The 142622-nt window shown below is 39.8% G+C and overlaps 8 protein-coding genes and 3 non-coding genes across 12 annotated transcripts; 6 read left to right on the top strand and 5 right to left on the bottom strand.

Annotated features, from left to right (window-relative positions):
• Positions 1–20871: 20871 nt before the first annotated feature.
• LOC108431792 (alkaline ceramidase 2-like) lies at positions 20872–39479 on the bottom strand. The gene is made up of 6 exons (XM_017705163.2): positions 39268–39479; positions 38318–38432; positions 32209–32350; positions 28251–28388; positions 25081–25218; positions 20872–24049 (listed from the first exon to the last, which is right to left on the bottom strand). The coding sequence occupies exons 1-6, from the start codon at positions 39373–39375 to the stop codon at positions 23863–23865; spliced, it is 828 nt and encodes a 275-aa protein (XP_017560652.1). The 5' UTR covers positions 39376–39479; the 3' UTR covers positions 20872–23862.
• A 665-nt stretch (positions 39480–40144) lies between these two features.
• rps6 (ribosomal protein S6) lies at positions 40145–43885 on the top strand. The gene is made up of 6 exons (XM_017705164.2): positions 40145–40248; positions 40846–40977; positions 41527–41737; positions 42295–42441; positions 43248–43405; positions 43742–43885. The coding sequence occupies exons 1-6, from the start codon at positions 40243–40245 to the stop codon at positions 43835–43837; spliced, it is 750 nt and encodes a 249-aa protein (XP_017560653.1). The 5' UTR covers positions 40145–40242; the 3' UTR covers positions 43838–43885.
• Positions 43886–47786: 3901 nt separating this feature from the next.
• smu1b (SMU1 DNA replication regulator and spliceosomal factor b) lies at positions 47787–67639 on the top strand. The gene is made up of 13 exons (XM_017705165.2): positions 47787–47959; positions 48659–48869; positions 51381–51533; positions 53342–53452; positions 55605–55682; positions 56150–56278; positions 57579–57698; positions 58874–58990; positions 60632–60759; positions 63343–63469; positions 63581–63748; positions 64715–64867; positions 66078–67639. The coding sequence occupies exons 1-13, from the start codon at positions 47934–47936 to the stop codon at positions 66174–66176; spliced, it is 1620 nt and encodes a 539-aa protein (XP_017560654.1). The 5' UTR covers positions 47787–47933; the 3' UTR covers positions 66177–67639.
• Positions 67640–68428: 789 nt separating this feature from the next.
• dnaja1 (DnaJ heat shock protein family (Hsp40) member A1) lies at positions 68429–76459 on the bottom strand. Of its 2 annotated transcripts, XR_005129351.1 has the most exons (10): positions 76302–76459; positions 74247–74400; positions 73792–73978; positions 72398–72502; positions 72089–72316; positions 71706–71820; positions 71121–71236; positions 70945–70981; positions 69944–70044; positions 69833–69849 (listed from the first exon to the last, which is right to left on the bottom strand). XR_005129351.1 is itself a non-coding variant. In XM_017705166.2 (9 exons), exons 2-9 carry the CDS (start codon positions 74376–74378, stop codon positions 69622–69624), a joined length of 1212 nt encoding a protein of 403 aa, XP_017560655.1. In that variant the 5' UTR covers positions 74379–74400; positions 76302–76458; the 3' UTR covers positions 68429–69621. The 2 variants fall into 2 exon arrangements, 1 of the variants encoding a protein (XP_017560655.1); XM_017705166.2 differs by lacking the exon at positions 70945–70981 and having other exon boundaries at positions 68429–69849; positions 76302–76458.
• Positions 73161–73252, bottom strand: trnar-ucu. Its single transcript is given in 2 exon segments — positions 73161–73196; positions 73216–73252. It is a non-coding gene; the product is annotated as a tRNA-Arg (tRNA).
• A 1960-nt stretch (positions 76460–78419) lies between the features above and the next one.
• On the bottom strand, positions 78420–78511 carry trnar-ucu. Its single transcript is given in 2 exon segments — positions 78420–78455; positions 78475–78511. It is a non-coding gene; the product is annotated as a tRNA-Arg (tRNA).
• A 1605-nt stretch (positions 78512–80116) lies between these two features.
• On the top strand, positions 80117–80189 carry trnak-uuu. The gene has a single exon. It is a non-coding gene; the product is annotated as a tRNA-Lys (tRNA).
• A 2635-nt stretch (positions 80190–82824) lies between these two features.
• Positions 82825–97947, bottom strand: patl1 (PAT1 homolog 1, processing body mRNA decay factor). Its single transcript, XM_017705168.2, has 18 exons — positions 97804–97947; positions 96791–96890; positions 96028–96428; positions 95677–95757; positions 93417–93617; positions 92987–93088; positions 92738–92824; positions 88563–88774; positions 88273–88426; positions 87983–88100; positions 87653–87750; positions 87500–87559; positions 87218–87357; positions 84693–84852; positions 84148–84273; positions 83863–83954; positions 83598–83747; positions 82825–83186 (listed from the first exon to the last, which is right to left on the bottom strand). Exons 1-18 carry the CDS (start codon positions 97816–97818, stop codon positions 83165–83167), a joined length of 2319 nt encoding a protein of 772 aa, XP_017560657.1. The 5' UTR covers positions 97819–97947; the 3' UTR covers positions 82825–83164.
• A 2017-nt stretch (positions 97948–99964) lies between these two features.
• Positions 99965–105126, top strand: LOC108431747 (C-type lectin domain family 4 member E-like). The gene is made up of 5 exons (XM_017705102.2): positions 99965–100087; positions 100771–101013; positions 102011–102153; positions 103304–103404; positions 104460–105126. Exons 1-5 carry the CDS (start codon positions 99970–99972, stop codon positions 104620–104622), a joined length of 768 nt encoding a protein of 255 aa, XP_017560591.1. The 5' UTR covers positions 99965–99969; the 3' UTR covers positions 104623–105126.
• Positions 105127–108774: 3648 nt separating this feature from the next.
• LOC108431761 (CD209 antigen-like protein C) lies at positions 108775–115826 on the top strand. Its single transcript, XM_037532802.1, has 6 exons — positions 108775–108907; positions 111807–111893; positions 114864–115067; positions 115192–115334; positions 115408–115508; positions 115676–115826. The coding sequence occupies exons 1-6, from the start codon at positions 108814–108816 to the stop codon at positions 115824–115826; spliced, it is 780 nt and encodes a 259-aa protein (XP_037388699.1). The 5' UTR covers positions 108775–108813.
• Positions 115827–123729: 7903 nt separating this feature from the next.
• Positions 123730–129625, top strand: LOC108431749 (CD209 antigen-like protein C). The gene is made up of 5 exons (XM_037532731.1): positions 123730–124145; positions 124260–124396; positions 125138–125238; positions 125395–125527; positions 129517–129625. Exons 1-5 carry the CDS (start codon positions 123932–123934, stop codon positions 129553–129555), a joined length of 624 nt encoding a protein of 207 aa, XP_037388628.1. The 5' UTR covers positions 123730–123931; the 3' UTR covers positions 129556–129625.
• The last annotated feature ends 12997 nt before the right edge of the window (positions 129626–142622 follow it).

Here is a 142622-nt window from a genome sequence, read left to right on the forward strand (position 1 = left end):
GATTAACTTACTTTGTCAAGTGTGAGATTTTCTTTTTGCACAGTATCCAACTCGATTGATTTTAAATCATCACAAAAAAATAAGCAGACAACTAAATTCACAGTGTAGTATCAGTGTAGTATGGCAGCAATAACATGGTTAACTACTGTTGGTTAACTAAGGCCCTGGCTGGATTATGGAGCATTATTTCAAGATCACACAAAACACAACTAGAATTTACCCGGCGAAAACAGCAATTCACTAAAATGAGGGAGGTCGAGGGGACGAAACATGGAATTTGATTCTAGTAGCATTCAGCTCTGCTTTGTGTCAGTTCATCTGTGAATTTTAACCTTTAATTTTAATTAGCAAACCTTGAAAATGCAAGCCAATAACAGAATCCAAAAAACAGACAATAATATGTCTGTTAGACAATAATATGTTCCCTTCAAACCCAGATTACCCAGTCAAAAGTACTTGTGTGATTATTACTCCTCCCAGAGATTTAAAAAAAAAACAACAACTATGCAGCGTCTCCCTCTCTCAAAAGGCAGGATTTTTTTTCCTGTGTGCCCTCCATAGCGTGCAGTTTTAAAAGATGGCTAAGCCCTAAAACAGACCAATTGATACCAATAAAGTATGAAAATTTTATCAATGTCTTTACGTAACTCCTGCTTAACATCCGACTCTGTGCTTTGTGAAGAGGCAAGCATTTTTAGGTGCCAAAAGAGGGCATGCTATCTCACTTCACAGGTTCAAATGGCAATTCCAAACAGCTAGCGGACTAATCTAACTAGCTACTGATAAAATAAAACACTCTAGGATAGCTAGCCAGTTAGCTACATAACTTATCATACTTACAGTGTGCCAGCATAGCATATGACTTGACTCAAACAGAGTCGATTAAAAATCCAGAAGAGATATTCACAGTGATATTATGGTTGACATTCGACAAGCAGGATAACTCACCTCTGAATCTGTTTTCTTCCTCTTGTGTTTGTACTAGCTTTTTAGAGGTTCTTCAGTGGTCTTCTGGAGAACAGACTATGTTGTGCAGAGGCAAACACGTTGTGAAGGAAAACTACAAAAATAAAATGACTTCTGAGGTGAACTGATCAGATCGCTATTTAACGCTGATTGGTTGAGTAACATCAACAAACTGCCACAGAAAAAAGGAGAGAATCCTGGGATGATATTCTAGACAATATACCTTGGTGAAGGGTGTGCTCCATACCACCTTGGTAGCTACCTACTTTCCGACAAGATGAGAGATGTTATGCTTAAATGAATCCATAGGTTCCATCTGGAAAAAGCTTTTCTTAAAAGATAAAAGCCTGACATTGACACGGACCGCTCTGTCTGTAAAATGTGGAAGATGTAACCCATCGTTTATGTTTTTGGCAGCATGAACATACAAGTTTGGTCTGATCTCTTGAAATTTGTTCAAACTCATTTTATTGAGGATTTTCTTTTTGCTTTACAGATGTCTTCTTTGGTATGTTTAATTATAAGAAAGGGAATGAAGGGAAGAATTTTATAAGAAATCTTATTACCATATTCATAAATGTAAATTCAGTGGGACCAGACTTTTCTTTCTTGCTTTCAAGAAGAAACTTGAAGGCCACACCATTTCGAAACCACAAAGCAAGAAAATGATGCTACAATATTCACCAGTTTGGATCCAAATGACCCCCCCTCCACTTTTGTAGACCCCTGGTCTAAATGTTTGTTATGTTGTGTAGTGTATACAATGGTCTATATGTACTAAAAAAAAGCAGAGAATGTGTCTAGTAAAATATTTACTATTAAAATGTTTACTTTCAAACTATTTCACATCACATGTTTTATATAAGCGCCTTTTGTTAATAAGGGAATATTTCTAGATTTCCAGTGTGCTTATTAGAAAGCTTTGTGGTGACTCTTTATTGCGCTGAACTTCAGTGGTGAGCTGCTTATATAATGCCCCTTCCTCTTGATAGCTACACAGAAGAATTGGTCTGAGGGTGGAGAGGCAGGTCTGTTTTCCCCTCCAAGCAGCTGTGCAACTGAAGCCCCGGTGTGATTGCTCTGATTACTGCATCAATTATTTCCTGTTCTGAATGGCCATTTATTCAGTCCAGTTTCAGTTTGACAAGACTGAAGAGTGATAATGTATCTTAACTATCTCTAGCAAAGTTCTCCAATTTGGCCAGATCTTTTAAAATCTCTATGCCACACTGCCTGGATGGTTTATCTCCGTTTTATGTCCTGAATGTCGACAGAGTTGGACAGAAGCCATTTGTGGTCCATTCTTACAGCTGAAGTATTGCTGTTGGAACCGGAAAGAGCAGCTATTTCACTCTGTTTTTGTTTTAATGACTGCTGTCATGCACTGATTTCTTGCTCAGGTTTCTCTCTTTTGGTACTCACTGACTCTTAGTCAACATTCAGGACAGGAGCAGCAATCAATTCATTAAACTTTTTCTTAATACTTAAGAGCTCAGCCACGGGACTAATTACAGGGGACAGTGCTTGCTAGGCCTTCACCGCGAATCCAGAGGGAGCCAGGGAACTATTTGGACAGTGTGCACTACATCAGCAGTTTCCCCTTTGCCGTCCCCAGGCACACCCTGTACCTGCACGCACTGCTCCGTCAGAGGCCTGCTTCACTTCCACCTCGAACAACAATCTCAAAGATGTCCATGGCAAAGAAGACCGCTGTCTGCCATGGAGTTGGTCCCCCTTACACACATCCCAGTGGTGCCTTCAGAACTGCAATAGCCCTGTAAAGGGAGATAAATGACAAAGCTCTGTACTTTCTTTAGCATCTTTATGGTGAATATGTTTTAAACACACAGTGTACAAATACTTAAAAGATTTACATCTAGCTTTAGTTTCTGTCCTTCCAACTTTATCTATTCCAAATTCAGTATTTTCCATTCATACTTTCTGCTTTAAGCCTCAGCTCAGCTAGTTAGAGTTGGCTTTTCTCACATCTCTGACAGAAAGGTTTCCACAAAAGCAGAACAGCTTCTTGTAAAATGTGTCTACTTTATACGAAGCCAAAGTCAGCTTGTTACTGTCAACCTCAATTTCCCATTCCACCTTAATGTAACTGCTCCCCCATTTAAGGTGGAACACCTCAATTTCGCGACTTTTTTTGTGTTGGACAGCTTCTTGTTGCAGATTAAACACATAAGGAAACGAGCTGGATTGATTATAAAAGCAAATAAGCTCCTTCGTATCCAAACTATCGATGCTCGTCTTAAACCTTTGTTTTTTCGTTAGCTACTGGCTAGGCGAGACGTCTCTGCGTTGCTATGGTGACCAGGCGACTTCACTGTCAAAGGTTGGTGAATTAGCAGTTATAGGCTACTTTATCTCCAGCGTTCAAGACAATTTTTGGCTAAAACTGTGTTAGAACTGCGTCAGAACGAGCACCTGAGCTTTATTTTTTACTGCAAAGGAGGTTTATTTCATTTTTAGCTAAAAAGCTGATTCTGCTCTGTAGGAAAAGAGACGCTGCTTAGCCGTTTCACCGCCCACAACAACAAACACACTGACCTAGCTAGCGACATTTTAAACGCTTTTCCACCAAAATTACACACTTTAAGTGCGGCTGTAGACTGGACTCAGCTCATTCTTAAAAGGGTTACTCGTTTTTTTGTGTGTGTTTTTAACGTTACCTGTAAAGGGAGATGATTAAATGACAATCTCGCCACTGTTTCGTCTCTTCTGCGTCTTTATAGTGAATGAGGGCGAGACGCAACCAGCGCGCCCCCTTCAGGCTGAAACAGGCAAGAACAATCCATCGTCTTTTCAGTCCAGTATATAAGCCATTACCCAAAGAAGCAGATCAACAGATCACAAGCACAAAAGCCATGTTTAGATAAATACTGAGTTTTTAACTCCAAATCAGTTTTCAAAGCTTAAAAAAGTGTTAAACGAAACGGGAATGAACAGTTTAAACATTTCCAATCACTTCATTCATTTCTTATTACACAAACACCTTTTCTTTCAAGATCCACTTGGATGTTATTTTGAAGGTTAATTTAGATGCTGTTATCTTTGCATGCATTTAACCAGTTACAATGGCAGCCAAACTAACAGAAAATATCCGCACAGTACATTTTAAAACGAACTTTTATTTACATGACATTTCTAGTACATTTTTGAAAAACATAAAAATAATGTTTTGAACTTGTATGAGGGGAACGTGCACTTCTCTCACTGTTTTCACTGAAAGACTTGCCTTTAACACCAATTTGGCATCAAGTGGGTACTTAAATAATGCAGGTGTGGTTTTGTGACTTACAACTGTAAATGCTATTCATGAAAAAAAAAACAATTATAATGACAAAAATGACTTTTATGGTGCATAAACTGGAGAAGTCTCTGTCCAAATCAATGTGAAAAATGAATATGGGAAGTTGGAACAGGTGGGACAGACTGTAGTTGGAGCTACAATTTGCGTAGAACTCCAGGACCGCATTGGTGACCACTGCATTAAACGCTACAGGCGTCTCGTTTCTATCACCACCACTGTGAGCTATTCTGAGCATTTTGCATCAAACCCTTTTGAATGACTGTTCACATCTTAATTGCTTAATTACACAGAAATAGAAGTCCCCTTTAAGTCCAGAGGGCATTGAACATTTGCATTTTTCTGCATAAGATCTATTTGAGACAGTTATACAGTAATTTGTATACGAGGTGTCCTCAGAACTCTCAGGATGGAGAGACAGAAGAAAAGATGTACGTTCAAAATGATGAAGTACAGGACTCCCAAAACAGGGTAGAGCAGAGTTAGAAGGTTGGTCACAGGAACAATGCCAATTAAAAATGAGTAGATCCACAGACAGACCAGGCTTGTTAAACGATACTTAATGGATCTGTGCTTCAGGAACGTAACAGGGTGGACCACGGCCAGATAGCGCTCGAAACACAAACAGCACTGGAAAAGGAAACAGGCACTCATTAAGGCAGCCGTGAAGAATGTCACTGGCAGATAAAAACAGTGATTTCTAATGTTTAGGAGGCATAGGACAAAGAATGGAGCCTGGAGGGCAAAAAGGATTTCAGACAAAGTGAGACTCAGGCTAAAAATCACAGCCCCATCCAGTTTTCCAGCTCTGATCAGGAGAATGATGACACAGATGTTTAGAGGAAGACCCAGACAGAAGTGGATGATTTGCATGGGCAGAATACTGGCTGATGAGATGGTTATAGTAAAGGGGTCCAGTTCATTTCCTGTAGAGTTTGTGCAGCTGGAATTCATCTTCCTGCAGAGGAAAAGGGGGTGTAAGTCAAGCATGCAAGGGTACAATGGCAATAACACAATACGGGATACATTGTACAGATGGTTTTCCCCCTTAGAGTGTCCTGTACTAAATGTTAAGTTGTAAACGTATTCATTCTTCTTAAAATGTTTATTTATTTATCTTTTATAGTATTTATCTATCCTCTTCATCTTATTGTTTTAGTATCATTGAACCGCATACTGTATTTTAGGACTCCTGATGCTATTTTACCAAAACAGAATGTATATTCACAAAAACAGATATTCACCATTATTTCACAGACAAGTCTGTTTATTTGAATGGTTTTGTTATTATTATGGTAAAATACTGTGTGTCAGAATATCTAGTTGAATTAGTGAAACTACTAAATACATTAATTACAGTAAGAGGTGCTGTTTCTACAAAAAAAATGGAATAACTGTAATTTTACAGATTATCATTGAGAAAACATACTTTTACAGTTAATTAACAGGTTTCTCTCGCACTTCTGCTGCTACACCGTCTTTCATATCTTTATGGAATTTTTTTTCACCCCATAAGCCTAGAGGCAGGGTGGGGTCATCCATTGGGTTTTAAGGACATATTATGACAAAATGAACTAATTAAATTTAAAAAATAAAACCTAAACTCAGCCTTACAGGTGATCATAATCTGGACACTCACCTTGTCTTTCCTGAACATCAGCTTCATTTTGTCCTCCAGTCTCTGGTTAGCAACTGTTTCACAATCATTATTTCAGTCAGGTTTTCACACACTTTACATGTATATATACACACACACTCCATTCTCAACCGCCATAAGAGGTAGCCAGGTCGAGGCCGCCACACATATGTGCCCAGAGGACATTTAAAAATACAGTAAATGCAAAAATATAAAACCATTTTAGGGTCCTTACCCTAAAAGTCCTTACAGTATATATATTTTTTTTTGTGAAAGGGCAAAACATCTCAGCACACATCTCAGCAGCAAGGACAATGACTCAAACAAAATGATCATGAAACACTATTTATGCACATTTCTCCTTATCACCTTTTTCCCATCCATTTATTTCTTGAAGAAAACAAATGACAAATAACTTTGCATTTATGATTAAGATGAAATGCAACATGGTTGCAATTACATATATTCCTTATCACCATGTTACAGTTTCCAACATCCCCATGTGTTGCAGAAGGTGTAAAAGATATAATGTCATTTTATATCGTGTTATCAGATCACACCTCACTGTGACTATGTTAAAATAAACAGTCACAGAGTCATACCACATACCTGCAAGGGCCCCTTTTGCACTGTGATGTGAAGGAGGCTTTACAAAATGTTTTAAATGTGTAGAGCGCTGAGAGGTCACCCTGTGTGTAAACGAGTCAAGACACTCCCATATTATCACACTATATCTGATGACTGCCATCTAATTAATTCACAAAATATTTCACATACAAATTGACAAACTACTCAGGATATTTATCACAGAGCTGACACCAACAGCAAATGAACACAATTCACAGGTCGCCCTGTCAACCCTGGCTGGATGGTTAATGGGATCCAGAATAAGAAAGAAAACAGAAATAGAATAGAATTTTAATTTCCCAACCATTAAACAGTGTCTTCATTAAATATTCTTCCTTTTTTCTATAGTCATAGATGCACTACAGACTGTAGTCCATCTGTTGCTCTGCATACTTTGATAGTCCCCTTTCACCTTGTTATCCAATGGTCAGGACCCCCCCATAGAGACGGGACCACCACAGAGCAGGTATTACTTGGGTGGGGCATCATTCTCAGCACTGCAGGGATACTGACATGGTGGTAGTGTGGTATGAGTACGAGTGCATTGTGCATAAACATAAACACTATGCAAACAAACAGGAAGATCAGAGAGGTATATGTAATTGACAGTATACATAAACTGGACCCAAGTAATCCCACTGTTCTCAAAGGGGACCAGCTGAGGTCAATCATGTCACTTCCTGAACGACTTCTCATGTGATGTATAGCCAGAGCCGGTTTATAAGGAACATGGCCACTTCCTATTCCGCCCGTTATATTAAAAACAGGCCTGCTGAACAGCACAGGGCGCCCGCAAGTGAGTCTTCAATGAATGGGAGTGAATGGAGCTCAAGGGCTAAAAACGGACAGTTAAAATTGTTTCGGATCACTTGACTTTTATTTAATGTTAGAAAGTAGAAGAATGTATTTCACTAAAAAACGAAGAAATCTTACCCATATATTTCTTTTTTTCTACAGCAAACAGGTTTTGGGCAGCAGGAGGCGGGCATTACTGCTGGAGCATGACAATTGATTTTAAAAGTTTTATGATGTTCTTTGATCAGGAATTGATTGTATTCTTTTACATTAAAAATGTTTAAGCATTTAAAAACTATGATTGTGCTCAAATGCTCCATATCAGCCCATTCATTTGGGACTCACTCAGGAGTGCCCTCTAGCATCAGAAAATCTCAGAAGACATTGCAGAGAGTAATTCTCTTCTCTGATATAACGCGAATGTGTGAGGTTGTACAGGCGACTTAATGACTCAAATCTCCTATTCCTATTCCTATACAAGGAACATAAATCATTCTAACAATTCAACACAGTAGTACACGTTCACCAAATAATGAATTTTAGTGACTACTCCCTAATTATGATACTGTAAAAACAAAATAAAATAATGAATATTGGATTACTTTTATTATTTTTATACAATCAAATTAAAGCACAAGTCTAATTAAATTCATAAATTACAGAACAAAGAAATTCATAATGAAAAAATAAATGTAAAAACTATAGGTTCATGAAAAATAAAGGTTATTAAATATGTTACCCACTTTATGAATTTATGAAATGTGATTTCTGGTCTCTATTGGTAAATTCTTTTTGGTGCACCAAACATCAAACAATGAATTTAAATGAAATTAAAATTGTTAAAAAGACTGTTCACCACATTTCTTTTTCTTCCTATTATCATTATTATTATTACTATTATATCAACACATCAATCTAAAGAACTATTTCACCATTCAAAAGGCTTTATATGGAAACATTGTCTTTACTAAAGAGCCCTTGAAGAACCACCTTTTTTAGTGTAGGAAAGAACAGAACACACACACACATCCATTTTTCTAAGCCACTTCTCCGTCAGGGTCGTGGGGGGTGCTGGAGCCAATCCCAGCGGTCATTGGGCGGAAGGCAGGATACACCCTGGACAGGTCGCCAGTCCATCGCAGGGCAGACAGACACATTCACACAGGGGCAATTTAGCATGACCAATCAGCCTAACTGCATGTCTTTGGACTGTGGGAGGAAACTGGAGAACCTGGAGGAAACCCACACAGACACGGGGAGAACATGCAAACTCCACACAGAAAGGACCCCGGTCACCCGGCCGGGGAATCAAACCCAGGCCCTCCTTGCTGTGAGGTGACAGTGCTACCCACAGTACCACTCTGCTGCCCCCAAGAACAGAACATAGTAACAATTAGCAGAACCCTTTTTGGTACTATACAGAACCCTTTTTGGTTCCTTGTGTGTTCATGATTCTATACAGAATCTTTAGAATCCATGAACAAACATCTTTTTAAAGAGTGTAGGTAATTAACAGGTAGCTAAGTTTTAAAACACTGAAATGCTCAATAGGTTCTAGATATTAACTGAGTAAGTGTGAGGTACAAATATCACAGTACTTTGAGTTTATTTGAGTAGACAATCTTTGACTATTTCTGAAAACTATCTTTGTCATTTGTGCCATCGCTCTACGCCACACGACCTACCTTGGTACTTGGAAATGTGTCTGAATATGAATGTTAGTGTATGTATGCACTTACTGCCTTATTACGCCAAGTAATTATGGCTTATCTGACTTTGTTCTTTACCACTTTAATAGCTAGAACCCAAAATAATGACCTAATAGTGTTTGTCACATTTACCTGGGCATTTCAGTATAATTTAGTTAATCTGCCTTGACATTATGTAACCCAAAATAATTACCTACTCACTTACAAATAATGGTTCTTTAAGGGTTATTTAAAAAAGAAAATGGTTCTATATAGAACCATGAACACTCAAAGGACCCTTTGCATGCTTAAAGAGTTCTTTGCATTATAAAAGTGTTCTTCAAACTGATGGAGAATGTGCTGTAGTTAGTTCTATGCAGAACCTTTTGATGGATGACTGATTCTATATATCACCCAAAAGGGTTCTTCTCTTCGTGTAACAATAGAAAAGCCCCTTTTTGGTGCTGAATAGAACACTTTTTTAAAAAAGTTCTTTATAGACCTGTAGACAACACATTCTCCATCAATCTGAAGAACGATTTCATGATGCAAATAACTCTCAGTGGTCATGGTTCTTTATAGAACTATTGTCTTTACTAAAGAACCCTTGAAGAACCTTCTTTTTGGTAATTTGTGTAGGTAATTAACATGTTGCTAAGTTTTAAAACAGTTTAACTAAATGACACTAAAATGCCCAACAGGTTCTAGATATTAACTGAGTAAGTGTGAGGTACAAATATATACAAATAAAATAATTTTGAGTAAACCAGTTTAACAGCTGGAGACCAAAATAATTACCTAATACTTTAGAGTTTGTGACATTTACCTGGTTATTACCTAGAACCTGTTGGGCATTTCAGTTTGATTTAGTTAATCTTCACACTTCACACTCACTTGATTAATACCTAGAACTTAGTGGACTGTAAAAAAACAGTATTAACAGAAAATGAATAGCAATTAAGTTGTAATCTTAAAAGCTTTCAAATGAAACATGCACGGAATTAAGCTGAAAAACATCCAGCTTGAACAATGAATTATCAGCCTCAAATCAAGACTAGAAGACACGAGTGATACCTGAAGCAGGGCAGCTCCCGCGTAAAGTGCCATGCCTCTCTCCTCACAGGTCTTTACAGAAGCCTGTCTGCTATACATCCTGTACATCCACAGTGTTTTCTTTGTCTTCTTATGTCAAGCAAACCATAGAAGGTTGCCATGCATGCAAATCATATGCATTTCTACACATATAACTCTTTCCACTGTGAGCACAAAGAGGCAAATATCCAATGTTGACTAGGAAGATGAAATCAAGAAGTTTTTTTTCTTTTTCTTTAGATACAATCACTAAGAAATGGGTACCACAGTTCACTTTTTCAAAACTTTCTACACTCCTCAAACATGACAGATACATCTTAGAAATAAATAGATTCCATCATGTTTTTCTTCTGCCCTGCCCTGTGATGGACTGGCGGCCTGTCCAGGGTGTATCCTGCCTTCCGCCCGAGGACTGCTGGGATGGGCTCCAGCGTCCCCCCGCGACCCTGACGGAGAAGCGGCTTAGAAAATGGATGGATGGATGGATGGATGGATGTTTTTCTTCATCAATGAATCTGCATTAAGGGAGTGATGTAAATCTATGAAGTAGTGAACAATTATTACAGGTTAGTTTTTTAAGACTAGTTAATTGATCCTTATTAGTCCCACAGCAGGGAAATTTCACCTCTGCATTTTAACCCATCCGAGCAGTGAAACGCCATATACACACTAGTGAACACCCACACTAGGGGGCAGTGGGCAGCCCTATCTGCAGCACCCAGGGAACAGTTGGGGGTTAAGTGCCTTACTCAAGGACACCTCAGTCACATACCATCGGCTCAAGGGATTGAACCGGCAACCTTCCAGTCAAAAGGCTGGTTCCCTAACCTTATTTGGATACACTTTCAGTGCACTCGCAATCAGATTCAGCCACTTGGGGAAGGGGTCCAAAGCACAATTGACTTTAGAATATGTTCTTCCTTACGTTGTGTGCAATTACACATTCTCACCATGGAAGTCTCCAAATCCCCCAAACTTACATAGTGTAGCTTTAGCAGTTATATAAGGGTGAATGGAAGCCCCATGTCTATATGAAACACCATCTCTTTCCATGTACAGCATCGGTAGGTTCTGAAGGAATAACAGTCTACTCTTGGATTTGCTGATTTGCGAAATGTAAATTTAAATTTACACCAGATGTATTATCTGTATTGAAATAAGAAAAAAGCCATTCTGTTTTACGGCAAGGATGCCTAGTCCTGGTCCTAGAGATCTACCACCTGGCAGAGTTATGCTCCGACTCTAATCTAACACACCTGATCCAGAAAACGAAGGCCTTCAGGAGTGTGGTAGATCTACGGCTTTATTGCTTTTGTACTGTTTGAATTAGAGTGTTTTCCGAGTAGTATAGAGCTAAAAGAAGCTCTACTTTCACTGTATTGTTCAAAATCATTTTATTACTCTTTGATGTATGGCCAACAACAATACAATATATAAAATAAAATGATACTTAAATTTTCATGGCAACTCAATGGCTACAAGGTCTAAACTATGATAGAATCTTACAGGAATGCTTTGATTAGTCATCTTATAGGGAACAGTCCTAGCTTCAATGCAGAAAATACTGACACTTTTCCTTATGCATGAATCCCAACTTACCATACCTAATGAGCAAGGGCTATATTTAAACTATCGAGGAATGTTCACATACCCCTCTGCATAGCTCTTGTTTATCTAGAGCTTTTACCCTTTTTCATACTAGCAAGTTGCAATTTTCATCTGTTTTGGTAGTCTTTCAATTTTGGCAAGATGCATTTTTTTCCTTCCATAATTTTGATGAAATGGGTCATTCACCATTTGAAGTAAGGAACGACTGAAGTAAGGAACTCATAAGTGTCATTAGTGTTATGTGCTTAAATGTTTGGGTTATTAAAATGTTGTCAAAATAATGCTGTCATTTATAATGTTATTTATCATCAGGCAGTCAACTTACAAAATCCTCAGGTTAAACCAGAATGTCACTGGTGTCACAGTCACTGGTGTTACACCATGTTCATACAACACCAGTGACATGTCAAAAAGGTTTGGAATTAAGATATTGTTTTTGCATATATCATAATAGAAGATTTAATTGGATGTATTAAGATTATACATTTTTAATGAGTCTACTCAGCAGAGCTCAGTAATGCTGAGATTTAGAACTGATCATCACACTGATTTATCAGTCTACTCAGGCTTTAGCAGAGGCACCAGCCACCCTCCTGATGATATTTTTTTGTATTGCCTACAAACTAGAACAATTTAATCTTAGTTATGTTTACCTGCCACAAACTACATAGTTCTTGTCTTTGTACCAATGTGTCATCATGACAGGCTTCAAACAGTAGTCTCTGGTTTTATAGCTATTTCTTATTAGTTACTGTAAACAGTAAACATTGGTTATCATTACTTAATCTAAATACTTATGTCCAATTATGAGCTTATTTCTTTATTCTATATTCACCATTGCACATTAATTGTCAACTCATTTTTACTCATATTGCTATGAGTAAAAATGTTTTGTTTTGTTGTTTTTTTTTTGCTATCTGGTGAGTGTTTTTGAGTCTTGGTTCTTCTTGCTCTCTGCTTGCTCATTTGATGCTTGAACCCAGATTTATATATAGATTTATATAGAAATAAAGCTGCTTTGTGACATTGGTGCAACTGTACTGTAGCAACATGGTGCTTATGTTGTAGCTTCATTATATATACATTTCACTATAAACTATTGAGAAATAGTAGTAACAATTAGAATACTTTCATTGAGAATGTAAAACAGTTCATTTTTTTATGTATTTGTGTTTGTTCTCAAGTTCTTAGAGGCACAATTAATTTCCAAATTGTTTCCACCTTGTTTTTTTATCGGGGATTAATTAGGCAACATTGAAACAGGTTGATGGAATATATCAGGTTCAACATGATCAAATATATGTAGTGTTTATTGGAGACCACCATCCTCCAAAGTGCTTAAAAACTAAACAAACAAACAAACAAAAAAGTTAAAGTATTGCCATAAATATTGGGGAACTGTGCTGTAAAAAAATCAACAATTTTAGCCTGCAACCATCACAAAAAACTAAAGAGTGATCCTAGAGGGACTGAAATATTTCTCTAATGGGACAGTATGAATAACTTATATTAAAAGTGCTAAACACCGATAAAAAATTATTTGATAATCATTGTACATTTACCAGATTAACACAAACACAAACGGATAGAATGAGCAATAAGGACAAAGGTTTTATTATTGTATTAATAATTATTATTATTGTATTAATAATTAATAAAACCCCTAAAGGAACTTCCTCCAGCTCATTCCGGGGGACCCCAAGCCGCTCCCAGGCCAACTTGAAAATATAATCCCTCCAGCGGGTCCTAGGACAACCCCGGGGTCTCATCCTGGTACACCTGGGCCATGCCTGGTACACCCCCATCGAGAGGCGTCCAGGGGGCATCTGGATCAGATGCCCGAACCACCTTAGCTGGCGCAACTCTGAGCTCCTCCTGGATGACCGAGCTCCACATCAAGAACTGTGTAGCCCGCCACCCTGCGAAGAAAGCTCACTTCCGCCGCTTTCATTCTCATTCTTTCAGTCATTACCCACAGTCATGACCACAGGTGAGGGTCGGTGTGTAGAAACACAGAGAGCTCTGCCTTACGGCTTAGCTCCCTCCTCACCACTACAGTCCGGTACAGTGACCGCATTACTGCTGCCGCCTGTCCCATCCTGCGGCCGATCTCACGATCCCTCGGATGACTGATGATTCCCATCACTTGTGAACAAGAGCCCGAGATGCTTGAACTCCTCCACCTGGGGCAAGTCCTTTCCCCTTAGCTTAAAAACAGTCAATGTTCAAATAATTTCTATGCTTTTATTGCATATAATGAGTAATTTTTTTAAAATCGGCATAATGTACACTGAAGTAGCGTAAAGCCTCCTTTAAAAAATATTTCCATTAATAGACTGTTGAGCGCAAACCCTTCCAGATAGTCATGTCTTTAGATCATACACTTTTGCCCAGCACACCTTCAACAACCTTGTACAACAGGCAATCTCCCAACCTTTTGCAAGTAGAGAAAGGAATGAATGAAATGCCCAAAGAAACAAATATTCATGCATAACTGCAATATGTAGCAATTATAAAAATGTTCGAGAAATAACTTTTGAAATGAGCTAGTTATAATGAAAGGCAGGTAGTTCACAAGTAGCTTTATCTGTAAAATAACAACAATAACAAATGCTCTTTTCTTTAATAGGTTGTTTCGTCCCTTGTCACTTTCCTGAATTTTGGCCCTGATTCCTGGACTGTCACGCCTCAAAACCTTGAGGATGGAGAGACTACAAAATGACTGAATGCAAACCACAGGAATTACAACAGCTAGGAATGCATGAAGGTTATGAATTAAACTGTAGTAAGCCATGCTAAATACCAGCACAATCAGCCACATTAGACATAGGGTAACTACTTTGTACCTCATCTGTTTGTACTTTCGGAAGGTAAAAGGATGGACCACCGCCATGTACTGCTCAAAACATATACTGCACTGAAAGAGTGGATGACCATTAAGATATACTACATACATGACATGAATAGCATTCTCCAATTTTGCACTGGAGAACACAAAGATGTTAAGGTATGAAATCAAATTTATGAGGATGCTGGAAATGTCAGAACAAAAAACGTTGAATATAAACAGCTCCGTTTCCAGGCCAGAACGAGAATATCTCATTAGGACCCAGAGAGCCCACAGCACACTGGGCAATGACAGGACACAGTCTACCATCCACATTATCATCATGATGAAGTTCCAACTGGTGATGGAGCAGAGTGGAAGGCTTGTAGTGTTGAAAGATGTGGAGTTCTCAGTATCAGCCATATTGATCAGTTCCTCTGCAATGCAGATAAGCATTAGGTAAGAGAAAAACAACACTGTGTACTTAATTTGTGCATTGATATCTGTCTCATGCATGGTGAGCATACAGTAAATTAATTTGGCCTTAATTTGGTCCACAACACACCTTACATCTGGCCTGTATAAGGTGAAGCTGAGGTCCTCTGGCCTTGATTTGGCCCAGATATGGCCCATTAAAGGTGAGCATATGGAAAATTTGTTTGGCCCAGATTTGGTCTACCACACACATGACATCTAGCCCATATAGGGTGAAACTGAGGTTAATTCATTGGGTCTTGATTTGATCCAGACATGGCCTATGTAAGGTGCGTGTATGGTAAATTTATTTAGCCCGGATTTGGCCCATATACGGTGGACCTGTGGCTGGGTTGAGGCAGCCAGACTCACCCTGAGTCAACGGCATACATCACTGCAGAAGTGGGCCACATTTGGGCCAAAAATTCCTTGCTATCTACTGATCCGTAAAAAAAATTATATCAATAACAACATCATAATGAGGCTATCAACAAATCCTGACACGAATTCCACAGATTTTATTCTAAGTTCCCGCATAATTCAGTGGCTGTGATGTAAAGAAAGTCATTCAGAGTGGTTTGACTTGAAATGCTTCACTGTAGTGAAGCTTACGAACACAACATGCTAAAACACAAATAAAGCCATTTTTATTTATTATCCAAACCACTAGTGAACATACAAGCCATCTGAGTTCTTATATAGAATGTTGATGATGGTAAAATCGCACTAAATATGAAAAAGTACACTATCTCGCATGCACTTCTCCACCATAAATAAGGTTATAGACCACAACCTCCTGAAATTGATGAAAATAACTATGCCTCAGACATCACACAGCATATTCATAACTATTTAATATAACAAATGTCTGTGAGGGAGTTTTTAGAGGCATCGAGCTCTTCAGGCATCTGGTTCTGATCACCACCACTGTAAACAATTCTGACTCAGGGATGTCATTTCATATCAAACCACTCTGAAAGTGTCTGTTTACAGCTTATGCATGGAATTACGTAGAAACTTTAAATGATCTGTGCAATTGCCCATTATGTATGCCCTAGAATTTTTCTTCCTGGGATATTTCATCCTTGTAAGTAGCGAATGAGTTTATAAAAGCACAAATGCAAAAGACCAGGATTGGGGAACACTGTCCTAGTAAACAGAAAGCTACATTTAAACATATAGATCACAAAACCTACACTTACAAATGTATATAAAAACTTACCTATGTCAGTTTGTGTTGTTCTGTTTAAGAACAGAGAGTGTACCTGTGTTGAAGTAGACAATGTAGTGACAATTTAATCCATTGCACATCTGGGACAGAAGGGGAGGGGGTGAGATGACATAACATACATAAAGAGCAGCACATGTTGTGCAATAGCTTATATTTTCTTGTATTTGTGGACTGAAAGTTATTTGCTCAGCACAGAAACACTAGTCTTTATTTATTTAAGCAAAGAAGAGTGGAAATAAACTGTGATTTGAGTGAAACTGATGAATCTACTTCAGCTGCATGGAAATTAGCACCTTGACACTAGACCCTTATTTACATATGATTTGCAAAGGACCCATTCTAATTCCAGTTTACATAAAACACAGCCTAATTTATGTAGGTGTCAACCAATGATGAAACTGTTGAAGACTGAAATTGTCTGCAATTGGCATTGTCAATATTTTATGTCCATTGGCCCATATTCATCAAATCTGACTGAAATATTGCTCGATTTTGATTTCATGAATCAAATGCAGAGCAGGTCATACATCATATGAAGGCATTCAAATCTCCACTTGTTTCCTCACAAACCGTACAGCCTCAGCTCAGTGTAACTCAACACTGGATCAAGCCAGTGGCTACTGGCAGATGGAGCCAGACATTTGAGATTAGTGGAAGAAAGCATTTACCACCTTTATGAATTTGAGCAGATCTATTTTGGTCTTTGTAATGCCCCAGTTACTTGACAGTAACTCATGTAATGACAGTGCGTGAGTTTACATGTATTGAGTAATCCAACTACTGCAGAAAATCAGATTTTGTCGACACGTTTACATGCACTTCAGGAATCAGATGTACAGGAGTCAGGCAGCAACCAGCCAATAAGCTCACAGAAGAAGACGTGACATAAATCGAACATAAAACCCAAACTTCACGCTGCAGCTTTTTTAAAAACATTGCACCACTTTACCTGAAATTATGAATATACATCTAGAAAATGAATAATATTTCAAGCCTACATTTTGTCAAACGTAGTTTGTTTCAGCTTCACTCCAAATGTGTTTTGCTGGCATCTTGCAGCGACGCCGCTTGCTTATTTCTTGCACCGTGGTCTGTTTTCACACATGCGCAGTACATACTCCAGTCTAAGAAATCGGAGTATGGTGTTTACATGATCATTTGAATAATCAGATGACTGCAGAAATGTGATTATATTCAGATAGTTAAGTGCATGTAAACACACTCAGTGACTCATGGGATAATATCAGGGGATGATAAATCATGTCTGAGGTTCTTTATTTAGCTACCCTGATGACATTGAGCTTCACAGCAGCCTCTAAGATTTGGACCTAGTGTTTGCTTCCACTGCCATGGACTGAAACTGCAACTATTCCACTATCTGATCACTTTCTTCAACTACGTGGGGTCCAAATCTCTCTGGCACACGGCCTACATTAACTAACTGGAATCAGAAAAGGTCATATTCACCACCAAAGGGAATTAAGATTAATAATCACCTATGTAAAGGGGGTTCTGACTGCCATATTGCTGTTAGCTCTCTGTAAAGGAAACATTTTTAAAATTGTAAAACACATACGTGCTCTATATATCACACTGTACATTGCTTGTAACTTCGCCAATGATTAGTAAATAAACAAATAAATAGGAGTTTTAATCAGGCATACACCTAACTAGGATATGTTTCCTAATAAATTTATATTCTCTTTGACATATTTCACAAACTTGAGTCATAAATAGAATATTCATGAGCACATTTAATAAATAAATTAACTAAAGAGCTTAAAGATTTTGAACAACATAACTGAACTGACGAGAACTGATTTACCTGCCAAAAGGTGGCGAACGTATTTGTCGAAGTGTGCGATATCATATAATACAGTATAATATAATATAATATATACAATATGTAGTTCTCTGCTGTTAGTTCTGTGCTGTATTTTTATAAACAGTGCTTGCCTTTTAAAAGTACTTTCCTTCCTGTAATTTTATTCTTTTTTATTATTTCCCAATGTAATCTATATTTTAATTATAAATAAACTAGGAAATTTAATAAGAAAAACAAACAGTAAAATGAATAAAAACAGAAATATCTGAGAAAAAGATAGAGAAATATATTAGTATGTAAATAAACAGAAAAATAAATGTTTTACAAGTATTCAATTATTCGGTATTTATTCATACAGCATCAACACCACTGTATGTTTTGCATTGTCCTGAAGATATTTTAATCTAAAGGTATATGTTTAAGTTTTGTTTCTAAGACAAATAAAAATATGTACAGGTTTATGTCTGCAAGCAGTTTTAGAGTTGGAAATTATTGTTATAATAAGCCTAAGTTATATTTGTTTTTGAGATATACATATATATATATATATATATATATATATATATATATATATATATATATATATATATAGCAGAAATAATGATTTTCAGCCAATCATTTGTGTCTTGACGATTAAGAGTGAGGTCTGAGTAGCCAATATTTCTGACTGGAGTAATTCCTTTTGAACTATATCTTTATTTTGATTTAAATATGTGGGAAAAAATTGTTTTATAAACTTTTTGACTTTTGACTTTTTTTTCCCCTCTGAGTTCTACATTCTATTGAAGTAATTTGCTTGGAGAATTACAGATTTAACAGACTGCAACATCTACTTTGACATCTCAAGGTATGAAAATCTGAAAATCTGAAAGAGCAATGTATTTATCTGCTAAATTATTGGTCAGTATGAAAGAAGGATGCATAATACACAGAGCAAAAGTTATAACATTTATTGATAGCGGTAGAGAAATTTTAAAAAATGTTTGTATAACAAAATGGTTAACGAAAGCCATGTGTACATGCGGCCTAATCCGTTAATAATCTGTCTAATAGCTTAATCAGAATACAACACGTCCATGTAAACACCTCAATCAGACTAGACTAGTCCTGGAAGAGACGACAGTGATGTTGAGGCTAGACCACATGCGTCAGGCTCCACTCCTCGTAGGCCTTAACACTGCAGACTTCAGCACATTGAGACCTCATTAAACACACCTGATTCACCTCATCAGCTGATCAGCCAGGCCTACATGAACTGTGTTAGATGAGGGTAAACGCTAACATCTGCAGCACTTCGGCCTGGAACGTCCATAGATTGACACACCCAGCTATAAACAAACCAGGAGACCTTTTTATAACAACACTAATTAAACACCAACACTTGTGAAAGGAAGAATGATTTTCATAACAACTAAGTTGAAGGTGAAGACATCCTGGACTGCCTTGAGAATCAGCACTAGGAGCCAGAAGTTGGTGGATAAGTCCAATAAATCGTTGCCCCTGTTGCAAGCAGTGCACATGAAGAGAATGAACTCCTACACCCCAACAAGCTACTTTTCACCATTTCACCATCATAGATTCATTTCTACATTCCAGAACCCATAGCATTCTTTAATCTTCAAAGTGTGAGATGATCCGCTCGTCTAGTTTAAATAAAGAGAACATTAACAGTTTCTTATCTGTCAGGAAAACTATAGGAATGCCTCATAAGCAACATATTTGAATTTTATATGTGGGAACACACTGTATTCAAATATGGTGTGTGTGACCAGGTGTCTAGAACTTGGTCTTCAGCAAACATTTGTTTTGTTAAACCACATGCAGGAAATACTTGTTTTGTTAAGCTATTTGTTGTCTGTGTAATAAAGCAGGGTTGACATGCTGTCCAAATATAAACATGATGGATGAAAGGCATTACAGGCTTACTTCAGAACCATCCGTCATGAGCTCTGACTTCCAAAGTATTACTTTAAGGCAGAAGGAGGGAATCTGCTTGAAAACCGTGTACGTGACGACACTATGCTTGATATGCATCAAGAATTTAAGGAAATCCGAATGACATCCACTTAAAAGCAGGACTAAGGTGGTGAGCAAATACTCTTTGAAATTTGTACTGCCTGTTTGCAAAAGCTTCCGTTGAAGTATGGTTGCATTAGATGTTGCAGGATTTTCCCTACATCAATTACAGTATTTCTCCTCTTTTGCTAGTGTACAGAAAATCTGAAAACGATAAGTGAGCTAGACTAGAATCAGAGCTATTTCACTGGATTTCTATGTTTAACAAAGATGTGGCACCTTTATATTCTGTCCTAGGCTCAATCTTCACTGTAACCGTTCATAGAAGCCAAGGCATGGCTTCACTAAACAAGTGCACTCACCACCACCAAATTCAGCAATTGCGTTATATTAACCATAGAAAGAGGCCACAAAAATCCATACTAGATCACAGGTGGCTTGTAATTAACACTGCAAAGCCAGTCAATCTAAAGCCTAGTTGCTTCTTGTTTTATTTTCTCTGGTAAAAAGATTTTTTTAAAACTTATTTTTACTTAGAACCTCAACAAAACATGAAACGTGACCAGGGGCGTATAAACCTCTGCACAGGACTGTTTGCCATATAAAGACAAAGTGAGGTTTGTAATAAAGGCAGGCTGATTATCTGGCTAACTGACAATGTGCCCACGAATGTCAATATGTAGGTCTGGCCTCACCAAGTTGTATATTGCCAAAAACAGTCCAGTCCAACAGCTTTGAGGAAAATCACCAATTTATGAATGACAACTCAGTTTGGGTTGGAAAACAGAGTAGTGATTTATTAAATTAAGTGTTATAATCAAATACAAAATACATTCAAAATACATAATATGGAGTAGCTGATGTGCTTTGTGATTCTGAAGAAATTCACTATACAAATGCATAAAATGGTGAAAATAAACATCCTTGAATTGTCAGGATGTTTACAAGTCACTTTCCCTCTTGTCTTAAAAGTGTAAACTGTCAGTGTTCTGGCAGATGAAGTAGTTTTTGTCTTATTAAAGGGGAAGTCCATCATTTTTCAAAATTGCTGCAAAGTTAAATTGTTAATATCTAGTTTTTCAGATTAGTTTGATGTGAAACGCTCCGTTCACGGAGTCAGAATTGTTCACACTTGCAGTAATAGGAACCAAACGTCCGAAGACACTTCAAAAAGCTCCCTCTCAGAAAGCTTTTACATGAGGTAAAGCTTTGGTTTATACTGTATTTTAGCACATTTATAGTACATGTAGAACATGTAAGGCAAAATAGAAACCCCCCAAAAAAACCTTTTTTCTGATTTACCACAATTTTACCATCAACATCTGTCAGTAAGTTTCTCTACAATGAGCCATTTCACATCAAACCACTCTTAATAATAACGATTACACACATATTCTATGTATTTCATCTTTTTTGTATTTTAATGTTGCCCCTGAGGTCTGCTTGTAAAGTTTGTGCCTTTTATGTACCAAAATCAGTCATAACTCATTTTGCCCATTTCCCAACCTCTCTTTTTCCCTGAGAATTAAACAGGCTGATTTTTTACTGTGCCTTTCAGACTGACATATGAAAATGAACTCTGTTCTGATTGGCTGCTCTGCATTGTGCCTCAATCAAAAAGCAGTCTAGGCTGAAACACTCTGTGCTGTAGACCAATTAGGCAAATATATGTTTTTGCGACTACATATGGACTGTACGGCCTGAGAAATGAACGTCATGCCATGAAACTTTAACAGTGTTCATGCACCACATCAGCACTTCCATTTAAAATGGTGAGGAAAATTCAGTTTTCCATGAATGGGCCTTTTAAGTCACATCAGTATTATGTGTCAAGCCTCAATTTAAAGGTTCATTTGGTGACCACGGTTAGTGGCCATCTTTCAAACAAAACAAGGATGTAAATGTAAAATAATGTACACAATATAATATCATGCAGTCTATGAGCCTGGAGGTAATCCTGGAGTGGCAGTGACAACAGTTCCTCTCAAAGTTGAATCAAGTGTTTGGATGAGGAGTTACTGTGACTGCACAACGTATGTATGCAATGACTCAGCAACTTCTCATTAACATCATGTACCTTTGCATTTCTTTCGACATAGATTATAGATGGTTTCTTATGATATGTCTTTCTTAAAGCACTTGTATTTATGTAGAAAATGAATTATTTAAATTAATGTAAAATGTAAACCCCTCTTAAAAATATCAGCAAATCAGAATATTAAGTGACACCATATATATAAGATGATAATAAGAAAGAATATGAACATGTTCATCAACAAAAGAAACGTCTTCATAGGGTTATAGTAGCACAAGGATAGGCAAAAGCTTTAGGGGAACTCATTGTTTAGATGTAAACAAAGTCATTCAGAGTGATATGATGTGAGATGCTCCAATCTAGAGAATGGTTGTGGTGGGAACTGGACATCTAAAAGGCTAAATAGTCCCTTAAAGAAAACTACCATTACCACTAGTTTGCCATCACCAGCATAACATAGCACAACACAGAATACATGTAGGTTCACTATTCATTCTGGATAGGAATTAAATTAGCTAGATTTGCATTGTACACACTGTGACCACTCATTCCTATCACATTCGCTGTAGAGCAATCTGACTGTATAAGTTTCTCTACAATGAACCATTTTGCATTTCCACTCTGAATGACATTATTTCCATCTCACCAACCAAATTATGCAGATATTTAAAAGAAATCCATGGATTTCCCCTAGCCTTAGCTCAAAGATTGTCTGCTCCCTGTATCTGGTTTATGTGCAATATGTATTCCATTAGGCATACTGCCGTACAGTACATAAATAAAATCCTGAAAACGTAATCAAATGAAGCTATTGCATTGACTGTATTGATCACATTAATTCATCAATGATTCAAAAGAGACATATATACATTGTTTATAAAATATTTGGCACCAATTCCTCAAAAATGTCTTTTGGGAAGCAATTAGATATGTTTACCATAACTCTAAAACAAAGGCAGCTGTGTTTGTGCTTTCAATATTAATTGTGCAGCTCAAGCATCCATCACAACTGCTGGTATTTTGAATGGAAACTTGTGCACTAATGGAGCCTTTGTCATTGACACAGTGACTGCCCGAGGTAGAATCGCTTATGCTACCTAACAGCCTTATTCACCTTTTACGTTAAGTGACCGATCAGTGCTCCCTCTACAAACGTGTTTTTCATAGCTACTGTTTTCATAGCTGTTCTTCTATGTGTAATCAAAATTTTTAAATAATGGACATCCAACTAAAAAGCTTAGCCTAACGTTCAATGCTATTTTTAATGTTGCCAGCAAACTAAACTCATTAAATGATTTTTTTGTGTGTGTAATCAAAGTGTTCGTTGATCAACCTATAACTGATTGGCTTTATAGAAAATTCAAAGATTTCGGCTGTGCTAAGCTAACTTTGTAGCCTATAGTACTAACAACTGTAGCATAGCAGTCAGTAACACTGTTCCACTGCTGTTCTTGCCATATTTACTGACATTAGCTATGTATACGTTGAATGCATGACAGAATAAATCTAATTTAAAATTCACTCTCTAAAATGAGCTATTCTGAATGGGACATTTGCTAAAATACTGTAAAGCTTGTCCAACCTCATAACAGTAGCCTCAAAAGAGTGCATTTTCGTGGGTGGAGCATGCACAGGCACATTTTGGAGGTCTTCATTATATTATGACATCTCTACGTCACTTTATCCCCTCTGTACACAACCTAAATATCCCTGTGTTCTCGACCCTCTATGTCACCTTGACAGAGGATTTCCGTGGGGTGTGGAGCAGCATAACATATGGGACCCCGATGAAGGCCCACCTCTCGCTGGGCCAGAACAGTACGACGGGTCCTCTCTCCGGAGCCTCAGTGGCTGCGTCAAAATAGGCGAAACACACACAGCCCAGGTAAGAGGCCAGACAGATGAGTATGTGCCTGAGAAGAAGAGGAATCATTACAGGCAAAGAGGGGGAAGAGAAACAGATTACAGTGTAATATTCGCAATACAGAATGACACATCAACCCTCTTTACTTCCTCACACCCATTTCACTTAAATGTAAAAAGACAGCAAGCAACAGATAAACATTGATCAAACAAGTTATTACACATACAGTACTATGTGAAAGTTTTAGGCATCCAAGAAAATTTTTAAACAACTGACCTCAGCAGTATCACAATATACATTAGAATAAAGTCGTATTAATAATTAAAATAAACCTAAAAACAATAAAAAGTAACAAGAATTTCTTGGGTCCATATTTTTCCTTGACACCTTCACAGCCGCCACAGAGACTTAATATCATCAATGACATCATGAGCACAATTTACTGAAGCACTGATTGGTCAATCCAGGAGTTGCTTTTTAACTACATATAATACTGGGCTTCCTCGAGGAGAGGCTTGAAAATGGTTAAACACACTAACATCCAGAAAATCACTGTTTACAACCCCAATTCCAATGAAGTTGGGACGTTGTGTAAATCATAAACTTCAACAATTAGTGTCCTCAGTTCCCAAACGCTTATTGAGTGTTGTTAAAAGGAAAGGTGATGTAAAACAGTGGTAAACATGCCCCTGTCCCAACTTCTTTGGAACGTGCAGGCATCAAATTCAAAATGAGTAAATATTTGCAAAAAACAATAAAGTTTATCCGTTTGAACATTAAATATCTTGTCTTTGTTGTGTATTCAATTGAACATAGGTTGAAAAGGATTTGCAAATCATCGTATTCTGTTTTTATTTATGAACATTCACCTATTCATTTGCTTGTTAACACAAATAGCTAATCAACCAATCACATGGCCGCAACTCAATGCATTTAGGCATGTAGAGGTGGTCAAGACAACTTGCTGAAGTGCAGACTGAGCATCAGAATGGGGAACAAATGTGATTTAAGTGACTTTGAATGTGGCATGGTTGTTGGTGCCAGACAAGCTGGTCTGAGTGTTTCAGAAACTGCACTTACCAAACACAGTGCAAGTAAGGGAAGTTGATCGTGGACCACATCTCACAGAAGATCTGGTCACTGATCCAGCACAAAAGAGCAAGAGCCCACCAGACTCCAGAAATTAAACCCAGCTTAAATACACGCAGGTTCTCACATCTGCATAGAGAAAATGCACACATATTAGATCATCCGCACAAGAGATTAATGGTGTTTATAGCCTTTATGAGAGATGACTGATAAACATAATGACAACATACTTTACATGTTGATTTATTGAAGTACACATTGTAGCCACTAGGTGGCAGAATACACAATGTTAAAAAGAACTACAGAACCATTAGAATGAGGTTGAGGTGACTTCACCTTTGACTGTAACAACAGGCCTCCCTAAGCTTTTTTTCAGGGGGCATCAGCCACATGTCACATGTCATTTGACATATTTTTTTCAGTGCAAGTAAATGTAAAACATTTCTTTGTTTGATTGCATGGAATTCATGCGCTTACATTTACGGCATTTGGCTGACGCTCTTATCCAGAGCGACTTATAATTTGTCTACAACATTGAAGGCAGAGGTGTTACCCACTACACTATACATCATTGACAAATTTCTACAAACAGAATTTTTGCACATGTTTTGCTTTTTATTATGTTCAGAGAGTGCAGTGAAGTGAGGTGTGATTGACTACATTGATATTTGTGTTACATTTGTTTGCATTTTAAATTGTCATATTGGTTAAAATTTTGTAGGCCGTAGAAGCTTTTGCAGTTGGCTGCATGGGCCGTGAGCTGCTTAAGGATGGGAACCTCTGCTATAGTACATTATAGCGTTAGTATACTATTAGTATATTCTAATTATACAGACAGAGAACAAAAACTAGGAGGATCGAGAGTAACTACTATGCATTATTCAGCAACAACTATGAAGCTATATTCAGTTATACAGTTAGACTATACAATTAACTAAGTTCAACTATGGGGTTATACTAAGTTATAAGCTCTAGATCTACAGAATAAAAGAAGACAAACCAGCAAAACCAGCATTCAAGAAGTTGTGAGAAGCACAGTACACTAAGTGACTGATGACTGTTCCATTAAAACAAGGCCTCGTGCCAAATGGGAAAGGGGTTGTGCAGTTGCTGCAGTTACTCTCTCCGCTCTCCATGATTACAAAAACAAATAAACAACATCCTTAACAGCGACGGGCTGAACCAAAGAATCCAAAACAAACTAAACAATAGCTGGCTGGCTCAGTCAATTGCTGAGCGTCTTGTGCCATGACTGATGAGGAAAAGGAAAAAACATATCCGTTGTAGAGCGGAATGGAAACAAGAGTGAATAATCATGCCGGGTCAATGTACTCCAGAACAAATAAAGCAGCGTGTTCTGGGTTCTGAGAAATGAGGATAGAAAAACTGTACAAAGTTTGTCAGGCCAAGACAAAACAATCCTACAGAAGAATCTTCACTTGAATTTCTTTTAAAATAACAATTGGTAGAATACAGACCACTGTTACATGCCTGTGTTTCCCTTTTTTTCTCTCTCCTCTTTAACCCAACCCGATCACTGTGCAGGTATGTGGGCAATGGACCAATGTGGATGTCAAGTGCTTAGCTGTGCTCTTCTCTCCACCAATCGAGACGGCTGCTTTCTGCTGAGGGGCAGGCCTTGACAGATAAAAGGACTCATCTGAGACTAGTCGTGTGTGGGAGCATTTAGTGCGCATGAGACTTTTGGTGTTGGCCATAATGGCAAGCTGTGCTACTCTAGCAGCGAAATGTAGCCAGTAATATTAGTTTCCTGTGCTCCCTCTCTAGCCGTTTTCTCCCTCCCAGCGTGATGTGTGGACAGGCAAGTTGGGCGCACCTATACATATACATACACAGCAGTGGTTGGATTGCTTAGACACATCAGGTACGGTGTGAGTGCCACCCGCTGTATTTTGCTGAGGATTAGACTTGGCTAGGCAGATTAGATTTCATTTCTTTGGCACCGTCCACCATTCACCTTTGCGATTGGTTGGGTTCCATTAGTCGATGTTCTTGCATACTTAGTGGTTAGTCAACTCCTTTTCATTTAACCTAAAGACATTCTCAGCTCAGCTTATTGTATCATCCCTTTTTCCTTGTAAATATTCTTCTTGTATCATACACTTTTGCAAGTGAGAAGCAAAGTAAAGCAGTGGCTGGAAACGCTATTACTGTGTACTTGTGTCCTTCCCTTCCATCTCCCATCACACGCCATGTTATTTCCTCTCCACCCCTAGCTACATCTGAGGGGAACGTAAGAACAACCTTACATTAGAGCTTGGACACTGGCCCTTCATAGCAGTCTTACATTATACCCCACATAAGATACATCAGACATCATATATAAGATATAGAATTGTATCCCTTAGCCTATCAGTACAAGAGAATTAGAAATTTTAGAAAAAAATGTTTAAAGTTTTTGTTCATCAGTTTTCTCTTTTTGCAAGTGTGTTACACACTGTGAATCTCTGTGGTGTCAACCAATCCTGACTGCTAGCCTAGCCACTAGGGTTGGGCTAATAAATATATATAACAGTAGATCTCGAGTAGAATCTGTGATTCTGAACTTCTGAATGGTGACTGAAACATGGGAAGCCTGCCTCCAATCTTGTATAATATAATTACTGTATTGAGATTTTACCTCTTGCCTTGATCTATTTAGCATGGAGCTAATACACTGGAAATGAACCACACCATCTATCTTAGACCCTAATTATCAAAGTCAGTAATGTTATCTTTAAATCAACATGTGTATAGTCATGCGCAAAAGAAAAATCCTCAAATGATATGTTTTGTTGATTTTAAATGAACACATCCCCTCCTGGAAACAAACTTAAATATGTAATTTTCGGCAAATTTCCTTGCACAATTCTATTTATTTGCTAAATTTTAACATATTGGAAAAAAACTAAATATAAAACATAATATAAAATGTGCCATAACTTTCTTTGGCACTAAATGTCTTACATTCAACAAATAAACAGTAACTGTGCTTTAAAATGTTTGTTCTCTGGAGGTTGTATTAACTCATTTTTACTTGACCTGACTAAAATGTTTTTTTAGGGTAATATATCATGGGTTTTCAATAAATAAACTATATAGAGTCTGAAGTGGTGTGTTACTTTTGTTTGCGATGTCTGGAGTGAGGTGGGTGTTCTGACCTTCTGAGCTCAGTAATGAGCAGAGCCGTGCAGGGGATGCCCAGAGTCATCAAAGAGACAGAGTTGATCACCGGCTTCACAAAGGCCAAACACGTGATGACGCCAGACAGCACGCCAACCATCAGCTTAAAGTGAAACCTGACAAATGACACAGAGCCATGATTAGACATCACATCTAAATACAACCTTCAGTTCCAAAAGTGTTTGCAAATAAAAACAGAAAGCAGTAATGTGTGAAATACGCAAAAACAGTAAAAAAACCAAAAAAAAAAACCAAAAACGTTATAATTCATCCAGACCACTAACAAGCAAAACACACCATAACATAGGCTCTGTATTTCTGCACACTTGTATAATGGAAGAATGGCAAAACGTCCACTTTCAAAACTGGACAAAGTGGAGTCTTCAGCTCCAAATGATTATTAAGTTATAAACATGCTCCTAACTTTAACTTAAAACGACTAATATATATATATATATATATGTGTGTGTGTGTGTGTGTGTGTGTGTGTGTGTATATATATATGTGTGTGTGTGTGTGTGTGTGTGTATGTATATATATATGTAAAGAGAAATGTGCATTTTCAATTTATGTTAAAAGTGAAAATGACTCTATATATATATATATATATATATATATATATATATATATATATATATATATATATAAAAATAAACCGGATTCCAAAAAAGTTGGGACACTAAACAAATTGTGAATAAAAACTGAATGCAATGATGTGGAGATGGCAAATGTCAATATTTTATTCGTAATAGAACATAGATGAAAGATCAAAAGTTTAATCTGAGTAAATGTAACATTTTAAAGGAAAAATATGTTGAATCAAAATATCACAGTGTCAACAAATCCCAAAAAAGTTGGGACAAGTAGCAATAAGTGGCTAGAAAAAGGAAATTGAGCATATAACGAACAGCTGGAAGACCAATTAACACTAATTAGCTCAATTGACAAAATTATTGGGTATAAAAAGAGCTTCTCAGAGTGTCAGTGTCTCTCAGAAGCCAAGATGGTAAGAGGATCACCAATTCCACCATTGTTGCGCAGAAAGATAGTGCAGCAATACCAGAATGGTGTTACCCAGCATAAAATAGCAAAGACTTTTAAGTTATCATCATCAACCGTGCATATCATCATCAAAAGATTCAGAGAATGTGGAACAATTGCTGTGCGTAAGGGTCAAGGCCGTAAAACTCTACTGGATGCTTGTGATCTCCGGGCCCTTAAACGTCACTGCACCTCAAACAGGAATGCCACTGTCAAGGAAATAACAGAATGGGCTCAGGAATACTTCCAGAAAGCATCGTCAGTGAACACAATCCACCGTGCCATCCGCCATTGCCAGCTGAAACTCTACAGTGCGAAGAGGAAGCCATTTCTAAGCAAGCTCCACAAGCTCAGACGTTTGCACTGGGCCAGGAGTCATTTAAAATGGAGTGTGGCAAAATGGACAACTGTTCTGTGGTCAGATGAGTCACGATTTGAAGTTCTTTATGGAATACTGGGACGCCATGTCATCCGGACCAGAGAGGACAAGGAGAACCCAAGTTGTTGTCAACGCTCCGTTCAGAATCCTGCATCACTGATGGTACGGGGTTGCATGAGTGCTTGTGGCATGGGCAGCTTGCATGTCTGGAAAGGCACCATTAATGCAGAGAACTATGTTCAGGTTCTAGAACAACATATGCTCCCATCTAGACATCATCTCTTTCAGGGACCCTGCATTTTTCAACAAGATAATGCCAGACCACATTCTGCAGCAATCACAACATCATGGCTACGTAGGAGAAGGATCCGGGTACTGAAATGGCCAGCCTGCAGTCCAGATCTTTCACCTATAGAGAACATTTGGCGCATCATAAAGAGGAAGGTGCGACAAAGAAGGTCCAAGACGATTGAACAGTTAGAGGCCTGTATTAGACTTGAATGGGAGAGCATTCCTAAACATTTCTAAACTTCAGAAACTGGTCTCCTCTGTCCCCAGACGTCTGTTGAGTGTTGTAAGAAGAAGGGGGGATGCCACACAGTGGTGAAAATGGCCTTGTCCCAACTTTTTGGGGATTTGTTGACGCCATGAAATTTTGAAACAACATATTTTTCCCTTAAATTGATACATTCTCTCAGTTTAAACTTTTGATCTGTGATTTGTGTTTTATTCTGAATAAAATATTGACATTTGCCATCTCCACATCATAGCGTTCAGTTTTTATTCACAATTTGTTTAGTGTCCCAACTTTTTTGGAATCCGGTTTATATATATATATATATATATATATATATATATATATATATATATATATATATATATATATATATATATATATATATATATATATATATAGTCATTTTCACTTTTAACATAAATTGAAAATGCACATTTCTCTTTACATAGTGTGTTCATTTTATGATGAATGGACCAAAAGAACACACACACACACACACACACACACACACACACACACACACACACATATATATTGTACTTTTCACTCCACAGAGAAAAACTGAGGGAAAAAAAGTTTAACTGAAGTATCCTATACTGCAAAAGATACATGAAGATGATATACACAATATTCATACTGCCTTGACATGAGACCTTATTGTCTTACAACTACTAGGCTATAGGTCATCCTTGTGAGCACTACTCAGAAATAGACATCTGAAAGGTCTGCGCTGCCTCTTCTAAATTTGCAGTGGGACAACTCAGTCCCTAAAGCAGCCTCGATTGCTTGTGTCCAAGTAGGTTACAAAGCACTGGTCTAGAAACAGCTTCCCAAACATGAATGGTCACCATGAACATAATGGCCACACCAATAAACTTTAGACCAGCTACAAAGGGCAAATGTTGAGGAATGCAGAATGAACGTCTGCCGTGTGGCTTAGGGCAGTGTGGGCGATAAGTCTGGCAAGACTATTCTTGGACGCAGAATTGGACCAAAAGCCACAGGAGCCAAAGTTCATCGGACAAATCAGAGGAACTGGTGGCAACAAGCTGAAGGCTGCAGAGAGAAGGGGTTACTGCTTTAGCAACAAGCATTTCACATCAAACCACCTTGAATAAATCTGTTCACCTATCGGTGACTGAATTATGCAGAAAGTCAGAGGAATTCCCCTTTAAGATACAAGGCATGCCTGAAATTATAGTTGGAAATGATTATATATAATTATAGGTAGGTAGATAGACAGATAGATCATTTTAACTTTATTAATCCCAAAGAGAAATTGTAGAGACATTTAATTAATATAACCAAACATAGAAAGAAAAATAGACATAAATTAGGCAACAGTTCTTTCCAATAATAATAATAATGTGATAAAAATACTTTTTGATTAGTTTATTTTGATGACACATGAGACTATACAACACTGCTGTTGTGGAATAAGTGGATGTTAATGTAAATTATTCTATATAACATTTTTGATTAAATGTGACCTTAAAGGAAAAAAATGTTATAGTTATGGACAAAAGCTTCATGAGAATGTATCTCTCACTTTATACTATTTTATTATGTGAATGTAGGGTTCACATGTACCTGAATATTCAACTGTATTTCTATGCAGTTTGCAGTATTCATTGAGAGTGTCGGTGGCTGCATGTTTCATGTTCCTCTGGCTCTCATAGCTACATTACATCTTATTTCGAAGGGAACTGGAGCTTTCCACTTTGCAGTTAGTTTGCTGTTTGCTAATTTATCCATAGTTGTGTCCTGAGCGCTGTCCAATTTGGTGTCCTGAAGGTATCCTGAAGGCGTCCTCCAGTGCTAATGTTACTCGTTTCACCGATATTGACAGTCAGTTTGATGTTTTGCTTTTAAATGATACTTTGGTGATAAATAAACTCAACATGGTAGTAGCAGGACAGCTTATATTAACTTGCATTTTTAATGCAATTAAAACACAATACAAGCTCTCTTTGTTGCCTGTATGTCTACATGTCCTCACCTGTTTTTCTGGAACATTCTGGGCAGGTATCTCTTTGGGAACCACATTGCAATAGCACACATCAGCACCCAGAGGATAGCCAGCTCATCCAGCATCTGACCAAGGAAGCTGAGCGTCGCATGGAAGTACGTTGAGCCGATGCCTATGGCAGGGATGTTATTATGAACAACCAGTATTACAGTTCACATCATTCCTGTGTAACTTTAATCATGCAACAGAGAAACTGTTCAAATCTATAGAGAAATAGCCCTCAAGGACTATTAGACAGAATGTGATCCTCATGGCAATTCTACCCAACAGTTCACAAACGTAAATACTTCAATATACTGAAAATGATCACACTGTAAGTGTCTTTTTCCATCAGCAGTTGATCTCCTTTTATGGAATTCACTGTAAATCTATAAGTATGGCCCATCATATGAGGGCATCTTTTTTGCATACAGCTAGGCACCGAATAAGACTTATCTGACAGGAGGCAGGATGTTTATGAGGCATTATTTTGTTGGCAGGGATTTCAGGAACTTCAATCATAACAAAGGAACTTTGGATGAGATACACGTCTTTTATGATTTATCTATGAATGTTCTGCTGTAAATGTTTTATCATTCACAAATAAAAGAGAAGTAGTATGTTTATTTATTACTCCTTGTCTGTTGACTGCACGTTGTTTAAAAGCAGCTATTTGCAATGCAAAGATTAACAGCAGCTCAAAACACTAAAACTGTTCATTTACAAATTCAAAAACAAAACTGATATTTGTCACGTGGTGTTGACCATCTAGGACAGGGATACCCAAAGTGGGCCCCACAGGCCAAAGTTTCCTTTAGAGACGTTTGATTTGGCCCAGCAGAAAGTTGCTGAATAACCTACTCCCACAGCCAAAGAAAGAACACTTATGTAGCTTCTGATTTTACTCTCAGTTAAATAACTTTTAGTAATGCAACATACTGTAACATTATCAAATCGGACACAGCAGTTACCAGCTAGCAGTTATGAGACACTGGAGGAGATTTAGAGAGACAGAGCACATTCTCTCTACATACACTGGCAATGTGTAAAGGCATAAAGCTAACAAGCTGCTTCGTGATTAAGGCAGGGTCATTCAGACAACAAAGAATTTTTGAATTTGAAGTAAAGTAAGTCTGAAAAGCCCCCATTTTACCATCTGATGGTAATTTTACCATCATTTGTCCAAAACAATGTGCGTGTTGTACCCTGATTAATAATACAACTTTTTTTTAATGTAAACACTAGAAATAATGTGACGTAAATTACACTTTCTGTAAAACTGATGACAAATTGGATTGAGGGCTTCACAAGGGAGGCTTCTCACTGAAACTTTACACTCCGAGCTGAAATCATCCATCATTCAACTAGGGCTACTTTATTTTAACTTTTAATTAATGAAAACCACATTAGACAACATGTTATCAAGGTTGAAAGTATGAAGCTCAGGTTTATAATCAGTTCAGCTGATACATTTGGACGTTATACAGAAAACCCACCCGCCCACTGCTGTCATGTCATGTTATGCCAAACAGGGCTCTGTACAAACAAAAGTGCCATGACAGCCCTATTGACTTGTTGCTCTAGACAGCTTGGGTGAAAGAGGAGGCGACGCCTCTTATTAATCACAGCTCAAACTAAATGGGTGTCACTTCAATACCCTAAACAGAATAGCCCTAAACATAAAGTAAAAGGAGCAGACAAATCTGGAGTCACGATTTATGTGCCGGTGAGATTAACCATAGTGACTGCCTTGTAGTGTCTGTTTAGCGCTTGTCACTCGATATACATCAACAGACTACAACACTGAGGTCACCACCCTTTGGTAATCCTGACTTAATGAAACTGACAGAAACTGATGACATTCTTTGCACTCTTGTTGCCACCCTTCACTTGTGTATACACTTGCATTGCATTACAATACAATGGGTCACTATCAGACAAAACAGATGCATTGTAAAATGCATTTGCTATCTATCAAGGAAACTGGGTGTGGGGGGGCCTTGGTATCTCTAAGGAAAACGTCTCCAACAGTTACAGTGTTATCTGCATAAATTCCACTCCTGTGCCAACCACATGGAGCTCAAGAAGGACAAGGCGATTTCAAGAAGCTCTGGTAAAACTAGAGGCTGCATTGTGGTTCTTTAGAGGAGGAACCCAATTTGTTGTGTACAAGAACAGTCAAACCTGCGGAATGTAACCTAAATGGAGATGAGGTTTAGTGCTATTTTAATACAATAAAGTAAAATAAACATATAATGTCCTTTAAAAGCAGCTGTCAATGAATCTATGTCTAACATTTCACCCATTTCACAACTCGCTTTGACCTCTTAGCCCTATCCCTTCTGTTTTGCGTACACATATCTAGGCATATATATGACTTCAGCTTCATATCACCGAAGAATTAGGGGTGGGTGATAATAAATAATTGTCCCCCCGTCTTTGAAGGCATATGATTCCCTAAATATAACTAAAGCCCAGCAGTGAGGAGCTGAACTTTATCCTCCTCTGCTGTGCAGCGGTAGTAGCCTGCCTGTTAATGAAGTAATGTTCTTTATTTAAAGGTTGTCCCACCTCGTTGGGGAAGATTTCAACCACCACACATTGCAACACAGTTCTAAGGGGCAAGGTGACACTCAAAAACAAGGGATTAGGCATAAAAATAAGTATGATAAGTACAGTGGAGTCCAATAGTCTGAGACCACTGCTGAATATGCTGCATTATGTCCCAAATAAATGCAAGATTTTTTTATCACAAATGTAGGAAAAGAGTATAAAATCAGAATACTTGAAATTTTAACATAAATAACAATTTCTTAGTATTTGGTATGTCCTGCTTTTTTCTCGCGCACCTCGAGCTGGCACAAACTCCTCAAGTTTGTGAAAAGATCATCTTCATTTAAGTATAGCCTGAACATGAGATTCAACAGAAGAGACAAGACTCAAAAGACATCTGACCATCCTGTAAGACCTTAACATGATCATCATCACAGATTTGCTTATATTTGAACAGGGAGTGCTAAAAACGTGAGTTAGGAGAACTAAATTTGAGTCAAGCGGAGTTAACTCATGGTTATAATTGATTATTATTATCAATATATACAGTGTACTATTAACTGTACCTTATTGTACATTTGTGACAGATGCCCCTGAATTTGGCCTGCCTGGCTGTGAAAGCACCACATTTATGTATTTCTTCAGATCTGCCACATAAAGTGAAACTGCCACTGTAAAGTGAAACACCGTTTGAGTCTCTTTAGATCAGGGTTCCTTTTGAGCCACAGCTCTACAGTAATTAGTGTTCTCCCTCTTCTATCACTCTGAATTGCTTATTTACTGAAAAGTTGAATCAGGTGAGTTTAATGAGGCAGTGCTGAACGAGCCCAAAAGAGCCTTTAGGCCAGGCATGTTAAACTGGGGGCCTTCCGGGCCAAACTGCTGCAGAGATCAGTGTTTACCCTTATCTAACACCCTGGATTCAGTTCATGAAGGCATTGCTGATTGGCTAATGAGCTAAATCAGGTGTGTTTAATGAGGCAGTGCGTTGAAATCTGCAGTGGTTTGTCTCATGAAGGCTGGATTCTGACACGTGCTTTAGGCCAACACTCCCATTTCAGTCCTCAGGAACCTATAGATGGTCTGTATTTCAAGAACTTTAATAATTTAACTTTAATGAGAGCTGTAGTGGAATTTACAGTGGACATTTTAAGACACAGATTGCAATGTAAATTGTATAAACAGACAGACATTGTACTAAATGGACAAAATATGGATAAATGTATTGGGACACTTACACATTACGCCTATAGGACCTTTTATGACACCCCATTTTAAATTCATAGGCATTAGTATGGAGCTGGTCTCCCCTTTGAAACTATAAGAGCTTCCACTCCTCAGGGATGTTTTCTACAATTTTTTGGAGTGAGTCTGTGGGAAATGTGTCTGTTCATCCAGAAGAGCATTTGTGAGGTCAGGCATTGATGTTAGACGAGAGGGTCTGGCTCGCAGTCTCCGTTCTAGTTCATCCTAAATGTGTTTGATGGGGTTGAGGTCAGGACTCTGTGAGTGCCAGACAAGTTCTTCCACTCCTAACTTACCCAGCCAGGTCTTTACAGGATTTGCTTTGTGCACTGGGTCTTAGTCATGCTAGAACAGAAAAGGGCCAAACTGTTCCAATACAATTACAGCACCATGCTCAAAGTCAGTGAGCTCTTTAGAAAGACCCAATAGGTCTGATTGACAGGTCTGAATTCAGTGATTAAAAGGTGTGTCCAAACACTTTTGTCCACATAGTGTGTTCCTATACTGTCTCTTGAGTGTACTGTAGTATAGCTCCATTCATTCATATTCAAATTTTGTGCTGCTTTTGGAATGAGGCACAATACAGGGCAGCCAATCAGAAGAGACATTATTTACATACACTATATTGCCAAAAGTATTCACTCACCCATCCAAATAATTGAATTCAGGTGTTCCAGTCACTTCTATGGCCATAGGAACCAAGCACCTAGGCCTGCTTCTACAGACATTAGTGAAAGAATGGCTCGCTCTCAGGAGCTCAGTGACTTCCAGTGTGGTACCATGATCGGATGCCACCTGTGAAACAAGTCCAGTCGTGAAATTTCCTCACTACTAAATATTCCACAGTCAACTGTCAGTGGTATTATAACAAAGTGGAAGTGATTGGGTATGACAGCAACTCAGCCACGAAGTGGTAGGTGAAATGAAATGACAGAGCAGGGTCAGTGGATGCTGAGGCACATAGTGCACAGAGGTCACCAACTTTCTGCAGAGTCAACCACTACAGACCTCCAAACTTCATGTGGCCTTCAGATAAGCTCAAGAACAGCATAGAGAGCTTCATCCAAGCCTTACATCACCAAGCGCAATGCAAAGCGTCGAATGCAGTGGTGTAAAGCGCCGCCACTGGACTCTAGAGCAGTGGAGACGTGTTCTCTGGAGTGATGAATCACGCTTCTCCATCTGGCAATTCGATGGACGAGTCTGGATTTAGCGGTTGCCAGGAGACGGTACTTGTCTGACTGCATTGTCCCAAGTGTAAAGTTTGGTGGAGGGGGGATTATGGTGTGGGGCTGTTTTTCAGGAGTTGGGCTCGGCCCCTTAGTTCCAGTGAAAGGAACTCTTAATGCTTCAGCACCAAGAGATTTTGAACAATTTCATGCTCCCAACTTTGTGGGAACGGTTTGGGGACGGCCCCTTCCTGTTCCAACATGACTGTGCACCAGTGCACAAAGCAGGTCTATAAGGACATGGATGAGCGAGTTTGGCGTGGTAGAACTTTACTGGCCTGCACAGAATCCTGACCTCAACCCGACAGAACACCTCTGGGACGAATTAGAGCGGAGACTGCGAGCCAGGCCTTCTCGTCCATCATCAGTGTCTGACCTCACAAATGTCCTTCTGGAAGAATGGTCAAAAATTCACATAAACACACTCCTAAACCTTGTGAAAAGCCTTCCCAGAATAGCTGAAGCTGTTACAGCTGCAAAGGCTGGACTGACATCATATTACACCCTGTGGATTAAGAACAGGATGTCACTCAAGTTCATGCGTGTGTGAAGGCAGACGAGCAAATACTTTTGGCGATATAGTGTATGTCAGTTTTAAAAACGCAGAAACAAAACAGCCTGATTGATTCTAAATGGAGTTATGGAATAACTGCAGTTTGGTTTGAGAGGAGGAACATGTCTGAAACCCCTCCTCCTTCCAATCTAACGCCCTATAAATTCACATCGCCTTCAGTCTCCTGTGACGAAGGTCTCGCAATCCCCAGCACCACCCCTTCTCTTCCCTGTTCCTCAGTCCTATGACACTCCAACCTGACTTAAAAAGGGGGTCCGGCCTTCTAGTGACAGGCAGAAGCCTTCCAGAACTGTCGTATACAGGCCCTTTGGCTATCCGAAAAATGCCCCGTTACTAACCTACTAGTCTATTCTCAACAGATCCATTATACATACCGCAGCGTGAGCTTTCTAAAACAGGTAAAATTAGTCAAAAGTGGTCAGTTCATTCAGTAAAACCACAGGGTTGGCAACCTTTTCACTAAAAGACGAACAAACAAAGTGAGAAAAGGCTCACTTACCCACAACAATGAGCAGAGCCCATATGACATAAATTCCCCGGTTATAATGTGTAGCGTATTGTTGGAATAGGCCAATCAAAATGGGCGGCAAGATGAAAAACAAGACATTGCTGATCTGAAACGAGAAATTTCATTAGGAAAACGTTACGGATCAATATCAGCACGAGAACATCACTGATGACTTTGCAATGAACAGAATGCTAAGTGAACATTGATGGCAATAGGGAAATAAAGATGGAAAACCTGAAAAACTTGGGTTTTGACCCAACAGCAGCGAATGTTAAGCGATAGACCCTGTTATCTATCCTGTCTTCAAAATGTGGCTGCAAAGTGCCCATTTTTGTTAAAAAGAAAATAATAAGTCTACTTTTTTATTACTCGCCATGTAGAGGTCTTTTTTTCAATTCCTTCTCTGTTACACAATATGTCAAAATGTTGACTTAGTATCTCAGAGTCTAAAAATACTGACACAGTACCTGAAAATAACGACTTGTTTGCTCAAAATGTTGACTTGTTCTGAAGTAATACATTTTGAAATGAAAAGAATTTGAAATGTTTTCATGGAAAGTAACAGCTCATTGCTTCGACACAGTCAAAATGTGGAGAAAATCCGTCATTATTTCGAGATATGAGTGATTATCTCGAATACTACCTGAAATTGTTGACAAAATGTCATGATTTCGAAATTCTAAGTCACTATTTTGAGAAAAGAAGTCATTATTTCTGGATATTAAGGCCAATATTGACGTGCTACCCAGAGACAGGAAAACAGGTGACTTCTCTCTGACAGGGTCTCCCTGTCATTAGGCAGGTGGGTCAGAAAGCCCCACCTGAGGTAATGCCAGGGAGACACCGTCCACAGCGAGGAAGAGCCTAACAGCTGCTCTTGGTCTCTAACTCGACCGGCCTGCGCTCCGCTGAGATGAACCCGTGACAGAAGCTGCGCTGACCGTGTTGTAGAACTCCGCTATGTTGGGGTAGATGAGGTAGTTGCCCTCACACCAGTCCACCTCCGAGGTGCCGGCTCGGAGCTGCTCCCACAGCCTCAGGCTGCTCATCCCGCCCTCACCTCCGCGCGCTGCGCCGCATTCTCGCCGCTTCTTTCCACTCAAACGGCTTTTTCACTCCAGAAGCTGCGCGAGAGTCGCTCGCGCTCCGCTTCTCTCCCAGTTCTCGTTTAATCCAATTGAAGCGCGAGCCACAACACACAGCGCGTGCTCACGTGACCAGGCCCGCCCCCTTTTATCACACACGCTCCGCCACAAACCGGGCGACCGGTCAGAAAGTCACCGGGAGAAAAACCTGACCGCGGCCTCGGCTCGGCTCGCTGACGCCGTCTATTTTTGGTCAGGAATTAAATTTAAACTTAAAGTTAAAAATTAAACGAGTAAATAAATAAATAAACAAACCTAAAAGTTAATCATTTGACTCACTGCTCATTATTTTTTCAAGAAATATTTTTAAATACATCATTTTACATACATACTTATTTAATACTTTTAAAATGTATTATTATTTAACATTTTTAAAATTAAACATTTAGTGTGGTTTTTTTTTAAACAATGTATTTTTTACAATATTTTTGTTTTTTTTTCACTTTTTTCTTATTATTTGTTAAACTTTTTTTGATGAAAACATTTTCTGGACATTTCACGGTTTCCTTAGCACCCAAATTCCGGTTTATTTACCATCATTTGATGTATTTGACATAATTCCTGGGCTCCTGTTCCTCGTTAGTGGTAAATAAAACACGTCGTCCCGTTAAAATAAATAATAAGTTTATCTAATTAAAGCGGGAGGGGAAGTCCACATCGTGACGCGAGGCGCTGCGAACCCTCGCGATACTGTGAATGTCTTTGTGAGAGTACGAGGCGGATATCCGGCCTCTTTTTCGTGGTGGACTCCGGTTGAGACGGTCCTCCAAAATGAAGGTGAGGATCAGAGAAACGACGTTTTTACGTAGTTTAACTTAAAACTCCCCCATAAATGTCCACGGAATCACAATGTGTACATTTTAAACGTGCCCTTTCCTCTTTATAAAACACCGATCGCGGTGCTAGTGAAGAGGATGAGTGTTGATTCTGTCGGGAGTCGCGACTGCAGAGCGGCTAGCCAGATAAACATGGCGGAGCCTGAAGGGGGAACGTGCGAGGGTATAATTGAGTTGAATAGCGCTGAAATAACCACGAACGGTGGCTGCCGTTCATTTAAATCTGTTATTGGAGTAACCGATAGCTTTTGGTCGAGACGTCGGCGAAAAATAAACATTAACTCTACGATGCGTTGCATTAGCTTAGCATACTCATGAAACTTTTAGCTTGTGAGCGGAACTCCCAAAACAGCCTTTAGACTCCGAGAGAGAGCGGCTGGAGGGCTCAGTCTAGTGTTCAGAACTGCTGTCTTGGTTGGGAAAGCGAGTTAAATAAAGGCCGCTCTCTGGGTTTGTCCGTATGCGAGACGTTCATATGAACTGTAGACCATTAGCTTGTTCCGCTAACCCACCGTGCTGGTTCATTTCCCCCCAACAGCTCAACATCTCCTTCCCTGCCACTGGCTGTCAGAAGCTTATTGAGGTCGATGATGAGCGCAAGCTCAGGACTTTCTACGAGAAGCGCATGGCCACAGAGGTCCCTGCAGATCCTCTGGGAGATGAGTGGAAGGTGAGAACACGTTTTTCTACATGGCAAGGGTTTATAGGTGTCTGCACATCTTCATTTTCTTCTAAAATTAAAGTCATGACTAGGGGGGTTGTCCTTCTTTATCTTCTTGGAAGGCTTTATACTAGATTGTTGGAGCAATTCTGAGAATTGGGTCTTGTGTTCAGGAGCATCAGTGAGGTTAGGTACTGATGTTGGGTGACTAGTTTTATATAAAAATGCTGCTCCAGCATGGTGCTCAATCTCACCAGAAGATGCAGCTCCACACACCACAGGAACTTGCACCCCTCTAGTTGATGCTTGGCACTGAGCAGGGTCACTGTAGGTTTGCTCCACAGCATCTCATTCTGTTGCTGCTGCATTCATGTGGAGGTTATACAAGTTGTGTATGTGCAGTTGAATGTGTGATGGAAGCACCTCAAGGTAATTGAGTTGAAAGGTGTCTGGATACTTTTGGACATGGTCTTCTTAAAAAGACTATGCTGCTTTACTGTTGTGAAAGTTTATTCTTTGCTGATTTGGTTAACTTGTGGTGTTAATTTTTATTTGTAGGGCTATGTTGTTCGCATCAGTGGAGGCAATGACAAGCAGGGCTTCCCCATGAAACAGGGTGTCCTGACCCACGGGCGTGTGCGTCTGCTCCTTAGCAAGGGACACTCGTGCTATAGGCCCCGTCGTACTGGTGAGCGCAAACGCAAGTCCGTTCGCGGCTGCATCGTCGATGCCAACCTCAGCGTGCTCAACTTGGTTATTGTGAGGAAAGGTAAGTGGAAAGGATGTAGTTTTGGAATTGAGTGCAGATTTGCTGCACAGGTTAATGTTGAATCCTGATTAGAGTTGGGGACAGAGTTCTAGGATTCGCTCTCCTGGTAAAGATGCTTTGACAGGTGACTTGCATGTATTTCATATGTAAAAAGAAAACATCAAGCTGTTAAATCCTTTGTATGTGTTGGAGTAGAGATGATTTACCACAATATGTTAATACACACATTGGTTCAGCTGTACTGTTTAGGCCTCAGGCACACCAGTAGACCCTTTCTGACTCGTCTGTAGCCTCAAAGGGGGGACAGTGTGGTGCCATAGCAACAGTGGAGCTGCTAACCGGATAACAACCTGACTTTTTACACCGTGGCTGGTTGTACTCAATTGCTCCCCCAATATCTTTATACGCGACAGTCAAATAACTAAAGTGGTGTCTCGGGTAGGATAAAAGAAGGATTTTGAAAAGTGAGACCACTTACATATTGTGTATTTTCAGAAGGCTACTTTCCTGTCTGCTTGGAATACCTTGTTCCTCAAATGTCCCATTTCTCTTTCTAGGTGAGAAGGACATCCCCGGGCTGACCGACAGCACTGTCCCTCGTCGCCTGGGCCCCAAGAGAGCCAGCAAGATTCGCAAGCTCTTTAACTTGTCCAAGGAAGATGATGTTAGACAGTATGTGGTCAGGAGACCTCTCACTAAAGAAGGTGAGATTGGCCGAAGTTTTGTATTAATGCCTGATGTAGAGATTGTTGGACGTTTTTTTTGTTTTGTTTTTTTGTGGTGTTGGTTGATGAGATTGAGACTTGCTGAAGAGGTGCCTAAGAGAAGTTTTTACAAATGAGACTGATATTTGGGGACAAAAAGCAGCAAAAGTTTAACATTTGAGCCTGTAAGTTAGTTTCTCCAGCTGTGACCAAATCTACTGCATTTAAGTGGGTGTATATCAAGCTGTCTGTCTTGCTTTAAGAAAGTTCAGTAGGAGAACTTAAATACGCAGTGTAATGCAAATTTGATTCATCGCTGCAAATTCATCAGGACGATCAATTTCAGTGGATTTTTTGAACATGATCAATTGTAATGGCTCTAGTTCGAAGCTTCGGTTAAGTACTGCCACGGTCACGTTAACAATAATGTAGAACTGAAAATATAACCTGTGTGTGAACCTTAGTATCTCACGCACACCTTTGGCCCCTTCTGGCTGGTCAGTAGCCTCAAGGGGAGTACGGTATGATGCCATAGCAACAGAGGAGCTGCTAACCGGATAACAACCTGACCTTTCACACCATGGCTGGTTGTACTGCATTGCTCTGTCAAACTTTTCAGAAGTTTAATTTTGCTGTTAACAGTAAGAAATAATATACTCTGCTGGTTTTGATGCATTGTTAAACACTACATGCCTTTTTGAATTCTGCATGTCGTTACAAATGTTCATGGACTTTTCTAGTGCTGGTGTTGGAACATCTTAATGAACCAGCTCTAATGAATCTAAATATTGCTCTTCTCCTGGTAGGTAAGAAGCCCAGGACCAAGGCCCCTAAGATTCAGCGTCTGGTGACTCCCCGCGTGCTGCAGCACAAGCGCCGACGCATTGCTCTCAAGAGGCAGCGCACCCAGAAGAACAAGGAGGAGGCTGCAGATTATGCCAAGCTGCTGGCCAAGAGGATGAAGGTACAGTCTCATTCAGCCTGGTGCTTTTTCATGGGCTACTGGTCAAAAGTGTGTAGGCTCCTATTCATATGCAACTTCATCACTTGATTACTAGGTTTAGATGGTAGAGCAGTCAAGCTATGCTAGACTCTGACTGCCCTGGAACGAACTTGTGTGCATTTTTTACACTGTCTGGACACTTAGTTGGGGTTGTGTGAAAAGGGTCTGTGTAATTGAAGGAATAAAATGTTTGGTTTCCATACTGGCTGGTGTTCACTACCTGGTTCGCCTTATTTGTGCTTTTGTTTGTTGATCTCATTAAAAACAAATCTCACTTGTGTCTCCTCTGTTTTGCAGGAGGCCAGAGATAAGCGTCACGAGAAGATTGCCAAGAGACGCCGCCTTTCTTCCCTGAGAGCCTCCGCATCCAAGTCCGAGTCCAGCCAGAAGTAAAACTCGCCGCCTTGTACATCAAATAAAAAATCAAAATTGTGCTGAATACGAAGCTGTCTGCCTTTATTTACATTTTCCTATTTTGAGAATCTTTTCACTACATTGATGTGGTGAATTGTATTGGTTATTGGTGGTCGTAGTATAATTACAAACAGAACATATGTAGTCTAACAGTCCAGAAGTCTACATAACAGAAATTGGTCTTGCCAACCCACACATTGAGTTGTTGCCTTTATAACGTTAATGTGAGAAAAGTGGTATAATAAACATTAATGGAAATCTGCATTGAACACCTGCTCTTCCTCCAAAACAAGCTGCTCAAGTTAGAGGGGGAAATTTAGCATTTAGCCACAAGGTGGCAGCAGAAGGCACTTTAGTATTTTTATTGTGAATGGGTAAAGTTTGCACTTAGTTAAAGCCGTTTCATAATTACCCTTACAGACCTGTATTTTATCACTTTAAACGGTCTGCGACAACCTTTTACAGCTCTACACAGCCAACTATAAGCTCATGTGGTCCATGAAAACATTTTTAATGATCTGGTTTAAAATGAAAACACGGTCACATTTTGCACAACTATTGAGTCGCAACAAACATCAAAAAATGTCTGGAAAAATTCTCTACACTTAGGAAAGGCTTCACTGATAACTAATAATATTGGAGCAATTTTTTGGAGAGTTCTTTAGAGATATGTATACAACTTTCAACCATTTGATCATGCAAAACCCTTTTATGCTTTAAGGTGGTTTTATATAAAACCACTGCCTTTAATAAGGGACCATTATGGATGTGCTCCATTTCATCAAAAAGAAACGTTTTACACTGACTTGCACTAAAAATATACAAAAAAAACTAGTACGTGGTCAGCTACATCAGCCATGCATTTAGCTTGACCAATAAGGTCCCCTAGCAGTACCGCCACAGGCCACTGGGTGCTGTGGTCCACAGGTTGAAAACCAGTATGCTAGTGCAGTTCATGTGAGTTTTTAAAAAAAAAAAGACTTTAAAAGAAAAATCAACTTGGCAGTGTGTTATAAAAGTCATAACCGGTGCGTCCGTGGTTCTCTAAAATACATGATGTTCTTTTTAATGTCTTTACATGCATCCAGCTGCATACAGGGTGTAAGCAACACAGACCTTTTATGACTATTCAGACCATATTGAATCAGAGTTTGACAGGGTTGCAGTGACTGCTTGTTGACTTTTGTGTCATCTGTCTCCCTCCCTCAACCTCCAGGCTAGGGCAGAACAACCTGGGAGGAAATATCAAATTATGGTTACATTCTACAAATTAAGCTTCAGGCCTGTTATTTTATCCAGGAATAAGTGTTGATTCACTTTTCTTGCATGAAGCTTGAACGTTGAACTTAGAATGCCAGCCTGCAGGCTAGTTGTAGTTGTGATGTCACACCACATCTGACGTTTGGCTGCTTCTGACTGGTCTAACATAAGATATTAGACCTCATTCACCGGTTTTTCTTGAATGTGTTCATAAGAAGGGGCAGTCATGGGCTGGAGGTTAGGGAACCTGGTCTACGCCAGATTCATGACATGCTCTTAAACCATAGAGTTGGTGCTCTTGAGTGTGAAAACATTGGTGAAGGTTTAATTAATTTAATAATTTATTAAAGTGATTAATCTTTCAGCTCTACCCCAGGTGGCATCAGTGTCCACAAACTCCTCCTCCCAGCTCTTACAGTTGAGCATCAGCGTGCGCACTCAGAGTATGAAAAGTTCATCCACTAGAGCACTGCTGCATTAGTCTTCTACACAAGCATGCCAAGTGTTTATGCCAATGAATGGAGAGATCTTGTACCCTCACGTTACAGTGGAGTTTCCAGCCACTAAGGAAAGCACCTGCAGTCACTTAATAAATGGAGGGGCAATGCGGCCTAAAACTAGAGTTTTAATGTGTCATTTGTTATGCAATCTTTTGCAGCACAGCATTGCATCACTCAGCCTTAGCAGTTGATGGAATTCAATGTTATATTGTTTTCCTCTTTATATTTACAATTATCTATGGATCAATAAACACAACCAAGCTCACATTAGTGTATATAACTTAAAGTAGCAGTGTACAGGTCTTAGCACTGACAGACTGCCCTCCCACTTCTTCAACCTCTGCAGCAATGCTGGCAGCACTCATGCATCTATTTTTTGAAGCTAACCTCTGGATATGACGCTGAAACACATGGACTCAACTTCTTGGGTCGACCTTGGCAAGACCTAATCCGAGTGGAACCTGTCCTGGAAAACCGCTGTATGACCGTGGCCACCGTACTATAGCTCAGTTTCAGGGTGTTAGCTGTCTTCTTATAGCCTAGGCTGTCTTTGTGGAGAGCAACAATTCTATTTCTCACATCCTCAGAGAGTTCTTCGCCATGAGGTGCCATGTTGAGTATCCAGCGGTCAGTATGAGCGAATTGTACCCAAAACACCAAATTTAACAGCCTTGCTCCCCATTCACACCTGGAACCTTCTAACTATCGAGTCACATGACACCAGGGAGGGAGAACGACACAATTAGGCACAATTTGGACATGTTGACTGCGAGGAGGACTCACTTGTGGGGCCAGCTGTTTAGATCTTAATGGCTGAGTGTTCAGAAGACAGTGAATCTACACTGCTATACAAGCTGTATGCTATTTGAAGTTATATCCAAGTTTCATTTCTATAGTGTCGTCCCATGGATATTAAATATTTGCAGAAATGTGAGGGGTGTGCTCACTTTTGTGAGATGCTGTAGATGATCGGTTAATAATCTGAGCTCTTTAGAGAGATGATTATACTAATCTCCGCAGCAGAGGATGTTTAAGAGATAAGCTTAGCGTCATGCTGCATGATGAGAGTGAGGAAAATGTTAACGGTAAGCACATTGTCATGAAATGTAGAAACAGAAGAACAGTGTGAGACCACGTGAATGAAATGGAATCATTTCTGAAAAGTCCATGTGCCTCCAGGACGGATTTCTACTCCGAGTAGACTGTTCACTGCTCTGTTGTGCTATAACTCGAAAGGCCTACATTTAGGACGGCGCACTGAATATTCAGCCCTCAGCACTTTCACAAAGCCTTTGCTACCTTATCCGTCTGAATATGTGCCAGTGCTGGCCAATCGGCTCGTTTCCTGCTAATATGATGACACTAACGCGCCTCTCGTTGGAACTTGTGCTCTGTGCGCATCACCTCCTCTGCAAAGTCATTGAGGCTTTCGCTTTGAGCCCACCTGCAATACTTTGTCGACCGCAAGAGGGCGTCGAGGGCGGGTTCCCTCCAAAAAAAAAAGCACGTGTCGTTTTAAGGTGCTGGTTGCGTTGCTCGTGAACATTATATTACAACAGCGCCGAACCCGCCCACTCCCAGCCCCCCCGGACCATGTATGGAGGTCCGCTGCGTGGTGGGCGCGCGTGCTTGCGCCCACGCCGCCAGCGGCCCGCAGCGGAAAAGTGGCGCCCGCTGGATTTCAGCACCTGGACAGCGACTCGGCGACACGCCGCAGCTCGACGCTGATTGGCTGAGAGCGAGTTCAGAGTTCTGAGAGAAATCTGTTGCTTCAGATGAGCAGGAGCGCTTCAGAACCCAGCTGAACCTGGGGGAGGGGGAGGGGGGGGGTCTGGAGCAGAGCACCGACCACAGTGAATTATTCATAACTAATATGATTGTAGTGTGACACTCACTGCGGTTTGGCTGAAGGAAGTTCGTTTAGACAGGCAGGCAGACAGACAGGCAGACAGACAGACAGACGGACAGAGAGAGACGGAACGATGGACGGAATATTAAAGCAGCTTCTTGCTTTGAATCACATTTCAGCACCACACACCTGTTCGCAACGTGGCAGGTCTGCGTGTCTGCCTTCTCGCTTTGTTTTGCCCCCTCGCCGCTTGCGTCACGCACCCGCCCCCCAACCCAACCCCCCCCACCTACCCCCCCAAGCCAAAAACTGCAACAGTTTTCGGAGAGTGATGGGATTTCAGCACGTGGACGGGGCGGTCACGGGCACGGCGCGTTCACGTGGCGCAGCATCGACACGAGGCTTGCCGGGAAAAACTGCGCGCATTAGCGCTCGAGCGGCCGAAGTGTGAGGAGCTCTCGGAGTCATGGAGCTGGACGTGGAGAGCGCAGAGTGAGTAAACAGCCAGTCCTAAGAGCGAGGACCACTGCTGTACCTCACATACACACACACACACACTAATATACCTGCATTATACTTTGTGTGCATGCCAGTCAGTGTTATGGTGTTCTTGTGGTCATCTGCTGGTCAGCCCGTTGTTGCTGCAGTGTCATTAGGACGCCTCTGTAAAGTTGCACGTGATCTCTTAGCTAGAACGATTCCCTGTAGGGACACTATATCCAGTTCTTTGACCCTTTTTTTGGTGCTAGATATACCATATACAGAACCATCCCAGTGGATTTGAACGCATATTCGGTTCTTTGCATGGTTAGATGGTTCTCTCTGTCAAGCCCGTTTGTGGTTGTTAACATGGTACAACAGGTTTCCATCGTTCGCTCACGGCGATGGTTCTGCACGCACAAAGGCGCACATTTAGCCACCGTAGGCGTCCTCGGATGACTGAAAAGCAGCTTTATGCTGCATTTTTTAGTCATTAATAACTGTTATTGTTGTTGTTATTGTTTCTGTTAATGACGTACCTGTAGACGTGTCCTTCATCAATCGCAGGCTGCTGCGGGTATTGCTGATTACGTCACTAGTCACAAAACTACAACATGTTTGCGTCCATAACAACATACTGCTCTGTGTTACACTGCTCTGTGTTACACTGCACTGTGTTACACTGCACTGTGTTTCACTTGGCCTGTGCAGCGTGATCCGCCTGATCATGCAGTACCTGAAGGAGAACAATCTGCACCGCACACTGGCAGCCCTGCAGGAGGAGACCACCGTGTCCCTGCACACCGTGGACAGCATCGAGAGCTTCATCGCGGACATTAACGATGGCCACTGGGATGTGGTGCTGCTCGCCATTCAGTACCTCAAACTGCCAGATAAGCTGCTGATCGATCTCTACGAGCAGGTGAGACGCTCCACATGTGGAGGCATCGCCACATTGACTTTGTTCTCTAATCAGTCACAAGCTTTTAGTTTGTGTCTATGGAAGGCACTCTGACAGTAGATTAAAGGGGAACTCCACCTGTTTTTCCATAATTCCTGTATAATTCAATGGTCGAGCCATTCTGAGTGGTTTGGTGTGAAGTGCTTCATTGTTGAGAAACTTACTGAGTCAGAATTGTTCACAGTGGTGGTGATAGGAACCAGACGTCCACCTCTAAAAGCTCTGTCTGATGTGTGACACATTATTTTATGATAGTTTTGAAAGCATATTTGTTGAATCCAGTCATGTTGGAGGGGTATATGCAAAATAGTCCCCAAAGGAAGCTGATTTGCTGCTATTTTGCCATCATCAACATTACACATAAAAACTGAGCAGATGTGTAGGTTCACTGGTGGTTTTGGACAGTAGAGCTTTACAGTGGTATTGATGGGAACCAGGGGTCGCAATGTCTGCAACACAAATATGGCCATTTCTTTTACTTTTCCAAAACCACCAATTTATTGATAGCAGTAAAGTAGCGGTAAATCTGAAAAATGATCTTTCAGTGGGAGTTATTTTGCACTAAATGCACTTTTTAGGCCAAAAGGTGATGTCAAGACTATCGTAAAATACTATATCTCATACCAGACAGCCCATTCATAACCATATCCTGTAATGGCTTCTGTGGGGTAGCCTTAAGGGGCATTAAAGGGGAATTTCAGAGGTTTTTTTTTATTATTTCTGCCTAGTTCATTCATTGGGATGTAAACAAAGTCATTCAGGGTGAGTTTAGAGTTGATGGTTCACTGTAAAGAAAAGTTACAGGTTCAGATTTCTTTACAGTGGCGGTGATAGAAACCAGGCACACAACCAGGAACACAAGTACAACCATTTCCCTTTTCATCAGTAGAACTCATAAATGTCTTTGCAGTTTTTCGATGTAATGTCGATGACAGTAAAATAGCGGCAAATCAGAAAAAAAATAAAGTTTTCTTTGTGGACTATTTTGCCTTTCGCCCTGCATGTACCCCTCCACCATGAATGGATAAAACAAATGTGGTTTAAGCCAAAATCTTTATAAAACTGCCATAAAACAGTGTGTCAGACATCAGGCAGAGTATTTATGACTGTAATAACTTTGTGAAGAAGCTTTTAAAGGTGGACGTCTGGTTTCTATCACCACCACTGTGAACAATTCTGACTACGTTTCTCTAGAGCGAAGTATTTCATCCTAAACCACTCTGAATAACTTTGTTTACATTTTATCCACTTAATTATGCAAGACTGACAAAAAATCAGGGGGATTCCTTATAAGATCTCAGGTATTACAACAAAAGGTATTTATTGATTACATGGGAAATAGTGTGAACTGGTTTGTTTGGTTATTGGAGTGAAGAATGGAAGCATCACCGCTGTCAAATATGATCTCTTTACTCCTATTTAAAAGGAAAAACAAATTTCTTAGTAGGTTTTTCATGTTTTTGGAAGTGAGGTTTTTGCTGCCTGCATATTTTTGCTTGTTTTACAGATTCCAGATGTTTACAGATGTTTCTGCTGTTGTTTGCCATTTCTTGTGCTGTAGGAAGTTGCCCCAAATTTCTACTTTACACACTAAAATTGCTACGCCTGAATTCGGCAACCCGAATGTTAAGAAGAGCCATTTTATCTTTTCAACAAAAATTAAAACGCCTTGGGAGCCACAACATTTTTGTCCATTGATTTAAGTAACTTTTTATCATTGTGGCTGTAAATGTGTCTCAGTATGTGCTAATGTCCCAATATAGGCTAAAATATAATATAAACAAAAACACAGACTTACTTTGTTCTTACTTTGAGCTTTAGCTCAGCTATAGCTGCTTTTCTCACATCTCCAGCAGGAAACTTTTCCTTCAAAGCAGAACAGTTTCTTGTAAAATGTCTCTCTGAAGTTGCTTCTCATTCACCAGCTTCTTGTTCTCATTTTCCCGTTCCACCTTAAATGGTGCCTGACACGCCAGAATGTAACTGCTGCACCTTTTAAGGTGGAACGGGAAAATTCAAACGAGAAGCTGGCGAATGAGAATGACTTCAGCTTCACGACTTTTTAGTGCTTGACAGTTTCTCATTGCAGATTAAATGTATCAGTAAAACTAACTGAGTGCTTATAAATGCAAATAAGTATATTCACCTCTCTCTTTTCCTTTTCGTTAGCTACTAGCTTGGTAAGAGTGTTGTCTGTGTTGCTATAGTGGCAGCAGTCTGCACGGTGAATTAGCAGTTCTACATTAACTCCAAGACCATTCATTATTAGACTGTGTTGAACGATCAGTGGAGCTTTATTTTATTACAAAGGAGGATTATTTTATTTTTACCTAAATATCTAATTCTGCTGTGGAGCCGCAACAGGGCAGTAAAAGAGCTGCATGTTGCCGACGCTTGTACTATACAAATGTGTATGTTTACGTGTGCTGATCAAGCTGGATCTAAGAGATTTCTTCATACCTCTCTATCTAGGTGGTACTGGAGCTGATTGAACTGAAGGAACTGGGAGCAGCCCGTTACTTACTGACCCAAACAGACCCCATGATCATGCTGAAGCACACTCAACCTGAGCGCTACTCCAAGCTGGAAACCCTTATCACAAGCCCAAACTTTGATGCAAACGAGGCAAGTAGGCCAAAAATGTGCCTCAACAGTCCAGAGAGTTTTTTTTGTTTTAAAGAGTTAGAAAACCTACTACAGATGATAAATCTTGGAGGCAGGAGGAACTTTCAAAAAACCTCAAGCGCAAGAGCGCAACATTTGGGTTTATTTTATCCCATCAAGCTGGCTAAAGCAGAAGAAAGCCTAATAGCTAGCATTGCTGCTAGGAAGTCGAATATCAGTCTGTATGCATATATACAGTATGTATAGAGTTGCCTCCACAATTATTGGTGCCCCTGCATTTAATACTTTGTACAGCTTCCCTTTGCCAAGAAAACAGCACTTGGTCTTCTCCTATAATATCTTATAAGGTTGAAGAATCCACAGCAGGGAATTTGAGATGAGATCATCCAGGTTCCCTAGTCCTCTCTTGCACACTCTCCTCTGTAGCTCACCCCACAGGTGTTCTGCGGGTTTCAGATCAGGGGACTGAGATGGCCAAGTCAGAAACTTTTGTGTTCAGTAAACCATTTTTCTGTTGATTTGGTGGCATCTGATGGTAGTTTTGGAGACTTGGTAACCTTAAGATGCTACTTTTTTATGCAACTCTGCAACAGTGATCCTGGGGAATCATTTGCCTCTCTTAATATCTTCTTTACTGTGCGTGGGGGCAAAATAAACTGGGTTCTTGTCCAGGCAAGTCTGCCATAGTTGCAGTCAACTGGAACATGTTAATTATTTTCAGGTGAGTAGATTTATTTATAGGCATTCAACACATTTTCCCCTTATTTGAACTGTGTTCTCTTATCTTTCCTCTGTTGAAGAATGATGAAGGGAATTCGATCTCTGTGTTACCTGCTATATATACTCCAGTGAAACAGGAGGTCATGGATTACTGCCTGAAAGTTGCAAGACATTCCGATCAACGTAAAACAGTAAAATTTAAGTGGAAAAATGCTTGTAACATTTTGTTTCTAAAAAATGTCTGGGGTTGAATACCTTACAAACATTTTACTCATTTTTACCAGGGGTGCCAATGACTGTGGAGGGAAGAGAGTACTGCTCATATATATATGTATTGGGGGGTCTATCTACCATTTATTCTATGTAGAACCATTTCATGGTTAAAAATAGTTCCTTTTCCATGGTGAAATTAACCAAAAAGGCTCTTCTAGTGTTATAAGCTGGACATCATACAAATAGGAGGACGCTTTTTGGTACTTTATAGGACCATTTTCCAAAAAACCATATACAACACATTCTCCATCAATCTGAAGAACTATTTCACCATGCAAGGAATGATTTAAGCATGAAATGGTTCTATATAGACCCCATGATTCTAAATGGAACCACTGTCCATTCTTCTTGAAGAAGAAACCTTGAGGAACCATCTTTTTTATGAGTGTAGCCTTTTTTGGGGTCACATTTCAAGATGAAATAGAGAACAGATCAGCGAATAGATTTATTATGACTTAACCAACAGTGATACTTCAGCAGTAACTGGGTAAACCGTCCAAAGACGACATAAATCATCACTAAGTTGCTGCAGAAAAGCAGGCCATGGGGGATCGTATAGTCAGAAGTGATGTTAAAAGGGTCAAAGTACTGTTTCTTTGAATGCCGTCTAAAAGCCACCTTAAAATCCATTAATATTACAAAACGAAGGAAATGTTTTAAATCCCAAATCACATGAAACTCAGTGAAGCCAGTGAAGAAAATCCACATTGAATCAGCATTTGCAGACATTTGCACTCAAAAAGTAACGATGAACCACTAAATACACAAATCATCCCATTACAGTGTTCCTTGTTTTCAATTCTGTCCCACTCCAGGCTTACCCAGAGGGCAGCAATAAAGAGAAACGCAGGCAAGCTATCGCTCAGGCGCTGACTGAAGAGGTCAGCGTGGTCCCACCCTCTCGTCTCATGGCGCTGCTTGGACAGGTGGGTTCTCCTTTCCACGTCATCATTTAACCCGAAGCCCACACTTTGAGGGCTGTTTACAATATGGCTTAAGCTACAGGCAGGTTTCACTTATCGCAGTGGACCCTGCCCTCTTTAGCCAGAGGGGGTCATTGAGATGTTACCAGTGATAAATCTGGAAGTACAACCCAAAATCCACTCTATAACAATATAAAATGCTCATACAAACACAGCAATCAGCAGGACTCACCCTCTCCAGCCAGAGTGATTTCATGTCTGTGCAGAAAAGTATCAGCAACCCAAAAGCCATCCATCCATATAAACCACATGCTACAAGTGCTTTGGTCTGAAAAGTCTCCTTGTGTCTCAAATCCTCTGATTGATTTTATAGTCATGTGGTAATCAGGGATCAACCCAGCTGAAACCGATCAGCAGCTAGTGTGCAGTGTGTGGTCTCTGGAGAACCAGTTGAAAGGGAGCTTTGGAGCATCACTATAAAGTCCTATAACTGGAGTTTAATACACACACACACACATACACACACACACACATCATCTAAACTGCTTATCCATCTGGGTAGCTGGGGCTGCTGGAGCCTATTCCAGCTGTCAGTAAGGTGGAAGGCAAGAAAACCCTGGACAGGTTGGAGTTCAACAGCACTAAAAAGCATAACTGCAATAAACAATAGAATGAAACACCAAACCTATTGCATTTTCATGTCACAAAGACTCTAGTCTAACAATTTATGAAAAGGTATCTGAGCCGACATATAAAAGTCAAAATAATAAATGCAAAGTAAAACAAAGTACAAAGTACAAGTAAATTTGAGTTTTAAAAAAATGTGCAAATTCTTAAAGATATCAAAACTGTCAGCATTTTTATGCCAGTGACATGTCTGAGTGGCCTAGTGTCTCCTGAAAATAACACCAAATCGTATGTGTGACTGTCTCACTTACTTACTTTAAAATCAAAATTATATATAAAATAATATAGTGTAAAGTGCAGTAAAACAATTCTCCAGATAAAAAAGATAAACTAGGCAGTTGAGATATCAATAGAGCAGGCCACCATAAAATAACTTTTAAACACAATAAAAAAGATTTTTATAAGTGTTGACATGCCGGCTCTTCATAAATATCACTGGAGAAAAGAACACATAGTTCAACTAGTAGTTAAAAAAATGCATAATTCAGAGTTTGTTTAGCCAGAATAAGGAGTGACTGAAATGTTAGCTACACTCCTGTGCATTTAGAAGTTGTGTTAAGAACAAGAGTGTATTAAAATGGTTAATTATCTGGGTTTTGGCATAAAATGTAATCCTGCCTTCGGAATTACAAGGGCTTGTATGTATGAAGTTTTCAGCCTCAGATGCTAATATTATCACCTGTATACAGATCTATTTTAACATCCAGTACAAAACATATGAGTGAGTAGTATAACAATAGGTTACTTCAGGTTAGTTTACTTATACAACCCCATTTCTAAGTTGGCACACTGTGAAAAATGTGAATAAAATTGCAATGATGTGCAAATCATTTAAACCCTATATCTCATTGAAAATAGGACCACAAATCCAATGTTGAAACTGAGAAATTGAATTGGTTTTTCATGGGTTTTTAAAAAACATTTGCCCATTTTGAATTTGATGCCAGCAACATGTCCCAAAAAAGTTGGGACAGGGGCAACAAAAGGCTGATAAAGTTGTGTAATTCTAAAAAAAAACACTTGGTTGTTAACTGGCAACAGGTCAGTAACATGACTGGGTATAAAAAAGCATCCCAGAGAGTCTTTCACTGTTCACCACTCTGTGAGAGACTGCACAAGCGAATAGTTCAACAATTCAAGAATAACGTTTCTCAACTTAGAACTCTGGGTTTTCGTATTTTTCATCATTTAAAATGGACTGAGGTGGAAATGCATCCTGTGGTCCGACGCATGAACATTTCTTTTTGGAAATCATGGATGCTGTGTCCTCCGGACTAAGGACCACTGTTGTTATTGGTGCCCAGTTAAATCTGGTTTTCATTACATTTTGTACAGCGTCCCAACTTTTTTGGAAATGGAGTTGTGCATCAGATATAGCTCATCTCTCTTAAATAAACTTTTAGTCACAAATATTATGAAGTCATGTATTCCTGAAGCTAGGTTGCTAAAGCCACTCTTCTCATTACAGGGTCGTATATGCGAGGGCGCCCTCTACAGGTTACAGGAGACCAAAGCGCTCAGACAGTTTGGATCATTAGCATTGTTGGTAAGTGGAACTAGAACATGATGCATTTCTTACAGATTTAGCACACTGACACACTTCAAACAACATCTGCTCTTACTGGTATGACCTAAATAACAGAAGCTTTTCATTTGATTTACCTGGTTCCTGTCCACACCCCCAACTTGATACTGTGCAAAAGTCAGAGACCACTCTTCATATAATTTCCAGTCAAAATGTCTAATAAGTAATTTATTCTGTAGAGCAGGGAAAAGATCTGAAAATATGTATTTCACAGAAGCCTGGTACTTAATGTTACTCAATCATTTTGACAGGAAATTAAATGAAGGACGATCTCTGACTTCTTCTGTACTGTACATTACTTTAAAACCAGGACATATTGTAGAGTGTCCTGTGTTGTAGTCACACTCTTTCACTCTGCCTCTCCTTTCTTCTGCTCTCCATCACCTTTTCTTTCTACTCCCTTGCTCTTTGGCTCCTTCTTCTCCCAGTCTCTGAAATGGCAGCAGCACCAAGGCCTCCTGCCCCCCGGCATGTCAATAGACCTGTTTCGGGGCAAAGCCATGATGAAGGATTTGGAAGAGGAGCGCTTCCCTACCCAGCTGTGCCGCCTCATTAAGGTGCGGTACCCATTGTGCCAGCTGTAGACCATTAGCCGAACAGTGAACCCATCTTATGAACCCAACTCTGGCAACCCAAGACTTTAGTTTCTTGGTTCAAAACATGGGTATCTTACCTCAAAACCACTCTAAAGCATCGTGTTTTAAGAAATTCACCCAGGAATGCATATTTGTCTACTTCAAATGAGAGCTAGCATGGATAAGGTAGCATCGTTACTTCATGCTGACTGGCCAGTGCTAGATTTTATTGGTAATGTGTTATTGGTTATATATTCCTCAGAGAGGGTCAAGATAGACTTACCAGTTTAGTAAGTTGGCTTAAAAAGGAGATAAAGAAACACGTGCCTTCAGAAATGTAGTGAATGAGCTAGCTAGGCTCGCACTCATTTCACGTTTTACATAATGCGCTATTAGAAAAGCAACCAAGGAATCATAACTGTTCAAATCAACTGTACATAATTAATATGTGCAGGAGTTTGTACTACATGATAAATCTGTTCTGGGGTCAGTTTGTTAAGATTTAAAACCAACCTAGATGCATATTGCTAACCCTGAGCTCAAGGCCAGAGAACTAAGCAGAGCAGCTAATGCCCATCTGCCTGATGCGCCAGTGGCCATCTTGAGTCCAAAAATTCTGTATTCATGGGGTGAAGTGGACTGACCGTTTGGCTCTCATGCGGACATGTATAATTGCTTTAGAGGCCCGAGGCTTCCTGTTGTATCCTCACTGCTCATGATTTGACAGGTATTTCAAACCTATATTCGATGTAGATATGCATAATGTAGAAATGCAGCGCAAAAATGTCTGGATTTTATTCATTTTCCTGCACAGATTAGTGCTACATTCCACTGTACTGTCAACAATGGATCCAGTCCCAGTTTTTACAGTTTACATCTGTAATCAGCATCAGCGTTTGTTTACAAGGATGCCTTCAGGAAAGCTTCAGAAAGCTTCAGCCGCTCCTTTTGGAGGTGTGGATCATTTGGAAGGCTCCAGTGATCATTTATTCCTGCCAGCCAGGAACAGCACAACATTGAATTGTTTTATCTTCGGCTCCAGTAACTTTAATGCAGCCTGTCCACAGTAGCAACATTCCCTATCACTTCAGTGTAAATGAGCAGGCTAAATGGCTGTAGGATAAATGGTCAGTGAAATGGTCCCAACCATGATGAATTCAGAACAAGTTGTTTTTGCAGCTTAGTTTCCAAATAGGTACTGTATGCATTTTTAATGCTAATTGTGAAACTTTTTGCAGTTTTTACGCAGTACATCAAGAAAATGTGCTCGTATACATTACAGTTTGGTCCAAAGTCCCACGTGGAATGTGCCCGGTTCTCCCCAGACGGCCAGTATCTGATCACGGGATCTGTCGATGGCTTCATTGAGGTTTGGGATTTCACCACTGGTAAAATATCCAAGGTGCGTCTGCGGTGTCAAAAGCTTACTTCAATTTCTATTTTCGAATTCTATTTCATTAACATTTGTTAAGTGTGCACACTGCATATGTCCTTCTGACAGCACAGCTTAATAAGCCAGCCTCCACACAGAGCATGCATGGGTGTCCCGGGCTGTAATGTGGGTATGAAAAATATGTTCCCCCTTTTAGTGCCGCCTAATTTTCTCTCAGGACTATGCATGGTTACTGTTGAACTCTCCGAGGTGTAGAAATATGGGTCACCTCAATGTTCCATGACGTGCATCCACACACGTCCACTTACACTGGCATCCAAAAATAACGTCGCCCAACTTCATTTGCTGCTGCTTTTACAGTCAGAAGACTTTGAAAAGAGTTTGTTACATAGGCTACAAATCTCTTTCCATTATGCGTTATATGTTCCTTGTATGTTTTTAATTAAGACACAACCAGAAACTTAATGATTATTGCCACTGACTGTTGTCAAAATGTGCTGAAACATTTACTGGATCTGATCCCAATCAAGGTATTTAAAGATCACCGAAATCAAATGTTACCACAGCACATTCCATATTTTCCCCATGAAAATGGAGAGGTTGTACTTCTGTATACTATAGGAATTCTCAGTACTTTTGTATAAGAATGACTACCGGTATTGTGCATAGGAGCTCATTTTTTGATGTCACAAATAGTCAAAACAGCCTCAATTCTTTAAACTAAGCATATGAATGCGTTGGTGATGTTTGGACAGTGCTGTTAGCAATCTAACAGTCAAGTGAACGTGTCTACCATTGACAACACAAATTGAAACTCGACCCCTGAAATCCTTCTCAGGTTTACCTATGCAAGGAAACACGAGCTCGTTTACTGGCAGCTAATTAAAGACACCATTAGGCCATTTTAGTAGCTTCTTGGGCATAAAAATAATACAAATTAATAGCATTTCATTAAAATCCAACATACATGTTACATCTGTAGCAGTACTTCAAACACATGTCATTTTTGAAGCGAGCCATGCTACTTCATGCTGATTTGTGTTGCTAGTGACGAGCACTGTTCCCACAACTGAGCCGAGCCATGCTATCAAAAGCAACACCAATAGGGAAAGTGTTACTGTTCCTTAGCCTTGGCTTGGCGTGTGATTGAGTGGTGCATGTATGCCCGTGTCTCCGGTGTGTAGGATCTAAAGTACCAGGATCAGGATAACTTCATGAAGATGGACGAGGCTGTGCTGTGTCTGGCGGTGAGTCACGACACTGAGATGGTGGCCTCCGGAGCCCAGAACGGCAAAATACAGGTACGTCTAGAACATCGAGACTAGTATAGCTACATGTTAAGGCTGAACCACACTGGGCTTTCTCTTGGTGTCACTTAAGCACTTCTACAGACAGTGATGGGAGCCGTTTACTACAATAATAATTTGAAAAGAAAAAATGCTGGGATAGCAGGATGCCAAGTTCCCTGCTATCAGGTTAACAGTAGGTTAAGTTAATGATTAAAGGAAGCAACAAGGTAAGTTGTGATTAAAGACCAGGCTTGAATCATAGTATACATATAGAAAGGCACGGATTACTGGTTTATAATGTTAAACTAAGAAATGATTAGTAAAGTAAAGTAATTAGTGAAACATCTGGGCTACTACGATGGCATCTGCAGAGTTTGATAACACTGGCTTTAGTACACTGTGCTCTATTTGAGCTGAGGCTAGCTGCTGCTGAGGAAGTTCAACATGGCTACATGAGCTGGAAAGCTTCTCTCACAAGGGACAAAAGTGTCTGCGGGCTACCTTTAATTAATGCAGCTATCAAGTCAATTCATTATTTAATCGTTTTAAATCAGCTGCATCTAATTACAACTGTGACCTAACTTTTTCTACTGGAGCTGCAGTTAAAGCACCCGAAGGCAGCCAGAGCAGCTGCACACCTAGAGTTAAAGCAGGTAGAGTCGATACTATCAGCTCCATTTGATTTATATTCGTTGGCATCTAGTTCTCTGCATCTGTGCATTTGATAGCAGCATAATTAATAACTTATTTGCAACATTATTATTATCAAACCCTAGCAACACTGCTGTGCCTGATACGCTCACGTGCACAGCACTATGCCACTACCATGTCAGTATCACTACTGTGCTGACAATGATCAAGCACTCAAACAGTATCTGGTCAGCAGTGGTTCTGTGCTCAGAAACTGACCAGTGATAAATGGTGTACAGGCTAGCAGATAAATCTTGCAAGACTAAAGTGTGCAATTGTACGCCTATATAGTGAACTTATATAGGAACTGGACTTCAAGACTAAAGTGGCCAGTGAGGGGAAATGCAAGGACGGTGTTTCTAATAAAGTGGCCAATGTATAGCTCATAGCCTAGAGGTCTTCAAATCCGCACCTTGTATCCAGATTCCAGTCCTGGATTTTGTAATCACTGTTATAACACTTGGTAGCCATTCAAATAGTAGTTCAGGCAGCCTCTTTCTGCTGGGAGAATCAAGATAAACTCTTTTAATGAATATAATCAAATATTTTCCTCTGTAACTCTTTTATCAGTTAAACTAGGTCACTACTGGCCTTTTCAGGGTTGTGTGTTAAGATGCTAGCAATGAGTGTGAAAGAGGAGGGGCGAGAACCCCACAAACACAGCCATGTTAAGGTAAAACGAACAGCACAACTGCAGCTTTCTTGGTGTGGAAAATGGTATTTCCATCATATTCCATTAATATGGAATTTATAGATTAACTGAAGGACCTCCGTCAAAACGGGCACGAAATGCATTTTACAGCTACTGTGATTGGGGTTAACTGTCATAACATTCAGGACCAGAAAAAAACTGGATTAAAGATCTAAGATTTAAGGAGATCACAAAACAACCACTGCACACAGTAAGCAAGCAGAGAGTGGATCTGCTCTGAGGGAACTCTTTGTATTTTTTACTTTCTCCAGCTTTGGAGGATCCACAATGGACAGTGCCTGCGCAAATTCGAAAAAGCCCACAGCGAGGCCGTCACCTGCATCTGCTTCAGCAAGGACAACAGTCAGCTACTGAGTGCCTCCTTTGACCACACCATCAGGTTTAAATTCACACTACCACTTTAGCACTTTCCCTGCTCATGCTGGGGTTTCTTCTCTTTCTCTCAAATTGCACTCAGGGGAAGGTGGATCTCACTATGATCTCCATAATGGCCTGCTTTGCTCAGTTCCCCTGGAGCTTTGTGTGAACTCTGCATTTAATTTCTTTTTAGAGGTTCAGCTGTTTGGTTTCACAGCTGCGAGTGCAGCAGCATTTAGTTGGAGTTTATGACTCCTTTGGGTTTTGACTCTCCTTTTAAAGTAAAAATTGATTTTATACTATGTTCATGCTTTAATTCAGCATGTTCACTACAATACCTATACACTACACAAAACCATCATGTACATCACATTGGCAAATCCCTGTGGTGTCAAACTATCCTGACTGATCTATAGGCTAATAAACACAACCAAACTAGTTTTAGTATAACTCCTGCTTTGGTTGCTTAACAAAGTATCAAAGAAAACAGCGAGTCTATCTTTATTCAGCACAAAAATTGACACCAGAGGAAAGTTTTTAGCCTTTCAGCCTAAGGAAAGTAGCCAAAGTGAGGTAATGCATAGCCAACTCAAAACAGCATGTTTGTAGTTGTAGTTTTTCAAATGTCCCTCCCACCTTCAAGATACATCATCAGACACAGGCTTTTCTATTCTTTAAACTATAAAATCTCAATCTAGAGACTACTGCAGCACCACTGTACAATGGGAGTAGGCATGTTTTCAACAGATATGCTGGTTACCTTTTTCATTCAGGCCAAAGCATCCCATTCAAGCCCTCGAATGGTACTTTGAGTTGTTACTGATCTATAAATAATTTCCCTCACTTTTTGTTCTATGAAGAACCATTTCCTTCTTTGTCGGTCGAAGAATCACAAATCTTAGTTCATAGCTCACTCCAGAGTGTCTAAGGCAGCTGATAGACCACATGCAGACTGATGGAAAAGGGGGAGGAGGAGGAGTTGAAACGAACCCGTCCCTCAGCGCCCAGCATCATTAAGAAGACTTCGAGCACATGTTTGCACCCAGTGTCTCCCACTGCTTCTCTCTCTCATATTCTAAATGTCCAGACTGCGGCAGTTTCTGCAGTGTCAGAGCTACGCTCACGGTGTGTGGGCGGAAAGAAAGTGTGATTTTCCACGTGCGCGGGGAGGGAGGGGGGGTAGGGGGGTGGGTATGCAGCAAGAGATCAAGTGAGAGAGCAGATAATATGTTTCTATTCCTATCTTAGACACAAGGAAAGGGGCTGACAGATGCAGATGTTTCGCTATGCCAGTTCCTTAGAGAGAGAAAGAAGAGGAAGAAACAGTGAGGCGGCGCTGTGATTGGCTTTTTATTGACAAACAAAGACTCCTCCTCGTCCGTGCTGAATCAGATTTGCGCGTGATGGGACACGTGAATGCCGAGCAGGCGTCAGATGCGGATGTAGAAGCTTCGTTTCTTTTCTAAGGGGTTTTGTACGGTGACATATCTGTCTTCTGCTGCTGGAAGATGGCAAGCGGATGGAGCATTATTTCAAAAGCAATGTTTGTGTGATTTATGGTATCTAGGCACAAAAACATTGGGAATAAGCTCGAATATCATCAGTGTTTTTAATCACATATTTATTATTAGGCCTGGTTACATGTTTAAATGCATACTGAGAGCAGGTTTTAGCAGTGTTTAGGGGTTGTCCTTTAACTATGCTATGAAATGAAGCACATTTGGGGCTGGTTTTCTGGACATGAATTAAGCCTAAACCTGCAATGTCAACGTTGTTTCACCATTAGAGATTAGTCTAAGTTTAAGATGAAACACTCAAACAGGAGAAATTTAGCTTAAAACTAGCAGTTTTTCTTATTCGTTTGACCGAATTCTCAGTTTTGTATCGTTTGTGTTTTTGTCCATCAGTGTTCTTTCACTACAACTCCCAGCATGCATTACATAAATATGTTACACGATCATTGGAAGTACCAAAAATCTGCTAGCCGATAATCTAGATGCAAACGAATACATTGGGGGTGCTAGCTGACACTGTGACAATGATCTAACATTAACTGTTCACTAAATCTTTTCTCTGTTGAAAGAATAATTAAGCCAGCAAGTGAATAAAAATTCAAACAGCTCCTCAAGTATCTACCCACAAGCATTTGTAGTCCTTCAGAATTTACTTCCACCTTCAAGATACACCAGAAAGGGCTTCTCTAGTCTTTACAGCATGAAATCCATTTCAACCCATGTAGTACCACCACTGTTGAGTCAGCATTTAGAAATTAAAGTGCCAAAAATTGCTATACCACTTTTTTTCCCCAAAAACCCTTCAGTACATGATTCCTTAGAGAACATTTTTGATAAATGGAATGTGTGATTATGAAGGACCTGTTGCAAGTTTAAAAAACCTCTTCATAAATGTAAAGGTTCTAGGAATTAAATTGGTAAAAAAAAAAAAACAATATGTGAAGGTTCTTTTGAAAGTTTTCCCTCTTAGAAGCTTTTTTTAAATTATCATAGTAGATGCTTTACTTGGATAGTCCAATGCAGAGGCTTTGTAGATAATTGTCATTAAAGAGAGATACAGATTATGTCTAACGACTGTTTAAAATCACCAGACTTCACGGACTGAAATCAGGAAAGATGCTGAAGGAGTTCCGAGGCCACACATCCTGCATAAACGACATAGTCTTCTCGCACAATGGCCATTACATCATCAGCGCTTCAGCAGACGGCACCGTCAAGGTAAATCTGCCTTGCTACTTTGATCTACCCTGATTACCGGATTAAATATGCCACAGCTGCTGAGTCATTTACAACACTGGCTCTCCACTCTTTAACACGCCCCTTTCCCAGATCTGGAACGCAAAAACGACCGACTGCACCAACACCATCAAAACGCCAGACATCCCTGAGGGAGCAGACATCACAGTAAACAACGTCGTTCTCGTGCCCAGAAACCCAGAGCACTTTGTGGTGTGTAACAGGACCAATACGGTGGTAGTCATGAACATCCACGGCCAGGTAATGATCAAACATCAGATGTCTTCCATCCATGCTTTACATCAATCATGGCTAATACACAAGCTTGCATCGAGCACTAGAGCTTCTAACAAAGTCTGAGTATACATTTCATCTCTATAAAGCATCATCTGCTTGCTCTTATGAACTCGCTTGCTTAACAAAGGAATCTGATTAGTATTATGAGGTGCCTTAGTCCTTGAAGAGGTTTCCCCCTTTAATAGATATGATGTAGACAGAGCCATTCAAAGCAGTTTGATGTGCAATGCATGATCCTAGAGAAACTCAGAGTCACAATTGTTCACATTAGAGATGATAGGAAGTTTAATGCCTCTAATGGTTCTTGGATGGAGAAACTGTAGAGAACTTTGCTTACATCTGAATAATTGAATTATTGTAATTTAGGGTTATAGAGTTGTACCCAGAGTCGTGGCTCCCAACCCTGGGAGTATCTATAGACTGAACTCAATTTACGGCTGACCAATAGGGATGTCTCCTAACTCTTCTCCTATTGGACAGGCTTGATTTTGTGCTTGAGTCATTTACCTAATAGCTCTTGCTTCCTAGCAACAGTTGGTGTTTCCGATGCTCTTAAACTCTTTTTAATTAACTAATTTGTCAGATTGGGTGTATTAGAAACAAGGAAACACTGTAAAATACGCAGGGCACGGAAACTCCAGGACAGTGTTTGGGAAATCCACTGATTTACAGAGCTAATGTACTCAGCGAATGGCATTAAAATACTAAGCCGTGTCTTGGGCTTATCTGACGACTTGCTGGTGAATCCCCTGGAGGCCGAGACGTTGGTCTCTCCCACTCATTTTTTCTCTCGGCTGCTTGCTGACTCACTCGCTCTCTGAACCCACTTCCTCCTCCTCAATCTTTCACTCCATCTGCTCTCTTGCTCTTTCTTCCTGTTCCTCCCTCTCATTATCTCTCTCTCTCTCTCTCTCACTCTCACTTTCCAAGGTGCTGAGGAGTTTCAGTTCAGGCGTGAGAGAGGGGGGAGACTTTGTGTGCTGCACATTGTCTCCTCGCGGGGAGTGGATCTACTGCGTGGGAGAGGACTATGCGCTCTATTCGTTCAGCACCATCACCGGCAAACTGGAGAGAACTCTCACGGTAACTGTCCTTCCAGTCCACATGGTCTGGCATTCTAGTGGTTTTTAATTCCAGAAGCACATGCAAGTGACAGTCAACAAAGGCAATTAGCAACAGCGACAATTATGGAAAAAAGGCTGATGACAGTCAAAGACCCTGTATAATGCTGAGGTGAAACACTGCCAATCTAACAGACTGCAGTTCACCACGAGACGGGTTATGACAGATTGTCTTCTGTAGTTTAACTGCAAACACTCTTGTTGCACAGATCTTTGAAGGACTTCAAATGACTGGTTTTGTGGATGGGGACAAGGGGGTGAGGGAGAACTACAGAATAGTTACTCAGTTGAATAACAGTTGATAGATTGATCATAAAATTAATTAGTTTCAGCCCTAGTCAAAAGGACTACTTGCAGTCATGTATCAGTAGTAGCTCTTGCCCACTTTAGAATTCGGAATTGACATGCTAAGTTAATCTATTCTTCAGCCTGGTAACTGTCCACAGGAGGTGCCCTGTGGACGATCACCATTTTCTTGAACTGATGTTCAACTTAATATCTATTAAATTCCAATTTGTAGCCATTGAGCATCTGTGGATAAACTATAGTGTCCCTTTTAAAAATAAAGTGAGTATGAAAGTCAGGGATTTGTCAATGTATCTGAAAGACAATAAAAGGGCACTCTGGCCAAAATGGTCAATTTAACAAGTGCTGTCTGTTGTAAACATGACAACTGGCCATGTACAGTAGTGCCACTGTAATCTTGAGAGTAAACAGAAGGGAAAACACCCTTCTAAAGATGCATCTTGAAGGAGGGAGGAACTACAATGGCTCTGGGGTGAATACATGAGGGCAGGCAGTTTACATTTTTATATTTTTAGTTGGCACATTTGGCTGCCAAATGCAGAAAAATGACATGACTGCTAGGAAGCCGGCTGTCACAGCTGTATTTATCAGCTCCTACATGAGCAGTGATGAAGGGATTCATAGTAGCTGTATGCCATATTTGGATAATGTATGCTGGGTACTGTAGTCAGAGGAATTGACAAACCCATAAGAAGGATTCAAACTGATGGAGCTGAGAGACGCAAATCTGTGCAACAGTTTATGACACAACACACAAAATATTAAATGCTATTTGTTGGCCGGAATACCCCTTTAAGTATTCTTCAGTATCCGCTAGCTCAATTCTATATTGTCCCCTAATAACACAAACATGTCCACCTCCACAGGTCCATGAGAAGGATGTCATCGGCATAACCCACCACCCTCATCAGAACCTCATCGCCACCTACAGCGAGGACGGCCTGCTGAAGCTCTGGAAACCCTGAAGCCCTTCCACTTAGCAGCGTACACTATATGAACTACATAGTCTGCGTTTCTGTAGTGGTTCCAAGTCCTGATTCTGTGGTACTCCTGTACATACAGGTCTCTGGAGTTATGTATCAGTATTTAGTCTGACATTTGAAAGTCTTCCATTCGGTGATAAAAGATTCATATTTATCCAGTAATCTAGAAACGACAGTGGTAAACAACAAAAACGATTCAGCTTAATCTTCACCTAATCCACATATCATCTGTGGCAAATCACTCAAGGGAGTCTGGATCTACTAGAAATTCACTGAGGAATTCAGAAACATGGAGGTCAACATTTCAGAGGTATACCGGTCAGACTATATAATTGGTCATCCAGGCTACACATTCTCCCAAAAAGTGAGGACTACCAGACAGAGAAATAAACTAGGCCACGAAAGGAGACCAAAGAGTGTATAGGACCTGTGCATCATCTTCACTTTACAAAGCCATGTTTCCTCTCACGTCTCCACTGCATGAACATAGGGTACATATTCTTCGTGAAGGGATCTGTAGCGTCGTCTATGTCAGTGTATGCATGCCAGGTGTAGCCTTATGAAACTACACATAACTGGTTTTTATCCTCCTGACATTGTCTCAACTAGAAATAGCCTTTGTAGACCTTCAGTGGCATCACTCCTGGTTACTGGCTGGAATATGAAAGGACTGGGGTTGTTCGACCAGTGAGAACACGTAGCTTCCCAGTGCAAGTTCATTACGAAAGCCATTAGAAGGAGGCGAGGTTTAGTGGAATTTGCTATGAGGCCTGAAACGGACCCAGTATTAGATCTACTAATGAACATTGTTATGTGGATACATGGTTAAATGTTCTATTTCAGTATAATTCTTGTGTGAAGGCTTGGTGTGTTTTAACACTTGACTTCACACTTGCATGCAAGTTGACCTTGGTTATGCAACAATGGAAATATGCTGTATGTTTGCGTATTGTACGTATTACGTTAAGATTTTGGTATTTATATAATCAAAGATGTTCTCATATGTGTTTATAGACAGTGGATTAAGGTGATTTTACTATGTAAATTTCATTAAGAGGCATTAAGTACCGGAAAACGAAATGATTTCATTCCTGCGGTCAAAATGAAAACGGGATACATTTTCTATCCTTTCATTATCTAGCTGGTTTACGTTAAGTAGCTTCGTTCTGATTTTTATGGCAGGTATTGACTTTGCTGTACAAGTAAAACTAACTGCATGTGATGTGAGAAAACTGCCAACACACTGTTAGACTTGCAGGTCAAATTTCCACCTGCATATACATCTGGAAACGAAGGTTAAAGTATTTTGCATTTTACAGTGCAGATGGGCTGTGAGGTGGTTTGCTTAAATGCAGGCCATTGAGGCCAGGTTCAGTCTCAGGTTGCCAGAGTTTCTCTGCCAAAATGGTTCAATAAAGGCTTATTGTTCCTACTTACTTTTCTTTTTCTGTGTCTGCCTCAGTTTTGTTATATACATTGCTGGAGTCCCTGTTTTCAAACAACATCAAACCTAATTTGTTGACCCTCCCCTTGAAATGGCTATTAAGCACCAGTTCATTTTTCAGCATCAGCAAAAAGCAACATATTTAACTGAGACATTTAACACATTTCCAAAATTCAGTCTTGGAAGCTGGTTGCATTTTCTGCTCCTTACAATCCCTTTTGCTCTATATTCTACTATTTTTTTGGATCTCTAGTTTTGTTCGTTTCCCCCAGTTGTTTTCCTTTGACGTTCCTCTTCCATATGCAAACGGATCATGTAATCCACTGTCTAATCTAATCTATGACAACGCGTCATCTTCGCATAATTTCTTCTGAAAAATGAATAACCTGTACATAACAGCTGTTTTTGACTTTAAATTAACACAGAATGGTTTCTGACATTTGCACATGTATAAAATGATTTAATATCATGGGTTTCAAAAAACGTGGAGGAATCGGTGAAAAAAAAAAAAATCTAGAAATTTATTATAAACTGAGCTGTAGTTTATTCCATAATAATTTACAAAGCTACAGCATTTGTACTACCATCAATAGATCATAACAGTTTATTATTTGATTATATTAACTTTTTTTTTTTTACTTGCTCCCCAAATACTTTAAATTGTGATACTTGAACACTAAGTTATTAATGAGCAGCAATTACTGTGACAAACAATTCTGAACTTTTGAGCGGTGGTGCATTAAATTCCGCCTTACATACATTTTTCGAAAGGACTCCATAAACCGTTAAGCACAGATAACAGAGAAAGATTTAATTTATAAAGTAGAAATGTTTACATTATTGGTCCTATTAAAACTGACCCTAACATGGCACTCATGAAACAAAGTCCACATTTTTCACATTTTCAGAAAAAGTACATTTTTCAACACAAAAAAGCTAACAATGTCTGAAATGTTCATTATTTTTTGCAAGTTTTTCCAAATTAGAGGGAGGAACACGACTGCCTCTTTATGTACCAAGGCGGACAAAGACATTTTCATTTCATAAAGATCATAAAAGACTTAAAATGTGTTACAAATGATTTCTGCCTTTTGATTCTGCATACAACTGTTGAGATGTCTACTGAAATTAATAAGAATTAACATTGATAAGAAAGACATCACATGGAAAGGCTACTAATAAATAAGAAAAGTTAGTCGACAAAATTATTGTGCAAATGCTGCTACATAAAGAAAAATGCTTGACACTGAATATTACCTTCAGGGATCTTCTCGGTTATTAGTTCATGGTCACAATTTATCATTCAAAACATGGACGACGAAGCAGGCACGGGTCTCTCACCAAAAAGGCAAGGGTGTGTGTCACTGACTGCAAAAAGCAGCACTCCTGAAAAAGGCTTCTCCAGTGATGTATAATCTCTGATAACCTCAGCAAAAACGAGTTTCGCCCAAATCCCTGCCTATTCATCTGCACCAAATAATTATTAAAAGGTTCTGTTCTTCAAGGTAATACTGTATTCAGACGTTTGTGGAAAATCTTTGCATTTTTCAAAGCAACATGGCTCACTAGTCATCACAGTTTTGTTTGAAAAATTACAGTGGCACACTGCAGAGCACTCAAAAGCAATAAAAACAGAGCATGACAGATTCCAACCATCGTGTCACGACGTCTGCTTTGTGCTTTCACTTTTGGCAGTTGCACTGGATGTTCCACAGTCATCCGAGCACAGCCTATCGCATCACCATCAACAACTAGCAGATTTTGACGCCCCTCAAAAAGGCTTTGGATTGTACACTTCGTCACTCTAAAGTTTCATTTTCCAGTCACAAAAGAAAGAGCTCCCATTGTTGCATAAGAGGCAATTCAAGAAAAAAAGGATTGGCATTTGCTCCAACCCCCTATCTTTCTCTTCAACGTTTACTCTGGAGAAACTACATAGGGCGAGGAGGAGAAAGACGAAGGTTTTTTAACGCAATGGAAGCCCTATGAGGTTTGACACTGTATCCCTCCACCTGTGTGAAAGTCCTCTTCCTCTTCTATGTAGTGGTAATGACGTCGCTGATAGGTGAGGTCACAATCCTCAAGGTCAGCATAAATGTAGAGGTCGTCGTCCATGCTCTCGGGCTCGCTTTTCTCTCGTGTGTCGGGGAAGTACTGCTCCAGCTGCTTCAGCTTGTTTAAGGGGAGGAAGTTTTCTTCAGGGAAGACAACCTGCCGTGATCAGAAAACATTTTTTTACAGCGTATTAGGATTCAGCATCAAACACACATACAGAATGCCTAAAAACAGATCTTTCTGCACTCACATTAAAGGAAATGATAAGTCTGCCTTTTTCAAATGGTCGGCGGTGGATAGGCATTCCTTCATTCAGCACACACTTTGTATCTCCAGGTCTGATCAACTCGCCTGCCCGAAAGATATGAAGAGAAAACAGAGATCATTAATGGAAACAAGCAAAGAGTAACTTTATATGTCTGTGTGACATTTCATGTGTAGGGTTGCAAAGTTTGCCGTATTCTTTACTATTACTGACTGGCAATTAATCGTTAACCGACAAGCCTAAAATTAAAAATGCAACCTATCAAAATATCATTAATAAAATAAGTTTCCAGATATGAAAGCTGTCTGGCTGAATTCACTGAAAAATACCTGCTATATATACAGCAACTGAACTCTATGTTAATGCACTGACAAACTAAAAAGTGTTCCTTGTATGGAGTGTGGAGTGTAATACTGACAGACCAGGACCAGGCATCAGTCTACATAAGAACACACCAAGGAGTTGACAGATACATTACATTCATGATGATATGACCAAATACTAAACAGTGGCTGGAATGACTGCTGAAATGACTGGGATACATAAAGTTTTTCTTGGAGAAGAGAGACAAGCTATTTGTCTTGTTTCTTGAATATGCTTGCTTTTGAAATGGTACATGTTTATAGTGGTGCTGGTCCTGGAGTTTTAGTTTCAAGCATCTTTTAAATAGGAGAAGAAACCAACTCCTTATTGCTTCTTGCACACAACCTTACAAAAAAAAACCAAAAAAAAACATTGGCTTGAACATAGCTTGATCTATAGCACATAACAACGGATTGATTGTTTGTCGGTTAACGGTTAACCGGGATGATCAGTATCCCTAGTTAGCCAAGTTTTCAAACCACGTCACTGGATCATCAAACCCATTCAAATACAGCACTGTTTTACAATGACAACTCAGTTATACAATTTTATTACTATAATCTGTATTATACAACTGCGTTCAAAAGGGTTTGATAACTACTCACAGCAGCTGGGTTACTTACATATAAATCAGCTGATTTTGGCCCATATCTGATTACCCTAAAGAAGTAATGAATATTCACAGAAGCAGTACATTGGTACAGGTGCTTTTTGAATTGTTAGAAAGAACAAAATCTGTGCCTGTTATGTAACATAATATAAAGTGTGCACTCTATGATGTACAAACATTAATGTTTACCTGGATGAGAAGTAATGAGAAGTGTTCTGTTGTCCAGTGTCTTGACAGGTTTCTGGAAACCACACAATGACTCCACCAGCTTAATTTCCATGCTCATAATCAGGTCCTCTTCTTGTCTGTGTTAAGCAGATCAGCAGCTTATTACAAAGTATGCAATTTAGCATGGATTGGGCAGTCTGGCTATTACAAACCCCATAAAGATCAGTAAGATTACATAGATCTTCAGTTAACTATTCTAGTTTATAAGCAGGGGAGCTACTACAACAGGGCAATTTGACAATATTTTGATAACATTACACTTTTCCAAGCACATCATCAACATAGTTAGTACCTAAAGACTAACGGATTACATGTTTCTTCACAAAGTTAAACCTGTTTTACTGGATTAGCACAATACGTGAAACGTTCAACAAAGAAATGGAATAGTATTTTGTTATATTTTCTTTGCACTAGTGGAGCTTTAGTTGTCCAACTTATCAAAACTAGATATCATGATGTTTACAGCAGACTGTAAAAAAAGTTTTAAATTATGTGATGACCATGTTTTTGCCAATACTATTTCACAGGGTTCTATTATATGCGCACCTCCTGAACACAGGATGTTCCCTCTGGTCTAAGACAATAATGATATCTCCAGGTTCTAGGCCAGGCTCCTGGTCCCCTTCTCCATGAAAAACGATCTTCTGTCCATCCTTCATGCCTGTCAAATAAAAAACATGATCTGCCTAGTTAGATAATCTTCATTAAACCAATCAACAGCTTGCAACTTGTCTTATTTGTGGCCAAAACAAAACTTTAGTCCACATTACAAGAAGCAAAAGATGCTTAAAGCAGGTTTAACAAAGAAGACAAGGAACACAACATAGTAGCATAATATTACCATAGAATTATTCCCTTAATTCTTCCTATAAAATACCTCTCAATAAAACCAAATACAGTCAACACCAATGTTCTTTTCCATTCCTCACCTTTATCAATATGCACTTCTAAGATCTTTTTCTGCCGCAGGATTTTGCGCCCAGCACAGGTCTTGCAGCGGTCACGGTGGCTCAGGCGCTGGCCCTGGCCATGGCAGCCGCCACAGATGGTCGAGATCTGCTGCATCATGCCGGGAGCCAGCTGATGCAGCCTCACCTGCACCCCAGTGCCCCGGCACGACGGGCACACCTCCACGGCCCCTTTACGGCCCCCACGTCCTGAGCAGTACACCATATATGTTACAGCACAATGAAAACATACATGAAACAGAATTTAAACCCTTGTTTATGATCTGTTACCTTCACATTTCTCACAGATTACATTTTTCTGTACAGCCAGTTTCCTGGTGGCTCCATTGTAAAGGTCCTCTAAAGACACAGTCAGCTGGTGCACCACATTCTTCCCTGAGGAAAAAAAAGGATACTATCATATTGCTGGAGTCCTTAATTGAAGACACAAAATTTCTGAGTTTTTTCATGAATACGCTAATAATTTCCACAGTTAAAAGATTTAGCACTGCACTGACCCCTGCAGGCATTTGCTATACATGACAATTAAATATGCTATTATATTCAAAGTCTTTTACCTGATAAAAGCAGACAAAATATTTGAAATAATCACACTACTGCTCCATCGCTGGTATTGATATTAATTGTCAAACCTATGTTATGCTATAACAATTAACCACAACAATTATACCCCTCTTAATGTACAACATCTTCATGTGCAGCTGTACCAGCATCTTGTTCTATTGGCAGTGCTGCTCTATGGAGATTAAAAGCCTGTATCAGCAATGGTGCACCTTAAATTAGCTAAATTTACTAATTAGAAGAGGCACCTAGCTCCTTTTGGATATAGTGTATCTTGTAGTCAAGAGATTTATCTGTGAGATTTACAGTGGTTTAAACACTAATGCAAAAAGATATAAAGTAAAGTAATGATAAGTATAAACAAACACTACAAATAACAAAATGAAAACCACAGTGACTTTTTTTCACCCCATGTAAATGTTATTGTGCATCACCACCCGTCTTATGCTCACAATCCAAATTGACATAACAGCGACTCTGGTGGGACTCGAACCCACAACCTTTGAATCACATCTCAAGTGCTTGACTAGAAGTCCAATGCGCTATCCATTGCGCCACAGAGCCACCTGCTGACCCCCTCTGAGAAATACAGCTCTGAAATCCACCAATGCACTAGACACATGGTCACTGCAGATAGGTCAGTTTGTATATTTTTATGCTTGATTCAGCACTTTCAGGGCACATGGAGGAAAAGGGATGGTCAATGAGCTTGAAAAACATTACCATACAGCAAATACCACTTTTAATATTTAACTACCGCTAGATGATTATTTATATGGTTACTTCACCACACAGAATCCTTCTTAACCAGCATTTCTGGTCAGAAGCTTGCAGACTGGATTTTTGCTTTTCTCTGGTTTGGTGGATCTTGAGATGTTTAATAAACCCCCCCCCTTTCAACTTTTTGTTAAAATATTAACAGAGCTAAAGTTGTTTTATTTATCACTGTAATGTTTAGTTGTGGTTATAAAAATAATATACATAGAACAAATACTTACAAGTGCCTACAACTTACATCACTTAACCTCCATTTATGTTTCACAAAGACTATTAAACACAATAACAACAAGAAAAGCACTTGCTTTAATAAAAATGTCAGGTACCTCTCCTTTCTCTGTGCATGTGTCCCCCTCCACCAAAGAACAGGTCAAAAATGTCCATGGGGGAGCCAAAGCCACCCCCTCCAGCTCCATTGCCACCTTCCTTAATGGCTTTCTCTCCTCCACGATCATACACTTTTCGCTTTTTTGCATCTGATAGCACCTCATAGGCTTGAGAGATCTGTTTAAACTGTAGGGAGAGGAGCACACATACAGACTCAAATCATTTTATTATGAGATGCTGTATTTCTGGCATCTGGACATGGTCTTGCCATCTACTTCAAGATGGGGGGTGGGAGAACACCTGCAGCTGTTTACCCCTCCCACTTAGCCACAAATCCCACAAAGTGACATGCCACTAACTCTGCCCACCCCTTCTTATGCCTCATAGATAAAGCAATGACAGCTGACAAGAAAATGTAACGGATTTACACGCCCCCAGGAAAACAGTCACTCACCTTCTCCCCCTCAGTTGGATTTTTGTCTGGGTGGTATTTCAAGGCCAGTTTGCGGTAGGCTTTCTTCAGCTCCTCAGGACTGGCATTGGGTTTTACACCCAGCAGGTCATAAAAACCTGTCTCCTTCACCATGCTGGCCACCAAGCAGATTAAACTGTAGAAAGACGACAAAGTTGATAGTTAATCTTAAATATGCAAAACAATCATACTCATTTACCAGTTGCATTAAAAAAAAAAAAAAAAAAAAAAAAAAAAACCAACCCCAACAACAAATACTTGGACCTAAATTAAAATGATTACAACAGAAAAACATCTGATCCAATGTTCTGCTGTACCATATTGCACTCCATCTGATCTGGTGAATTACATGAAGTTTGTTTATCTGCACGATATTTATGGACATGGTTTGAGGTAGTTTTGTGAGAGTGACCCAGTTTGAGTTCTCCAGATCTTAAAGCAGAGTTCCACTCATTTTTCAAAATTTCTGTATAATTCAATGTTTAAGATGTAATGTAAACAAAGTCATTCTGAGTAGTTTGATATGAAATCGTTCCCTGTAGAGAACTCGAAACTCTTTGCAGTGGTGGTGCCGGGAACCAGACATCTGAAGAGTTGTCTTTTTGAGCTCCCTCAAAATATATTACTACATTAAGTTCTTGTGAATGCAATGCCTGTTGCCTACGTTTTGCTGTTAATGACAGTTTTGAGATGAGCTTTTTGCCTAAAAAGCATTAAAAAAAAATCCATTCATGATGCAGAGGTACATGTAGAGATTTCAGATTTCCACTATTAAGTACATTACATATCAAAACTTTATACTTAAACTGTATACGTTTCCTTTATTGTACGGTAAATAAAATGGCTATGAAGGCATTCTAGACATTGCGACCCCTGGTTCCTACCGCCACCACTGAAATGATATCCAAGTCAGTAAATGCTTTGACGTTTTGTCTGAATGCGTGTTTACATCTGAACTACACAGAAAAGTTGAAAGATTGCTGGAATTATTCTTCAAAAGAGTAAAGAAGTCTAGTATAACAGCAAAGGCATAGAAACAAGACAGCATAGAATTACATAAAGTTTGGTTTTCTAACATCAAATGCTAACGGAATAAGGACTTCAACATTCATATGCATATCTGACGTACAATTTATATTTTGGGGACCAGTGTCATACTTTCAAAGCAACATCTTCAAATCAATATCACATACATAGAACTTATTCTGAATCACGAAATGATGTTTCAAATATTTTGAAACTGATGGGCAAAAAAACACGTTAATGACTATATTTCAACCTACAGCGTGTCAACACTGCTGCAGAAAGTTGTTCGAGGTATTAGTCTGAAATATGCACACAGATTGTTCTAACAGACTGTATCTATGCTTACAACGTGTTTTGCCTTTACACACATCGTGGTATCACGCTTATATACGCGTAGCACTAAGTTTACTTTAGAAAGAACCAACAGGCTTGAGGCTAAATCCGACGTGAAAACAGCAGCTAAGCAATTCCCCACTCCAGCCCATCACCACAGATTATACGTTATATTACCAGGTGCCCATACACATTCAGACAAAAGTACACTCGCTACCCGTTGAAGACCAACGTCGACTTGTTATCTGAGGAAGTATCACAAAATCAGGCTTGTATTCGTGATATTTGTAGTTACACAGGATGAAACTTGTTTCCGACACGAAAAGTCCAGGTACCGTTACCGCGCGTTAGCTAACGCTAACTAGCAAGATAACAAAACCAAGCCGTACAACTGACCAGCCACGTTAATTTACGTCTGTAACAGACTAGCAATATATTTTATCGTAAGGTTACGTTATTTAGGCTGCTCCTATTTGTCTGTAAGGTTGTTAAGGTTAGCAGGTAGCTACAGTGCTAGCTATACAGCTCTTATCAGATAACACAGGTTAGCTAGCTTGGCTAAGCTGCTTAGCTATCAAGCTAAACAAAGCAAACTAAAATGAAACACCGCGTTAGTCGTTTACTTCCACAGGTCACGAACGTTACTTAGTCGTGTTATTCCATCGAGAAGTCTCTTACTGTGAGATACAGTGCTGGCCGCGCTCTTCTCATCGACCTGTGTGTAAGGTTACTCCTCTAGTCAGCAGCGGGTGAGGGAGGAACTTCTAGAAGCTTCCAGCGCGACTCTCCTCCTCTTCAGCTGACTGCGAGTTATTTCTCAACGCCTGGAAGATGTTCAAGAGAGCATGCGCAGTCTGTATAAACATCTGTATAGCTAAATCGTTAAGATATAAATAAAGACATTCGGATTTGTTTGCTGTAAAATACTCCATTCTCTACGAGTTTCCCGTTTACAGCGATGTTGATAGGAACCAAACGTCCGAAACGCTTAAAGGGGAACATCGATTTTTCAAAAAGAAAAACTACATTAAATAAATGCTTGAGATGTAAACAGAGTCATTCAAATGTTGTTTGGTGTGAAATGCTCTGTTCTAGAGAAACCTGTCGAGATATTGCGCACAGTGTTGGTGATAGGAACCAGACGTCTGATTCCAGAGGGAAATTGCAGTTGTTACAGTTGCAACCATTTATGTAAAAGAGTAAACACTTTAATAATTTAAAACAAACAAAGATATAGAGAAATTTGCAATATGTGCACAAGATTTAAGTGCTTATGATTATAGTAAAGTGGTGGTGACTGTGATAATAAATATTAAATATCTAGTATAAAGCAGTTCTAAATGATTGTACCTCTCAGTTATTGCACACAATTATTATTATTACACATATGAACAGCACTGTTAGGTATTGAGTTTTGCACAGATGAACCACACTTGTGAATCACACACTGAGGGAGGAGTTACAGAGTTTGATGGCCACAGGTAAGAATGACTTCCTGTGGCGCTCTGTGGTGCATTTTGGTAATGCCTCTAAAAGTTACATCATCGAAAATTAGTTCACGAAATGACTACGAACGCGCTGCGTGATGTCGGAGACGTTTGTGGTAGTGTTGTGTTAAAGTTTTGGCTTAAAATGCCCCTCTGATGCTGCCTCCCCAGTAGACTGCTGCAAAGAAGTCCCACAACGACAAACTGGTAGAAGATCACCAACATCTTGGCGCACGCATTAGAGGACCTGAGCTTTCTCAGAAAATAGAGACTGCTCACCCCCTTCCTGTGCCCTCCAGACAGTTTGTTGTCAAGCAGGACACCCAGATATTTGTAGGCGTCTACCTGCTCAGTGTTCTGACCCCTGATTGTAATGGGACTGATCATGGTCCTCTTCCTCCTGAAGTCCACCACCATCTCCTTGGTCTTGTCACATTGAGGATCAAGTGGTTCCTCGTACATCAGTCAACAAAGCATTCCACAAGGTTCCTATATTGGACGTCCATATTGGAGGTCCGTCATGTACAGGGTGAAGAACAAGGGGAGAGCACATTTCCTTGAGGTGCTCCAATGCTGCTGACCAGATGGTCTGACAGGCAGGTAGTCCAAGACCCATGCAGTTATGGACTTGTGCATTTTCTTCATCTTCTCCCCCAGCATGAGATGCTGGATGATGTTAAATGCACTTGAGAAGTCAAAGAAAGCGATTCTCACTATGGTGTTGTTCTGAAATAGTCGCCAAAGAAAACATATTGTTTCAGATTTATAATGATTTACCATCATTAACATTCCATGTAAAAACTCAGAAGACTCATGTAGGTTCACTGGTGGCTTTGAATAGTGAATAAAATTGGCGTTGTAGACATTGTGGCACCTGGTTCCTATCACCATCACTGTAAAGAAATCTAACGCAGTAAGTAACCATTCACATCTAACTACTCTGAATAACTCTGATTTTGTATTTATATACTGATTGTTTTGGGCAATCAATGAATAAAATGGCTACATCTGTGTTGTAAACATTGCGCTCCTTGGTTATCAGTTGGTTATCCAATCTGAGTGACTTTCAACTGTTTAACTGAGAAATAGTGAACAATCTGTGGAATTCCCCTTTAAACCATCTCATATACTTCACTTTGATTCATCATTCATAGCTACAGATTTAACTGTTGTGTTGAGAAGCTTATTCTAGCATAATTTACTATATGTGCTGTTCCACATGTTTATTATATTCATGTTTGATTTTGCGCAGAAAATGCAACGGGACTAACCATAAAGTTTGTGATATAAATAAATAATATTAAAAGTGCGACTCCGGTGGGACTCGAACCCACAACCTTTGAATCACATCTCAAGTGCTTGACTAGAAGTCCAATGCGCTATCCATTGCGCCACGGAGCCACCTGTTGATTGCCTGAAGAATTGCGCCTATGAGATACTGCAACTGCATGTCACCTCTTTGTTGGATGAATACACCGCCGCTATGTAAATGGACACCGGATATAATTTTCGGTTAAATTAAAACCTTTAAAATATATATAAGATAATCACTTACGTGCATAAACTGATTTAGTTGGCGCGTCTTGTTCGCTGTTTTCTGTCCACCTTAAAACACTAATGCAGTGGCGACATTTCGCCGGTAGAGGACAACACTGGTGTAAACCTATGGACACCCTGGCACCAAATTATGAGAACAGATCTAACAGACCACCAAAAGCATGAGCATGGCATATGAGGAGGGCTGTGTGTAGATTATTGAAAAATCTGTTTAATCTGACACTGAGGTCTGACATAAAGAACTACATTATACTCCTGGAGTGGAGACACACTGGCAGGCATTCTCCCACTGTGGCTTTCTGCCTTTTGCACCACGGTTACTGCATTTTATGAGCATTTTCTGTAGGCAGAGCTCTGGATTATCAAACACTCTGACTGATCTAATGCCAACATGCAGAAACATATAACCAAACATGACTTGGAATCAAATTCAGGCTTTACTGGCCTGTATGTTTGCCCAAAGAAGAAATCTGGCTTTGGTTACACAGTGGCTCACAGCAGATCAGGGTGTGATGGGTCAGCGGTAATTTTCTTATGATTGCATTGTCTGATGATGCACTGTCATGTCTGGTAGCAAAGCAGCTGTGGACTGTGATGGAGGGGATGATGACTGCCTCTACAATGGCTGTGCAGAACTGAACAAGCAGCTATTGAGCTCTTGAGTAGTTCCTGGGTTGGTGTAGGAGGTACATCCTCTGCTGGACCTTCATTGTGATGGTGTTGGTGTCTCACTTCAGGTCCCTGGTGACTGATCCCAGGAACAAAGGCATCACAGTCTTGTCATGGATGATGAGGGCTAGCAGGGTAAGCAGTAAGCAGTGTCATCATAATCTTGGATCAATGTCTGTAGTGTCATCTGCAAACAGCAGGGGGGTCTCTGGAGGGGCAGTCATTAGCGTACAGTTAAGAGGAGCGGTAGAAATATTACTGCACTTTTTTTTTATTCTGACCCTCTTGGCAAGGCATATGTGTAGACTAATTGCCCTTTGTACTAAATGGCTAAAGTCCTATGCCAAATTAATCAAGAAATCTTAGTCTGTACTGAATTCACTGAAGTGAATCTTGTAATGTACACGTGGAAACTAGTATTATAATATAATCCTGAATCAAAATTTGCTGTAACATTTTCTTATGATTATTGTGTCAGACCTTATAGTCAGATTCAACCGACTGTTACAGTCTGCAGATCGACCTGCTGTAAGTGTCTTTTTATGAGAAAGTAAATATTGCCATCTGCCGGCGAAACGTTGCTACTGCGGTTTCCTCTTAAGGTGGACCGAAAAATTCGCAGAAACAACTAAACTTATACCTCGTTTTCTTAAAGTGACCAAAGCACTACTTATAACAGACACGCTAATAACGGATGCCAGTATTCCTCAGTGATTTGTTGCGAGGTACCCGTGCCTCTCATTCTTCTTCTAAGAATGATAGACCGTGACTTTACCTAGAGCCCGGATAGCTCAGTCGGTAGAGCATCAGACTTTTAATCTGAGGGTCCAGGGTTCAAGTCCCTGTTCGGGCGGAATATCCTTTTCCACTTTTTCTTCATTTAAAACGCATTTTTCATGTCAGGTTTGAATTATTTGGGCATATTTTTGACACCAGATCTTAATAATCTCTATGCCAAAAAGTATTTACCTCTTGTAAACTAACAGAGACTTGGCCACCTGGTGCTCTCTCCCAATCACTTTTTGGTAGAATACCTTGAGAATGAACATTTTACCTCACATACTTTATTTATTTCAGTGTCTTCCTTGCTATTTACCTAGTTCATTTTTTAAAGATTTGTATGAGCACATCTCAAGGTTTATTTGGAAGAACAGAAAACCCAGAATTAAATTACTGAACTTAATGAAACCCAAAGACAAAGGGGGAGTGGGCATCCCAAACCTACAGCTTTACTACTGGTCTGCTCAGATGAAACACAGTCAGCTGGTGTGCTAACAGGTCAGACTCACTCTGGGTCCACATGGAATCCAAGGCCTGCTCTGCTTTACCTATACAGTTTTTACCTTTCATATTCAATACTTTACTGGCCTGGAAAGGAGTTTAAAAAACTTTCAAAGTACCTAAAGGCCTTTCCTTGGTCTCTCTGATAGCATCCAATCCGGACTTCACCCCTCAGTTATCTAACATTGGACTTTTAAATTGGAGTAAATTGACTTTTTTAGATATCTCCAAATTAGACACTTCATTAAAGCTCAGAAGGATACTGGAATGCTGCGAATGGACATGACAGAGACTGAACTATTTCTGATGAAGCATTACAAGTTAAAAGGCCTGATTTCAAAGGTTTATGCCATGTTATCTGATGAACGTTTGTCCTCTTTTGCAAATCTTAAAGATATCTGGGAAAGTGACTTTGAGGAGGCTATTGATCAGGATTGTCTGGCTTTCTATCTGTTCAAATTTATACCATAAGTGCACTTCAGTTAATATACACAAACTCAACTTTAAGTTTATTAATAACTTTTATCTTACACCTTTTTCTACTTACGTAAGATATTTCCACTTATGTTTCAAGTAGCAATTACACAAAGGTACCTTTATTCACTCCTTCTGGTCCTGCAATAAAATCAAAACATTTTGGGAAGAGGCGCATTCAGCTATACAAGAAACTCTTGAGTATACATAATATTTACTCTATAGCCAGTTGGAAGACGGATTTCACTACAATGCTAGACAAATATTTATTCTGCTGGTTTATATTGCTAAAAATATATTTTACTTCTCTGGTCTTCTCCTCAGGTCCCAACTCTCAATCTGTGGTTTTCTCAAATAACAACTTCCTCTTGGGAAGCTGACTTTTGATTTACATCAAAAGACAGAAAAAATGTGGGAAATATAGTTTCCTCTATGGAATTATATTGATAATGTCTTAATTTTGTATTTATCCATGTGTTTTTTTGTGGTTGTATAATCATCCCTAGATTCTGCACTGATATGGTCCCTCCGTTTCCAGATGCATTTGTATCTGTGAACCTGACAAGTGTCTTGATAAAAATATAATTTAAAAATTTAATAAAATGCATTTTCCTGCATGTCCTCCAACAATTTTGTGAATCAAATTTCTAAATGTTGGTGTTGATCATCTTTTGAAAGGTATGTTCATACAGTAAGATGTCAGACTACCTTGTACAGGATACAAATAAGAAAGAAAAATGTATTAGATTACATTAAGTAGTTATTTCAGAATCACAACATATTCAGATCCTACTGAGGAATAGATGTGGTGTTGGAGTTAAAGAAGTCTGTTATCTTAAGAATTGCATCTGGTTACATGTTTATTTTTATACCACATATTTCTTAGTAATGCTTCCGCCTGGAAAATGTTTGACATGACTGATCGAGGTTTACAATGAGCCTCCAATTCTGAACTTACTATCTGAATGCACAGTTAAGGTACAATCTTGATTCTAACTATTTTGATACGCATCTGGATTCCCAAGATGTTCATTTGAGAAATACAGATTAGAAACTGAATGGGCTCCAGATGTAACTGCAGGAACAACAGTGCTGTGCAAGTTACAGACCACACTTCATTTCTCTAATTTGTCAAACCAGATGTTTTTCATTTTTCAGTGAAACTGAAAATTACACACAAGCCACAAGTAATATCCTTTATTACAGCTTCCAATTTCTTTTGGGAGACCTGCTTTCACTTTTTTCACTTCTGCCATTCCTGCTTCTCACAAGTAATCCCGAAACACATTAAAGGAGGCTGAGGCCTGGACACTGGGGTGGTCAAATCCATTCCTCTGAGAACACCATCAGCTTCTACCAGGTCTTACATGATTGTTAGGAGTCCCATTCTCTCCATGCTTTTGGAGTTGTAGTTTTAGAAACTTTTCTTTTCCCACTTATTTTATTTTAATGCTTTCCCTGGTTATGCAACTGGATTATCTATCTAATCAGAAACATCTCTTGAAAAATGTCTGCTTAATTGCTGTTTTGACCAGAAATTAAATAAATGAAGGGTGGTCTCAGACTTCAGCACATTACTGTAATACTCTATATTAACAGTGGTCTTCATGTTGTGAGCTACCTGTACGCTCCACGTACGAAATAACCACAAAAGGGATTTCCTGAGATACCTGGATTCCATTTTCCTCCTGCCTATCCTACCAAATAAAGAACAAAAACGCCAAATCAGAGTGTCTTATACAAAAGAAATACTTTTAATTTCATGTTTCATCACAGGCATCAATGTTAACAAGATATTTAAAAATGCAGATTGATATCCTCTCAGTTTCAACCTTCGTCTAACGCTCACACGCGCACACGTACACAGACATTCTGACAGACACACCTAATCCATAACAAGGGAAAAAATAAGAAAGTGACAGTTTTCTGCTGGATTAAAATCATTATCAGCCCTAAACATTACTTCCCACACCCACACAAACAAACCTGTGTGCACACATATGCATGTACACACCCACACAAACATTAACAGTCAGTCTCTCATCAACAGCGACGCAATGTGTGAAGTTACTTCTACCTGGACAAAGCAGAGATCCTGGGAAAAGAGGAAAAAAACAAAACAAAAAGTTAAAAACAAAAAGAGAAGGAATCGGTGGTGACAACCCAAAAACACTAGCAGAGAGGTTAATGACCAGTCTCCGCATCAACATCCCACAAACTATTCCTTATCCAGAAGCGGTTGAAGAGGATGGACAGAAGCGGATGGTCCACCACCTTTCATAATAACTAAATGTGCAGTGTTGCTTTATGAATGCTTTGCTTTTATGTACTGGGCATTTCCAATAACCTTGACAATAACTATACAGAATTTATCAAAGTATTTTTGTTTATGTACTCATATTTCTGCAACCGTATATGCCTTCACACTGGCATGTCATGACTGTGTTCACTTGTACTTTTAATTGTAAGCAACAGAGTAGGTATCTGTGTTGATAAGAAAACTCACTGTAGCTTCTCCTGCAACTGCTCTAGTCTCTGCCTGTCCACATAACGGGAGAAGAGGGAAAGAAGGTTGGGAGGGGTGAAGAGAGGAGGAGAGAGGGAGGACGAGGGGACCTTCAACAGCTCCCTCGTTACTGAGAACACCAACTCTGTCCTGGGTTGAGAAGGCACAAAACACACGGTTTAAAAATAGTTACTGAGGTCCTGCTTCATATCAAATGCAAAGAGAGGCGGAACAGTAGTTTAATGATGGCTAAATAGATGCTTACCATCGATTGTCATCCATGAGCTCACAGTTGGGATCAGAGCTCTGCATTCTCTCCCCCTCGCTCAGAATCAGATAAAGTAGCGTCACGCCAAACTGGGAGAATCAAGTGTAGATGTGTTAATATATTGAAAACCAAACCGAAGCCACTCAATAGCATTTCAACTTCGATTAAGCCTAGCTAATTTGAAGAACACAGTTTTAATTTCTACTGTTTCTCAACTTTTTTGAAATATGCATGTCTTTATTTAATATTTTTATGCAAATTAAGGAAGCAGAGCACACTCACCTTATTTTGCAGCACTCTGGGAAATTGACCCTCACTGCCCTGCAGCTCCTGCAATAGATCAGTGAGGGCGGAGCTAGACATGGACTGGATTATACCTGAAACTGGCTCCACCAACCAGCAAAGGACCTATAAGAGGGACCCAGTATACAATACATGTGAAAAACAACAAATGGCTCTTAATCCACAACAAATGGTATTTTTGGTACCCTCTGTTACGAAATCCCAATAACAGCTACAGGATCAGAAAAAGAGGTAACAAAGGAAATTTCAATATTTTCTGAACAGTGTTACATTATTAAAACTAAAATGAAAAGAAATTGATAATGAACAGAAATGATTTTTTAAACTACAAAGTACTGTGCCAATTATTTTTAGGAGCCCAAGTCAGTCCATTCTTACACAACACAACATTATATGGTGTCAGAAAACACATTTTCAAAACCTTATAAAGCTCCAAATTTTAAAAATTGATTTACCACCAATTCCTCACAGTTACACAAAAGATAAAACTTGTATCAAATCAGGCAAAAGTGGCCTGAGGCTACCTGGTCTTGCTTGTCCTTTTTGGCCAAGGCTGGAAGGTTGCGGGCAATTCCCATGACAACAGCAGCAGCTTGTGGTGGGGGGAGGAAGGGCAGAAGCCTAGAGATGAGGCGTTTCCCCTTACGCACGGACATGATCATCAGACACTGTTCATCACTCACTCTGTGCACGTCGCGCACACACACATACACACACACACACACACACACACACACACACACACACACAGAGAAAAGAATAAGAGCAAACAACATAAACACACTGTAAATGCTCAGGCTCCCGAATTGACAAAATAGAGGAACCTATACAGAGGTCCTTCTATACTCCCCATACAGAGGGATGCTGCAGCTACTTAGTGGCCAGGTTTCCACACAGCTTGTACAAAAAAGTTTTAAATGTTCCACAATTTTATTCAATATTTGCAGTTTCCATCAAGTCTTTATTTGACATTTTAAAATATGTACTTTGGATAGAAAACTTTCTAGGGATAGCTGAAAATACTGATGGATCACGTTCACAGATGACTGTCTACTACAGTATTTAATATAATGTCTCAAACAGGCTACATGATCCAGCTAAAGCTGTTCTGCTCTCGTTTTGGTTTGTCACTCAGTTTAGTTCCTCTTACACATACACTCACCGGCCACTTTATTAGGTACTGTTCAATTGCTTGTTAACACAAATAGCTAAAAGATTGGATGTCAAGTAATTTTCTGCTACTTAACTCAGATAAAACAGAGGTCCTGCTTCTTGGTTCAAAATCAGCTAGAAACAAACTGTCTAACTTAACACTTAACAATTTCTCAGTTGCATCAAGCTCATCTGTAAAAAATCTTGGTGTCGTGATAGACGCTGATCTGTCCTTCGATGCACATATAACTAATATCCCTAGAACATCCTTCCCTAGAACATCCTTTCTGCATCTCTGCAATATCGCTAAATTAAGAAATGCATTATATCTACAGGATGCAGAAAAGCTAGTTCATGCATTCATTACTTCAAGGCTAGATTATTGTAATGCCCTGCTGTCTGGATATCCCAGCAAAAGCCTCAACAAGCTTTAGCTAGTCCAGAATGCTGCAGCCAGAGTCCTCACAAGAACTAGGAAGTTTGACCATATTAGTCCAGTTTTATCAAACCTGCACTGGTTACCAGTTAAATTTCGCATTGATTATAAAATCCTATTACTGATCTATAAAGCTCTAAACTGACTCGCCCCTCAGTACCAGAGTGACCTTCTCTCCCACTATGAACCATCACGCCTACTTAGATCACAAGGTGCTGGCTTACCTATAATTAATAAAGTTACATCAGGGGGGAGAGCTTTCTCATACAAAGCCCCCCTGGAATAATCTTCCTGTTAATGTTCGGGAATCAGACACAGCCTCAGTCTTTAAGTCTAGGCTAAAAACTTACTTGTACAGTCAAGCATTTGGTGATTAGTCTTTCCTGTCAGGTCTAGACCTGCTGGAGCCTCTGCTGCTCTATTATACTGTAATCTGTGGTCAGCCACTCTTTACAGTGTTGTGTTTTTTCTTTCCTTTCTCTGCCGAGCAGATCAGCTGCCCATCCTGTGCGTCTGATGCTGTTGCCTCTTCTGCCTTGACTGGTGCCGCTGCTCACCAGCCTTCTGGACCGGTTTGACTACGACTGAGCTTCTTGCTTTACAACGCTGTGCAGTCCTCACCCTCAGATCTTTTCTTTTCTCACTTTATATAATACTTCATACTAATAATGTTTGCTATCCGGTGTTGACCACAGGAGGATGGGTTCCCCTTCTGAGTCTTGGTTCCTCTCAAGGTTTCTTCCTCTTTTAGGAAGATTTTCCTTGCCACCATCGCCGCTGGCTTGCTCATGGGGCTTGGACCCGGATTTTCTTTTCTTTTCTCTTCTCTCTGTAATACTGATTGTTCTGTAAAGTTGCTTTGTGACAACACCTGTTGTAAAAAGCACTACATAAAATAAATTTTGCTTGCTTGCTTGCTAATCAGCCAATCACATGGCCGCAACTCAATGCATTTAGGCATGTAAAGGTGGTCAAGACAACTTGCTGAAGTGCAGACCGAGCATCAGAACGGGGAAGAAAGGGGCTTTAAGTGACTTTGAACGTGGCATGGTTGTTGGTGCCAGACGGGCTGGTCTGAGTATTTCAGAAACTGCTGATCTACTGGGATTTTCACGCATAACCATCTCTAGGGTTTACAGAGAACGGTCCGAGAAAGAGGAAATATCCAGTGAGTGGCAGCAGTATGGACGAAAATGCCTTGTTGATGTGAGAGGTCAGAGGAGAATGGGCAGACTGGTTCAAGATGATAGAAAGGCAACAGTAACTCAAATAACCACTTGTTACAACCAAGGAAAGCAGAATACCATCTCTGAACGCACAACACGTTGAACCTTGAAGATGGCCTACAGCAAAACGGGGTCCAATCTATTACTAGCAAGCTGTACCTAATAAAGTGGCTGGTGAGTATTTCTCCACTTAATTCTCTACTCATTTTCTCCTCTACTCCTACACTCTCCTTACCGATCATCCCACTCTTTCTCTCTGAGAGAGTTGTAGAGCTGTAGCGTTTGGGTCTTGTGCTGCTCCAGCATTGTTTCTCTTTGCTCCTCAGGGAAGAATTTTTTCTCAAAGTCCTGCACCTCCAGCAACAGACTGTACATCTGCACAGTACATACAGATTGCTCATCGTAAAACGCATTTATTAAAAATGAGCAGAATATAAATGAAGTAGTATACTTTACATACACGTATACATTTTAAAAAATTTAATATGTACAACTATTTTAGTTTGATTCCCCTCACCTTTTCCACAGTGTAAAGGATCTGCCGTCTCTTGTTCCACACCTGCTTCTCTCTCTTCTCCTGTGTAGGCAAATCAAATCAAAGCAAGGCATATTAGGTTCACAGAAGAGAACAAATACACATGTATGCTGTAGAGATAGGAAAAAAGCTAACCTCATCATCAGTGCGAGTAGTTACCACAGCATCTATCATCTTCCTGGGGTTGTTTACACTAGAGACTGTGAGTTTACCCAGAGAACCAGCAAACTGGACTAGAAGACAAACACACATTTGACTTCTGCATTTAAATGTTATGTTGATGTTTCTCTTTTGTCAGCCAACAACATACATAAACTGTGCCTTTTCCAAATCATTTTATGAATGCATACACAACCAAATTTAATTGTCACACTTGTCAATAAGTTACAGCACAAATATTTCTGCCATGCAAAGAATTGATTTTTGCAAAATCTACCACTGGTGTCTGCCATTAGGTGTGCTCACCTGGTCGATAGGTGTGCTCCAGCTTGGCCACCTGCGGCGTGATTAGTTTGGTGGTGTGCTCCTTTTTGCTGCTGTCTCTGTCTCGCTCCTGGCGCTTCTCCATTTTCTCATAATAATTCTAAGCATTCAACATCTCTATTAGTATCAATGGTTAGCATTATCCCTTTGAGGATGAAAGTGATTGTAACGTCAGACCAACGCTAAGAACGCTCTGGGCATTCAGGTGATTAGAGTTAGGGGGGCTGGATTGGGGGCTGACAGTGCAGCAAAGTGGATGTATATGTACAAACCTGGTAGTAGTAGTCGTCCAGGTAAGGGTCAGTGCTCTGGAGCTGCATCATCTGAATGCGAGCCACCCAGTCCTTTTCCTTTTGAGTCATTAGATTACTGTAGGGGTCCCTACTTCTCCTGTCACCACCTCCTCCTCTTCCTCCACCACGATCACTGAAGGGCAATACAACAATACTACATAAAGCAACTTATATTTTGTTCTGTGCATGAATTACAACTAAAATTAAACAAAATAGACAAAGCAATCAACATCAAACATTAATGAGACGACAAGTACTAATGCACACACCCTCTGCTCTGCATCCTCTGAGTGAGCATCCTACGGTGCTGGGGATGGAGGTGAGTAGTGTTGTGCCGGATAGGGGCGTGGTTAGGAGGAGGGGGATGAGGTCCATGAGGGCCCACCCTAGGAGGAGGCTGTCCAAAAAATGGCCTGAAGCCCCCACCCCCACCTGCCAACATTGGCGGAACCGGACCTGGACCCCTTGGGAAAGGTCCAACCTAGAAGATTGGAAAGAAAGAAAGAAAGAAGTGAAAAGATCACTTCAATGTATTCTGTCTAGTGCTGTAATTCTAGCCTTGCACTAGATATAAAATTTCATAGTTAAACCTGAAAATTTTGCATACAAATTATTCCCGCCTTATAGATCAAGCACACGTGTAGCCTTACAGACTATAACCCACTATGTACTGGAATCAAGCATTAATGTGGACTGTCTAGGGAGCCACCAGGACCTGTTTGAGAACCTCTGATGTAAGCCATTCTCTCAATCCTTGCCCAAAATGTGCAAGACAGGACCAGGATTGAGCACCCCTGCTCTAGCCTGTATTATTTGGCAGTTTCTCACCACAAAGGTTTTTTTTTTTGTTGGACACATTTAGGCTCATTCTCAGCCTAGCAAAAGCATTCATAAATTTACAGGAAAGCTGAAAAATCATGTGCATCAGATGAGCTTGAGGCTGGAACTCGAACTCAGCAAAGCAAAGAGCTGCACATTCTCTGCACACACCACAGAACACATCTCATTTTGGCTTACCGTCACCAACTATCCTCTCTCAAACATGATTATCTAAATTTGTGTAAACAGGGCACCAGTCTGTAGGCTGCTGGCTAAACTAACGACAAAATCCAACCACCACAAACCTGGTTTGCTTTTGCCTTTCTATCCCTCTGACATCACCCTTCCAGAATTTGAATCACTATTTTGAAATCATCTAAACTTGTGTCAGTGCTTTAGTTGACCAGTATCAAACAAGTCCTGTGGTGGGCAGAGAATGTGCTGCCATATATATATATATATATATATATATATATATATATATATATATATATATATATATATATATATATATATATATATATATACATACACACACATACATACATACATACATACACACACACACACACGTATATAATTATTATATATATATATATATATATATATATATATATATATATATATATATATATATACACACACACACACACACACACACACACACACACACACACACACACATACATACACACACATGTGTGTGTGCGCAATTTTTATCTATCTATCTATCTATCTATCTCAAAAAAATAAAAGGGAACACTTAAACAACACAATATTAGTCCAAGTAAAATCAAACTTCTATGAAAACAAACTGTCCACTTAGAAAGCAACACTGACAATCAATTTCACAGCTGTTGTGCAAATGGAATAGACAACTGGTAGAAATTATTGGCAATTAGCAAGACACACTCAATAAAGGAGTGGTTCTGCAGGTGGGGACCACAGACCACTTCTCAGTACCTTTCTGCTTTCTGGCTGATGTTTTGGTCACTTTTGAATGTTGGTGGTGCTTTCACACTCGTGGTAGCATGAGACGGACTCTACAACCCACACAAGTGGCTCAGTTAGTGCAGCTCATCCAGGATGGCACATCAATGAGAGCTGTGGCAAGAAGGTTTGCCGTGTCTGTCAGCGTAGTGTCCAGAGGCTGGAGGCGCTACCAGGAGACAGGCCAGTACAACAGGAGGCGTGGAAGGCCGTAGAAGGGCAACAACCCAGCAGCAGGACCGCTACCTCTGCCTTTGTGCAAGGAGGAACAGGAGGAGCACTGCCAGAGCCCTGCAAAATGACCTCCAGCAGGCCACAAATGTGCATGTATCTGCACAAACTGTTAGAAACCGACTCCATGAGGATGGTATGAGGGCCCGACGTCCACAGATGGGGTTTGTGCTCACAGCCCAACACCTTGCAGGACGCTTGGCATTTGCCAGAGAACACCATGATTGGCAAATTCACCACTGGCGCCCTGTGCTCTTCACAGATGAAAGCAGGTTCACACTGAGCACATGTGACAGACGTGACAAGAGTCTGGAGACGCCGTAGAGAGCGATCTGCTGCTTGTAACATCCTTCAGCACGACCGGTTCGGCAGTGGGTCAGTAATGGTGTGGAGTGGCATTTCTTTGGCAGGTGCTCACCAGAGGTAGCCTGACTGCCATTAGGTACCGAGATGAGATCCTCAGATCCCTTGTGAGACCATATGCTGGTGCGGTTGGCCCTGGGTTCCTCCTAATGCAGGACAATGCTAGACCTCATGTGGCTGGAGTGTGTCAGAAGTTCCTGCAAGATGAAGGCATTGAAGCTATGGACTGGCCCGCCCGTTCTCCAGACCTGAATCCGATTGAGCACATCTGGGACATCATGTCTCGCTCCATCCACCAACGCCACGTTGCACAGTTGCACTGTCCAGGAGTTGGCGGATGCTTTAGTCCAGGTCTGGGAGGAGATCCCTGAGGAGACCATCTGCCACCGCATCAGGAGCATGCTCAGGCGTTGTAGGGAGGTCATACAGGCACGTGGAGGCCACACACAATACTGAGCCTCATTTTGACTTATTTTAAGAACATCACATCAAAGTTGGATCAGCCTGTCGTGTGTCGTTGGATCAGCCTGTCGTTTTTCCACTTTAATTTTGTGTGTGACTCCAAATCCAGGCCTCCATTGGTTAATAAATTTGATTTCCATTGATTATTTTTGTGTGATTTTGTGGTCAGCACATTCAACTTTGTACAGAACAAAGTATTCAATGAGAACATTTCATTCATTCAGATCTAGGATGTGTTACTTGAGTGTTCCCTTTATTTTTTTTGAGCAGTGTATATATATGCATATTGTGTGTGTGTGTGTGTGCGTGCGTGTAAAATAAATGCTAGACAAGACAGCAAAAAGCGTTTACTCACAGACAGCTGCAGAGTTTACAGTGTATGATAGCTAATATAGTTTTGCTTAAATTAGGTTCTGCTCTATAGGTCACCTAGCTAATCAATTAAATATACATACAAATGGCATTATGGGAGTGGGAGGGTATAGTAACAAACTGGACTAGGATAAGAACACTGATGCCTTCTACAAGAAGGCCCAAAGTTGTCTCTATTTTCTGAGGCGCTTGAGATCCTTCAACATCTGCCAGACTATGCTCAGGATCTTCTATGAGTCTGTGGTGGCAAGTGCCATCCTCTATGCTGTTGCATGCTGGGGAAGCAGGCTGAAGGTGGCAGATGCCAACAGACTCAACAAATTTATCCATGTTGTGGGTTGTTTGTTGACAGCAGTGTCAGAGAGAAGGATGCTGTCTAAGCTGCAGTCCATTATGGTCACTATATGACACAGTGATGAGACATAGGAGCTCATTCAGTGCAAGACTCATTCTACCAAAATGCACCACAGAGCGCCACAGGAAGTCATTCTTACCTGTGGCAATCAAACTCTAACTCCCCCCTCAGTATGTGATTCATCTGTGCAATACTCAATACCAAACTGTACCGTTCACATGTTGATTAATAATAATAATAATAATAATAATAATAATAATAATAATAATAATTCTGTGCAGTAACTCAGAGGTGCAATAAATTAAATTGCTTTATACAAGATGTTTCATATTTATTATCAGTCACTGCCACTTTACTGTATTCATAAGAATTTAAATCTCATGTACATATTGCTAATTTTCTTTTTGTTTTAAATTATTTAAGTGTTTATTCTTTCACATAAATGGTTACAACTGTAATAATGGCAATTTCCCTCTGGGATCAATAAAGTATTCTCATTCTGATAATGAAAATATTGCCACAGTTTTATCTTGAGATGAGTTTCAACTACAAAAGCAGGATTTTAGCCACATGGTTTTATTCAACTGCCAGTCTGCCACTACCACCTGCACTCCTATTTAGCTCAATGATATGTCAGTGTCCACCATTGCAGTGTTATCAGGTCCTCCAGCAAGCTAAGCTGAGTCTATGGAAGAAGGGTGCTTATTTCATATCTATTCATTATTCAATGGGCCATGAGTATTTTAACCCAGAAACACGTGTCCAAGTAGGCTAATTGCATATTAGATACAAAACACTATAGGCTAGTGAGTGTTAGTGACTTCTACTCAGTTTTCACAACTTGAGCCTTACCTGAGAGTTAAGCAACTGGGCCCTTTGTATCTGAGACAGGACTGGACCAACTCCAGCAGGGAAGGGAGGACGACACAATGGAGAGTTCTGCGCGAGAGATAAAAGAAAAGCATGTAAAAAGTGTTTTTACTCTTTGTTTGTCAAGTGTTCAGAACAAAACATTAACAACTAAAATCCAAAAGAAAAGGGAAAAAGAAGGACCAAATCTAAGTGGGAAGGGAGATGACCGTGTACTTCAGGGGCACTCACAGCAATGTTGAGGAGGGTGTTGGGGGAGAGGCGCTCAGGGAAGGGATGGGGATAGCGGTGTGGCACTGGAGCTCTCACATGCACAGCAGTAGGATGGTGAATCTGGTGAGAGAGAACACCATACTGATCTACACTCAGCTCTATCCAATTATAACAATGATCATTAGCAAGAAATCCAATAAGTAATGATGAACACTAAAATAGACCGAGAAACCTCAGATCACAAATATACCCTGCATTCATATCATTGTACACAGCTTATAAATATGATTTAAACAACCTCCTGTCTGCACAGGACAGCAAGGCAAACAACATTATCAGCAGACAACAGTGGCCCACAAGTTAAGCTAGTGCACAGTTGATGTCAATATACCCATTGTCTGTAGTTTGCGACTTCTCAATTATCAGCTCAAAACCATGTCTGATGTACCTGCTGATTCAAGGCATGTCCCATGGGTTGTTTAGGAGGGGTTCCAATAGGTACTGCTCTTACTGGTGGACTTCCAATCACAGGTGAAGAGGAACGGGGAGGCAGTACTCTTTCAGACAAATCCCTACCGTCCTCTCTGTTGACCTGAGGTGTCCGTTTTGGAAGCCCCACCTCTTTGATGATGGACAGCAGTGGAGAGTCCTATGAAAGGGGGGAAAGAAAAAGAGAGAGAAAAAAAATAATAATAAATCAGTACTAGTAAAGAAAAACAAGGCAAACTTTAAGGGACAAAAGTGGATCAAGAGAATAAAATAAAATCTCATAAAAACAGAAATAAAACTGTCAATATCTTGCATGTCCTAGAAGCTTATCACTGTTGTCGGAAGAAAACCTTGCATCTCCAAAATACACTGCTCAAAAAAATAAAGGGAACACTCAAATAACACATCCTAGATCTGAATGAATGAAATATTCTCATTGAATACTTTGTTCTGTACAAAGTTGAATGTGCCGACAACAAAATCACACAAAAATCATCAATGGAAATCAAATTTATTAACCAATGGAGGCCTGGATTTGGAGTCACACACAAAATTAAAGTGGAAAAACACACTACAGGCTGATCCAACTTTGATGATGTCCTTAAAACAAGTCAAAATGAGGCTCAGTATTGTGTGTGGCCTCCACGTGCCTGTATGACCTCCCTACAACGCCTGGGCATGCTCCTGATGAGGGGGCAGATGGTCTCCTCAGGGATCTCCTCCCAGACCTGGACTAAAGTATCCGCCAACTCCTGGACAGTCTGTGGTGCAACGTGGCGTTGGTGGATGGAGCGAGACACAATGTCCCAGATGTGCTCAATTGGATTCGGTTCTGGAGAACGGGCGGGCCAGTCCATAGCTTCAATGCCTTCATCTTGCAGGAACTGCTGACACACTGCAGCCACATGAGGTCTAGCATTGTCCTGCATTAGGAGGAACCCAGGGCCAACCGCACCAGCATATGGTCTCACAAGGGGTCTGAGGATCTCTTCTCGGTACCTAATGGCAGTCAGGCTACCTCTGGTGAGCACATGGAGAGCTGTGCAGCCCTCCAAAGAAATGCCACTCCACCCCATTACTGACCCATCGCCAAACCGGTCATGCTGAAGGATGTTGCAGGCAGCAGATCGCTCTCCGCGGCGTCTCCAGACTGTCACGTCTGTCACATGTGCTCAGTGTGAACCTGCTTTCATCTGTGAAGAGCACAGGGCGCCAGTGGTGAATTTGCCAATCCTGGTGTTCTCTGGCAAATGCCAAGCGTCCTGCACGGTGTTGGGCTGTGAGCACAACCCCCATCTGTGGCCCTCATACCATCCTCATGGAGTCGGTTTCTAACAGTTTGTGCAGACACATGCACATTTGTGGCCTGCTGGAGGTCATTTTGCAGGGCTCTGGCAGTGCTCCTCCTGTTCCTCCTTGCACAAAGGCAGAGGTAGCTGTCCTGCTGCTGGGTTTTTGCCCTCCTACGGCCTCCTCCACATCTCCTGGTGTACTGGCCTGTCTCCTGGTAACGCCTCCAGCCTCTGGACACTACGCTGACAGACACAGCAAACCTTCTTGCCACAGCTCGCATTGATGTGCCATCCTGGATGAGCTGCACTACCTGAGCCACTTGTGTGGGTTGTAGAGTCCGTCTCATGCTACCACGAGTGTGAAAGCACCACCAACATTCAAAAGTGACCAAAACATCAGCCAGAAAGCAGAAAGGTACTGAGAAGTGGTCTGTGGTCCCAATAATTTCCACCTGTTGTCTATTCCATTTGCACAACAGCATGTGAAATTGATTGTCAATCAGTGTTGCTTCATAAGTGGACAGTTTGATTTCACAGAAGTTTGATTTACTTGGAGTTATATTGTGTTAAGTGCTGCCTTTATTTTTTTGAGCAGTGTAGTAACTTTACAGGAGAAAGAAAAAACATTTCACTTTCAATGTAAGTGAATGGAACTAGAATTTTTCCCATGTCATTTTGGGTAATTTCTTTTAGACCATTCATCATAAAATTTACAAACAATGTAAAGAGAAACAGATACTTCCAAATTATGTCAAAAACTGAAAATTGGATATATATTTCTTCCGACAGCAAGGTTATGCTCCTATTTATCTGCATAATGTAATTTAAGTAGGTCACCACGAAACATATAGTAACAAGCAATTTAATAACTTTTAACCATTACCAAAATAAGAAATATTATAGACATCTTTCTAAAGGGTGCTGTACCTCCATGTGAGGGACAAGCCCAGGGGTAACACTAACAGGTCCAAAACCCATACTGCTCTCCCAAATACTGTGAGAGTTCATCTGTTAAAGATAGAAACACAGAGAGAAAAAAAATAAGTCAGTCATATATACACAAGATCTTTACATAAATTATTCATATGAATTTATACATAAATAAAACACCAAAAAAATTGTTAGTTCTTTTCACTAAACAGGGAATGTTTTATTCCATTTTTACCATCATTCTCCAAACATTTAACTCCAATTTCATGTTCACACTAACAAAAGGCAGACATCTGATCAAAAACAGGATGGAGAGGTGGGAAAAACTAAGTAAAACTGCAAGCTCACCTGCTGCAACGGTGTGGCCCCTCTATGCAGCATGTGCTGCTGTTGCTGGTAGCTAAGCAACGAGGTGTGCATTCCACTCAACGGTGGAGGAAGTGCCTGATTGGGAGGCGCAGATGGTTGGAGGCTAGACCTATCTGGCTCAGCAGCACCCACTCCGGCGATGGCAGGATCAGAGCCAAGGATGAGGAGAGACAGTGACTCGGCCAGGTCACCTCCAGCCTTTTCCTCTAAACCAGGAGGAGGGAGTGAGGAAGAAGAGGATGGAGGGAAAGTGGAGCGGAGGGTTGCACTGTCCGCAGGAGGACGGGCTGAGGCAGAGGCGTCACCACCTTCCAGCAGCCCATCCCGCACTCTCTCATCCAGCTCTGCCAGCCGGGCATGCTCCTCCTGCCAGTCATCGTCTGTGGGCAAAGGAGGGGTGGGGGGTGGTTAATACTATACAGTAAGGTTCATTTAAGGACAGGCAATAAGAAACTCATTACCAATCATTCTGAAGAATAGCAGTTGAGCCGAATTATGTATGTATTGCTGTGTACTTCATAGTGACCAACAGCAAGTCATGCTATTTTTGGATACCAGTAAAATAACAGTCATAGTTGATATAATGTTAGTTTAGTATCAGCCACTATATCCAAAAGATAAGCAAAGCAATCATGAATCTCTCTCATTTGGAAAAATGGCTTTGTGCCTAGTTGAAATTTCACATCAAATCAAGCTATTAACTGGTGAAACAACACTAAAAACACATGCTGCCAGGGCTTACCAATTGCCCCAGCCCCAAAGGTGTCATCATTAAACTGGTCAATTTCATCTTCCTCCTCTACCAGTCCCTCCTCCTCCAGGGTGCAATCATCATCAAAGGACTGGAGCCAGACAGAAATAAAAGCGAGATCAGGCACAAGAGCGGCATTAAAAATGCAGATACCAATCAAAGAAGACAGCAATCGGTCAACTAGAAGGGGAGCTGGAAAAGAAGTGTGTCAGAGGAGCTAAGCACAAAGATCATAAGCAGAGGGCTCTGCAGGGGCTGAGATGGGCAGCCTTTCTAGGTCAAGACCACCATATCCAATTTCGTCGCTGGTAAACAAAATGTAGCCGCAGTGCAATCTCCGAGTAATGTAGCTTACCTACTGCTGCAAAGTACACTGAACCTGGCTTAAAACATTTTACAGATGAGAATGCTAGTAACTCGGTAGCTCGGTTTCTGATGAGGAAGAAAATCTTAATGCAACTACTAGAGTAACTGAAGTAGGTTACATGTTAAAAAGGTTGAACAACCCCACGGAGCGAGAGAAGAGTAGACATACCAATTTGACTTTATAAGGGCTTGATTTGAACCTAAGATTTTACAATATGACCCGAGAAAGACTGCATTAGCCAGCTAGGTTAGCCAAGTAGGATCTAGTTGCCCAGCTGTAACTCTTAGTTAGTTAACACTAACTAGTTTTAGCATTGAATGCTAATCGCGCGTATCAAACATAAATAACAACCTTGACTTGACCACACATTCTACATTTTCAGCGCTGTAATTCAGTTTCAGCCCATGTACTTCGGTAATTCCGGCGATAGCGATGTGCGAGACACGGCTTCGCTAACGTTAGGCCTCAGACAAAACTCGGCTAGCCGTTAGCGTTAGTCGGCTAGCTGGCCGCGTCGATAAACAACGACCTAATTTATACGAGCAATGTCCGCAGAGGACTCGGGGTCGCGCTTCCTGGCACGTTAGGCTAAAATCCGCGATGCGAAGACGAACACAAAAAGCGGCGAACATCTCACCTGAAAACGAAACATATATCAGCAGTCAGAAACGTTAGCTAGCTAGCTTAGCTCGATTTGCCCAAGCGCCACCGCTGCGCGAGACATCACGCGCACAGAAGGATTCCTCGTGAACGCGCCTCACGTCGCTCGTGAACGCGCTTCGTGCTGCTTACTTTATGGGTGACGCGCGGGTTTGTAGACCTACCGCGGTGAATTCAGCAGCGGTGGGATATACTGTGGTAAACGGTCCATGGGAACCTATAAAAGAGCTCAGTGATCAAAATCATGTTGTGTTTTTGGGAGCGGTCACAAGCCTGGTTCCTGTAAAAGTGTTAAAACTGCTTGGAATATTGTTTTCATGTGGATAGGATGGGTATTGGGACGCCTCGCGCTATAGAGGCCTCAGTAAGATAAGCTGCCATTAATCAGCCTAATGTTATTACATCCATACAGACATTATTAGGCCTGGTATGAAACATAATCTTTAAAACAGTCCAATAAAAAACATGCTGAATGATCTGTGCCCTTGTGGTAGTTATATATAATAGGTTCATTAGAACGGCTCTTCATCATACTTTATATACTTTATATATACATACTTTGCCACCTGTTTTGATACCCATTTTAACATCCCCCTTGTCTCCTCTGGGAAGATAAGATAAGATAGACTTTAATTATCCCACTGGGGGAAATTTGCATTGTTACAGCAGAATACACAGTAAGCAGATAAAAAGCAGTAAGTAGACAAAGATGTGCATCAAACTACAAAATATAAGATATACTATAGAAATAAATAAATAAACAAGGCGTCTTAGCAGAAGAATATAAACAATAAAATAGAATTAAGAAACTACAAATTTACAGTTTACACATGCAGTTGTATGGATATTGACATTTCTGAGTAGGTAATGACTAGATATTGTCCAGAAATTGTAGATATTGCACAGTAATAATTACAGATATTACACAGAACTTGTGTATGTATTGCACTTGTACCATTCTGTCAGCAGCAGATATTGCACATTAATTAGAGGTAGGATAACATATAGGTCTATGTGGTGTGTTCCTGATAGAGTGCACTATGATAGAGTGAGGTGTGAATCCATAGTGTGTTTATGACGGAGAGTGTCTGAGTCTCTGCTTGGGGAGGTTCTGATTGTAGAGCCGAACAGCCGTTGGGACAAAGGAGCTGCGCTATCTCTCTTTTCCGCATCGCAGGGAGAGAAGCCTGTCGCTGAAGGAGCTGCTCAGTGCTGCAACTGCCTCCTGTAGTGGGTTAGAGGGGTTGTCCATTATGGATGCAAGCTTGGCCAACATCCTCCTCTCCACCACCTCCCCCACTGTGCCCAGAGCACAGCTCGGGACAGAACTAGCCTTCCCTGAAGCCATCTTAAAGGAGAATTCCACTGATTTTTAAAAAAGAATTCTACACAACTCTGTCATGTAGATATAAGCAGTCAATAAAGTGAAGTGGTTCATTGCAGACAAACCTACAGACTCAAAGACAACGATTTCTTTGCTGTGGTGGCACATTTCACACCAAACCACCACAAATTCCACTGATTTTTACTTATCCACCATGAATGCCTACATTGTAATGACTTGCTGATGCAGACATTTAGGAAAAATTCTGGAATTACATTTTAAGGTCTGCACTGTTGCTTTATTAGCTCAAATAAGGCTTGATAGGTGCTAGCCATGCCTTTAGCTTGCCAACTAGCACGCTAAAAGCATGGCTTGCAACAATAAAAAGAAAGACAACGTACCACATTTACTTGCTCTTGGTATATACACACAGTTCCATATAAGTACATTTCTTCATCTACATTTTGATCAGCATCACTTTAGTCATTCACATTTGGCTGCTAACTCCTTTTTTAAGGCAGCTGTATTCTGTTCTCATAGGGGCAACACTTCGTTTTGCTTTATTTAGAACATAACACAGTGATGGAGACTAACCATCTCCAGTTTCTGTTCTGATGTTCCACTGCACTTCTATAGGGGACTCAGTGATGTGCAAGCAAAATAAACCAAACTTCAATTTGGAGAAGTTTCACTAACACAGAAATGAGAACATTTAATGCCTCTCCTAGAGGAATAGGCTACGCTTAGAAGCACATGACACAACCGTCATAAATGGGCTGACAGGAAAGCAGTAGTTTCATTCTGCATGCAACAGTCCACATGGAGACTAGGAAAGATGGAGATTCTGAGAGCATCTATGTGAATGTAGAGGACAATGGGACCATTCACAGTGAGGTCTATGAGAACTTCTGTCCAGATATAGCAATACTGAAAGCAGGTAAATATGAATTCAAATCACACTGCTTATTGGAATGGTTCAAATGTACACCAGACAGTAAATCATCCAAGACATGAGTGGTATCTGAAAGGAAGCAAACCTCAGATGCCAAACATGACTCGGCCTAATTACTATGTTTGTAATAATGGTAAATGATAAGGGTAAATGTGTGAATATACGTACATTTTTTGGTAAACCTTTTAAAAAAGATATTCACCTGAGATTGTTACTAAAATATGATATATATATATATATAAAGCTTCTATATATAGCTTCTATATAACCATGACACTTATTTATGAACTTTTATGATATCTGGTCATGGTCAGTGGTTGCCCTATTGTGGACAAGGTAGAATTGAGTGTATATACAGTGCAACAAAAGATGGGCTACAGTCAGTAGCTGTACACCTATAAAGTGCCCCTATATGATAAAATGACCATTGAGTGTAGCTACAAGGTAGGTATACCTAATAAACTGCTAGTTTAGTGTAGGTTCTAGAGTCTCTGCTTTTGTCTGGCCACTGCACTGGAGCTTTTAAGTAAAATATAGAAATCACAGCTGCAGGTGGTGTGTTGCCCATCCCCCATCACCATTTCTCTGTCAGCTCTAAAATATCTTTACCTTGAATCTGAAAAGCAGTAGTGGAAGTCTAACCATATTGCTACTATAAACTCCTCCAGGTTCTGAGGCTGTTGCTGAGGGGAGGCAGGTACGCTCTGGTAGGCCAGCTACAGTGTGTCTGGGGCTGCTTTGTGTTCTCCTGCTGGCTGTTATCACAGGCCTGAGTGTAACACATAATGCAGAGAAAGAGCAGTTATGGAACAGGTACAACAACGTGACCATGGAATTAGGCCAGTTACAGAGCAGCTTTGACAATCTGACCATAGAAAGAGATGGACTTCAGAGACAGCGTTCTAACATTGGTGAGTTCAGAGACATTTCTGATTGATGAATGTTTGGTATTAGTCTTGAACATTTAAAGAACATGTTGTAATAGTAACCCAACACAGGCTACTAATGAGGGCTACAAATGTTGGAAATACACTTTGGTAGTGGAGTGGTAGTGAGTAGGGTTGCCCCCCTGTAAATTAGACCACAGCCAATGCTGAAATGTATCTCATATTTGTTTAAAATGTTTTTTTTATATACATTTGCTCATAATGAGCTCATCATTCATGCATTCATTCAATCATGCTTGATTTCTCTGATAATAAACCTGAAATAAAACTTTCAATAAAGGCCCTGAAAATTCAGTTTGTGGATGATGGCCTGCACTTTAAAAGAGCACTCCGGCCAAAATGTAAATGTAACCATTGCTTCATCATTTGTGAATGTTCCTACTTGCTTGTTACTATGGCACCACAGTGATCTCTAAAACGGGGATCTGAAATTCACATTACTGGGGGTCACTGGACACTGGCCACTCTCAGAAAAACAGGTAGGAAACCATCACTAGGGCAGTACCCCTCCTGTAACTGGGTGGTACCCTCAAGGGCACATCTCAGTACCTTTAGTTGGGGAACATAACTGTACCATAATTGTATTTTCTAAGACTCCACACACCCCGTCTCGTCTCCAAGCTTTTATTTTATTGTTCTGTTTTAAAACATTCGGTTATAAAAAGATACAAATACGTATGTTTCACATGGAAAAAAATCTTTAAGGTATACAGTTGGGCTTTAAAACTACTGTTGTACCTTTGAGGGAACATTCACATTGTTTGTGCTTTGAACGAAAAATGTACCTGCAGAGACATAAAGGTACACCAATGGACGAAAAAACAAAAATGGATACAAATTTACAAATTCTGTCAAACTGATGAGACTGAAGGTTAGAATGCTACATGCCTAAATATAACGTAACATGACAAACAGTTTTAGACCATAGTGTCCCTTTTACTTTATATTCACTTTCCTTCAGAAATATTGTGTCCACATGGTTGGAGAAGGTTTAAGTCCAGCTGTTACTACATTTCCCACAACATAAACACCTGGGATCAGGGTAGACAGGACTGCAGAAGAAAAGAAGCAGACCTGGTCATCATCAACAGCAGAGAGGAACAGGTGATGGTGTACTTAGAAATGATATTTTGATGATTCTTTCCAAAGCAAACAGTTTTCACTGGCTGAAAGAGGAACCAAGAACATTAGTAGTAATTGTCTACAAGCCTTTGAAGTATGATGCTCATTTTATTGATGAATTGCAACTTTTTTATGTGCAAAATGTGCTCTGCACCATCTGATTCTGTAGATGTTTTGCCGGATTAGTCCAACTCTAATAGAGAGAATGTAGAAAGGCCAGCTTCAAACCAAGCTTCAAAACTGTAAAACCAAGCTTCAAATTCACACAGACATCTTCAAAGATTGTCCCACTTTTCACAATAATGTAAAATCCTTTATATAATAGTGTAATGAGGAGCGATGAGGAGGCGGACGCATGTGTGGAGACAAACGAGATTTATTCAGGGGAAATCCATAATCAGGGTCGAGACAGTCCAGGGTCAAGGAGCCAATACAGAGAGCAGGAGGGACAGACATGACGAGAAAGAAACCGGATCAAACAAACAACGGAGGCCAGAATAACGAATACCAAACAATACAAAACACTTCAAACATAAACCAAACAGCACAGGCATACAATACATACATCCAAAGACCAACAAACACAAGGAGCAAACAGGGCTTAAATACAAACAGGGATAATGACAGAACAGATACATATGGAAAACACAGGTGGCAACGATCAGGGGCGGAGTCAGAAAACAAGGGGGCTGGACTGGGACGGAATCAAAAACAAAGAAAGCACGTGGACTAGACCAAAACAGAAAAGCACATGGTAGACTGGGAGGGGCCAATCGTGACAAATAGCAATATACTGTTTACCATTGGTTGACACAATCACCTGTATATATTGCCTCTGAATTAGTGTTACCTGAGAGATGTAATGAGCAAAATGTCCCTATTTGAGCAGCTTTCAGCTCAGTTTAAAACACTGTTAACTGATGTTTCATTTCAACAATAGAATCATGTTTTTAATTTCAATTCTGCTACACCTCTTTACATTATCACTTTAAAAAATGTATCTTTGCATTTTCTCATTTATAAACAACTTTAAATGACCTCAGTGGAGGTCATAAGTAAACTTGCTTTGCCTTATCTTGCGTTACCTGTAGATGTGTGTAAAACATTTAAGGTAATTTTTTGTACCATTAAGGTTTTTGTTTCTGGACTGGCGAGCAACTTCTGGATTGGTCTGTCTGTCCGTGACCATTTGAGGCAGTGGAAATGGGTGGACGGCACATTGCTCATATCTGGGTAAGCTAAGATCAAACTCTAAACCAAAGATTTGCCCTTTAGACTAATAAATTAAAAATGTAAACTATGAACCTGGATATATGAACATATACATTCTGTCAATGTAATCAGGTGACTACCAATCAGATTACAGATTTAGGTTCTAATCAGTAACATAATAATGGATGGCATGGTGATGTGGTGGGTAGCGTTGTCGCCTCACAGCATGAAGGGCCTGGGTTCAATTCCCCAGCCAGGTGACCAGGGTCCTTTCTGTGTGGAGTCTGCATGTCCTCCCCATGTCTGCGTGGGTTTCCTCCCACAGTCCAAAGACATGCGGTCAGGCCAATGTGTGTGACTGTCTGCTCTGCAATGGGTGTATCCTGCCTTCCGCAGCTGGGATAGGCTCCAGCACCCCTCCACCCCGTGCCCCTCAGGGAGAAGTGGCTTAGAAAGTGTGTGTGTGTGTCAGTAACATAATGCGTTTGTAATCTAAGTATTGGTCTCTGATAACTTGCTGTTTATGAAATTGGCTGCTTTCCCTCGTTGAATGTAATTCCCAACAATACCTGCTTCCCTACTGGATAACATGCTGTCATATGCTATTTTAAATATGTATGTTCCTTTATGTCTGAACCCAATTTTCCATCTTGATACATGCATGCAAAGCCAGTAGAGGGTGCCAATGTACTGACAAATCTGGTTTAGTAACTGTAAGGGCCTGAATCACATGTTGTTGTTCTTTTCTCCTGAGGTTCATTTATGACAGTTGGGTGGGTTTATATACCAAACAGTGACTTCTTTAGATTCAAACAGGCTGTTTTTGTTACTGTGCCTTTAAGGCTGCTACATGTAAATAACCTCTATTCTGATTGGCTGCCTTCCATTGTACCTCATTTGAAATGGAGTCTGGGCTGAGACATTCCTTTTAACTTCAGTGTGAACAGGCAAAGCCCATGTTGGTTGTAGGCTGAATAGGCAGATATACTGTATGGAAATGCACTGATTTTTCTGTGACATCACAAAAGCATTCTCCTTCATTGTTTTTGGATATTTGTCTCGATGTGTTGTTCTAGGTATTGGATGATAGGAGAACCAAATTATTATACATACTGGAACTCTGGAACTTTCATACATGAGGGCTGTGTGCAGGTAGCCTCTAAGAGTTTATCCAACTGGAGAGATGTGCGATGTGACAACCTGTACACCTGGATATGTGAGAAGATGACTCAATGTTAATTAAGTAAAGGACAACTTTCAGACTGCTCGTTCATTTTCTTCTGCTTCTTTTACTTACTAAGTCTTATCTACTGCTTATTAATTTGACTATTAACTTGTAATAAATGTGAGTGATGCATAGGACACTTTGAAATCCGATCTGATTGGCCAGAGCGTTCAGACTGAGATGCATCTGTGGAAATCCAATCGGAGCATTTTAGCATCACATTTCAAACCTCCTTCAAATGTTTTTTGCAACTTATTTGCAAAAATCAGATTTCATGTGTTTTTGGTGTCCAGACTAGCAGAAACAATCTGGATATACCAACAATCAGATTTAGGCTGAACAAGGCCTTTGATGCTCCTACCTTGCTGGTCCACCTTGTAGATGTAAAGTCAGAGACGACAGCTCATCAGGTGCTGCAGTTTGTGTTGGTCATGCTCTAGTCCTTCATCAGTGGTCACAGGACGCTGCTCACAGAACGCTGTTTGTTGGCGGACTAGCAATGGCACCTTTGTCTGTTTCTACGCTGATTGTCCATTTTATCAGCTCCACCTACTATATAGCTGCACTTTGCAGTTCTACAATTACAGATTGTAGTCCATCTGTTTCTCTGATACTTTGTTAGTTTTTAAACACCTCAGTGTCACTGCTGGACTGAGAATAGTCCACCAACCAAAAATATCCAGCCAACAGCGTCCTGTGGGCAGTGTCCTGTGACCACTGATGAAGGACTAGAGGATGTCTGACACAAACTGTGCAGCAGCAGATGAGCTGTCGTCTCTGACTTTACACCTACAAGTTGGACTGACAAGGTAGGAGCGTCTAACAGAGTGGACAGTGAGTGGACACAGTGTTTAAAAACTCCAGCTGCACTGCTGCGTCTGATCCACTCGTACCAGCGCAACACACACTAACACACCACAGCAGTGTAACTGCAGTGCTGAGAACGATCAACCACCCAAACAATATCTGCTCTGTGAGGGTCCATGGGGGTCCTGAGCACTGCAGAACAGGGTAAAAGGGGGCTAACAAAGTTTCAGAGAATCAGATGGACTACAGTCTGTAACTGTAGAACTACAAAGTGCACCTATAGAGTAAGTGGAGCTGATAAAAAAGACAATGAGTGTAGAAACAAGGACATAATGGTATGCCTGATTGGGGTAGATTTTAACTAAAAATTGATTATTACTGAGGAAGCAGGAACGCTGCCATTACACACTTCAATAAAGACTTTTTCACTCTTACATCTTCATTTCAATTTTGACTCACTTCCATACAAGCAGGTGCTTCTGACTCATATGTCAGCTTTGAAAGATCTTCCTCAGCCGCAGCTTTGCTCACTTTACTGTCACACATACAAACATCTTTATCTTTTCATCAACCCAAAGCCACACACATTTCAGTAACCTCTGCTCGCTCCTCCATGCTTCCTGTGTAACTATGGTAATGCAGATATTAATAAAGAGTGCCTTCACAACATTCTGCTGCAGTAATAAAGAAGAGAGAGAGAATGGGTAAAAAACTGAAAACATTTGTTTATTAATAATTGTGTATGTGAAGAAACTGTAAAAAGACCTGATGTAAAGTGCTGGAGCAACCCTTAATCATTTTTAACATTTTGCTTGTTGCCTTCCCCATTTAAACCTCTCCTTTAATTATTACTTATTATTAAATTATTATACTTATTATTATAAGTATTTAAATTCCTACTTTCTTTTCAAAAGCAGAAGTTCTAAAGTTACCAAATCTAACTGAAAAAGTAATAAGAACATATTTACATAAAAACAAATCTACACAGTAGATAAAAAAAATATATTATCTATAATATAAATGCTTTAGATTAATTCTTATTTATGAAGTAATTTGGATTCATTTGACCGAAATTATGTCAATTGTTAACTGCAGTTAATCTAATAATAAATATAAAATAAAATATAAAAAAATAAAAAGTGGTAGTCAATAATAAAACACAGTTCATCAAATAAGTACAGCAATAAAACCAGTTTATTTCATAATAGTTACTGAGAATAACAAAAACATATTAGAGGTGTTTGTTACACAGTCACAGTTCAGTTAATTTCCCAGTTTACCAGTGAGTGAGAATGGTTAAGGGCATTTAAAGAATTCCTCCTGTCTAAAGAACAATCAGAATTTAATTAAATATTTGAATGAATTCAGGAAAACTGGCTGGGGCTCTGTGTTGTGCTTGGGTAAGACCTGTGAACTGTTAGTGAAAACACTCAGAAAATGACCCGAATGCAGTGGTTTGTTTTACTGTGCTTTTTATATTAGTCATTAGTTTGAATTAGAAACATTTTACTGTTTCACAGTGTAGCTTTTTAAAGTATGAGTAAAAATATAAAAATTACAGACAAACTGTTTCTGTCTCAGTAGAACATTCGAGAGAAGATGTACAGAAGAGACAACTGATGTAAATAAAGAGGAAGGGCACAGAGGATATTTTTAGCACGGTATTATCGAGGACACATCTCTAGATTTTTTTTTTTTACCTTTTTTTTCTTTTTTCTTTTCTCTTATTTTCTATGATGTTGTTTAGAAGACATGCCAACGTTCACGCGTGAATTCCTGAAGTGTTGTTGAAGCACAGATCCTTATATCATATAATGTAAAACATGCAAATTTGGTGCACATTTGGTCGCATCTTCTAGTGTCTTCAGTCGTTATCATGTTGAAAGACTAAAGAATCTCGAATCGCTCGCCGTCCACACAGAAATAGAACCACTAAAACCCCCTAACCCCCCCCCCCACCCCCACGTTCTTATTGCATATAAGGCTTATTGTTAAATAACTACAGTTGTATGCAAACGTTGGAAAAATCACGGCTAGTTTTGTGTTGGTTTTCTAAGTGAAAAGCTTAGCAAAGTGGAAAACAATAAACCATAAAATATAAAATGCCATATATGCCAAACTATTGCATAGGCTACATTTTATTTACATTTTTTCCCTCAAGCATTAAAGTGCATTGAAATGTGCATTGGTATGTTTTCTGTGGATAATGTGTCAAAATATTTTCTCTTAGAAAACCAGCACAGCGTGTCATTTGATTGGGGTGCACATACTTTTGCATACAAATGTATATGGAAAGCAATGCATCATAATCACTTAAATGCAAGCCAATCGCACTGGCAAAATCCTTTAATGTAGACCAAGTGGTGCAATGGCTGGGTGTCACCTAGTAAACCTAATTTACCTCATTTAAACATTCAGGACCACCTGGATAACAAAAAAGCTATTGTGCACCCATAATGCTTTGAGTACAATTCGTGTTAAACGTTTATTTCTAGCATCACTTAGCTCTAGCAATGCTTTCCTACAGAGAATATGAGCTGTGGATTCACCTTACAATCTGAATTCATTAATTAGAAGAGGTGTCTGATAGTTTGACACATGGCATTTATGTAAACTAAAACTACAGCAAATTATTTGTACTATGTTAAAACGATCTGATTCTGCTGATAAGCCTGGTATTTTTAGCATGTAACATTAAATAGAAGTTGGATGTTTAATTGATTTGTCTTTCAGAATTAAATTCCCTACGTAATTGTATTTACATTAAAATGAAAAATACTGCATTTCCTGTGGCTACTTGCTTAAACAAATATATGTATGTTACTGTATATTCATATGTTACTGTATATACATATACACAGAATATTACATTTACATGTATGATTCCAGATCTGCTGTCTTAATGTTCTGTATATTACTTCTACTGTATGACTCCAGATTCATCTAATGTATATTACTTTTACAGCATAAGTCAAGACAACTTAACCCCATAACAACCCAAGTTTTATGACACACTTCTATTACCTACAAATAGCTCCATTAGTTTGCACTGAAGTCCCTGTCGTTACTTATAAGCCTTAGTGTGTAATAAGCCTGGAATGCTATAGGGATTAAAGCAGGTAAAGCCATTACAAAAACGAGTTTCAAACAATTTATTTTTGACTGATCAGACAGCTTTCGTCGCTCCTGTATGAACTTTGCATGTATCTCCTCACACACATATACACGTTTATCTTCATATCAAATCAAAGCCACAGTTTCCTGTTTATTACTGCCAATAGAGTTGTTAAAAAAATGGTTTCACTGTATCTGAAACTGCTGTTGCCCAAGTTTTGCCATAATATGTAGTATGTGTGGAGAGCAGTGTACAGCAGAACAGCAGAGCTGAGCTGAGCGAGATGGCCCGAGAGAAGACCTTTTACAAAGCGAACGCTGTTAGGGGTCAGGACATCTACGCAAACAAGACAACAAGGACGAGGACGGAGAGGACAGGTACTGCAACATGCACACTTAGCTTAATGCAAATGTTTCGACGGCCCTGATCAAATGAAATGTTTCTGAAATATTGATTTTCTTAGTGATAATAAGTAACAGAACCTACTTTAATATATATTTTTACACTAATTTATATGCACAATTTCTATTTATATGCTGAGGACAAATAAAACAGAACATCGACAATTCGACAACCACAATTTATGATTTATTTTGTTCCAACATGGTAAATTCAACAAATAACCAGTATTTGTGCATTAAAAAGTGCACAAGTGTGTTCTCTGTGGAGGACGAGTTCATTTATTTTCACTCAGAAAATCAACAAAAGTCACACTTTTGTACAACTGTGGACTGTTTACAAAAAAACAGACTGAGTTGTAGACAAGTAGATAAAATGGTTCTGATAAGCCAGTCCTGTGCAACTTCAAAGGTTTCAAATAATCAAGCGGACAGCTAACAATCAAATCTGGAAATGAAAAGGAAGAAATGTTACATGTGCCTACAATGATGAACAGAGCTGTAGAACATTCTGAAATGACTCTGAAAGCTGTAGAACATCTACAAATAAGTTGTAATAAAATGAACATCCATATGCTGTACACAGTATTTCAGCACCCCTAGTCAAGTGACCCGTTTTGTGAAAATAGTGAAGCTATTTTTTAAAAAACAAGAAATTTCATCTATATTACTTTGGGAAATGGGGAAAGCTGTATTAAAAAAGAAAAAAGATAAATAATTGTCATCAAAGATTGAAAGGACAATTATACAAATGAACCCAATATGTTAAACAACATAATCAATAAAAAGATGTTTTTTGATACAAAGACTCCAACACAGGTAAATGTAATGTAAATATGGCAACAGACCAGGGAAATATGTGGCTAAACAAAATCAAATCAAACCAAATTAAGTTTACAGTCACATCACAATTATACAGGTGTGAATGTGAGTGAAAACCATAGGTGTGTATCCCCTTTAAATATAGTACTTAATATAAAGTACTTCAATATATATTGAAGTACAGTAATATGTTATTAAATAAAAGCTACACTGTATACACTGTACATATTTCTACATATGAAATTTGTGAGTTTGATGTACACCAATGCACAAATGAGATGAAAGGTCAAACGGGATAGAATACTGATATGTATATATTCCAGATTATAATACAATACAAAAATAGTTTTTTAAAACAATTTTTATACTGATCTTTCAAAACTTACCAAGAAACAAATTAAAGCACTTACAGAAAATGGCTACTTTCATTCTCTTAAAGAAATGACAAATGATGAATCCCCAAGATCCAAGCCTTTTCCAGTCGAATCCTGTTGAAATTTTTGCTGCAGTTTATCAGCAGCTCTCATTACGGTGTTATTGAAACCTAAAAACAACCTAAAAACCCAACACTACTTTCTTGATGCCGTTGCCATTTGTTAATACTATTGAAAACTGTTACACCACACATAATCCATCCTGATCAAACTGGTTTTATTAAAGGAAGACACTCGACAAACAATATACCCAGACAATACAATTTCACAAACATCTCGGAACAACATGGTCCAGACACAATAATCATATCGTCAGATGCAGGGAGGGCAATAGATAGAGAGTAACATCAGCGAGTTTCACATTACATAAAATGAGCGGTGGTGCACTTTCACCATCTTTGGATTTGTTGGAACCTCAGAGCTACAACATAACAGGTACTAAAACTAAAAGGAGAATATAGCTTATATTCAGGCAACATGCCACTATAAATCATATTACTCTATTAATTGGAAAAAAAGTAATTTTTAGTGTTTCCCTCCTAATGAGTGCACACACACACACGCACACTATATGGACAAAAGTATTGTGACACCCCTCCTTATTAGTTCAGGTGTTTCAGCCACATTGATTGCTAACAGGTGGATAAAATTATGGTATAACACTGCAGTCTCGATGGACAAACACTGGCAGTAGAATGGGTTGTACTGATGAGCTCTGTGAGTTTGAACATGGCACTGTCATAGGATGCCACCTCTGCCACAAGTCTGGCCCTGTCAAGTACTGTAAATGCTATTATTGTGAAATGGAGGCATCTAGGAGCAACAACAGCTCAGCCACGTGGTAGGTCTCACAAACTCACAGAGTGGAGCTGCTGAGTGCATTCAGTGCCTATCCTCTGTTGAGTCCCTCACTAAAGAGTTCAAAATTGCATCTAGAGGCAATATAAGCAAAAAGACTGCACATTAGGAGATTTATAAAATGGGTTTTCACAGCTGAGCAGTTACACACAAGATCAAAATGCTCCATGCCAAATGTCAGATAGAGTGGTGTGAAGTACACCATCAATGGACTCTGGAGCTGTGGAAATGTGGCAGTGGACAAGCCTGGGTTCTGGGTTTGGTGAGTGCCAGGAGAACGTTACCTGCCTAACTGCATTATGCCAACTGTAAAGTTTGGTGGAGGAGGTATAATGCTATGGGGTTATTTAGCAAGGGTTGGCCTGGACCACACTTAGTTCCAGTGAAGGAAAATCTAAATGCTTCAGCAAACTGTACACTTCTAACATTGTGGGAACAGTATGGAGAAGGCCCTTTTCTTTTCTGGCCTGACTGAGCCCCAGTGCTTATAACAAAGCCCATAAAGCCATGGATGGGTGAGCCCTGACCTCAACCCCATCAAATACTTCTGAAATTAACTAGAACAGAGACTGCAAGCCAGGCCATATTGTCCAAGATCACTGCCTGACCTCACAAATGTGGCTTGGCCCAAGCTTAATAAAAAAAAAAGGATAATACGTTAACACATCTAAGTTAAAACACTTTTGCAGATGTCATTATTTTCTTTTTCTTCTTCTTCTCATTATTAGTAGTACCATTAATAATTGTTGTTGTTCATGTTAAAGGAAGCAGATGTTCCAGACTGGCTGTGGTGTGTTTGGTATTGCTGTGTGTTCTCCTGCTGACCACCACCATAGTGTTCTACAAGTACTGTGAGTACTTCAATTTCAAATACTAATAAAATCATTTTAACTTTTTATTTATACTGAGAGCCAAAGCCTTTTAATTCACTAAACAGCTATGATGCTCATTTCTGCTAGTGACCCTGGTATTTTATCACTGTATTATGGTTAGCTCAGTGATTTTACTGTATTTAAATGTCAGCTCTCATCGAAAGAAACTTAAAGAAGAAACTCCTTTAAGGGCTTGAATTTGAAATATGTCTTTTATTATTGGTCCATTAGTCTTTTAACCTGTTAGCTTTCTGGTGACCTGCTCAACCTACTATACTGAGGGCAGAATATATATTTAATATTATTATTATAATATTATATATATTATAATAATTTAATATTATATTTAAGAGAATTTTAAATGCAAACCAGTTAAAGAGATTCTGTTAGCAGCAATTAGTGATGTTTAACTGGACGTTTGTCATGTGGTTGAACTTTATGAGCACAGATTTCAATAATAACGTCTTTTCAAGTAGACATTATGAAGCCACATTGCACTTCTGAAGCTCTGTGCTTTCTTGGGAGGTCTATGCTTGTAATATACCTTTGTGCTATACATTTATCTTCTTTCAGCTGTAGTGACGATTGCAAACTGTCATTAAAGAGACGCTTATCGGGACATAAAATGTTAACCAAATAACTTAGGAGCACTTTTTCTTTTACTTTTCCAAAAATAGTAATGAACACTTCCATTCTCCAACCAGATACTCATAGTCAGTATTTAATAAACAGCATTTAGATGAAAGTTAAGTGCGTAAAATTTGTATGACTGATGCTAACCGTACAATAGAAGACTTTAAAAATACTCTAAAAAGACTTTTAAAAGACTAAAGTCTGACACGCTCTCACATCTAAAATGAATGTCACAGAGTCTTTAGTCAGACACTATGATTTTGCAAAGACTGGGAATCTTGACAGACTGAAACTACATTTTTTAAATCATTTCCCATCACGCACCTGAGAGAAACCTTCTTGATTCTCCACTCTTAAGCAGTACAAGTTGGAAGATGTGTTGCTTAGTCCAGTTCACTGTAGAGCTTTATTTTCTGTCAGATCATCACCCAGTATATTTTTCAGTAACCTGTAAAATGTGCAGTTACTTTTTAAATTTACTATAAGGATTTACACGTCTCCAAAACATGCAGTGATTCAGATTGTAGGTGTAACGTCGGGGGGCGATGAGATGGACGCATACGCTGAGATAAGTGAGATTTGTTAAGGGCAAATCCTTAGTCAGGGTCAAAACAGTCCAGGGTCACAGAGCCAATACGGATGGAATGGGGAACACACATGACTTAAATAAACACAGAATAAACAAACAATCCAAGACAAAGACCAAACACTTCAAATAATACTAACACCTCAAACAGTACAAACAGTACAATACAAAGACCAACAAACAACTAGGAAAAACACAGGGCTTAAATACAACGAGGTATAACAGGACATGGGTGGAAAACACAGGTGGCAACAATCAGGGGCGGAGTCTGAAAACAAGGGGGCCAGACTGGGAAGATAAACGAAAGCACATTGACATGTAAACAAAAGCACGCGGAAGACCAACCTGGGAGGGGCCAATCATGACCGTAGGTTGGGTGTTATGAACTAAAACATAAAAACAACCAAGCAAACAAAAGAGGAAACCACTGTAACAGAGAGTAAAAAATGAAAAAAAAAAACAAAACAGATGATTCTTCAATAGCGCTCTGCACATTTCCTGACATTACTGTTACGCTCAGTGAACTGAAAATATTACAACAGCCAGTTTATTAAGCTATTATGATTATTGTTTTAAAGTGGAGTAGATTTGCCATACAGAGACTTCAGGAACATTTTTTCTCCCTTGCTCTCTCTTTCTTTCGGTTGATTTTATTGCAGCAACAAGACGAGAAAAAGACTGACTTAAGACAGCTATACTGACCACCTTACACTAAACGATCAAGTTGACCCAAATGTGGTGCAACTCGAGCAAGGCTCTCGTGATTTGATTCCGACACTGAAAATTTGATTGTGACAGCGAAACACTTGAAAACGTCTGGTGTAAGGCCGCCATAAGCCATTGTGTATACTACACAGTTCTGTAACACTTTAATTCACACATCCCTCTGACTCTGAAGCATGCATGAACTCCATGCATGAACTAGTGAGTGTTTTTTTTTTTGACATCTCACCAAGCAAAACCCAACAATAAAGCCTAATTTTTCATGTTTTACAACTGGCTGGTTCGGTTTTGTCACACTTCACTTAAACTCTGCTACATAACGTTGGCATAAACATGCCATAAACATGTCATGGCAGACGTCACCTGTGATAATAGATTCTGTTCAGTAATATAACAGTGTCATGTCACCGTGAGTGTTATTTGTCATGATGGATGCCATAATACTTAATGGCATGACAGCTTCTGTCCCATACTTATTTTTTTATTAAATGTACTTTTGCAAGCCATCATGACATTAAGCATTATGCCATCTGGCATAACAATTTAAGGTAATAGTGTTATATTAGTGAATGAAATCTGGATTGAAAAGACAATTCATGACAGCATACGACCGATGGACCCATTTTTATGAGGCAGAGTTACTCAAGATTTTTAACATGGTGTGAGCTGGTCAGCAATGTAATTGAACGAGCGATTCATTGCATCAGCCAATGACCTAGGAGAGAGAAAAACGAGGTGAAAAGACATGCATGCACACAGCATGTACATCAGACCATGATTCTCACCACATATACACCCCCAAGTGTGTTTGCTCTTCTTGTGTGAAGCAGTCTGATCTGTTGTGAGCTGATGTGATGTGCATTTTTTGCATTCTGACTGCTCTTTTTCCTTAACCTCATTTTGCTTCATGCTTATAACAACTATGCAATAAATTCTGATGCTCACCAGTTTTGAAACCTGTTAGGATCTGAAAAGTCATGTAGTGTATCGTGTTTTCTCAATTGCAGATACTGATGTGAAAGAAGAGAACCGTCAAACCGTCTTAACTTTGAAGGTGGAGAGAGAGACCCACTTATCCAGTATCAGAAACCTGACTAAAGAACGAGACCAGCTAAAAAGCAGCTACCAGAATCTGACTGAGGAGAGAGACCAGATGAAGAAAACCATGAATGAGTTAAAAGACAAGCTAATGAGCGTTAACAATGTGACTGGTAAGAAATAATCAGCAACTTAAAAAATATACATAGAAAAAAGTTAAAACAATAAACAAACAAAAAGCTTGGGATGGTGTTGCATGATTCAAAATGTTAAATATCACTGCACTTTATATTCTAGAGAAGGTCAATTTAGAAGGGTGGAAGAAATATGGAAGCAGGTATTACTACTTCTCTGCTGAGGAGAAGAGCTGGAATGAGAGCAGGCAGGACTGCAGAGAGAGAAGAGCAGATCTGGTGATCATAAACAGCAGAGAGGAACAGGTGAGGAGAGAGAGAGAAGAACTGAACTCCGACAGAAGTCTCCTTATTCTAATCCCACTCTGTTCCCCTCTAGGAGTTCATTAAGAAGGGAAGCAGAGATGTCTGGATTGGTCTGAGTGATGAAGAAATAGAAGGAAAGTGGAAGTGGGTGGATGGATCAGCACTGACCACTGAGTGAGTAAAACAGTCCATATCATTTAAAAATGTGGATGCAAATTAAAGAATGCAACCCAGCGCCAACTGCAACTTATCAAAAACTTATTGTTGTTGCATCTCAGTTTAGTAATTCAAAGTAAGATATCCAGTATCTTGAAACTGTGACTGCTTTGTGCTACATACAGGTTTTGGATGAGTGGTGAACCCAATAATGCTAATGGCGGAGAGGACTGTGCTGTGTTTCTACTCTGTTCTCCTACAATGAAGACATGGAATGATTTACCCTGCATTCACAAAGTAGCCTGGGTCTGTGAATCTACATTGCCTCCTTCATAAAGACTTAAGTATAAATCATTTGTTGAACTGAATTCATCATTTGTGTCCTCCATATGATATGTCACTGTAATGCTGTTGTAAAATATTTTAACAATAGATTTAACTCACTTAAAATTCACTTAAAAGCTAAACTGCAAACATGTTTATATTAATTACACAACATGGTTATAATGCAAAGAACATCTAACAGAGGCACTTTTTACTCAGATCTGTGTATCATGTTTTGGACTGTTGGCCATTCAGACTATTTTGATTGTCCCCTATGATTCTCAAATGGTTAACAGTTTGTCTTGTGATTATCAACAGTTTCAGGGTTAGGATAAGGACTAAGGCCCAATCCCATTTCTTTTTTTTACCCCTACCCCTTGTTTTTGAGTATCATCTTGCCCCTTGGAGTTATAAGGGGTAGTGGTTGAAATTGTATGAAATGACAAAACCCTCAAATAAAGAAGAACATCACTTCATTAACAGCTACTAGCGCCAATCTGCAGTGACAGCAGAGGAAGGTAAAGTTCAGCTCCTCATTGCTGGGCTTTAGTTACTTTTAGGGAATCATATGCCTTCAAAGAAGTGGGATATAATAATTAGGGATTATTACCCATCCCTAATTCTTCAGTGATATGAAGCTGAAGTCAGCTATTTGCCAGCTTCCTGTTCAAATTTTCCTGTTCCATCTTAAATGGAGCAGCAGTTCTGATGCCTGAGGGGCCAGAATGTTAATGCTGTCCCATTTAATGCGGAATAGTAAATTTAAGTAGCTACCTAGACATCAGAGTTCTAACAGCAATTTGTTTGCTTGTTATAAAGTATAGGATCATAATACATTGAAATTACATTAAACTAAGATAAAACAATGATTATTGTGATTTTTAACAGAGAAATTTATCACATTTGTGGGTTTCTTTGGTCGCTCGTGCAGCCGTCTTGCCGGTTTTTCTTTTTTTCTCATGACACCCCATTTTGAGTTAGCCTCTGAAAAACCTCCATTTGGAGAGATATTTAGCCCTAAAACTTCATCCTTACCCCTCTATCTGAACAAAAATCAGGACACCCTACCTCTAGACATGAATGGGCAAAATGGAGAAGTAAGGGCTAAGTGGTAGGGGCGAGGGGTGAAATGGGATTGGGCCTACGTTTAGGTGTAGGTTACTGTTAAAGGTTAAGGTTAAAGTTAGATTCAATAAAATCTATGACATTCAATTTAAAGTACAGTTTCATTTAAGCTGATGTTAGTTATTGACAAGCTGAGCATCTGAAGTGGAGCATCTGAAAAAAGTTTCACCCTTAACACTTTTCTGCAAAGCATTGCCATATGGCAGCAATGACTTGCAATGTCTTTCTCATAAATAAAATCAGTTCAGAGTTTAAGGGTTGTATATTAAACAGTAACATAAGTCAACAGCACATGACAATGAAACTGAAATCTGCAGTGCATACAATGAGAGTAAATTAATACACTCCTACACACTGGACACTGCTATTGTCACATCATTCCAAGCTGATGGTTTTATCAATATAATTATTTCTTTATGTATTCTTAAAATATTTATGTGTGTGCAGCTTTTTTTAGTGCCAAGATGATGAATGTATGTAAGTCTTATGGCAGTGTAACGCCGGTGAGCGATGATGAGGCAGATGCATACGCTGAGAGAAGCGAGATTTATTAAGGGCAAATCCATTATCAGGGTCTAGACAGTCCAGGGTCAACGAGCCAACACGGAGAGAACGAGGGACAGGCATAACGAAAATTATCACAGGAAAAACACACAATCTGCTTTACAGATTCTGTACAGATACAGTTCTTTTGTCACATTTTTTATGTTTATGCTAAATATTCTTCAATAAGAAAAAAAACATAGAATTTAATATTCATTTATAAGTCACACTGTAAAGGATTAATTATTTTGGGCTTCAGACTGAAATTTCTTTGCTTACCACTTTTGCTTATGTTTAAAATTCTGGATGTAATTCACTTGTGAATATTTGCTTAAATAAACAAATATATTTTGCAATGTCTTGTGCATGTTAAATGATTCTAAACTCTTTATTATGGATAAAAACAAGGTAATCATAATAAAAGCTGGTTTCAAGCAATCATTTCTGACGGAGAAACAAGAGACATCCCATCCTCCTCTACATTCAAGATCAGCTCTCCTTGCTTTTATTTACTTTCTCACATCTGAACATCATTATCTTTATAATATATCAGAGCCACAAGTTTTTAAATGAGCCCAGAATGGTTCTGTGTATTTCCGTCAAGAGCTGCTAAAAAACCAATAGTCCTTTCATTACATTACATGCAACAGACGAGATAAGGTTGGTTAATGTTCTTTCTGAGCCTGCCCGACTGACGGCAATACATAAAGACGTACAACTGCATTTACAAAAACAAATTTAGCCCTTAAAGAAAACATGAATAACCATACAGATCACATTTCTTTTACTCTGTAACAGAGCTCAGATGCAACTCTTTGTTGTCTTTGTTAAATTGCATGTACTTTATTAAATGTAATCATCACTGAAATTATCCAGTAGTTCTACATAGTCCACGTTTACATAGTCTAGTTAAACGTTTGCAAACTTATAGTTCTTTGTGTTCCTACAGTATTGTGTGTTGATCCCTTGAGCAAGAATGATAGCTTGCAGCCTTTTTTGATAGTTATGAGTGTGTTAACTCTCTTATTTGGTAAAGCTGTCCACTGTTTCTGCCCAAAAGCCTTGAGATCCTGTGAATTCTTTGGTTGCCTTGTATGTACGGCATATTTGAGCTCTCCACAAAGTGGTCCAGTGAATTTATTTCCACTGAAGGGCCAACATGGCCTTATGTAAAAAGTCTAAGAGCACTCCTACACTCCACACTGCCAGTGGGCTGCTGGTCTGTTGTTCGGTGGATGAAAAAATGAAAAAAAAAAAATTTTTTCTGGCAATTCTGGCAACCAGCACATAGCCCATTTAAAAGACCAGATTCATATTTTTTTAAGAATAATGAAAAAAAATATAAATAAAGAATGAATTTTGATTGTTCATTCATTGTCATATTTATGTTACATATTACTACATAGTAGTACATTATATAACATAGTTTGTAAACACTAAATAATATATTCACTAAAACATTACAGTCTTAGTCAAACTTTGCATTCTAACTGGAAGCAACGACGATGTTATTCTCTTTTCCTTTCTGTGAAAACACAGAATGGCTTTATTCAGGGCAAACAAGGCTTCCACAATGTCAGAATATTATCCATAATCCCCAGCAGGGGGCGCCAGACACTGCTTTATTGTCACTGGGTGCTGAAGAAGCATTTGACATTGAGTTTAATGGCCCTACCTATTTGAAATTGTTCCGTGTCTTGGCCTCAGAGTGAATTACTGCAAATGGATAAGATCAGTCTACACTGTGCCCCATGCAGAAGTGTTAATGAGTGGTATCTCAAAAACTAAGGTAAAATGAGGATGTAGACAAGGAGTTCATCTGTCCCCATTGCAATTTATTATAACAATTGAAACACTAGCTACTGCGGAAAGAACCTTTAATAATATTTCAGAAATAACCACAGGACAGCTGGAGCACTGTCTAGTCTTATGTGCGGTTGATGTCATTATTTTTTCAAAGATCTGGGTACAAATCTTCCAATTGTATCTTGGGAATATTCAGAAGATAGATGAAATCTGTACCAATATCATTAATAGGAGAAATAAATATTCTAAAAATGAATGTGTTTGTTTTAAAATGTACCATTGCCATTAATTTATTCTCTTAACTAAAGAGACTTTTCATCAGATTTTCGTGGACAAACAGACACCCCAGACATCTTTCACTGCTGTACTTACCGTATGAAAGAGAAAGCCTAAGTGGCCCCAATATGCTCTGATATTATTGGCTTAGAGGCTAGAGGCATGGAGAGAAGACCTACATGAAGACATTACCACTGAAGGGCATGGTCCAAATCACAATTGCTAACTCAACACACGCCTTCAATTACTGCAGTATAATTAGCTGATGCAAATGTACATAACCCCAGAAAAGCCTTATGAATACAATAGTGCTATATTTGATATATGTATTAAGTGTGAAAAAGAAAAACGTACACTTTTCCACTGCCTTCGGAGATTCTTCGGAGTACTACAATAAAAATGTTCTGGGAAGTGGTGAAAGTCTGTATCCCGGAATACTATCCATACAAATGCCTCTAGACCCAAAGCCATTCATACTAGGCTCATATCCAAGTAATCATAACTTTAGACAGAGAAAACAGATTTTGTTTTAGAAATAAGTGTATCATTGGCCAAAAGTTAATGCTCTCTCATGGAAAAATTGATAGGCTGAGAATGAGTAATTGGATTTCTGAGTCAGCTGTGACTTTGCCCTTGGCAAAAATTATATATTTTATCAGGGGCAATCAGTTCCTCTTTTACAATAATTGGGGAGGCTTTTGTAAATTTTCTAGAGAGGACAGACTTAGTCCATATGAGCAAAGCACCTGGCTATGTATAAATAACCCTTTGCAATGTCCAAATTTATAAAAGACTTTTTATTATTCATCACTTATACATTGATGTGAGATATACTTAATTTCTCCTGCCTTAAAAAGATCATTAACATTTTTTGGGGGAGGGGTGGCGGGGGTGCATGTGGTTTAAATCTGTAGTTTTTTGGTTCTTCTTTTTTTAATTAGGGCTCATTCATCAGTAGGTATATGGGGATGAGGAAACAGGGCTTGGTCATTGGTAGACATATGGGGATGGAAAGACAGGGTCGGTTCAGTGGCAAAGGTATTGAGATGGGGAAATAGGACTGGTTCATTGATAAGGGTATTGAGATGGGGTATAGGACTGGTTCATTGTTAGGGGTATTGAGATGGGAATATAGGATTGGTTCATTGGTAGGGGTATTTAGATGGGGATATAGGACTGGTTCATTGGTAGGGGTATTTAGATGGGGATATAGGACTGGTTCATTGGTAGGGGTATTTAGATGGGGATATAGGACTGGTTCATTGGTAGGGGTATTTAGATGGGGATATAGGACTGGTTCATTGGTAGGGGTATTGAGATGGGGATATAGGATTGGTTCATTGGTAGGGGCATTTAGATGGGGATATAGGACTGGTTCATTGGTAGGGGTATGGGGATGATGAGACAGGGCTTGGTCATTGGTAGAGGTGCAGGGGAAGGGGAGACAGGGCTTGGTTGTTGGTAGGGATATGGGGAAGGGGAGACAGGGCTGGTTCATTGTTAGGGGTATGGGGAAGGAAAGACAGGGCTGGGTTTGTTTACTCAAAAAAGACTGAAAGATCCAGAAATAAAAAGACTAAATAGTAGAATTTGTCCCTGATAAGTTAAATGTAACCTTTAGCCTATTTCTTTAGCAACACACACCAGGTCTTCATTAGCCCAGACATTAGGACCTCAACTAAGGACCTTCTGGGCCAAAGTGCTGTGGAGATTAGCATTCACCCTCTTCTAATGCTCTCAATTCAGTTCATAAAGGCCTGGCTAATTAGCTGATGAGCTGAATCAGGTGTGTTTAATGAGGCAGTGAGCTGAAGTCTGCAGTATTTTGGCCCACAGGGACTGAAGCCTGACACATGCATTAGCCACGTTACACTGTAAAAAAAATGGGTTGTCAGATCAACCTAAATGACTTCATCTGGTAACAATTAAATTGTTATATTGAACCTGAATAAATACTTTGAATAAAACGATTCTTTCATCAATGTATCAATGTAATATTTTTTGCTTTTTTGAGAACTTGCTCAGTTGCTTGATACCACATGACATATCTGACAAGCCAACTCAGCTCTTTCATTTTCCTCAGAACATCTTTATCACACCCTCAACCACTGCTGGCTGACAGTTTTGATTTTGTGGGTCAGTAAAGTTTTTATTTCTTTGTAGTTTTACTTCCTTCAGAAACTGAAAAAAACTCTTACAAATCAAATAAAATCATTAAGATTACTTTTACATCACATCACAATTATATTGCTATCTTTCTTTTATAAAGTAAATAACAAGCCCTGTAAAAATGGCTCATCAGTTCAACCTAAAAATTATTATATGTAGTATTATATGTAGTATATATATATAAACCAAATATATAATATTTGGTTTTTAATGCAGTGCCACCTGAGGGATCGAAGGTCATGGGCATTCAATGTTGGTTTGCTGCCTTGCCGCTTACTTGCAGAGATTTCTCCAGGTTCTCTGAATCTTTTGATGATATTATGGACTGTAGATGATGAAATCCCTAAATTCCTTGCAATTGCACATCGAGAAACATTGTTCTCAACAATGTTGTTCACAAAGTGATGAACCTCACTACATCCTTGCTTGTGAACGACTGAGCCTTTCAGGGATGCTCCCTTTATACCCAATCATGACACTCACCTGTTTCCAATTAACCTGTGGACTTTCCCAACTTTCCCAGTCTTATCTTGCCCCTGTCCGAACTTCTTTGGAATGTGTTGCAGGCATCCAATTAAAAATGAGTCAATATTTGCAAAAAACAAGAAAGATTATCTGTTTGAACATTAAATATCTTGTCTTTGTAGTGTATTCAGTTTAATATAGGTTGAAAAGGATTTGCAAATCATCATATTCTGTTTTTATTTATGTTTTACACAACGTCCCAACTTCATTGGAATTGGGGTTGTACTAGATAAAATGTGGAGTTGTTACTCGATTAAATCATTTTTAAGCTGATCTTATGAGTAATTTTTTACAGAGTGGCTGTTAATCAAAAACTGTAAATTGAATGATTTATAACATTAATCTATAATTCTCCTGCCTGGATGTCTATGGCAGGAACTTACTGTATTATTGACTGCGGTGCAACCACAGTGTTAAACCACAATTAACGTGAAGCAAATTCCACTAGTGAAGATTTATGTAAATGAATGTGCCCACATTGTAGACTCTTTTTTATGTCCTCCTATTCATTCAAAGCAGAGAAGAAAGCTCAGCATCACATGATAAGACACTACAAAGTGGCTTACGGATAAGCAGTAATTTCAATTCTGCCTCAAACTCTCGCCACCATGGAGGAGGCTGGAAGTGATTCTGAGAGCATCTATATGAACATTGACGATAGTGAGAAGAGTGACAGTCAGTCAGTCAATGGCGGCGTCTATCTCAACACCTCAGTACAGAAACCAGGTAATCATCAATTGATTATTATACAAAGTGACAGCGTTCACTTGAACATCAACTCATTTTTGATTTTGAAATTTTGCATTTAGTGACCTGTAGGCAGTAAAAATCTACTCTGTAACTAACTGTAAGACAGTGAAAAGATTTTAGAACTGGACTAATGTCCTCTGTTCCCCTGGACTGGCTTAAAATCTCTACTGCAGGAGAGCTCAATCCTGGTCCTGGAGATCTACCACACTGGAGAGTTCAGATCCAACACATCTGGCTCATAGACTCAGATGTCCCTGAAGGCCCTGATTACCTGGATCAGTAGTGTTAGATTAGGGTTGGACCTAAACTCTGCAGGGTGATAGATCTCCAGGATCAAGATTGGGCACTCCTGCTCTAGCAGCAGCATTCTGAATGAGCTGCATCTGTTTAACGGTCTTTTTGGGGCGTTCAAATAAGAGACCATTATAGTAATAAAAGCTTCAAAGGTTCATTTCAGATATATTAAGGCATATTCTTAATTAAAGTAATAAAGTCTTAAGTATTGAAACATACACAAATGAATAAATGAGTGGTTTCGTTTTTCATGAGATGCTGATTCTAGGGGTTCAGCTAAAAGAGAACATCTAATAACAGCAGCTTTCATTTAATGGGAAACTGTAGAAGGGAAGTTGAGAAGAGAAAGAGGTAGTAGTTACAGTTATGTATCTACTTTTGAAGTCGTTGATAAAAGTTCTATTCTAGAGCTTAAATATTAGTCAAATATCACAGAAAACAAGCAGTGCTAAGTTGCTATTTTAACTCTTTCAGGTTCTGAGGCTGTTACTGAGGGGAGGCAGGTGCACTTTGGTAGGCCAGCTGCAGTGTGTCTGGGGCTGCTGTGTGTTCTTCTTTTGGCTGTTATCACAGGACTGAGTGTAACGCATAATACAGAGAGAGAGCAGTTGAGAAACCGTTATGCCAACATGACTGTGGAGTTAGACCAGTTACAGAGCAGTTTAGTCAACATATCTAAACAGAGAGACCAGTTACAGAACAGATTTGACAGCATAAGAAAGGAGAGAGACCAGTTACTGGACACTAACAACAGGCTGGCTTTAGAGCGAAACAAGCTACAGACCAGCTATGATGTCCTGACCAAGGAAAGAGAAGAACTTCAGAGGCAGATCACAGAGAACGGTGAGTTACAACTGATAATAAACATTTATTGAAAAAAATAGTCATTAACATAACAACTGTGAGCTCAGAAGAGCAGAAGTTGATCATGACAGCAAATGGTGTTCCTTTTTGTAGCCTGTCCAGCTGGATGGACAAAGTTTAGGTCCAGCTGTTACTACATGTCTACCTTTGGGAAAACGTGGGAAGAGAGCAGGCAGGACTGCAGAATGAAAGGAGCAGACCTGGTGATCATCAACAGCAGAGAGGAACAGGTGAGAGTGTAAAGGAAAGATCTCCACTTAGTAGTGTTACCAATGAGTCCAGTGCTGGTTCTGCCTATACTCATACTGCGTATGTTGCATAGCGCCCAAACCTGCTGAGGGGGCCACTTTGGGGAGCATGATGGCATTTATTTTCATATTTATTTTTAAAATAAATTAAATACTGTTATAAATTTATAAAGAGGCCTAAACAATATATGTTGTTCATGTTAAAGTGTGACTAGTCATATTAAAGGTAGCAACAATTAAATGCAAGTGTGACACTTTTCTGTTATGTATGTGGATGTAGTAGCTGCGACAGACATGGATAGCTCAAGTACTACTATTCCTCAGGGGCTCGACACATGACAACAGGGGTGCTAGCAGTGAATTAAGACAACAAGATGCAGCTACATGTTGTATTGTTCATATAAGTCACCATCACCTAATTACAGTTTAAGTGAGTGATGTTAGTTCACGATAGAATCAACTGTTTAACACTGGGCGAATCTGAAATGGCTCTGTAGTCCTTACGCAGTGCACTACATAGGTCATAAATTATGATTTTTACACTCCAATTATTGTACAGCATATAAAATACAGAGCTATTTACACATAAGGTTGACAGGTGTATAATATAGATTGGGAACCTGTGGTTTCGGTGACTGGGGGTTTTGCTTAGGGTATCAGGAACACTAGGACTGGAACTACATGAGGCACTTGAAAGCAATTTAATTCTTGTTTTATCATCAGATATTTGTTTCTGGACTTGGAAAGACTTTGTGGATTGGTCTGACTGACCAGGCCATGGAGGGGCACTGGAAATGGGTGGATGGCACGTCGCCAGGAACTGGGTATGGAACAATTAAAGCTTTTTCTAACTAATAAAGACAGTAATATCTGTCCAGTTAAACAGTCCCTTAAATAAAAAGTTGGCCATAATCCTACAGTTACGTTCTACAGGTCACTTTGATGTCCATGTCTGTTTTTGCCCGTTTGTGGTTTTTTAGGTACTGGTTGCCTGGTGAGCCAAATAATGCTCACTATCAAGGTGAGCACTGCGCTGAGGTAATTCATCGTGTTGGCTCCACTGACACACTATCCAGCTGGAACGATGTTCCATGCAGCAGTGTCCTTTCTTGGGTATGTGAAAAGAAGACTCATTAAACTGCTGAACAAATGCTCCAAGACAACATCTTTACATCCTTTTTCTCCTTTTTTATATGTTGATCTCATGCTGCTCACTACTAAAAAATAATTCTGAAGTTAGATGTTTTGGTTTTCCTGTGTCCTCTGGGTAAAATGTGATAAAATGTCTTCATCAGCTTCATTGTAAGCTTAAAAAATGAGAGAAAATCACATAAGAAAATAACAAACATTTTAACGTGTAACGTGTATCACTGCTTTGCTTGGTTTTACCACTTTGTGCAGCATAGTTTGTCAAGATAACAGCACTGTCTTCTGTTATAAAGGTGATCTGAGATGTGAGGCCAGGCTTTGTGTAAATGAATCTCACCCCACACACTTGCAAAGGTTTGTATGTCTGTGGAAGGTGAATAGGTCATATGTGAGATTGTTCACAGTTACTCACAATACCACACATACAGAAACTACACATCTTGACTGTACTTTCCATAAGACAGGACTATTATAGAAGATGACTGAAAGCAAAGGAAAAAAGGACACATCAAGGTTGCAATTAAACTGCCTGCAGATCAGGGCCTTTACCACAAGGGGGCATTTCTCAACTAGCCAGTTAGGATCTTTCTAATATACACTGATCACACATCCTGGTATCTACACTCACTGTTCATTTAATCTGCTCTGCTTACCATAAAGGAGCACTTTGAAGTTCTACAATTACAGACTGTAGTCCATCTGGTTCTCTATATACTTTATTACCCTGTTCTTCAGTGGTCAGGACCCCCACAGAGCAGGTGTTATTTGGGTGGCCGATCATTCTCAGCACTGCAGTGACACTGATGTGGTGGTGGTGTGTTAGTGCGTGTTGTGCTGGTATGAGTGGATCAGACACAGCAGTGCTGCTGGAGTTTCTAAACACTGTATCCACTCACTGTCCACTATATTAGACACACCTTGTTGGTCCAACTTGTAGATGTTAAGTGAGAGCCTGTTTAACAAATAGACAGCAATTGTGCACAATTAAAACTGTGTATAATAATTCTTACTTTAGTTTTACACCTTTCGGTTATTTTTATAAGTAATAAACAGGTGCATACTGTGTATGACTCTTTCTACTTTGTGTGCTATAACTAGTATTTTTTACCTAAAACAATTGCACAATACTGTGGAAAGTGTACCACATACATACTAAGTTAATATCTAGAACCTGTTGGGAATTTTAATGTAATTTATTTAAACTTGGAACTTACCATCATGTTACCCAAAATAATTATCATACTTTGGAGTTTGTACCTCACATTTACCTGGTTACAAGAAATTAGGGGGCTGTAAAAGAAAGCTCCACTGTTTCTTTTACCTTCTCTTTGTATTGGTACACCTAAGAGAAACATTTATCATCACATATTTTGACACGCAGTGACATGAGGAAGTCAAAACCAATATCTTTCACACTTATTAAATTTTTTTTCAATGATTATATGTGAACACATGAAAACAAGCTCAGACCCAACTACAGGGGGCCACAAGCCAACCAACGACCACCAGCTAATGCTTTGTTTGTGATTTAATTTGTGGTACACCTTATTAATACATCGCATGAACAAAATAGCTCCAGTATGATTTATGTTTGGCCTTGTTGTTAAAGAACATTGAGGCTTACCTCACATTCATTGTCAGATTTTTTTTTCTCAGTGGGTGAAACAAACTAGTTGAAGAATGGCTGCTCGTAGGCTTAAATGATCTTGTGACAAGATGGCAGCACTGGCCTAGTAAAGCCATGGGAGGCAATGTGTTACGAAGATTTACAGCATTTGGCAAACACTCACATCCACTGTAACTTTAATAACACTGTAATTTTAAGAGTCCTTGCCCAGGTAGGGAGGTGAACCCTAGCCTACCACATGTAGGGCAGCAGTGATATCCGTGCTATACCAAGCCCATACACCATGGTTAAGGGGTAAGGTTAGGCAAGCTTGCCATAGGTCCATGAATGAGTATAAGTCAGCTTTTCTAAAAAGTCCCCCCAAAACTCCAAGTAAGCATGTAGATGTGTGTCACATGTGCAGAGAACACATTACATCTGGTAAAAATAAACAATTTTCTAACAGTTCTGCTGGCTAATAGTGCTTTCTAGCTCAATTAGTTTGCTTGTGTTGTTAATTACTCCACATGTCAGAGAGCACGGACTTCAGGAAGTCAGGGCAGATTTTCCCAACTTTAACAACTTGTCCCCACATGTATATTCTCACTACGACATCACTAATGACCATGTCAGACTAGAATCTGAGTTCTAGGGGAATAAACACGTATCTGAGATTTCACTTTACTTTAAAGGTCATAAATTCAAGGTCAATTATGTCATTAGGTATTAGTTAGTAATTGATTAAGTACTAAGAACTGAGTGATTATTAATTACTTACCGATGCTTTGTGTCCCACCAGCTAAAATCACTGCTAAATATATGAATTATTGTATAAATGCATGATTGAGAGCAGCAGTAGAAACTTTGTTGACCCTCTCAGTAGAAAGCTTCCCCAAAACTGAATGTGCATAGGAAATATACAACACCCGAATATGGCATGCAGAAGATGACTGATGTGATACTCTATTAAAACAGTCCTTCATCTTCATTAAGTGGACATACTGGTTAGGCCTAAAACGCAGGCTGCTCTTGCATCCTTCAAGAACTTTCAGTCAGATGAGATCAAATGTAAGTATATTTTCCACCTTACTTGAGGGAACACAAAAATAAGCAGAGATAACTTCAGACATCAGACACTGGTCAAGTATTAATCTTATGAATTTGCAGTACAAACGATTACTTTACTGGGAGGGACATACAACAGTAACAAATTAGCTAGAAATGTGCATTTCCTGAACACAGAATGGTTGCGCAGCTTAAATGGTCCCCGCTTCCTGCAAGTCTGTGGATATTTCCTGGAACAATAATATAAATTGAAGGACAATATAGTACCATAGTAACAATAAGTCAGTAGTTTAATTACATCATTAACAGGACTAACTCATAAGTACTAGGTAGTTCACACTTAGTTCATTTGCCGTGTAAGAAGCAGCAGTTCAATGCATGTTCAATGAGCAAACAAGCTATAAACCAATAACAAGCTGAACTATCAGTTAACAGTGTACTCAATTACTAATAACCTACAACACAATCCGTCACTAAGTAATAACTAATGCCTCATGGGCACTTGACTAATATATAAATAATGAATATTTATTACATATTAGCATATAATTATCAATTCAATTGTAAACACTTGATGTAAAATGTTGCCAGATTGAGTCTCACACTCTCTGCTGCTTTCACTCTTATATGTTGCGAGATATTACAAGTTCTCTGTGCCTCAAAACCACACCTAGATCAGCAAGCCTGTGGGTTCCAGAGAAGCTCTAAAGAAGCATTAGTAAAATCAGGAAGTTCAGTACATCAGGCACAGCTGTGTCAGACGAGAAGGCCTAATGTGCAGATACAGAGGGAGAATAGCAGAGGAAATCTATGATGATGAGAGCAGCTTTGAACTGGGCAAGATGGACTGAGAAAAGATGACAGTGGTAATTTATGCAACTGCAGTTCAGGATGTCAGCATAAAGTGAGAGACCTGGATGAAGCAGACAGGTATATAACACACATACACACACATACACACACACACACACACACACACACACACACATAGGCATGCTTAGTACAGTACTGTGCAGAAGTCAGGGCCACCCTTCATTTAATTTCAAGTCAGTTTACATATTTACTTCTAGAATTATTAGCAAAGACTGGGGAGCATTTACTAAATGTAATGTACTCATCACTCAGCCTGGGCCATGTCACTAAGTTAAGACAGCTACTGTGAAGTCCTTACTTGATTCCGCCTATCTCTATAACTATGGTGGAGCCACTGGATAGCCATTGTCAGCAGCTGTGATCTTTTAAAAGTAAGCTGAACAAGCATGTTTTTGTTTTTTCTTGTCAGGCATTTGGAAACACCATAGGACAGAGTCAACGCTGGTGAGGGTGGTCAATGATTCATCTGTCCTGTGCCAGGGAGTTGCAGAAAAATCATCTACGAATTTATTAAAAGCTCAAATTTACAAATTACAGCACTGGCATGTCTCACTGAATGACTCTGTTTGTGTGTTTCAGCACAACACAAATACTGGCCTTCTGGAACAACCTTACACTTCTAAACTGTGGGACAGTGGTTTTATTAGGCAGTCATGTTGATTGAATACTTAAAAAAAAATTAGCTTAGTCTTTTAATTTAGCATAAATGAATGTACTACCTTCTTCTTTGCTTTTATGTTTTTAATTATTACTGCTATGGTTTCCTTTTTTTAATTGCATGCTTAATTTTATTGTCATTTTATCACTTGATTGTGAAGCACTTTGAGATATGACCTGTTTGAAAATCTTATTATATAGGTCTGGGACACAAATTTGAAATTATTAAGTAGGGATGTAATTATGGTTGCATATTCTGTATATCTAGTTTCAAAAAATACAGCTTTTAAAACACAGACCTCAACACTAATGACATCTTTCACATTAGAGCTAGTTGCTCTTGTAGTAGTTTGTTCCCTCATTTTAATGCTCTAAGCTCAGAGCTCTACCAAGCACACTAACTGTAGAGCTTCAGCTCCTGCTTGTCAGTGGAGCTTCATTCTGTGGCTTTTTAGCAGAATGGTCGGTTCCTCAGTGTCTATGCATTTCAGCTGCACTAGCTATCATTATTAACCATGAATCCATTTCTTTGTCCTCTGCATGAACACCCTTGCAACCACCTAGCAAAACCTTAACAAACAGTAGGGACAGCACAATAACCTTTTGGCAACACCTGAAAAACTGCCTGTGGGTCTCTTAAGATGCACAACCCCTCTTCATTTTCTTATGGAAATCATTTTTTTAAAATTATTATTATTATTATTATTATTATTATTGTTATTCAGCTGTTCATGAAACCAGAAGCTCCAGGTGGGCTACACTGAAATTGGGGCTGCTTTGTGTTTTCCTGCTGACCACCATCATAATGCTCCACATGTACTGTGAGTATTTCAGCTTTTACCATAATATGCTTATTAAAGCTTCTCTTTGACAGTGTTTCTCTGTACATGTCTGTGCTACAAAGTATATCTCACTAAATCCAAAACACTATGCAAAATCTTGTGGTATTTTCTCAAAGCAGATATCAATGTGAAAGAGGAGAAGGACAGTCTGTTCCAAACCATTATATACTTCACTGCAGAGAGACCCTCTTATTCAGTATCAGGAACCTGACTGAAGAATGAGACCAGCTAAAGAACAGTTGTGAGAAATACTTGTTAAAACAAAAAAGAGACTGGTGAGCTGGTGAGAAAGAAGAAGGTTAGAAGATATTTGGGAGCAGCCATTACTACATATCTACCGAAAAGAAGAGCTGGAGCGCAGCAAGGCAGGCCTGCAGTGAGAAAGGAGCAGATCTGGTGGTCATAAACAGCAGAGAGGAACAGGTGAGAGGAGAGAGAGAGAGAGAGAGAGAGAGAGAGAGAGAGAAGAACTGAACTGAACGCTGATTCTAAACAATCCATGATGTTAGGTATTTACAACTGTATTATGTGCTAACTGTACAACTGTGCGATATGTATTATGTACTCCAGATTCTGGAACTATGGTGAACCCAATGATAATGATGGAGATGAGGACTGCGCTGTTTTCTCTACACCTGCTCCCACACTGCAGGCATGGAATGACACTCCTTGTCATTATCAGGCTGGATCTGTGACTCTACACTTTGGCTTCCATAAAGGCTCCAGTAGTTAAAGCCTCTCTCCAGTAGTTGTTGCTCTCTCAGGACTTACAACCATTATAACTTTAATGCAGGCAAACTTAAAGTGTATTCCAAAGCAGTTGATTCTAGAAGCTTGTGTTGACTTCATATCGCCTAACATAAAGAAAAAAAAAGAAAAGATTTATAGAATTATTTCATTTCTAGAACTTAATTCAAACTATGTGTAGCTCTTTAGGGATTCCAGACCACTTTGTTGGAAACAGACACAATAGGAAGCTTCATACAGTCATCTAGCCATGAAATCCTTGTAGTTTATTGTAAACTTTGGGCTTTACACAGGACATACAATATGTGTAAACAATGTGCACTAGCAGAGCTACTGTGATCAGTTTCAGGACTGTTTTCGGTTCATGTACATGTTATTTCCAATGATATGTGATTGTGGATATACAAAAAAGTAACTCGGTATAATTATTTAAGCAGTTTTTCAATAAACAACTTACTTAATCTTGAGTAATTTCTTTTATTAACCTCTCAAAGTTTTATTACACACCCCTATAGCCTAAGAACGGCTCAGCCAGTTTGCATTGAAGTCCCTGTAGTTGCTGAATAATAAATCTTAGTACGTAATAAGCCAGGAATTTTAATGGGTAAATACTTTTATTTGTACTCTATATTATCACTACAGTAACAGTACTCTACTTAAGTGTGATTAGAGCACTCATGTAATGCTTGACTGACTACTGAAACTCAAGTAAAGAGTCGTTCCGCGCCGTCTGCTACCAATAGAGGGCAGCAGCGGCGCTCATCCAGAGAAGCTGGAAATTCCAACTCCCAGAATGCTCCGGCCTGATTTCCTTAACAGCGCTCAGCTGGCAGAGCACCTACTTAAACCCTACAGACAGGTCAGCAAATGCTGCACCTTTGTAGAGGGGTAGCTGGTAAAAGGTACACAACAAATAAGAACAGATACAGACAGCTCTGGAAGAAGGAGATAAGAAAGAAAAAATACAAAACAGCTTCAAAACAAAGAGAAAGAGCTTTAAAAGAAAAGAAAAAAACAACTTCAAAACAATTGAAACCGTTGAAAGTGATGTTTTTTTCTGCTCTTATAAAGTTAGTATTTGGAGATGCATGTTTTTCTTTGTGTCATGAAAGTTTTTGTGAATCTCCTTCTTCTCCTCTCAGGCAGAGCGATGATCAGTCTTCTGGGTCTAGTGAGGTAAACAAACTCACACAAACACAAGTTCTCAGTTCACTCTGGGTTTACTGTCTGCTGAAGCACACATTTATATCCGTACAGACATGCAGCTCAGTTACCAATCTTCCTGTCCAAGCAAGCTAATTCTTATCATGACCTCTGTCATAACCACGCTTTCGGTTCCTGCCTAAATACGGCAAGATTTTCCTATCCTATTTATACTGCTGTGCAGAATACATGTTGGCGTATGCATAAAGTTCAAGCCTCCTCCATGCACCTGCATGTGTACTTTGTGTGACATCTACTATAGGTCACGTAGGTGAAACAGCTCATGAAAGCATTTACTTATTGCATAGAAGCTCTTTAAGCAAAACCTTTCATTGTAGAGCAAATTGATCCCTCACAATCCCCCCCTTTATTGGTTACGATAACTTCTTTTCTGAGGAACACTTACACATTCCATTCATCTTCAGAGCCTGAAATAGGGTATAGGGGACAACATCATCTAAATACTTGGGCCTTGGGTTAAGTTCAGGCACATTGTCTGGGTCATAGGGGTCATAGTCTCCAGCCCTGCCCAACAGAGGCAGGCGGATAATTTGAGCTGAGACTGACTGTTCAATAGAGCGAGCAATGAGCTATCTCATGCATGGGAAAATACAGCATCCAAACAAAGCCAGCACCCCTATGACTCCTACAATGACCATCACAGTGGGCGGTCACAGTCCGCCCCACCATTTGCTGAAGTAAGATTCCAGCCGTGATGTTAAGCCAACGTTAACACCCACGTTTTATTTCATTATTTAGCTAACCTCTGTTGGTTATAGTAGATGTAATTAATCCAGTCTACATTTTTGTTTGTCAACACCCATGGGATGAGAGAGGTGAAACCCACCATTATCTGATTCATGACATTGTACTCATCTGGCACCCCAATAGAATCTATATACACTGGTGATTCCTTAGTTCCCACCTGAAGATCTCTCTGTGGTGCATGTGTCCACAGGGGGCTGCCCCCCACAAGGGCTAAGATTATTATTATTATAATCAGTACGTTCACATGTTTGCTATGTGTGTGACCAATAATTCGATATAAAGATGTAGTGCAAGTGCAGAAAGTCTTAGGTTTTGGGTTTAGCAATGTGTTCTCATCCTCGTCCCTGAGTTCGCTGGGGGTGGTTTGTCCAAAGAGGTGTTTAAACTTCTGGTGATGCTCTATTCTGGCTGAGGCTTCAAAGTCATACTCTCATTGGTGATCTGGAGTGGGTGCTCGTTTACAATGGGTCACATGGATCCTGAGGGACTGCTCAGTGAAAATGTGAAATATACATACAAAGGGATACAGAAAAAAATGTATGTTCAGAAGTGTCAGTTCATGTGAGTGGGGCTGGATACCTACCTAAGCCTGGTCTTGGTCAAGCCATCCAGGTATAATAACTGCTTCACAGGATGTCTCACCAGGTTAAATGCTGCCCGAAACCTGGAGTTAGGGTCAAAAAAGTGAAACCAATGGGTAGAAACACAGTAATAGGCCCTTTCTAATTATAAAGACATCCATGAAGTTAAACCAACAAGATTATTTGACTTGCCTCTCCCCCAGCACTGGTCAAGCCATCCCGGTACAAAATATGCTACACAGGATGTCTCAACAGGTTAAATGCTGCCCGGAACCATGAGTTAGGGTCAAAATGTGGAAACAAGGGGTAGAAACAAAGTAAGATGCCCTTTCAAATTACAAAAACATCCATGAAGTTAAACCAACTGGATCATTTGACTTACCTCTCCCCCAGCACTGCGGCCCCACATACAAACAGATACAGAAAAACTGGATGTTCAGAACTATCAGTTCACCTGAATGGGGTTGGATACCTACCTAAGCCTGATCTTGGTCAAGCCATCCAGGTAGAAAAGATGCTATACAGGATGTCTCACCAGGATAAATGCCGCCTGGAACCTGGAGTTAGGGTCAAAAAAGTGAAACCAAGGGGTAGAAACACAGTAACAGGCCCTTTCTAATTATAAAGACATCCATGAAGTTAAACCAACAGGATCATTTGACTTACATCTCCCCCAGCACTGCGGACCCCCATCCAGTGATCCACAGTGCTGGGGGCTAACTACTAGCCACCCGCCCACCTCAGCGACCAACTATAATGATGAAAGAATTAGGTTTCTCTTAGTGAAAATGTGAAATATACATACAAACAGACACAGAAAAACTGGATGTTCAGAACTAACAGTTCACGTGAATGGGGCTGGATACCTACCTAAGCCTGATCTTGGTCAAGCCATCCAGGTAGAAAAGATGCTACACAGGATGTCTCAACAGGTTAAATGCTGCCTGGAACCTGGGATTGAAGTCAGAAATGTGGAAGCTCAGGGAAGAAACACAGTAATAGGCCCTTTCAGATTACGTAAACATCCATGAAGTTAAACCAACAGGATCATTTGACTTACCTCTCCCCCAGCACTGCACACTCCCATCCAGTGATCCACAGTGCTGGGGGCTAACTAGAAGCCACCTGCCCACCTCAGCTACCAACTATAATGAAGAAAGAATTAGGTTTCTCTTAGTGAAAATGTGAAATATACATACAAAGGGATACAAAAAAAATGGATGTTCAGAACGGTCAGTGCACGTGAGTGGGGCTGGATACCTACCTCAGCCTGGCCTTGGTCAAGCCATCCAGGTAGAAAAGATGCTACACAGGATGTCTCAACAGGTTAAATGCTGCCTGGAACCTGGGGTTGAAGTCAGAAATGTGGAAGCTCAGGGAAGAAACACAGTAATAGGCCCTTTCAGATTACATAAACATCCATGAAGTTAAACCAACAGGATCATTTGACTTACCTCTCCCCCAGCACTGCGGACCCCCATCCAATGATCCACAGTGCTGGGGGCTAACTAGAAGCCACCCGCCCACCTCAGCGACCAACTATAATGAAGAAAGAATTAGGTTTCTCTTAGTGAAAATGTGAAATATACATACAAAGGGATACAAAATAAATCGATGTTCAGAACGGTCAGTGCACGTGAGTGGGGCTGGATACCTACCTCAGCCTGGCCTTGGTCAAGCAAACCAGGTAGAAAAGATGCTACACAGGATGTCTCACCAGGATAAATGTTGCCTGGAACCTGGAGTTACTTTCAAAAAAGTGAAACCAATGGGTACAAACACAGTAAGAGGCCCTTTCTAATTATAAAGTCATCCATGAAGTTAAACCAACAGGATCATTTGACTTACCTCTCCCCCAGCACTGCGGACAACCATCCAGTGATCCACAGTGCTGGGGGGTAACTACACATCGACCTAAGTGACCAACTATAATGAAAAAAGAATTACGTCTATCGTAGTAAAAAAGTAAAATATACATACAAAGGGATAGAGAAAAAATGTATGTTCAGAAGTGTCAGTTCATGTGAGTGGGGCTGGATACCTACCTCAGCATGGTCTTGTTCAAGCCAGCCAGGTTGAAAAGATGCTTCACAGGATTTCTCACCACGTTAAATGCTGCCCGAAACCTGGAGTTACTTTCAAAAAAGTGAAACCAAGGGGTAGAAACACAGTAACAGGCCCTTTCTAATTATAAAGACATCCATGAAGTTAAACCAACAAGATTATTTGACTTGCCTCTCCCCCAGCACTGGTCAAGCTATCCCGGTACAAAATATGCTACACAGGATGTCTCAACAGGTTAAATGCTGCCCGGAACCATGAGTTAGGGTCAAAAATGTGGAAACAAGGGGTAGAAACAAAGTAAGATGCCCTTTCAAATTACAAAAACATCCATGAAGTTAAACCAACTGGATCATTTGACTTACCTCTCCCCCAGCACTGCGGACCCCCATCGAGTGATCCACAGTGCTGGGGGCTAACTACAAGCCACCCGCCCACCACAGCGACCAACTATAATGAAGAAAGATTTAGGTTTATCTTAGTGAAAATGTGAAATATACATACAAACAGATACAGAAAAACTGGATGTTCAGAACTATCGGTTCACGTGAATGGGGCTGGATACCTACCTAAGCCTGGTCTTGGTCAAGCCATCCAGGTAGAATAGCTGCTACACAGTATGTCTCACCAGGTTAAATGCTGCCCGAAACCTGGAGTTAGGGTCAAAAAAGTGAAACCAAGGTGTAGAAACACAGTAAGATGCCCTTTCAAATTACAAAAACATCCATGAAGTTAAACCAACAGGAACATTTGACTTACCTCTCCCCCAGCACTGCGGACAACCATCCAGTGATCCACAGTGCTGGGGGGTAACTACACGTCAAGCTAAGTGACCAACTATAATGAAGAAAGAATTACGTCTATCGTAGTAAAAAAGTAAAATATACATACAAAGGGATAGAGAAAAAATGTTCAGAAGTGTCAGTTCATGTGAGTGGGGCTGGATACCTACCTCAGCATGGTCTTGTTCAAGCCAGCCAGGTTGAAAAGATGCTTCACAGGATGTCTCACCAGGTTAAATGCTGCCCGAAACCTGGAGTTAGGGTCAAAAAAGTGAAACCAATGGGTAGAAACACAGTAAGAGGCCCTTTCTAATTATAAAGACATCCATGAAGTTAAACCAACAAGATCATTTGACTTACCTCTCACCCAGCACTGGTCAAGCCATCCCGGTACACAATATGCTACACAGGATGTCTCAACAGGTTAAATGCTGCCTGGAACCTGGGGTTAAAGACAGAAATGTGGAAGCTCAGGGAAGAAACACAGTAATAGGCCCTTTCAAATTACAAAAACATCCATGAAGTTAAACCAACTGGATCATTTGACTTACCTCTCCCCCAGCACTGCGGACCCCATCCAGTGATCCACAGTGCTGGGGGCTAACTACATGCCACCCACCCACCTCTGCTACCAACTATAATGAAGAAAGAATTAGGTTTCTCTTAGTGAAAATGTGAAATATACATACAAAGGGATACAGAAAAAAATTGATTTTCAGAACTGTCAGTTCACGTGAGTGGGGCTGGATACCTACCTCAGCCTGGTCTTGGTCAAGCCATCCAGGTAGAAAAGATGCTACACAGGATGTCTCATCAGGATAAATGCTGCCTGGAACCAGGAGTTAGGGTCAAAAATGTGGAACCAAGGGGTAGAAACACAGTAAGATGTACCATGAGTACATGATAGAGCGTTATTCAAGAATATTGCCGTTTGATATGGTAACGCTTTGACTTGCCTGTTTTATGGGACTTTAAATTGTGGTCTGTACAGAGCCAAATACACACTTTTCACAAGTTTGCTACCCCATTACTCCAAATTCCTATTGTAAAAGCAATTGCTACTCATACCATGAGTACATTATACAGTATTCTTTGGGAATATGGTGGTCTGATATGAAAACACTTTGATTTGCCTCTTTTATGGGAGTCCAAATTGTGGTTTATACAGAACCAATAGAGACTTTTCACAAGTTTGCTACCCCATTACTCCAAATTCCTACAGTAAAAGTACTTTGTACTCATACCATGAGTACATGATAGAGTGTTATTCAAGAATATCACAGTTTAATATGGTAACACTCCGACTTTCCTGTTTTATGGGACTCCAAATTGTGGTCTGTATAGAGCCGAATAGACACTTTTCATAAGTCTGCTACCCCATTACTCCAAATTCCTACAGTAAGAGTACTTTGTACTCATACCATGAGTACATGATACAGTGTTCTTTGGGATTATGGTTGTTACTGTAGCTACTGTAAAAGTTACATGTTTACATGAGATTTCCAAGTCAGAATGTATTTTTGAGTAATCTTCTGTATTTTTATTTTGACGCTATTTTAGTTAACAGGAAATGTCTTTTATTTTGTCACTTCCGTTAAGATGCTAGCTGGCGCCGTCAGGTGCAGGTTGAGTAAAGAGATACTCGTATTAAGTTAAAGATTAGCCATAAACTATCTTTAAAAGAAAGGAAAATTAATGTTTATTGGTACATACGAAATTAAGAAGACTCCAAGATGATTTCCTTTCCTAGCATGCAGCCAACGAGGTATTATGTGAAGTTTGTACTTTATTTTCATCTTATATTATTTGCTATCATGTATGCTACCTAGCTAACATGGTGTTTTTTATGTCTAATACTGTGTATTAGTTTTCACGGTTTGATATGGAGAGGACTTCAGTAAAACCCGTTAAAGAAAACCACTTGTGTCTGCTTGTGCATCGGGAGGGAGTCACAGTGAAAACTCGAACTGTCTATCGACGCAAGTGGTCAATGCAGAAGACGACGAGCCAGCTAATCTCAACGCGGTCGCGCCGGCGCAGCGAGTGTTTATCCGGACTGGCAGATGAGTGAAAATCGCGCACATCCACGTACCGCATGAGCAACAGTTTAAAATCAAAGCCATTAAGTACTTGGACACTGGTAAGAATAGGCTAAGAAGAGGGCTTTATGAAAGGTGCTCAAAGGATTTCTGTGAATGCTTAACACTGCTATGTGGGTGATGAATGCAACTTACTTGCTAAGTTAAGGTGAATTAAATCTTGCCATTAAAGCTGCTATAAGCTTAGTTTAAAGATTTAAGCTGAAGGGTGAAATTCTCCACTATATTTAAAGTTCCAATTTAAAGTGTGTTTTGATAACAAGTGAAGGTTATTTACTATTTGCAATTTTGGTTAATAATATGTGTATCAAATGAACAGAGGTTTATTTACATTTTCAAGGTGAATTTTGAGTTGTAAGATATTGATAATTATAGTTCATGATCATTTCTGCTTAAACAGATATACACATTTCAGAAACACATTTAAAAGATATTTGAAGTAATACTTCTTTCTTGCTAGTATTAGTTATTAGCATATGACATTATTTTTGAGTAAACAATCTCACTTATAAGGCATTCACAGTCATAAGAGATACTTGCACATTAAGGGACCTAGTAATTCATCCAGAGATTTATTCACACTTCAGATTTATTTACAATTCACATTCAGGCATTCCATTAAAAGGCAATTCATTGATAATGGCAGAGTCAAGTAAGACCACACCCAAGGTAAGGGACAATGTTAGGGACAGTGAAAATAAAGACCCTTCAGAAGATCAAATGGGAGAAGATGCTGATGTGCCACAAGAGGAAGAGCGGCAAAACGAAGTGCCACATCCAAGACCTGGTGAACGAATTCGCACACTAACGGAGAAGGCCAAAGAAATGCAAGATAACAAAATCAAGGCACTTCAGCAACGATTCAACTACATCTATCAAAAATGGCGAATTCAAGCAAAATTTGCCAAGAAGCAATTGTCACAGTCCTCAGAGCCCTTATCTGAAAATCTTCTGAATGATATCATGGTTGATGTTAGAGGCCTCTGTGCTGACCTCCAGCACATTTATGAAGCGCTACGTGGAATCATAGCTCCAGACCAAGACACATGCCGCACAGTTGACCGGTGTGTAGAGATTTCAAGTTTCATTGTATCCAGAGCATCGTGCCTTCTGAGTGGAAACATTTTAGAGGGAGAAGAACAAGACTGGCCAGATGCCAGCTTGCTTTGGAACTCAAGCAAGAGTGAATTCAGTTCTGTCTCTTCTATCCCTAAAAATGCCTCAGAACATTCAAGAAAGTCTTCTGTGAAACGGCAAGAAGCTGCTGCTGACGCTGCTGCAAGCCAAGCTGTTCTGGAAGTGTTACGAGAACAAGAAAGAGAACAGCTGGAAATACAGCATCTAGAGGCAGAAGCTAAAAGGAGGCTTGCTGCTCAGGAGGCAGCTGCCATGAAATGTCTGCTAGAACAAGAAGCTGAAGAGATGAGGAGGAGAATAAAGAGAGAAGAAGAGAAAGCTGAAATGAAAGCTAAACTTGAGGAAGAGCACAACGCTCTACAAAGGACTTTGGAGGACAAACGGAGAAGAATACAGCATTTGGAGATAGTGAAGGAACTAACTTCTGCGCAGGCAAGAATGCAAGTGTATGATCAAGAATTGGATGGAAATAAAGGACATCCCAATACAAAGGACACCCTAACTCATGAGTCGGGCCCCACAAAGCAATTACCCCCGCCAATGTTTCCTGCCCCTCAAGCTGTGATAACCTCCACAAATCAAAGCACACCTGAGTTAATCAAAGTCTTGGCAGATGCTTTAAGTGCTAACAGAATCCCAGTTCCTGAACCATCAGTATTCAGTGGGGATCCACTGAAGTACAGTGATTGGAAGCTCTCCTTTGAAACACTTATTGATCAAAAAAATATTCAAGACAAAGAGAAGATATACTACCTCCGTAGATATGTATGTGGTCAAGCTAAGAATGCGCTTGAAGGATACTTTCTGCTTGGAACTAAATCTGCTTATGCTTCGGCATGGGAGATCTTGGAGGAGAGATACGGAAATCCATTCACAGTTGCAAAGGCATACAGAGACAAACTCCAAACATGGCCAAAGATTGGTGACAAAGACAGCTTTGAGCTCAGAGAGTTCGTTGACTTTCTCCGTAGTTGTGAGGCTGCCATGGTCCACATTAAAGCACTGGAGATCTTAGATGACTGCAATGAAAACAGAAAAATTCTGTCAAAGTTACCAGATTGGCTTATTGCGAGATGGAGTAGGAAAGTCCTTGAAATTGAAGAAAAAAGCAACAAGTTCCCTTCCTTTAATCAGTTTGTTGAATTCCTCACAAGAGAAGCGAAAATCGCCTGTAACCCAGTGACATCATTGCAATCACTAAAGCAAGGTGAAACTGAGAAGCTAAAGCCACAAAATCATCAAAATGTCAAAGCAAAGACACTAACAACAAGTTCTAATGAAGAGACTGTGAAGACATGCACTTTCTGTAAGAAGACTGGGCACATTTTGCACAAATGCAGAAAGTTCCTAGAGAAGACAATCTCTGACAGAATAAGGTTTGTCCAAACTGAAAGGCTGTGCTTTGGATGCCTCAAGTCAGGTCATGTCTCTAAGAGCTGCAGCAGTAGGAGTGTTTGTGACACCTGCAACAAAAGGCACCCTACTTGTTTGCATGAAGACAGAGACAAGGAACAACAAAGACGACCACAAGCTAAACGAAATCCAAGTCAAGAAAAGTCAAGTTCAAGTCAAGAAAAGAATAAAGAAAAGCCTCAAGAAACGCAACTTAAAGATACGACCACAGTTGCTACTTCAAACAGAGTAATCCTTGAAGAAGCCAATACACAGACGTCTGCAGTACTTCCTGTTTGGCTGTCTTCAGTCAAGCAGCCAGCACAGGAGGTACTGGTATATGCTCTGTTGGACACTCAAAGCGACACAACCTTTGTTTTGAGAGAAGTAGCTGATGCTTTAGAAGCTGACAAAGAACAAGTCAAGTTGAAGCTCTCTACTATGACCTCAAGAACCACAGTAGTGAGCTCCCAACGAATGAAAGACCTACAAGTCCGTAGCTTTTACTCCAGCAAGAAGATCTCTTTGCCACCAGCCTACACACGTGACTTTTTATTCCAGTCAACCGAGCTCACATCCCAACTGGTGAAACTGCCAAAGCCTGGCCCCATCTAGAACACCTCCAAGAAGATGTGGCACCTTTACAAGACTGTGAAGTGGGTCTGCTCATCGGTTACAATTGCTCGCAAGCCTTACTTCCACGAGAAGTTGTCTCCGGCAAAGAAAATGAGCCCTATGCACAGCGCACAGATCTGGGGTGGAGTATAGTTGGCTGTAGAAACCCCTTTGTAGATTATGGAGATGCCATCGGGATCAGTCATCGCGTAGTGGTGAGGCAAGTGACTCCATACATTGAGCCCTGCATCAACCTAAAAACAGAAATGCACTATGTGAACAGATCCAAAATCAAAGAAATTACTCCCTCAGACATCTTAAAGGTTCTCGAATCAGACTTCTTAGAAAGAGCGGGAGAAGAGGATTCTGTGTCTCAAGACGATCTCAAGTTTCTGTCAAAGATGGGAGAAAACATCAAGCAAAAAGATGATGGTCATTATGAAATGCCATTACCGTTCAAAGGGGAAAGACCAAAACTACCAAACAATTACTTGTGTGCAATACACCGTCTAAATTGTCTTGAAAGGAGACTAAGCAAGAACGAAACATATTTCAAAGACTATGTAAACTTTATGGACGACATAATCTCATGTGGTGATGCAGAGAAAGTACCCAAGCAAGAAATCGATAA

This window comes from Pygocentrus nattereri, chromosome 22 (genome assembly GCF_015220715.1).
Source record: "Pygocentrus nattereri isolate fPygNat1 chromosome 22, fPygNat1.pri, whole genome shotgun sequence".
NCBI classification, from domain to species: Eukaryota; Metazoa; Chordata; class Actinopteri; order Characiformes; family Serrasalmidae; genus Pygocentrus; species Pygocentrus nattereri.

Excerpts from the sequence above, each read along its gene's own strand:
- LOC108431792 (XM_017705163.2), bottom strand. The coding sequence starts at position 39,375 with ATGAGCAGCCTGAGGCTGTGGGAGCAGCTCCGAGCCGGCACCTCGGAG. Across the intron at positions 25,219-28,250 it reads CTCATTACTGAGCTCAGAAG|ATGTGAGAACCTGCGTGTAT; the intron begins GTCAGAACACCC and ends TTCTCTATGCAG. Across the intron at positions 24,050-25,080 it reads CCTTACTTGCACTGTGTTTG|GCACATACTCATCTGTCTGG; the intron begins GTAAGTGCAGTT and ends TCTTCTTCTCAG.
- LOC108431747 (XM_017705102.2), top strand. The coding sequence starts at position 99,970 with ATGGAGACTAGGAAAGATGGAGATTCTGAGAGCATCTATGTGAATGTA. Across the intron at positions 102,154-103,303 it reads TCAACAGCAGAGAGGAACAG|GTTTTTGTTTCTGGACTGGC; the intron begins GTGATGGTGTAC and ends TGTACCATTAAG. Across the intron at positions 103,405-104,459 it reads GGCACATTGCTCATATCTGG|GTATTGGATGATAGGAGAAC; the intron begins GTAAGCTAAGAT and ends GTGTTGTTCTAG.
- dnaja1 (XM_017705166.2), bottom strand. The coding sequence starts at position 74,378 with ATGGTGAAGGAGACAGGTTTTTATGACCTGCTGGGTGTAAAACCCAAT. Across the intron at positions 70,045-71,120 it reads TCTCATTACTTCTCATCCAG|GCGAGTTGATCAGACCTGGA; the intron begins GTAAACATTAAT and ends TCTTTCGGGCAG. Across the intron at positions 69,850-69,943 it reads GACTTATCATTTCCTTTAAT|GTTGTCTTCCCTGAAGAAAA; the intron begins GTGAGTGCAGAA and ends TGATCACGGCAG.
- rps6 (XM_017705164.2), top strand. Across the intron at positions 41,738-42,294 it reads CTTGGTTATTGTGAGGAAAG|GTGAGAAGGACATCCCCGGG; the intron begins GTAAGTGGAAAG and ends TTCTCTTTCTAG. Across the intron at positions 42,442-43,247 it reads GAGACCTCTCACTAAAGAAG|GTAAGAAGCCCAGGACCAAG; the intron begins GTGAGATTGGCC and ends TTCTCCTGGTAG.
- LOC108431761 (XM_037532802.1), top strand. The coding sequence starts at position 108,814 with ATGGCCCGAGAGAAGACCTTTTACAAAGCGAACGCTGTTAGGGGTCAG. Across the intron at positions 115,335-115,407 it reads TAAACAGCAGAGAGGAACAG|GAGTTCATTAAGAAGGGAAG; the intron begins GTGAGGAGAGAG and ends GTTCCCCTCTAG. Across the intron at positions 115,509-115,675 it reads GGATCAGCACTGACCACTGA|GTTTTGGATGAGTGGTGAAC; the intron begins GTGAGTAAAACA and ends TGCTACATACAG.
- LOC108431749 (XM_037532731.1), top strand. The coding sequence starts at position 123,932 with ATGACTGTGGAGTTAGACCAGTTACAGAGCAGTTTAGTCAACATATCT. Across the intron at positions 124,397-125,137 it reads TCAACAGCAGAGAGGAACAG|ATATTTGTTTCTGGACTTGG; the intron begins GTGAGAGTGTAA and ends TTTTATCATCAG. Across the intron at positions 125,528-129,516 it reads GCAGCAGTGTCCTTTCTTGG|GCATTTGGAAACACCATAGG; the intron begins GTATGTGAAAAG and ends TTTTCTTGTCAG.
- patl1 (XM_017705168.2), bottom strand. Across the intron at positions 96,429-96,790 it reads CTTTGGGGCTGGGGCAATTG|ACGATGACTGGCAGGAGGAG; the intron begins GTAAGCCCTGGC and ends CTTTGCCCACAG. Across the intron at positions 93,089-93,416 it reads GACATGCCTTGAATCAGCAG|ATTCACCATCCTACTGCTGT; the intron begins GTACATCAGACA and ends CTCTCTCACCAG.
- smu1b (XM_017705165.2), top strand. The coding sequence starts at position 47,934 with ATGGAGCTGGACGTGGAGAGCGCAGA. Across the intron at positions 48,870-51,380 it reads TGATCGATCTCTACGAGCAG|GTGGTACTGGAGCTGATTGA; the intron begins GTGAGACGCTCC and ends CTCTCTATCTAG. Across the intron at positions 58,991-60,631 it reads CCCAGAACGGCAAAATACAG|CTTTGGAGGATCCACAATGG; the intron begins GTACGTCTAGAA and ends TACTTTCTCCAG.